The sequence below is a fragment of the Arvicanthis niloticus genome, chromosome 16 (genome assembly GCF_011762505.2).
Source record: "Arvicanthis niloticus isolate mArvNil1 chromosome 16, mArvNil1.pat.X, whole genome shotgun sequence".
Classification (NCBI taxonomy): domain Eukaryota; kingdom Metazoa; phylum Chordata; class Mammalia; order Rodentia; family Muridae; genus Arvicanthis; species Arvicanthis niloticus.
The window spans coordinates 21,571,674-21,715,852 of NC_047673.1; positions in this window are offsets into that span (position 1 = coordinate 21,571,674).

Sequence of the window (144,179 nt, forward strand, 5' to 3'; positions counted from 1 at the left end):
ACTCTCATATTTGACATTTGATTTTAAAAATAGACCTTTTAAAGAATATAGTTGAACATATTTTAGGAGATAAATGTAAATAGTTACAATTTTATTGCATTCTACTGGCTTCAAATAATGTATTCATTATTATTTATAATGGGACTAAATAGCCTTTTTTTACGCAAAATATACATGGTAAAAATATCTTTCATAAAAATTTCCACCTATATCCAATATTGCTATAGAGCAAACATAGGAGGGAAACTACTGGATCCAGACTTTTTTATTGATGAAGATTTCAGAGAGCTAAACTAAAACCTGATAGGATAAAGGCCATAGTATGGCACAGGACTTAAGTATGAATGAATTTAAGATGTAGTCCTGCACGTTCAATTACTGCTTAGCAGGACAGATGATTCTTAAAGATGATGCCCAACATTGGCAGTAAGGAAAAAAGAGAACTGTAGGAAAAACTCATGAATTGTAGACATGTTAGAGTATTCTGAGATTAAGAGCATAAAAGAAAGTCTAATGGCTTACACAATGAAGCATTTAATCTACAAAGGAAGGCATATTGCAGGATTGCATGACATTTCAACATTCATTTCAAATAGATCCAATGATGTGATATTGTATACTCTAACTTAATGTTCACAAAAGTACCCCATAGATCTCTTTACATGGAAATTACTATGACCAGAAAACATTTAATTGTATATTTTTTGTGGCTTAATTAAGATTCCAAACTGGAATAACGCTTGGTCTTGCTCAATTAACTGATAATCTGATTAGACTGAATCTGATAGCTAAGTAAAATGAAAAATGTATAACTTATTCATATGTTACCTTAGGTCTTCCATGGGAAAACATCATGCTCTCTATAAGTTCCTCTCTTAATGAGGGATGCAACCAAAACTAAATACAAGGTAGATATATATATCTATATATCTATATCTATCTCTCTCTATATAGAGAGAGATAGATATAGATATATATGTATATGTATATATATTCTTATGAGAAGCTGTTAAGAAATTGGACATGAAGAAGTTAGTATTTTATTTTGACTTAGATATTTTGATAGTAGTAAGTGGTGACATTGGTTCAGAATAAAGAAAAACTTGATTACCTTGAGGCTATCTTAAGTGGTCCTCTACTACATTTTGAGTGTTAGATTATAGACAGGAATTTTAGTGACCAGGATTCCACCTTGAGAATTCTCCACTACAGCTTCTGAGGCAGCCTGGGTGAATATGAAAAGAAATGCAGTTGCTAAGCAGTCTATAAATGCTAACTTTCACAGATCAAGGGGATGGAGGCAATACAGGCTGAAGGGCCACACACTTCTCCCAGCCCTTGGAAAGCAATTGGGAACAGCTGGTGTGCAGTAGTCAGTGTTTACATATTTTCTTGGAGAGACTGGGGTTCCAGCATCTCACAGGGAAATAGGAAAGCCAAGATGCTTTGTAGGCACACAGCTTAGGGAGTTTCATGGAAAGAGATGAAGAAAATTACCTAATGAGAGATTCAAGACACCTCGAAAATGGGAGAACTGCAGAGAGGGAGCAAAGCAATTCTTGTGGATTCCAGCTGAGGGTTAGGAATTGAATCCTCATTAATGTTCACTGAAAGCTACAAGTAAAGGCCAAAATTGCTTTTTAATTACTCTTGCTAGACTGTGGAATCTTTAAAGTGTTGCCATGTAAGAAACTGGCCATGTGGGATCCCTGTTTATTGTTGCACTACATTTAAAAGCAATAAAGTAATTTAACCATAAAAAACATAGACAATAAGAAAACATTATAGAAAAGGTTTCTCGTTCTTCCATGAGCACTGAGTGGAAAACCTAATAATTCAATCTACCTGTATTGTTAGTAATAAAAAGATACTGGCCCAAGATGAGCTGTACACAGTACTCAAGCCCTGATCCAACAAGAAATATCTATGTTCTTCATCCAACACACTTAGGAATAGAAGCTTAAATAATCTGTTTTTGGTGGCTGGATCATCATAATGTACCATGTTTCTCTAGCCTTTCCTGTTGTTTTCAGTCTAATTAGGAGCTGAATTCCTATTATGTAATAACAAATAAATTTCCTGACAAGTTTTGCTTAGTGTCAATATGCTTTGGATTGAATGGTGTGTGTCCTCCAGTTTCTTAGTTCATAATATAATGGAAATTTAACTTGACATTATAAGTTTTAAACTTTACATTTGGTTAATCTTCATAGACTATGGTACACACATGCCCGTGTGTACACACACACACGCACACTCAAATGCTTTATAAACAAGGGAAAAGATCAAGTATAAGAAAAGAAAGCGCAAAGTGATGTAATCATCACAGCACATTCTCATCAACAACCCTATCCTGTCATGGTGCATTTTTTCTCCCTGCAACTATCCACTCTGGCAGTTATACTGCTTTAAGTCTGTATCAATTGTTTCACCCATCATTTTCTGAAAAGCTGTCTTTAGTGCAGTGGTGAAGGTGCTTGCTCTCCCTGAGCAATTGCCTCAGCAGTGTAGTTTCTGTTCTCCTGACATTGTAGGAGATGCTTATGTGTAAGATGATGATCATTGTGGATAATGTGATTATCCTTTCTATCTTTAATACTCTGAGATCCTTTGAGAATAAATGAGATTTTGTTGATGACTAAATGTGCTAATCTGTGTAGTTTAAGGTACCAATCAATAACTTAATCTAAATATTAGTACAATCTTCCCTAAGTCTTTTGTGACTTTCATATTTCTATATAGTCAAACCACCAACATCATGCTAACCTTATTGTAAACTACTCCTGTGTCAATTCCTTCTTGCCAGGTAGTTGCTTCCTTGTTGCTACAGTGTGAGGGCCTAGGTAATTGTCCACCAGTCCTTATTCATGGGTCATCAGGAGGTCTGTTCTATTTGTCCAAAATTTTTTTACTCAAATTTTATTTTCTCAGGAAGATGTTCACTGCTGTTCTCCTTACTGATACTGATTTTAACTTATAAAACTCTTCCTCTTGTAGCATGCCGATCCTTTTTATTGTGTGGTATCAGCTACTCCTCTATGAACATCTGTTTTCCTACTGCAGTGTAAATTCTTGCCCTATATAGAGCAGAAGTTTTGTGTTGATCACCTAGCAAAACACTCTAACAGGCAGTGCATAGTAAGCTCATAGTAGATGTTTTTTCATCTTACTCCTATTGTGTATTGAGTCCATTCTACCTGGAATGTCTTCCTTACACCTTGACCTTTCTAAACTCTTTCTCTATAATAGTGACTTTTGTTATCATCTTTTAACAAAAAGCGCTTCTTAGGGGGAGAATGTAATTTAATGTCCTGATACTATTTCTCTTTATTATTTTATCTGTGTTTATTATCACTTTAAACAAATGTGAGAGGTATGTAAATCTACATTTCTACTGTGACAATGAAGGATTGTGTTTCGAGTACTGTGCTCTAGTATGTAAAGTATTCAAGCTGTGTGTTCTACTATGTAAATACATTTGGCCAACCAACATATCTCTTTATTAGCTAGTAACTCTGGTTTTAGTTATTTGATAAACACACACATACACACAAATAATCAAACAATAGTAGGTTAAATCACTAGTCACTATAACACAAAGCACATGCTTTAATTACTACAAATCATGGCTCTTAGAATATTTCTGTAGTATTGGTATAAATTGGATTGTGTCACCTTATAGTTGATGGGTGAATAAATAATTAAGAAAATAAATCAATTCGTGTTCAAAAATAATGTTCCTCTACTAACCTATTAAGATTGGTAGGGTGAAGTGTATTTCAAATTGGGAGAGTTGATTCTGATAAAAGAATTTCTAGAAGGTAAGAATTTGTCTTTAGAAATAATGTAATAACATATTTTTTCTTGTCATTGATGTGCTAGTCTGACATTTCTAAAATCCTTCTTCAGGTCAGAATTGGTTTCAGAGCCTTGGAAAAATAAAGGCTACAGTCAAACTGGAAGGGCCCAAATTACACCTTAACTGTAAAATTCCGTAACATTATTCAATCTCTGCGGCATTCTGTTTTCTCACTTATGGAAGGAAATAATTACATTAATTCTTTCTGATTTTGTGTTGATTTAGTGAGTTGTAGTGTATGAGGACTCAATCCACTGCCTGCCTTCTCACCTAAGCATTTTTAACTTGTTAGATACAATTCAATGTTGCACACTGTTGAGGGTCAAGTAGTCAAACTATTGAAAGTGGCAAGCTTCTAATTCCAACCATTTGCTACTGTCTCTAAAACATACCCGTAGCATAACTACTCTAGGTCAACCTGGGAAAGAAGGGGATCCTTCATACCCATTAAGTAGTAAGGACTGCAATGATGATAAAGTCACAGGGTTTCTTTTTAAAATTTTTGATTATTCAGTATAACTGAAGTAATGTGAATTTATAGTAATTTAATAGAAAAGTGTCTCCTTTGAAATTGCTTCAGTGTAGAGACCAGGTCATAGTGTTCTGAGGTGAATTCTTAAAATAACCATGGACTCACCTCAAAGAAGTGCTTGTGGAACACAGACAAAGTTTGGCTCCTGAGGTTGCCAGGCAACGAGTCCTGTACTTGCATGATAGTTAGTTTCCTGGAAACATTATCTGGAGCAACCTAGACACGTTTGGCTCTGCAGGTGGGCACAGATCACGCAGATTAGACTTCTAAGCTGTTTCCTCACATTAGAGAAAATTCTAGCATGAATCCTCTGAGCACATAGCCTATCAGTCACCATATGGATTTAATCTCATTTCATTCAAGAGTAAGCAGGGTTGAGTGAATTAAACATTTAAAAATAAGAAAATAAGCAATTACTGGTTAGAAATCAGCTGGCTTTTCCTGTGCAATTTGCAACCACTGTGTACCAGCTTTTTTTTTTTTCTTTTTTCATTTCCCAAAGTCCAATCAGTCAATTGATTGGTCAGCAAGTCTTGTAATTCTGCTATATAGGAACATTTTTATTAGGTATTTGGAAGCTGAAGGATTATTTGCAATATGGCTCCTATTCTCCATAGATTTAACTGTACTTTGAAAGTCAGTAAGAATGTTGGAAGCTTCTTTTATTTCTACAACAATGAAGAGAACTTTGCTTGCCAGGGGTTAGGTAGAAAGGAGGAATATCTAGTCACAGATATCACAGAGGATTCTTTTGGGGGAAGTTAAAACATTATTGTACATAGTGTCCTCTGGACACAATGGCAGATTAATATGAATATGGATTGGTTAAATACTCCACTGACAGCAAAACCTAATGTAAAGGGTAGACTTTGGATTACAATGGAGACCTAGAAGTTTATGTGCATTGATTTTAACAACAATGCAATTTTGGTAGGAGATGACAAGCGGTGTATAATTCATGTGTGTGTGTGTACATGGGAGAACAAAGGTGATGATAATTTTGTATTTTGTAAGAAGTTGAAGTCTGAAAGTGTTCCAAAATAAAATTTACTGAAAATATATACAGGCATAATATCAAATATTATGCAAGGCAGCTTAATGACAGCCTAGCACAACAATGATGTTTGAGGGAGGGTAGAAGGGAAATGTCCTGGGAAGGAACACTACATGAGGAGAAACTGGAAGGATGGGTGTGTATGAGTCAGGTAGATATGAGTGAGAAGAACATCCCATGCAGATGAAATGCATGCATAGCAAAGAAAACAGTGATGCAATTCCATTTAAAGTCATTAGCAGAATGGTGAGTTAACATTCACTCTATTCACATTAGAGAATCAGCAAAAACTCAAGAGAAGAAAATTCCTTCTGATCAAGCAAATGGAACCTCTGGTCTAGCATTCCAACTGGACAGTGTCAATCACATGGACAGGAGACCAACCATAAGAAAGTGGCCTAAACTTAAACCATGCTCAAGATACAATTTGAACAAACAAACAAACAAACAAACAAACACCTTTGTTTTTCCTTTACTGAGGTACTATACTTTTCTTCCCAGAATTCATACCTCTGGGCTCTGTGACTACAAGGTGCTACAAGGTTCAGAAGTGTCTGTCTGTCTTTGTGAGATCTGTGTCAAAAGCATACTATTCTCTTTTTATTGCTTTGTCTGATTATTTCAGATGAGCTAAGTATTATTTTTCTGATACTTGGGTCTTTTTTTCCTTTTCTCTATTGCTCCTCCTCTTCTGTGTGGCTTCTTGTTCACTATGTGTCTAAACTCTGTAACCATTTAAATGGCATGGCTTTGGTTCCTTCTATCCTCCATTCCCCTCAAGGAAGATGCTCATATTTATAGCTTTTCTGCCCTGGGGGTTTTCTTTTATACTTTAACAAAATTGTCATTGAGCTTCTAATCTTATATACTTTTATTAACAAGACTAAGGACTTCTAGAAGGGCCCTGGTTTCCTTTGCCATAGTAATGGCAAATAATAAAACAGGTAAAAAAAAAAAAAACCATAATCTCAAATCTCAGAATAGTTTTTAAAAGATCTGTTAATCTCATCACTCTGTAATTTGTTGGTGTATTCTTGCCATAGGTAGTGTTATACTCTATGCAGGCTGGTAAACAAATATACAATAAGTTAGATACTTATAAGATGCTTATACAGCATTTAGTTCTCAAGGGTCTGGAGGTTTGGAAATCTAAGATCAAGTTGCCGGTGCATTTGGTGTCTGGTGAATGTGAATCATTCTCTGGTTTCACAAGATAGAAAAAGTAGGACACCTCAAATTGTACTTCTGAGAAGTGCAGAAAAGCTTGATATATAATAAGTATATGTATTAATGAGTAGCAGTTTGATTATTTGTATAAAATAGAACCTGATTTGTCATTTCTGTTTGTTGACAGTCTAGAAATAATTCTCTTCTAATTTTCTTTCACCAGTGGAGCTTACAAGGCCAAGTACCTCACAGGTATAATAATCTGTTATTAGTAAAATTTTCCCATTCTAGAGGGAAACTAATAGGCTTTCTATCATTTGCATAGCTACATAAGTAGCAAAATCAGGATTTGAACTCAGGGCCCACTGGATGCAGGCTCCATATAAAATACTGCACAGCTATGCTATTGCTGATCCACTAGAATTGCTTTGGAAAACAATAATTTTCTTCTGCCATGGAACGTTGGAACTAAGTTCTGATCTAGGTGCTCTGATGCTCTTTATAGAGATTAGATAATTAGGCCCATTTTGAGAGAACTAACCTCATTGAAGACTCTGCCCTTATAACCTAATCACTTCATCAAAGCTCCCATCTATGAAGAACATTGTATTAGTGTCTTAGTGACTAAGTTTGAATCAAAGACTTTTAAGGCAATACAAGCACAAAAGGAGAGCACATATGAAGTTAGTTCTTTAAAGTATCCTTGGATATTGTGCTGGTTGGTTTTATGTCAACTTGACACAAGTTAATATCATCTGATAGTACGAAACATTAAGAAAATGCCTCCAAATAACCATCTATAGGCAAGCCTGTCGGATATTTTCTTAATTAGTGATTGATGGAAAATGGTTCAGTCTGTTATGGATGGTGCTATCCTCAGGCTGCTGATCTTTGTTTCTATAACAATGCTGCTTGAAGAAGCCATGAGAAACAAGCTTGTTAGTGTTGGGAGCCAACTTTTAGCAGAAAGCGGCTATCAGCTTTGCAACCATCTTGAACCATATACCCTGACATGAGACTTGTTTTTCAACAGCCTACAACAGCTGAAGCACACTTTGATATCCAACATATTTTGTTTTGCTGTTTACTGCCCCCAGCTGCAAGGCACACGGTGCACATGCTATCCATGCTATACATGCCTGTAAGGCTTACGTCATATCAACACCTGCAAGGCATGTGGCAAAAGGGTATAAATACCTCAGATTTCCCTTCAATAAGAGAGAGAATAGAGAGACAAGAGGAGACAATGAAAGAGACAATAAAGGAGAGATAGACACAATAAACGAGCCTTGATCATACTCTCTGACTTGTCTCCATTCTTCACGTTGCTTGCCTCTCTCTCTCTCTCTCTCTCTCTCTCTCTCTCTCTCTCTAGACCTGGGCCTGCGGAACAGTTTGGCCACCCAACGTGGAGCAGCTGGGGCACTACAGTTTGGTGCCTGAAGTGGAGCTCCAGTAAGCGGGATACAGTGAAGGACACTGCAGGAATTGGACGCAGCCATCCTCGCTCCTATGATAGCGAACCTGTCGACTGATGGAGCTGGCGGAATTCAGAGGTGAAACAAAGGTGATTGTAGGGAGACCAGTAGGTCATAGTAACGAAAATGGGTCAAGAAATAAGTAAGCAGAAACAGATGAAAACGATTTTAAAGATACAAGGAACAAATTAAGGTCATAGTAATGAAAATGGGGCAAGAAATAAGTGAGTAAAAACAGATGAAAAAGGCTTTAAAGACGAAAGGAGTAAATTGCAGGCTGCTCTGAGTCAAGAGAGCCAAACAGATAAATAGATAAATAGAAGGTTGCTCTAGGCAAAGAGCTGAGCAGAATGATAATGTTAATTGATGTAACTTTCGAAATGGGTGTGATTCTGAGTTATATAGTTATATTTTTCCTCTGCATAAAAGGTCAATATAAAGGTTTTTCTGGTTACTGGCTTAAGGAAAGGCTGATTTGGGAAAAATGTTTTTCTATAAGTTTTCTGATGAGGTCATTAAGGTAGTAGTTATGTCTTCCAGAATTATATGGATCAGACATGACAGAGGTAGGCCTCCAGAACACTAGATTCTAGAGAATCAAACAAAATAATTAACTTGATACTAAAATTTGTTTTTGAGATTTGTATATTACAGAATACACAGCTTTGGTGAATGAATCTTATCACCTGCATGTTCACTGATGCCCTGAACTTCCAGCTGGATGCAGTTAAGACAGACATCAGAGGCTCATCAATTTACCCTTCCCCGCATCCCTCTTCTAATATCTCAATGCCCATATTCAGCTTGAATAAGATAATGAAAAGTTGGCGCCCCAATTCCCTGGACTTGGGGACTGAGGTGGTTAATATTAGGCTGTCTTAATCTGTATAATTGTTACTAAGCTGATGCAAATTCAAGGATTTCATGGTTATAATTTCTTCTATTCAAAATTCGTGGGTACAAGGCTTAGACCTTTTACTTCTCCAACAGGGGAAGTTGTGTGTTGCCTTAAACAGTGTTGCTTTTATACCAACTATGTAGGCATTAAGTCTCTTGTCTCTCGGGTTCATGCTGTTCAACAAACTGATGGCTTTTACACAACAACAGATAGATGCTATTCAAATGAAACCCATACAGGTCCAATATTACCGGCTGGAAGCAGGGGACTCTGAAACCTCGGTCATCAAGACTGATGAGGATTAACCCCTAACTTACGCACTAAGCCGGATAGTCAATGACGGGTAAGATAGCATACCAAGACCCTTGCCCCTAAAAGAAGGGAGGCCTCACCATCCTAAGACAGGAGCTCAATCAATGACTGTTGAGTATCCAAGGACAGGAAAGGGAAGCTGGGGTCCTTTGTTCCAACCTAAGACAGGCACAGTCTCCATAAGTTTTCCTAGCCTTCCATTTTGAAAAAAAATTTTAAAAAGGGAACCTGTTGGGAGCCGACTTTTAGCAGAAAGCGGCTATCAGCTTTGCAGCCATCTTGAGCCATATACCCTGACATGAGACTTGTTTTTCAACAGCCTACAACAGCTAAAACACACTCTGATATCCAACATATTTTGTTTTGCTGTTTACCGCCCTCAGCTGCAAGGCACACGGTGCATGTGCTATCCATGCTATACATGCCTGTAAGGCTTATATCATATCAACACCTGCAAGGCATGTGGCAAAAGCATATAAATACCCCAGATTTCCCTTCAATACTCTTATTCCCAGAAAATAGAGAAACAAGAGGAGACAATGAGAGAGACAATAAAGAAGAGAGAGACACAATAAACAAGACTTGATCAGACCCTCTGTCTTGTCTCCATTCTTTGCGTCATTTGCCCTACTATCTCTCTCGCTAGACCTGGGCCTGCGGAACAGAGCGGGCCATTACATGTTAAGCAGCACTCTTTCATGCCCTGAACAAATGCCTGTCTCCAGGTTCCTGCCATTTGAGGTCTTGTCCTGAATTCCTTCAATGATGAGTTGAGAAGTGGAAGCAGAAGCCAAAAATTTACTTTGCTCCATACTTTACTTTTGGCTATGGTGTTTCATGGTAGCAATAGTAACCCTAACAAAGACAGATACTAAAGGCTCACTTCCTACATATGTGTCTATGCACCATTCTGTTCACCACTAGCTGCTTCGTCACTGCCTAAGCATGGAATGCTAAATGTTCATGGATTCATGACATATATACTGGAAAAAAATTTATTGTTTCCCACTCTTCATTTATGACCAAGATTTATGACCATAATAGCTTCTGCCACACCCTCATATTTTTGTCTCATCTGTTGCAATTCAATCTCTGCTGGTCTACAATACATTTCCTAGAAGACAAACATCCTACAACATTAAATATAACAGTAAAAGTCAAACATTTTTCAAATTATCAAAAATTAAAAATAAAACAAAACATGGAATATGTAAAATATGATGCTGTTGTAAAACAGTTATTTTTGTCATTTTATGTAAGATCTCACTGAGTTGCTTAGGAATTCTAACTATATTTAACAAGACATGTATGATTGATTATATCTTACATATTTTTCTTTTCTCAAGGAGTAATAAAATGGTTTGTAAGTACTGACAGAAATAGAAATGAATGTTAAATAGAAAATATTTAAACTATAGATTAACTTTTAGAACAACAATTAAACATGCTTATTTATTTCTGATGTTTGATAAAACTAAATTAAATCTATTGTTTTATTGAATTTTAAGAAATTAACTAGTTTACTTTAAATTCAATATAAAAACCTTCCATTAGTGATTCTTTCTATTGTAGACTATAGAAAATTTCATATCTTTTATATTGTAACAACTTTAATCAATTATGTTTTTAAACTAATACACAGACATATCAATAGCTTATAGCACAGGGAAGCATAACATATTTTATAGATGTGTACAATTTTTCCCTTTGGAAAAAATTCATACATTATATTCTAATTATGCTTTCCCTTCTTCCCAGATCCTGCTGGATCCTCTCTGACCTCTCCACTTCCTTAACTCCATGCTCATTTTTTTCTCTAAAATATGTAAACAACAAATATCCAACCAACCAACAACAACAACAAACACACAAGAAATTCAAACACACACACCACAAACAAACCTAGAAAAACACAAAATTGAAAACCATAAGATACATTCGAAATTTAAAAAGAGTGCCCTAACATGCAGCCAAACAGTCTACAAAAATACTACTGGGTTTTTCTGTATTTTCTCCAGCTACTGTTGGGCATAGACCTTCCCTGAAGAGTGTGATTCCATAAGAGTTTCTCTGCAAGTAGATATCAATTTCAGACAGCTTCTTTGGAATGGAAGCCCATTTCTCTTTTCCAATCCCAATTCTGGTACCACTATTTGCTTAAACGTTAAAAACCCTGGCATGCTGCCACAGTTTCTGTGAGTTTATGTGTGCATCACTCCAGTTGTGTCTGGAAGGTACTGTTGCCTTGTTTTAATCTATGACCTCCAGCCTTTACATCCTTTGGCTTCCTCTTCTGTGGGGAGCTGACAGAAGGCGGCTATCATCCTTGCAACCCTCTTGAGCCATATACCCTGTCAAGAGACTTGCTTACAACAGCCTACAACAGCTGAGCACACTCTGATAACATCTTGTTTTAGATACCCAGAATCTTCCCTTGGGTGTGTGAGACTTAAAGGTGTGATTTAGAGCCAAGAGTTAAAGGTGTGACTTAAAGGTATAATTTAGAGATAAGACTTAAAGGTGTGGCTTAGAAGTGAGACATATAAAAGGTGAGAAGTAGACAGAAGAGAGTAGTAGGCACTTGAGACTCAAGACAGGCAACTAGGAATTAGACACTTATTAGACACTTGTACTGGAGACAAGCACTTGGAAGAGAACTTGGAAAGAGACTAGCAACTGGAACTAGGATTAGGACCTGAGACTTGGTACTAGGAACTACGAACTGGGAACTAGGGACTTGGAGAGAAGAAGAGAGACTGAAGAATAAACAGGATTGAATCACACTCTCTCTGGTCTCCATTCTTAGAGTCAGTCCTCACTCTCTCTCTTGCTGAACCCTGACCCATGGATGGAAGCAACTTGGGGCAGTGCGGCTCTAATAATTTAGCCCCCAAGGCTTTTGGCAGTGCGGGTCCCAACACTGATAGAGTGGTCCCCGACATTTTGGCCCCCAAGCGTGGGACAGTGCAGTTCTCAACACTCTTCCACATATTCCCTGAACCCCAAGGGGAGGGATTTAATAAAGATTTCCTATGTAGAACTGCATGTTTCAAAACCTTGCACTTTCTGCACAGAGTCCAGGGTGGGCATCTATCTTAGTTCCTATCTACCACAAGAGTTAGCTTCTCTGGTGGTAGCTGAACTCTTTGAGTAGAGAAAAATGTCATGAGGAGTCAGTTTATTAGTATGCACCTTTAACAGAACAATCATAGTTAGGTTTCCTCTAGAACCATGGCCTATTTATCAGGTTTCTGGCCACCTGAACAGTGTTAAGCATGAGTCCTTGTTCATGGCATGAGCATTCAAGTCAATCAGAGAGTAGTTTGTTATTTCCACAATGTTTGTTCCACTGTTACACCATCTTAACTTGCAGGTAGCAGGGTTTGTAGGTGACTTTATGGTTACTTTTCTCCCTTGATATCATACAGAGTACCGTCAAGGATCACAGACGCTTATCAGGAGGGCTGAATGCACCAGCCTCTCTTCTGTGTTCAGTGAGATATGTAAGTAATTTTTCATCAATGGGGCCTTGCCATCAGTTTGAAGAGAATAACCAATAATCTTGGCAGTATTCTGATATGTTTGAGAGTATCCATTAGGTTCCTTTGGCCAACAACTGAATTAGAGATTTTGCTTGGAGACATAAGATATCTAACTGTGCCAACATATGGTGACTCTATTTTGATTGCTTCCATGTATGTATATATTTTAGGATGCTTCAAAGTAGATTTTAGACTATATAAAATCCATATATTCTACATTTTACCACTTTAAACACATTATATTATTTAAATTAACACAGAGGCATACAAATTGCTTACAGTAGCAGGGAATGTATGAGCCACTCGATACATATGCACAACATAAATATTTTCTTTATACTACTTCAAATTAGTTTTCTCAAATCACTGGTTCCCTCATTAATGAATTGAATAAAAATTTTCAAATTATGCTTATTTACATAAGAACTGTGTTGTTAGCATTTTTAGAATTACATTTGACACATGGTTGCTCTTGTGATATCAGATTCAAGGAGCAAAAGCCAGAATGAAAAATACCTCTGATACAGAACTCTGAGTGTAATCTGTATGTGAGACTCTGCCATAGTCATATCCCAAACTGATACTTGCAAAATAGTTTTTAGGCACTTAGGTTTTAGAAATCAATTTTGAGCAACTTAGTTTCTTGAAAATGTAATTACACTAGGATTCCAAAGATTTAGGAGAAATGTTGATACAGAATTATGGACAAGGAACTTTTTGTGTAACATCTCAACTGCTTTGTGTGTGAGCTGTGTCAGAAGGCAAGCAACATGGAGTCCCTTGAGAAATAACTCAATAAAAGGATGCAATGTTTTTCATTACCGGAATTCAAAGTGCTATGTCAAGCACTTGCATGCTGTTAGAAATTATTGCTTTAGAAGTAAGCAAGGTTGTGACTGAAGCCACTTACACAAAATACCTTTATAAAAAAGGTCATGAGAAAAGAACTTTCAAGTTTAAAAAGGTGTGTGATTATTTGAAAGCAGAGACCATTTTCACTACACAGGACAGCACAGCTCTCACATTGTAAGGTATAATATAAATTCTGAAATTATGTTTTGGTAAACTGGCATTCATGCAAAATATGGGTTTAGCAGTAGAAATTATAGTAAGAGTAACTTCAGAAGACACTGAGTTTTGAAAACAGTAAGCTGTTATGAAAAACTAAATCAAGAGTAGAATTTTGATAGTGTGAACACTAGCCCTGGGCTTCTGGGCTCAGTGCTGGCTGGGTCTACTCTTACTTGTTGGTGCATGAATAAAATACACACTGTCTGCTCCTAGCTATTATTAGCTGGAAAATGTGACTAATGATTATAGCCATTATATAAAATAGTTAAAGACAGATTTCAGTAATAAATAAAAATATAGAGAAGAACTACTGGAAGAAAATGTAGGCTAGTGTATTAAGTTTCTGTTTTATCATTTCATGTATATTGTTTATATAAAAAAATAGAAAACATGAGGAAAGATCATTTCAGAAACAGGTGAAGTTTGCTTCTGGGGGTGAGAAAATTAAATTCAGAAACACACATGCATATTAAATATGTATATATTTTAACAATCATGTATGGCTTAAATTAAGTTACACATGAAGCAACAATGCTTTACCCAATAACACTAGACTCCCTAAAGAAACTACAGTGTCAGATATAGGAAACTTCCTTTGAGTTGTTCAGGAGGTCAAAAGAGAATTAAAGCAATACCAGTTATTGCTGTTGTCCTTGGCTACCTACCTAAATTTGGAGGTAAGACCCTATTTTAAAGAAAAGACACATATTTTGGACAAAAGACTTGACCTAGAACAGACCTGGAGTCCTTCTTCTTGAGGACTGGAGACTACCATGAGGACTAGCTCTCATAGTATGACAAGATACTGATTAAATTGTCAGGAGCAAAAAAACAGTGAATAGTTGTGCCAAGGTATAAAGTTTATAAACCACAAAAATGACCACTTCAGCAAGATGTTGCCAATCCAGTAATATTAGTGTTCTTTTTTATGGTTGGGGGAGACCAACAGCTGTCTCATTGGACATAAGGTCTGTTAAATAAGTGAAAGCTTGTGCCTGATATTGTAAACTTGTCTAACTACTCATGCTTGTAGAAGTCATAAACCCCAAAGGAGACCATACTTCTTCCATTTTCCTAATCCCTCATAATGAAACATAATTGTATTCTAAATATTTATCTTCACACTCATAGGTAACTATAGCTCTTAAGTCTCAAAAAAAAAAAAAAAACCAGAAAAAAACTCAAAACTTCTTCTTGAAGAAATTAGAGACTATTACAGAGTTGCTGAACTATTCAAAATGAAAAAAAAAGTGATTGTGAGTGCCCAGCCAGCACTGATATACCTACACTGAAACTCTTACAGCTAAGACTGAGACCACCACGGGGAAGGGTAAAGAATTAGAGGGTTCTAACTCTTGCTGCCAGCTATCACCTTTGAGATATGACAGAAATGATGCAGTCCTGAAATCTCATCAATATGTGTTGTAGTTAAACAAGACATCCACACGAAAATTGTACAAGACTTACTGGCATAGATGGAGAAATGTAATAGGTTTCCAGCATGGGATACAAAGCTATAATCAATAGATGTTGAGAGTGGGAAGATTCAGTTTTTGCCAAAGATTAACCCACTGAGAGGTTATTCCCCAAGTGGTCAACTCTAAACTTTTACACATACAAGCAACACTGTATTAAACATGTTTCTAAGCACGTGCACACACACACACACACACACACACACACACACACACACTGCATATGTGTATGCATGTGTGTGTGTGAAGTGTGTGTGTGTATTGGCAAAGAAAAAGTAAGGAATGAAAGGTCATTGATTTGAAAGATAGAGGGTGTGGGGACATGAGGAAAATGAAATTTAAATGACTGTTACATAAAATGGATTTTATTAAATAATCAAAGCTTTTTCTTTTGATGATGGTGAGATTGGCCTAAAGAGATGTCTGGTGGGTTTGTCACTGGTGAAACTTTTGGACTCATATAACATAAAACATCCAATATATAGAAAATCAGAACAGAAAGGATTCTAGGGGAGACCTGGAAAGATGATTATGTTTGAAAAGCAAATAAAGAAAATAACCAATAAAAGGAAAAAATTCTATATATTGGTTTGATTATGAATCAAAAACAGAGTCTGTCATAATATAGGTACCTAGATAATCTATTTTCAAAACAACAAAAGGCATGAGGATGTCTTTTTCAAGTTGTTGTATTGTAGGTAAAATTTGAAGGGATAATAGTTCTTTATCTGACCCAGTTGTTTCATTTAGGACATTGAAAGTGGGACTTGAGAGGTATAATGTGCCTTAGAGAAATTAAGATTCCCAGTATCACCTTTGAGGCCAGATACCCTCACCTTCTTTGTTCTGATGGGTGTCCCTTTCTCCATTTCACCATGGAGGATGCCAAGCACAAAGGTAATATCGTCCTTTCTTTACACCCAGGTGTGTACAAAATTGAAGCATCTGTAAGGCTTCTTAAGGAATAGTCATTATACCTTCTCATGCCCCTGCAGCTTCCTAGACAGTGTCTAAGTGTTAGTTAGCCATAGCATTGTTACAGATCTTAGAATCACTGAGGTGGATACAAAGTGGGTATCAGTGTACCTCTTATATCTCACTTCTGTGTTTCTTTCAAGAGCATTTTACACATCTAATCTTCCTACCAGTGAGGAAAATGCAGGTGCTTGCAAAAGACGCTTCTGACATGATACAACCTTCATTTACTAAAAACAGTTCCTTTGTGAGACTTGGGGAACGGGAAACGATGAGGTATCAGAACATATGTTCCTCTTCTTTATTTATTTTTCTTGTTCATTCTCATCAGAAAAATAAGACAGATCCTAGAAAATTGATGCACTTAGAAGCTATTTCCTGCCATTATTTTAAGTGTTCCCTCCCCCCTACACACACACTTTATTATCACTGTATTTGAAATCCCCTCTGCAGGGAATTCCACCCTAGGCTCCAGAAGACATCTGGCAGCAGTGTGGAGCTGGATTTGCCTTATGGACAGTCACCAGGAAGATGTGATAATTCCATTTTCTGTTGAACAGCCGAGTGCATGTTGTTAAATGTCAAGCATTTCCACGAACAGCTGGAAAAATGAAGCCACAAAAAGTCTTGTTTATTACCCTACCATCTCTTATCCTTTACAGAAACAAGTTTGACCATGTGGTCAGAATATTAATAGCATCTCCATCCAAGAAAGATTTACTCGGTCTTTTTGCAGTAAAAATGTCGACTTTTTCATTCTCTCATTTTTCTTCACACTATTTTAACTCAGCAATCATCTTAGGAATGTTTTCCAAATCTGCTTTCAAAGTGACAGGAAGCCAGTCAACCTAAAGCTAATTTAGGGACAGGATGAATTGTATGTTCTACAGAAACTGATGAGCAATGTAACAAGACAGTGAAACTTGAATGGAGTCACCACCAAAGAGAGAATTTAACCAATGTTATGATAATGGGACACCTCCTAAAATTTGGGAGGCAGACAAAGTGGGCCAGTTCTAGAAATACCAATACATCAAGCTCTGTCTTAATGTTGTGATTTGCCTATTAGTCTGTAAGTTCTGAGTACTGGTAAAAAGGACATTTCCAAATTTTTTTTTTCTACATATGCTGTTCCATTTTGAAAAAATACTTCTGAACTGAGCAACCCTTGACTAGGGGGATCATAATCACTTTTGAAATATTTATACATTATAACACTGAGGCATCAAGAAGTTTATCCCAGTGATAGTATCATAGCCGAACCTAGCTGCAGTTCCACAGTTTGTCTCATGCCTTAAGTCAAGAGCAAGATTACTTGAGCAATGTGAACAGAAAGGAAAGGAAAAGACTCATAAGGTCAGTAAGTTGAGGAAAAAGGTGTTTAGAAAGGTGCTTCATCCTGTGTGGCTCGGTCATGGAAACATGATTAGGGCAACAAAAAATAAAGAAAGGAAAGACACCCAGGCAGATAAACAGACAGATACACAGACAGAAACCTGGAATTAAGAAGGAGACACCAGCAGCAACCCAGGTACTCAGCTGTGATTATTTTATACATCTACATCAAGAAGAAGATTTTATTGTATATAAGTGATAAAAGAGGAGAGTTTGTGTTATAGATCTGCAAAGGAAGGCAGGCTTCACTGGTCCTTAGGAGAGCAGTCTCAGCAGGCTGCCAGGCTGCGGTCATCTGGTCGGAGGCAAGAGCAGTTGATAGAAATGTGATGTCAGATTAAGAACGCTGAGAATTGCTGTCCTGTTTTAAATAGAATTCTCTAAATTGAGTTACAGGGGTTATTTTGTTATGAAGCATAAAAATTTGGGGCAGTTACTTATAAATTGAGGTAAAGAGCAGCAGGCAAGATTCTTCGAGAGTAAGTACAGGTGATTTTTGGACATTGATTCTGCCCCCTGTAAATGTTATGCCTACCTATATCTTGTTTGTTTGTTTTCCTTTTCTTCTTCCTGTTCAGTAATTGGTGGCCATGGCGCCTCAAAGCACCTGGCTTTATTCCCTCTTCTGCATGGTATTGTGTAAACCTAGATTCTTGAGGAACACTGCTTATACATGGGTGATGGGGAAAGTCTACACGTTTAAAGCAGCTCTTAGGATCTGAGAGACTCTCTTTACTTTAGATGTTTTTTGTTGTTGTTGTTTTGGGTTTTTTTCTCTTTTCAGAATCCTTTCATTTTAAAATCATCAACAATAAAAATGTTTAAAATGCCATAATGAAATCTAGCACTGGGTATGATAGTGTAAAATTAAAACAAATTACTAAAACATAGGTGCACAGCTGTTGTGTGGGCTGCTACTGGGGCCCCTCCCTTCCTGTCTGTCTGTTTCTTAAGGCAGTCATCACTCAGCCCAGGAAAATGTTAGCACTAACCTCACTCCTTCGAGATGCTCTGTGGGGTCTTGCCATGGCCACCAATTACCCAAAAGGAAGAAGAAAAGAAAAACAAACAAACAAACAAGATAACTAACTAAGAATAATAACAAAAAAGACCAACCAACTCCAGCTCAATACAGTTAGGTGCCAGATAGAACAATGAACATCAACTTGAAATAGATATAGCTCAATCAGATATTAAAATGCATGTTATTTTTATTTCAATACATTCCATTGAACCAAATGTTCATGCTAGATCCTTGAATGTGGTATTATTATAAATGTAAACAATATTTTGGATAGTATGGTTTCTAATTGCATTTATTCCCCCAAGGAAATATTCTGTTCTGGCTACACCCTGGACAGCTTTTTCTGACGTACCAAATCTTCATTGTTTGGCAGGACAAGCATTCAACATAGAATTTGGCACAGAGTGAAGACCCAGAATGTATTATCTAATACTAATTCTCTCTATCCTAGTTCCAGATAGAAAATTATTTTTATTTGGAGATTCCTAAGCCATTATCTAGAGTGACTGATGGTGACCACAAGTTAGTAGAAGTCAGTTGTCTGTGTTAAGAGTGCTTGGCATTGCTAGGTCTGTGTCCAGGGTGTCAGGGTGTGCATCATACTGAAAAGGCAACCGCAGCTGATCAGATTTGTTTCTCTTTTTTGCTGAGATGTGTCAGGGAAAAAAAAAATAACTGCCTTCTGCCCCTGTCAGAGTTGAATTTTCTGTGAGCTGGCCTTGGGCTCTTGCCAATGGAGTACTGATTGATATGGAAAGAAAAAGTTTTTATTATAATAAAGTATTCTGTACTTTATTATTAAGTACAGAAAGAGAAAATGATGTTAAATTCTCTCCCACCTCCTGCTCTCTCCCCATTGAGGAATATTTCTAGATACTTTCCTTTTTTGTCAAAAAGATAATGAACAGATAACAATGTTAAGGCTGTAATGAAATGAAAGAACATGTGATCTCTCTCTCTCTCTCTCTCTCTATATATATATATATATATATGTAAACACATGTATGTGTGTAACAGAATTTCATAAAATATATACATTTATTTAAATATATATAAATTATATATTATATATGATATGTATATATAATTAAACACACATATATATGAGAAGAGACAAAAAGAGTGTGTGTATGTTTGTGTGTGTGTGTGTGTGTGTGTGTGTGTGTGTATGTGTATGCACATACATACATTTGACTATAGGTAACAAAAGTATCCACAGTTACAGGCAATTGAATACTCAGCTCCTAATTACACCCTTTGAAAGTGCAGAATCAACTTTTTTAACCGCTGAGCTATCTTTCAAGTCCTCTTGAAAGAGATCCTTTAAGGCAACTATTCTTAACCTATGAGGCAACTATTCTTAACCTATGAGTCAGGACACCTTTGAGGGGCATGTGGCCCTTTCACTGGTGTCCCGTTTCAAATATCCTCTGTATCAGATATTTACATTACGATTCATAATGTAACAAAACTACACTTCTGAAGTTGTACTGAAAATAACTTTATGGTCGGGGGTCACTGCAATGTGAAGAACTGTCTTAAAGGTTTGAGCATTAGGAATGTGGAGAAGCATGACTTTAAGGTATTGTGATGCAAGAGTTTTCCTCAAAGGCACCTATTTCCCTTAGCTCCCAGGCGATCACCTGAATCAAGACTGCTACTTTCCTTATGCATAGCTCGAAAATTTCACCTCTCCTCCCATCATGTTCCTATACTTTGCCTAGTGCTGAAAATCAATGATTTTCTAAAATAACCTTTCAAACGAAAGTTTCCAGAATATCCCTTGTCCTTCTGCTCTTCTTGTTGCCTATAAATGCTGCCCCTATATCAACCAGGCACCTCTCAGCTCTCCCTGATCATACCCATGACATGGAATTTCTTTCATATTTACAGAACTAAGTACTGCAATGTCCTTCAACACATTTTGAACTCCCTCTTTTCACTTATGTTAAAACAATTTTAAACATTTTTTTTCTTTTGAGCTACACTTTTATGTGCATTTTCGCACTTCACTGTATTAAAATGTTTCAAAAGAAGCAAGAATCATTTCTTCAAGTTAATGCACCTGTCTTTTGTACCTTGGTAGTTCCTCTTCCTCTAATCATACTATTCTGAATTTTGGATTTATCCATATACTTAAGTATAGTTCATGATTGAGCTCTGTATGAGACTGGGTCTAATTAAAATTGTGGTGAGATGGGTGTGTGTGTGTGTGTGTGTGTGTGTGTGTGTGTGCATATGTGCACACATGCTCACGATTTTATTGATCTGCTTGCCTTTGAGCACACACACACAAGCATGCACACACAATCATGAGCATGTGTGCACATATGCACACAAACATGCTTGTGTGTGTGTGCTCAAAGGCAGGCAGATTAATAATACTGGTTTTTCTTTTCCAAAATTGTTTACATCTTACCTAATCTAGAAACTTTTCTCAGTTGTTAAATGTAGCATTTGATACTAACATCAACAACACAGTTGCTAACTAAATCTTTTCTGCTATTCAAGAGAAACTGAGGCCCAATGAAATATCATGATTCATAACCAATAGTTCATTTTCCAAATGTCTGTTCTGAAAGATTTAATGAATTTAAGCAAAGTTATACATTTGTGATTTCAACGAATGCCTGTGCAGGGAGACACAGCAAGACAGCCCAAAGGAAAGGAACTACACATGCAGTTCTCATCTTGCCTTGGATTACACTGGTATATTATAAATGTTATAATTAGTGCTGACATTGAAGTTGTGTGGTGAATGTTCCTGTCTTTATTTTAATGAAAACTTTAATCTTATTAAGATTAAGTAACTTGCCTGCAGTCACCTCTAGCAAATGACAGGTAAATTCCAAGTACAGGTTCATCAGGCTCCAAACACCATGGCTCATAAAAATCTTAGAGCATTGAAATAGTTGACCTATCACAGAAATGAGAAGAGATAATTAATTTTTTGAGCCAGTTTTAGAAAATTTCATTAATGGGTGAAGAAAAAACTTTAAACTAACCTCTGAAAATGATTTTTACCTATTTTATCTAACCACTCATTTAGCTTGTTTTATCATCTACTTATATATTTATTGACTCACAAAGCTTTACTAAGGGCCTATTTTGAGCCAGCCACTGTTCTAGACATTGCTGAGATGTATTAGAAATGAAGATAAGAAATACCCCTTCTCTCAAGGTACTTGTTGAAAAGGAAGTAAACACAAATCACAATTAATTGATGAATATTATAGCTACAACATGCCAAATGATAAGTTCATATAAGCCTATATGGTAAAAGAAGATAATCATGGAATAATGAGACATGGTATGGGTTGCAAATTAAAATGTCAGATTATGAGAATTCTCCTATTAGAAAAAACTGGAATCATGGCATGGCTACACAGTGGAGGACCACAAGGGAGGTAAACTCAAGGAGAAGTAATCTGGAAGAAGTCCAAGGAGATTCTAGAAAACTGCTGAACAGTGAAATCCATCACAGATCATCCCTGGGTATCTCCTTTGTCCTACACAATCATGCATTGCACCAACTTTTGCCCTGTCAAGTTTTGGGGGGAGGAAATAAATCATAACATATAATTATTTCTCATAGTGTCAAGAACAAAATAGAAGTTTTAAAAAATGGAGAATGTTCTGTTCCAAGTGTCAGACAGTATAATACTAGATTTCCTGAGCTCCAATTTTATCTCTGAGTCCCCTTTCCTGGATTCTACTGCATGTTTTCTTGGTATTAGGGTATTGTTAATCCCCAGTGGTACAATTTTTCCAAAAAGATTATGGATTTTCACCTAAACCCAATGAAAGATCTGAGCCCCCAGGGTTTTTACTGTTACAGATTTTATTCAAATACTTACAGAAAAGTCTTCAAATTTAAGTTTCTGAGATGTCTAAGCTCATCAAGCCTGAGATATTAAGTGCATTTAATGCTGATGTTCTGTCCTTGGATTTTTATTCTAATTAAACCCTTTTATTTTCAAAAGCATTCTTCTGTTGCATGTGAGGATTTGTTATTGTGTCCTTAATGTTTTCTGTTTAACAAGGAATATGATAATTTCTCCATCATAATCATGATCACTGAAAAGTCTGAAGTGAGCCCTATTGATTGACATTCCCAAGTAAACAACAGTTTAAATTTTGGCCAGAATTGCTCTATGATTATATGTGGAAGAAACCTGCATGCGTGCACGTGCACACACACACACACACACACACACACACACACACACACATTTATCTCTCCTCATATACATATATATACATGTTTATTATATATTAAATTTCATATAACATAATTTGTATATGTATTTAAATAAATGTATATATTTTACATGTAATTCTGTTATATATATGTGTGTATATATGTGTATATATATACATACATATATATATATATATACATATATATATAACATTTTTTATCTATCTATCTTTTCAACAAAGAAGAGGAATATGCTTGGAACTGTTCCTACTCATTATTTTGTTATCTCAACCATGTGCTCTGTGATTTTGAGCTGTTAGCATCCAGACTTTTCTTTCATCTTTCTTTCTGGAACAATACCCTTAACTGTTACATCTTAAAACTTCTTAATACTCTTAAGATGGTCTTCAGTAATGACCATCTTAATTTCAGCATGGTCATGAATGTGTCCACCCTCAAAATGCTTTACTTTAGGAACACCTGCAAGTTCCCTGAATGCAGTCCCAAAGCATCTTTTTTTTTAAAGAGCACATTATTTCAGAAATTATTCTTCTGCACCATTAATATTTAAAGCTATGTATGTCCTTTAACTCCATCTTTACTCTTGTTTTTTTTTTTTTAGATGATCATTCAGTGTCAGTTATAACATATTGTCAGCCTCTGAAAGAAGAAAATCCAGGATTGGTCAGGATGTTGTTCTACATGAATAAGTTCAAAGGCATATTGGAAGAATTAAAAGCACATTAAACCAGGAGGGAAGAGGGAGCACGTGTGTAAAGGCAATGGCACAGTTACAGTCATGGAGTCAGCATTGGCATGTTTCTTATCACCACATCACAGCAAAAATTTAGGGATCAAAGTAAAAGAGTTGGATTCTAGTCTGTAATAGAAGCTAAGTAAAAACCCTAAAGTGATGATCAGCTTAATAGTAATTAATAATATTTTTTTAGCCATAGGTCCTCTTTTCTTCAGTATATCTTGAACATGATAATCAGAATAGTATATCTAAAGCATCATTGTGATTGCAGTTAGTCTTTATTTAATATTATTAAGACCTATTTCTCATTTACTTCATAAAATCCGGATTTGTTTACATGTTTTTTCTGGATTTGATTCCTGCTTATTTTTTCTTCATTACCTAATCTCTTGCCACTCTATGCTCATACATCTTTTAAACCTCTAATTACATTTGATGCATGGTATATCTTCTCTCACTACACATAATTTTTTTTCATATACGTATGTATTTGACCTTTAGTGATATACTAAGCAGAACTACTAAATTTCTACAAGAGTGTCCTAAATGTATCTTATAGTAGTTAATTTACCAAATTACCTTATACTCCCTTCGGGACTATTGAGATTTTTCTCTTATTATAGTGCTTTAATTGTCTGGGCAAGCCTCTTCCTCTCATTGTATGTGACATTAGGTTATGTTAGGCTATCATGGTATATTGCATTGACATATATTATATATGTTGTCATTTGAATGAGAAATGCCTTCCACAACTCATGTATTTGAACACTGATTCCCCAGTTTGTGACACAGCTTGAAGTGGTTTGTGATTGCAATTAGTCTCTTATTTAATATTATTAAGACCAGTTTCCTAGGAAATTGAGAACCAGTAGGAAAGAGAGAGCCTTTCTGGAGGAAGTATGTAACATGGAGTGTGGTTTGAGGTTTCATATTCTGATCTACTCTGCTTTTGTTGTCTACTTCTACTGTGTAGATAAAATTTCATCAGCCAGCTTCCTGACTGTCAGGTTGGCATCAAGTTCTCTCTTCCATGCCTTTGCAGACATGATGGACAGACCACCTCTGGAACTGCAAGCCAAAGTAAACCCATTCTTACCTAAGTTGCTTTTGGCTAACAAACTCTATAAATGTAACAGCCAAGTAATTAATACAGTAAGATATTATATTTCATGAGTAGAAGAATTTCATTTTTCCTTCAGTATGGTTAGTGTTAGGGTTAGTGTTAGGGTTATGGTTATGTTTGGTAATGTACTATGGAATCAATACAGTTACAGTTCAAATAACTGTAGTTTCAAAATATTGAAGAAATCTACTTTTGTAGTGAACATATATGATCTTTTTATTGTGATGTTTTTTAAAATTTATTCTCCTCTCAAATATTACATCTGGACCACAATTTCCTCTCCCTCATCTCCTAGGTCTCCCCGACAACTCTCTACTCCCTCAGATCCACTCTACTCTGGATACCTTCAAAAAAGTGCTGACTTCCCAGGGAGATATTTCTTGTTGTGAGTTTTTTTTAAGAGGTACAATATAATAACCATCCATGTAGTATTTGCATTACATTATGAATAATAGCTAATGACTTAAATTACATGCAAAGATGTGTCAATACGTGGATTTTCACCTTTTAAGAACTCCTCCACCCAGTTCCTATGCATGCTGAGGGGCAATTATTCAAGAGTTGAAAAAATATATAGATAATTGAATAATGTTAAATATTTAGTTATGCAGAATATGCTTTAAAAACAGCTAAATATTCCTGACATTTGCCAATTGGATAACTAAAAAATATATACCTGTTCCAAAATATAAGGCAAGTTCTATTTATTTTCCAGAGAGCTGTTCACCTAAAGATATCTGGAAAAAATAACTCATCATATTGATGGAATTTGTTTTATTTTTATTACATCAAATGGTCAAATGATCCCTCCATGCTTTCAGTAATTCACACTTAATTTCTCTAATGAATTCACTGGCACACACTCCAGACTGGAAGTCTATATCCTCCTGACTATCTTAACTCTTGTAGATCTTGTAGTCTCTACTGATATCCTTTCTCCTAATTTCACTGAAAAAAAAGTCTTTCATATTAGAAAACCCATGTCCATATGTCTTCTCCACATTCTCTATTTTCTCCTTTTTTTCTCTGAATTGCTTACAGATTCCAATATTCCACAGAATAAATTATGTTTGTTGTGGCTGTTACTATCCTCACCTGCATGGTGCTAGAAGGCGAGCTCATTGAGGACAGGATTCTTCCTGTGTTATGCTCACTTCTGGGCCTTCTGCTTCTAGTCATGCCCATGGAAAACAATCCAAGTCCTTGATAACATAAAATTATGAATGTTCCCATAGACAGATATGAAATTGTTTTCAGTTTCTGAAACTATACCAAGGTTATGTCCATTCTATCATAACAGGTTATATATTTATTTTTAATTCCTAAGACCAACTTTTATTCCTATGATCCCAATATGAGGCCATTATGCATGATAATGCCCTTTATTCTTTGCACAACAGTGTGTGGATGAGAGGCCAAATGGTAATTGAAATGCATCTACCCAGAGGAAAGGACGTTTACTGAAAAATTGCAGCAGGCAATATTAACAGCTGTGATTAATTTTTATAATCTTTCATGTACTCAAGAACTTTTATGTGAAATTATTATAACAACTCCCATCATATAACAAATAACTACCCTTGATTCTACATTCTCTTCCAGCTATTACTCCACGTTTATGTGATCTCTCATAAGAGAGCTTCCAGAAGGTGACATCATATTCATGCAGATGAACTAGTTACACTGTTGTAAAAAATCAACCTTCCTGTATCAAATAGTGAAGAGTTTGGGTGTGAGCTACATTTTCGTAAACTTTGCAGTTTCAATTTCACTGATGAAAGTGAAAAACCTCAAGAATCAGATTGAGTGTGTTTACTAAGAAATGATGAATACTACTTTGGCTTATGCTGCATTCACCAAATCCTGTCACATGGTAATGTCGAGGCCCATAGAGACAAAGAATTTAAACTATCATTTTCGTCCAAGAAAGTTGAACTCAAGTGTTGTTGAACTATTCAGAGACATATTCACTGTATTACATTAGTTTATATTCTCTTACTTTGTTAGCTACTATAGCCAAACGTTTTAATTTTTAGACTGTATCTGCATCTTTTGTTGATGCTGCCTTTGCATAATTCTGCAGTGACTGAGTAATTTTTGAGTTAGGATCTAACTCAAAAAGTGTTTCCCTGACTTGCCCAGAATTTGCTATGTAGGCTAAGGCAGTCTCAAACTCAAGGAGGCCTTCTTTCCTCTACCTCAAAGAGCAGAACTAATGACGTATACCAATGATTCCCAACCTGTGACAATTTTGTAAAGTAGCTTTAGTAAAGTTTTCTTGATACAAACTACATAAAGTATAGTGTTTGGCATATTTAATGTTTAGTATAGTACAGTTGGCACAGTCTCAACACTTGTGCAGTTTGATTAATTCCAAGTGTGACTATTTTTCAGAAAATCAGTCTGTCTAGGTAATTTGTTCTCTCACTAAGACGTGATTCTCACACATTGCAGAGAGAAAGAAACACGTTGTTCATCATCACATTTCCTACTTGCGCACATTCCTGTAGTGTTGGTTATTTTTATGTCCATTTGACACATCTAGAGTTATCTGAAAGAAGGGAACCTAAGTTGAGCAAATGCCTTCATAAAATCTGGCTTTAGGGCAATATCTTAATTAGTGATTGAAGGGGGAGAGCCCAAACACTTGTGGGAGGAGGCACTCCTGGGTTGGTGTTCCAGAGATCTATAAGAAAGCAGGCTGAGAAAGCCAGTAAGCAACACTCCTCCACGACCTCCACATCATCTTCTGCCTACAGGTCCCTGCTCTGTTTGAGTTTTTGTCATGACTTTTTCTTTCAGTGATGAATATGAAAGTATGAGCCAAATAAACCCTTTCAGTGCCATGTTGATTTGGTCATGGTATTTCACCACAGCAAAAGAAACCATAATTGAAACAACTGTCCATAATTGAAAAATCTGTCCATATTTCTTCTTCTGACACAACTGGAAGTATGCAGGTCATCACTACGTATACAAATAGTATCTCCTGCTTACTGTTTCTACCAGTGATTAACTGCTCCACCAGTCTCCAATAACAAGCCTACTTCAAAATAACGTATATTTATACTTTCGCTGAAGAAATTGAGCTTTTAACTATGCTGTATATTATTGAACTTGAAAGAATGAAAACCAACACCACCATTGCTATTAATGCTTGGAAAAATCAAAACATGGATATAAGAGTTTAATAGTCTTAGGATTCATGAAAGATAAATCAGCAAATATATTTTCATGGATTATAACAAAATAATTTCTAGATCTTAATCCCAATATACTTCCTAATGTTTTATAAATATAAATTCTAATATCTGATATTTCTTGAATTCTGGTTGTCTCACTTGTACCACAAAGTGATCACTGATAGATTTGCCTATTCTAAGGATTTGCTGTAAGTGTTAATCCTAGCAGATGTAGTCTTTGTGGCTTTCATTTGATGCTATTATGCTGTTAAGACTCAATCATGTGGTAGCAAGTAATAGTTCCCCCCCTTTAAATGTCTGATAATATTTTATTGGATGCTTATACTATATTTTATTTATAAAATTCATCAGCTTATGAACATTTGGATTTTTTACTCCTTATTAGGTGTTATGAATAACAGTATTATAAATGTGCGTTATAAGTTCTTGTGTAGACACAACATTTTTATCTTTTTCAAAAATGATTTTTTAAATTTTGTATGAATATTTTGTCTGCATGTCTATTTATCCACCATGCATGTGACTGATACAATCAAAAGTCAGAAGAAGGCACTGAACTCCCTGGAACTGGCATTATGAATGGTTGTGAGCCATCCTGTAGGTACTGGAAAGAGTCTCTTTACTGTGCAACCACTGCACATAATCTTAAACTACTAATCCATCTCTCCTACCTCAATTTTTTTACTCTTGAGAATGTGGGGGGGGATGTGTGTGTTCTCTATGACAAAAATTGATATTTTCTTTTTAAAATTTTTTTCATAAATTATTTTTTATTCCTACTTTGTTCATATTAAAGTTTTTAGCCTTTCATTAATGAATGTTAATTATTCTTTACATACACAGGCACAAACTTTTCCACAATCTGAAATTGACTTGTGGACTTTCTTAATAGTATTATTTGAAAAACAAAATAATTTGATTTTATTTAATCTGATTTATTTTCACTTGTCATACACACACACACACACACACACACACACACATTATTTAGGCCTAACAATCTTCCCTAACTTATTTTTTGGGAGTACAGAGAGTACTTGGAGCTTTTAACTGAATTATTTATGAATCTTTCTTTCTTCATTTACAGATACTAGCATTCATGCTTGAAATCGGGTGAACATAAAGAGGACGACAATGTTCTGACTCTCAACTTGGCTTCATAGACATACAAATCTATCCATATGCTACCTGGATTATAATATTACTGAAATACAGAAGGGGAGGGCATTTAAATTTCTTCTTGTATGAGTGTGTGTGTGGGATGGGGAGTCCTTCTAACATTCCCATTCCTTTGAATACCCATGCATGATACAGGGATTTACCTGACTGAAGCATAGAAGGAAGAAAGAAATAACAAATTTATAGAGACACAGAACAATTTGTTTGGGTGTAGAATGGGTTTTTTAATTACAGAGAAGCTTCAGAACCCTGGGAGCCTTGCATGTTTATTAAATACAATTGAACATTTAGGTAGAATTACAGCATGCAACTCAATCAAATCAAGCCGGAGGGAAATTGGAGGGCAGAGTGGGGACAAAAATATAGGGAGAGTAACTAATTCTTAAGGCCTTTTGAAAATTCATATTAAAACATACTGTAGTAAATGCTTCCTAAAATATATACATATATAAAATAAATCTAAATGGAATTATCCTTTAAAGGGAGAAACGGTTCTCCAACTAGACTGTATATACTATAAAACAAAACCTCCAGAACCAGGAATGGGTATCATTTTTGTATCATTGTCCAAATTTGGCAGATAAATACTGCCCCCAAATATTGTAGACTATTGGTTACCTGTCTAGGTTTTTTTTTTTCTCTTTTGTTTTTTGTTTTCTAACTTCAGTCATATTTTAAAGGTAACACATTTTCATCTTTACAGCAATGATATTACTAAGATAAAAAATTCAACTCTTGAAAAAATTATTCATACAATGAATTCTATTTTCTGGAAAAAAACATTCTAGTATTTCTCATAATGAAAAGTGTTATCTTTTCTTTGACAAGACCACCCTCCTCTCTGGTGTGTGTGTGTGTGTGCGTGTGCGTGTGCGTGTGCATGTGCGTGTGCGTGTGCGTGTGCGTGTGTGTGTGTGTAAGAGTGATATTTAGAACTCAGTGCCCAGTCTGTCTGGCTTGTTCCTAGGCAGCTGCCATGTTCCTGATGCTCCTCAGCTCTGACCGTGGCTCCAGCTAGCTAGATGCGCAGGCCCTGGCACCCACAAGATGCCAGCATTGGGGGATGGCTCTGCCAATCCACCATGATGCATCCATAAAGCTCAGCTGAATCCCAGACAATATCTGCCATCCTCACAGTACCTGGTAAAAATGAGTCTCTCAAAGCTTAATGATTATCTAAAGGATTTATATATTTAGAAATGCTCAATCAACAAGATGCCCACATAATTAGAGTTGTTACCCAATATCTAACCTGTGATAGAAGTTGCTACCCAGGACAGCTTTTGATCCATCCGTGGTTCTCCATGGCTGATATCCTCTCTCTTCTCCTCCTCTTGCTCTATTTCTCCCCTCCCCTTTCTCTTTTTTTTTCCCAGCTCCACCTCCTCTTCTGCCTAATCTACTCCATCTCCTTTTCTACTGCGAAGTGAGATGCTACCATTTTAGCATGTCTTTACACGTAAGTTTTATATAAAAATAGCCTCTTTGTCACAAATTAAACAAGCAACCCCTATATGGTTTAGCATGTTAATATCTTATCTTTATCACATTAAAATCACTGTGAGGATTCCAGCATCTAAAATTTAAATGGTGCTGAAATTCACTTAAATGGCCATACTGAAACTTTTCTCATTTTGTTTAAAAAGTCTAGCTGATAAGCTGTGCTGTCATCGTTCATTGTTCATGGTTCACAGCAACTGTGTGGAGGACACTCCCCCTTTTCTGTTAGGATACTTTTGAACTTTACACAAGATAGGAAATTGATGGGGCTGTTAGAAGTCCAAATAATTAGTTTTTAAGGATAATTTCATTTTAAGATTAAAATTACCTGCAAGTTAACGTTCCCTAAATTCAGCATTTGCAAAGTACGTTGAGTATAATTTAGGAAACTTGGGTCTTTTGTTGTCACCTTTTTATCTAGAGTGACCATTGCTGCCAAGAAATCAGTTTTCAGAAATATTACAGGATGCAAAGGTGCTGCCAAGGAATTAGCAGGTGGGTTTGGATTGCTTCGATTTACTAGAATACAGGAGCACAGGTGTGATCTTAGGAAATTAAGAAAGCTTAATAAAATGAAGAAAAGCTAACAGGGCTTCAGCAAGGAGAAAAGAGTCAGTTATAGGACAGGACTTGAACTTGTAAAATGAGGTAAGGACTCAGGCCAAATGTTGGGTTGTGCACCTGGGAGTCATAGATAATGGTTAGAAGAGTTGTTTCTGTAAGCTCTTGTGTCCTGCTCTGCTCCAGGTGCATAGGTTGAAACCCCATTTTTCCTGTGACTGTATTTGGACATAAGGTCTTTGAGGAGGTAATTACTGTTAAATTAAGTTCAAAGGTGGAACCATAGAAAACAGAGTTGATGCCTTTTAAAAGAGAAAAAGACACCCGGGCTCTGTAATGTTCTATGTGTTCCTGTTTTGTCTTTCTGCTGCACACACAAAGACAAGGCCATGAAAGAAACAGCAACAATACTTGTCTACAGCCCGGAAAAAAAAAAAAAAAACTTCCACTAGAGGCTGAATATGCAGTTGCCTTAGACATCAACTTACTGCCTCCAGAATATTACTAATCTGTGGCAATCAGTTTTGGGAGTTCCTGCAGACCAATGTGAGCAATCAGGAAGGGAGTCATATTTAAATATTTGAGGAAATAGTAGTTGTTAAGCCAATAATTACTCAAAATTAGGAATTCTTATTTTGTCTATATAAAAGAGTGGACTGTGTGTGTAGAGCAAGTGATGGGGCATTACAAACTTAATATGAATTATATTTTTGTAAATTGGTGTTGCCTGGCAGGAAGTGCATGCTGAAAGGAGCCTGATATAGCTCTCTCTTTAGGGTCTGCCAGAGCCTGACATATACAGGGGCGGATGCTCACAGCTAACTGTTGAACTGATCATGGGGTTCTCAATAGAGGAGTTAGAGAGAAGACTGAAGGAGCTGACAGGGTTTGCGGCCTCGTGAGTAGAGCAACAGTAGCAACCAACCAGAGCTCCCAGGGTCTAAACCACCAGCCTGGAGCACCTAGGGAGGGACCCATGGGTGTATGTATATGTAGCTCTAGCTTGTATATGTAGGAGAGGATGGCCTGTCATTTTAAAAACATTCTACCTCCCTGCCTATTACCTCAGCCCACTCTGACCTTTCCAGGTTGCCCTTGTTCCAACTTGCTCACAACCATCCCCAACCTGGGAAATCTAGGATCTGCTGTCTGCACTCCACGAGCCCCTTCGTCTAGATTCACCAAGCCACCAGCTATCACCCTAGATTCCCTTTTTCTCCTGTCTAACTTAGCTCCACAGAAGAAAAACAGTCAATTTTATTATTTTAAAACTAGCCAGATCATACAATTGCTGGGCAATTATCAGATAACCTATTTCAGCCTTCTCTTCCTCCTGGGACCCAGATATGCCATCTTATTCCCTTCACTCAGCAATTGGCTCTCACCTTCTTTATAGACCAAATCAAGAACCAATTAGGGAACCAGGTATTAGTATCAGCTCCTCCCCCTACAAATTGGTGTTTGCTATATTGCAATTTTCTACCAATACTATATATGGGTAGAAAAAATATTAGCACAGCAGAATAAAGATATATAGTATTGATATTGGGAATCTTAGGTTGGGAATGATGGGATCAGGAAATTCTGAGGAGATCACATGGTACAGAATCATTAATTGGTTCTTTTTAATTTGAAGAAAATTCAGGGTCTGTGTTTATAAACTTGATGTTGTAAAAACTGACCCCAATATTTTTCTCAGTCATTTTTAAATGATAAGATTAGGAAAGAATAATTTATAACATGAAAGGATAGCCCAGTGAAGTCAAAATTCAGGAAATATGATATTCGTGAATAGGATGATAAAAATGAGGACCCTAGTATTGTTGAATAAGATATGAAGCAATGGAAACTAAACATGTTTACAGTCTTGTAACTATAGATTTCATAACAAAAGGGAATTGATAAATAATGAAATATTTTTGTGCAGTGGTATCTTTCTCAAGTTTAAGAAAAAGTTAGGAAGGAATGAGTTGCAGATGCACAAATAAAGAAAAATACATTAAAATCCAGGAAGACTGAGAAATACTCACAGTCGACTATTGGTCTGAGCCTAGGAATCCCAATGGAAGAGTTAGAAGAAGGATTAAAGGAGCTGAAGGGAATTGCAACCTCATATAAAGAACAACAATATCAACTAACCAGACTCCCCAACCCCATGTCTCTCAGGGACTAATCCATCAACCAAAGAGTATGCATGGATGGATCCATAGCTCAGGCTACATATGTAGCAGAAGATTGTTCTATCTGCCATCAATTGGAAGAAAGGCCTTGTTCCTGTAGAGTCTTGATGCCCCAGCATAAGGGGATGCTAGAAGGGTGAGGTAAGAGGGGTGAGGGGGTACCCTCATAGAGGCAAAGGGAAATGTGGGTGGGATGGTGGGTTTTTGCAGAAGGGACCAGGAAAGACACATTTAAAATAAGTAAAATAATCAATAATTAAAAAAGCAAAGCTAACAAGGGTAAGAATAAAAACACTAAAAAACCAAGAAAAGCTAATCAGGTGTTAAATGAATATATTGGATGGATCATAAGATGTTATATGAGACCAATGGTCAATACTAGTACCATGGCTGACTTAAATAGCATTTACTTAAAGTTCAATAGGTAAACATATATATTTCATCTTCTAATAATAATATTTGGGGTAACTGTGTTTTCTCAGATGACACTAGACAGATGTGAGCTTCTGTGCTAGATACAAATCTGTATAGAGAATGGGTGCAGACCTCAGACAGGGAAAATGTTGGACAACCCAGACAGCTTGCTGTGTGAATCCAGCCATTGGCTTTTATTACAAGAAAGAGTTAAAGCAAAGATTTATACAAGGTGAGACATCTGATGAAATGCTTTTTTACTTGGGATCCTAGCATGAAATGGGAAGAATTATCTTGTAAGTTTTGAGATTGCAGAGGACATGATCACAAACATCTCAACAAAGTGAGTGTGGACAATTTGAGATCACTTTAGATGCTAATTTGATTCCTCCCTTCCACCTGTTTGTCCAGTAAGCACACAAGAAGACAACCCTGTGAAGATGAAGATCTGGGCCCTCCCAACTCTCAGGATCTACTAGGTATTGACCTTGCACTGCCGAATGCTCTGACCACGAGGAGTAGATACTGTTTAAGCACAGAAAAATACAGCAATGTTCTTGTTCTAGAAGCCAAACTGACTAGAACAATATGTTTCAGAGTTCTGGCAGAAATTATGTCACATAAGATGTAAGGTAGACTATGAATGAAACCCATTGGCTAGAATGAAGATCAACAAGCTGCTTTGTAGGTCTGCCTATGCTCCTCACCCTATTACAGTTTTTATTCCTGTTCTCACTACATTTTTAGAACCCCTTGAACTAGTTCCTTAGCATGGTGAGGAACGTTCTAAGCTTGAAAGCATCTCAAATATATTTAAAGCAAAATGTTCTCCACAAAACTGAGCTAATTTATGGCATAGCAAGTGTACAGTCAGTTGGTGATAAGATTTTAGTTCTACAAACACAGTATGAAAAGAACATATGTTATAATTATCTTTATGACTTACACCCATCTCCCGTTATTAGCCGTCAGTCACAACATAGTACCCTTGTGCATGACTCAAATAATCTCTACCTTTGGCAGCAATACATGTTACCTTAACCTCCAGGAGGCCAGATTTTGTCTTAAAGAGGATCCTTCCTAGCAGGGCAATGAGTACAAAGCGTCTGTGGTGAGAGCATCACCATGAGGTTAGCTGAATCTTCTGTGATGCCAGTGTGCTTAGGGAAGGGAAATTGGAATTTTTATGAAGTAACTCCCTTTTGATCCTGTCATTTAAAGCCCGAAAGATAAAATGACCCCTGTACTCCCCAAATCTCACCTCCGATGCCTGCAGAGTTTTACTGCTTCATAAAACTACAATAAAGCCCTACTCCTTAAAAAAGATCCCTCGCTCCATCCCACGGTGTTTACAGTCTTTGATCATTTTAGAAAGGAGAGTTGGAAAGCTGCCAGGATCAGAAAACTAGCAGGCTTTTGTCCTCTCCCAGCTATTACAAAATTTTTATGCATAAAAAGATGAAAAGAATAGCACCCCAAACTAGGTACTTCAAACTCTGTAAACGTTGTGATTTAATTTGCTAATTTCCAAATTTGCCATGGAAAATGAAAAGCTGCCTGAAAGCTGTCAGCCTGGAGATAAGTCTTATTGTTAGTATGGAAGCCTGTGAGCCCATGTCTTGAGATTACATCTGTTCATTACATGTGGCATGGCTTCTGCATATTCCATGAGGAAAACACAGCATGATGCAATGTTGATGACCAACAGCCAAGGATGACTCAGGATTATTTCCTGGCCTCACTGAAAGGGGTTGTTTAGGGAAGGCTGTGATAGTACAGGCATGTGATCTCTGCTGCCAGAAATCTGGAGGTAGGAGAGTGATAAGTTCATGAATCTGCCTGGACTCCATAGAAAATCCTTTCTCAAAATCATCGGGATGGTTTTAAAGCTATTTGGAGTATTTGGTGGTAGCTTTTTAGTGATAAGGACTTTATAATAACTGCACATGTCATAAGGTCAAGAATACCATTTTTGAAATTGAACATGGTCAAAATAAGCATGGGTTCTCACTCTTCGAAGTAAGCAGATTATGTTTGGCGCTCAAGGGTCAGTGGCAGTAAATACTGTCTTTGAGGAGAGGAATAAAATGATTTTGCCTTTGTCTTTGTTTTTGCTTTTGTTTTGTTTATTTGCTTGTTTTGGTTTGTTTGTCCTTGAAGCTCTACTGTTACTATCTGGGCCTTTAGTAAGGCTGAATATCTGTAAGGGGAAAATTATAATCATTTCAACTAAGATACATTTGGAAGCAAAGTATGCAATAAATAATGTTTAAAGTGCATTTTAAATTATTTTATTGCTCCCATTAGGTTTGAACCTTCTTGAATAAGATGATGCAAAGGCTTATGGCTTCTGGGTGCATTCTTTCCACACTTTATTGCTGTAAAAACACACTTGACTTGTCTCCAAACCCACACATATTTTAATTTGCTCTGTTTAATCCATTTTTCCTTCAAGAGCTCCTTACCTTATTCAGCTTGATGATGTAATCCCATTTTCATCATCTTTCAACATTTCTTGACTGCTTTCTCCCACCATGGCACCTACCTTTTTTTCTTGTACAATGCCAGGCAGAGTCATCACCACATTAATCTAGTCTTCAGAGGAAGGGCTATGAATAAGGTAATTCTTGGTAGCTACTGAATTTGCAGGACAGGGGCAAGCTGAATTACTGCTAGGAAGCCAACACTATTCTTGTTCCATGACGTTGCCTGTTCATACCTGTAATTACACATGACGCCTTTAAGAAGACAGTCTTATTTCTGAAAGTATGAGATTCACAGTACACCTATCCACATGACCAAGATCCAGAACAAGGACATCATGAAGTGCTGCAGAAGACGAGCTGAGGATGAGTTCCTCCAATTGCATGTGGAATGAAATGTTGTCCATCACTTTGAAGGATAATAAGCAGTCTCATAAAAATATAAATGTACTCATACCCCAGCCTCGACATATGCATCCCTTAATTTTTTTCTAAATGAACTAAAATTTGTTTCCTCATAAAAATTCACACAAGGATGTATGTAGTGACACCTTAATGCAGTCAAACTTGTTAGTGACCATGATATCTTTTATCAGGTTAATGGATAGATGAAATGTGGCATCTTCACACAATGTAATATTACTTGTTACTAAAAAAGAAATGAGATGGATGTGGTGATGTACGTCTTCAATCCTATCTAACAGTGGCAAATGCAAGCAGATCTCTATGAGTTTGAGACAAGCTTGGTCTACATAGGAAGTACCAGAACAGATAAATCATGCCCTGTACATAAACAAAACCAAAACCAGATATATATATATAAATAAATATATAAAGATATATATATATATATCTTTAAATTATATATATATATCAGATAAAGATATATATATATATATAATTAAAATAAAAAGGCATAGAAGAAACAAGTTTATATTATAAAGTAATACAGCAATTAAAAAGAGGTACACATTATTAAATTTCAACTATTCAGCCCCTAATTAAATCTATTCTTTTATAAGGGTTGCCTTGCTAATGGTTTTTCTCACAGCAATAGAACAGTGACCGAAACAAATGTTTTTCAGAATTAAACTGTAAGTAGATTAATACATTACAGAAAAATTTAGATGTACATGAAAATATACACAAAAGTTAATAATGATCAGGCAAAAAATTGACTAAAAATATGGTAATGAGTAAGTAGTATGATGGTTTAGCTGGGTGGCTGTGGTGGTCCACAGCATTAACCCCAGCATTCAGGAGGCAGAGGCAGATGAACTTTTATCAGTTAGAGGCTTGTCATTATCATACAAGCTAAGCTGTCTGTCTATGGAGGGAAAAAACAGACCAGCTGAACTGACTGAAATAAGCAAAGATCAGCCAGGTTTTCTGAAAGAGGCTCAGGCAGTCTTAAGATTTGGCAACCAAGCCAACTTAGAGTCATTCCTGTTATCAGTAAGTCCTCATACATACTCCTCTTTGTAAACCAATAAAACTCATTGGTTCACCAAGTTGAGTTTAAGATATATCTTTACTTGCTCTGTCATTGTCTTTATGTCTCTACAGGAAGTGTGTCACATCAGACACTTATATACAACTAGTCAGGTATTTATGGGAGGAAGTGAGATACTGTCTCAGTCTTTTATATTGTTTGTCTTATTGCAATCAGACATGGGCACAGAGCCTTGTTTCAGTGGTGCTGAGTGTCATGTGAGATTCTATCTGGCCTCTCTTAAGTGAAAGTATGGTTCTGTGTTTACTGCTGCCCATGCTTGGGCCTTTCAGATACGCTGTGAGTTACCAAACGACTCCAATTTAGGCATAACCGAGAAGGCTTGTGAATGTGGCTCCTAGCTGAGTCTGCTCATGCAGACTGTAAGGCTAGCAGACTGTAAGGATAGTAACTCAGAGATCTGAGTTACTCACCAGGGTGGGTTAATAGGCCTGTTTTGTGTCAGAGCTATGAGTGCTAGTATGGAGACAGGAAGAGAAAATGAGGTCATATTTACTTACAAGGCTAGGTTGTCTTATGTGCTACCTAACATGAGTTGGACCAGTAAGTATGACAAAGAAATGGATGGATGGTGATATGGAGTGCTCACCCAACTGGACATCTGCAACAGCAGTGAGACTCAATGTACACCTGATGATGTATAGACATAGTGGTCCATCCAATGTCTGGGTATTAACACAGCTGGAACTGTCGTCAGCTGAGTGACCAAGCTTTTTGGCAGTGAGAGAATGGTTCTGGTAGGAGGGGATTGTGGGTACTCACTTGTTTGGATTAATACTCAGTCTACACAAGCAAGGTAAGGTTAGAAATTTGAGGGCAGAACAGGGTAAGGTGTTTGAGTCAGGAACCTGATGTGACAGCTGTGGAACACGCGGGGCTCTGAAGCAATCAGCTGGTTGTGTTTTTATTCAGGTTGCAGGAGCTGAACTAGGCTTGGGAATGGAGACAGTGCATGCAAGGCCTCTCTAGAACATCCACCAGGTTGATTTGGTATGGAGGCTATGAGACTTGATCTAGGCTTGGGATTGTGAGGATACCATGAATTAATCAAGGTTTTTGGGAAGTCACCAGACTGGGCTAGTGTGCCAACCACAAAACCCAAATATACATAAGAGTGTAAAATCCGTGTAGATATGGGGCTCTGCAGCAGCCATATAGCTGGGTTGGTGCACAGGCTGCAAGGACTGAGGTAGGCCTGTGAATGGGAGGTGGAAGTTACAGGCCTGAAAGCAGAATTCCAAGTTTATACACACATTGAAAGATTGAAATCTGGTATTTCTATATGTGCAAACATAAGCAAAGTGTGTCCGTTTTTCTGTTATTGGTTACCTCAGGAAAACTGATTATTTCTAGACACATATGTACATGTGAATATTTCATGATTTCATTTTCTTTGACAACTGAGTAATATTTTATTGTATAAAGGTACTATGTTTTCATTACCTATTTATCAGTTGATGGACACATAGTGGGTTTCCATTTCCTGGTTGTTGTAAATAGAGGAACGACACACACGTATGAGAAGTATTTCTATATATAGTAGAATGTAGTGTCCCAATTTTATTAAAGTAGCCCAAGAATAGTACAGGAGGACCATATGGTACATGCATTACAGCTTTTTGAGGAATGTACACACTATTTCCATAGTGAATTTAGCAGTCAAATTAACAGCCAGTGAGTATTCCCCTTTGTTTATATCCATGCCAAAATTTTGTTGTCATGTAAATCATTTATTTATTTTAGCCATTTTTATTCAGGAAGAAAAAAACTTCAGAATAGATTTAATTTGTATTTCCCTGGTAGCTAAGGGCATTGACTATTTTAAAAACACTTTTACGAATTTATGTAGTTTTCTTTTGATAACTCTTTGTCTAGTACCATGCCCCAATTAAAAACTAAAAATTAAAAATTGAGTTGTTTACTTTCTTGATATTCATTTTTTTTTATCTTTGGTATACTTCAAATACTAACTTGTTGTTAAAGGTAGGGCTATTGAGACATTTTCTACTTCTGTGGGCTGCTTATATGCAAATTGAGTGTCAGAAGTGGTCCTACTTCAGCTAAGACTAGGTGTGGCTTCTGATTGACCAGAGTCAAAAGACTCTTACTGCCAATCCTTAGAAGGTTCATTTGATCATAGTTGTAGTCTTATAGTAGCAGCATAGAGGGAATGTGTGGTACTTTTTGAGGAAGGTGTATAAGGACTAAGGTCCTCTTGTAGTAAAACAATGTGACAGTTGTAGTATTCAGTGGCTTCAGGTAGGTTTTCTCTACATGAATTCGGAGGAGCAGGACACCATGGGGGTCCTCTGGTAGATGGTGGATAGAAGTGTGTAGTTGTTTTGGGTAGGGTTCAGAAGGATTCATAATATTCTCTTTCTTAGGGATATATAATTTTTCAATACATGTTCTAGTTTATGACCTATATAGCTAAATATGTGACCTTTAATATTCAAATGATATTTAATTTTTAATGTTTTAAAATGTAGAATAGAAGTGTCTAGAATTGAAATATGGATACTTGTCCCCCATGGACAACTGGATCAATCATTTTCTGAAGCCAGAGATTTGAAAATTGTTACCTACTTGAATTATTTTAATGCAAAGTTGGACAGACAAGTCCAAGCATAAACAAATTCACACTGATTGATAGACTATGTGACAAGTGATTGTCTGAATCTCTTTTTGGGGAGATGAGTACAAATGTCTACTTCCCATCTGAGGATTGAATAACAGACTAAAGTAAGGATAGGAACAAAATTCAACTTGCTGAACTGATGAGATTTAATTAAGTGAATATGGAAAAGAGGTTTCATATAGCAGAAATGAATCAAAAAGGCCTGGTTTCTAAAGCCCAACCCAGCATGGGTGAAATCTCACAAAAGCTGGGAAACCTGGAGCCCGCTGCATAACCTGCAAGGAAGGAGTGTTTTTTCCAAGTACCTCAATTGATCTGAAGCTTCCAAACATCTTGTCTGCTCTATGTTTCTTCAGGCAGTTCAGCTTATGAATGAGTGGCTACCAGTAGTAGCCATTATTATATATACTTGAGGAGGGAAGCACCTAGTGAATCCGGTCAGTTTCAGGGTCTTCCTGAAACTATTTAGAGTTGATTTCCTTTGAGCTTAACAAGTTTCCATGGAGCACAGAATATTGCCATCACATTTAATGTCACATGCTTTAAGTTATTTCCCAAAATGATGGAAGGTTTTAATCTTAAAGAAAACTGTTACACAACACATTTCATGCACCAAAAGTTGGGAAGACTATCCTCCAATATTTGGTTTCTAATCTGGCTTCCCTTTGCAACTCTAGAGAACAAAGTCAATGGTTATGTTGTCCCAAATGCTGCTCTTTCTCTGGGGCAGGTACACAGCGAGTGTCTCACTGTTATGGACCTTGTAATATAACTATCACAAACCAGACATTGACAAATGTCAGTTCAAGCAAAGAAGGTTGAATATAGTAGGTATCATAGTGTGGTTGATAATGACTTTGAGACTCGAGGATTTTTTTAAAGTACTGGTTTCTAAAGTGCCCCAAATAATAAAATTCAGCACTTAGAGCAAGGAAAGATATTTTCTGAAATATAATAATAATAAGTCTATTTTCCATCCATTAAAAGTAATTAGCATTCTGTATATGGATATAAACACACATTAACACAACTAAAAATTGTGCTTGTGTGTCTGTGTATAATCTGGTTTTGTGCCTTTGAATGTGGGAAGAGAGAATTCATTATAAATTGCCTTAAATATATAATCATTAAATGGCAACTGGGATATGACACAGGGTTCAAACCTCTTGATGTTACAGAAAACATGTGATGATGAATTATTCTTCCTACTCCACTCCCTAGTCATGTTTACACAGGTTCTGTTTTTCATTTCACTTTGTCTGTTGCTAGGAGTAGAAAGAAGGCCCTTATGAATCCCAGCTATGATGAATTCTATTTCTGATTTACACTGGCAGAGGTTATAGCCTCGAACAAAATGGTATCATATTTTGAAGCCTCCAACATTCCCAGAATGCTCACTGTGCCACATGCACATGCACGAGGCCTTTGGATTGAATACTTCAGAATGTGTTAAGAGGCCTTTCCAAACATCATTTTTGATTTTCTTAGATTTCAATACATTTGGTTATTTATTAGCCGACACAAAGTTTTGTGCAGTCCTCTAGGTTCCAGAAACAGAGGTATTGTCATCAGATTTAATTGCAGAAGATAGCTACAACTAGAAATTAACTCATTACAGCACTCAGATCCACAAAGAGCAACGGTGGAAAAACAATTCTTGCAATGATGATTTCAACAAAATGGCCTGAGATTGTTTGGATCCTTTCTATTAAGCCATCCTAACTTAAACCCTCATTCAGCTTTCCTAAAAATGAAACATTCTGTAGAGTAAACCTGCTTATCAGGCACATTCTGCACACTTATTGTTGTATTTTAAAATGAGCTTCTTCTCCTTCACTTTCAAATGAATTGAAAACTACAAACATCAGATGAGGTCATCCCAGCAGGAAACCCAATTAACTCAAAATAAAGTCTCAGATGGTACATGAACCAGAACTCATGATCAGCCTCCCCCAGGGTACTGCGACCCATTCTTGCATTAAATGTGTTAATGTCATCTTCCTCTATCTACTTCAATTCTGTTGCCCCTTTAACCAATATTTTATGTCTTTCATAATCTGTTTAGATAAATGCATATGATTTAGGTAATAGCCTATGAATTGCCTATTCTCAATTTCAGTTCTTCAGATACTTAGCTACCTGTTTAGAAGTATATACTTTTGCTTAAGTGGGATTGATATTGACTCTTTTCTAATTCACCAATTTACATTTTTATTAGTATTTTTTGAAGAGTAGGTTAAGCAAGAAAGAATGAGAGAAAAGAAAAAAAGAAAAAGAAAGAAGATATATATATATGTGTATATATATGTATATATATATATCGAGAGAGAGAGAAAGAGAGAGAGAGAGAGAGAGAGAGAGAGAGAGAGAGAGAGAGAGAGAATGCCTAATTATACAGCAGATGCCAGAAGTGGTATTTATTCACCAAAACTGCATGGGTCATTCATTAAAATCTCAGTTTTAATTAGCAAACACCTGTTTTCTGTTTGATTTTACACTGATATCTACTGTCTGCAATTTGCTTTCCTCAGTAAGCAATTAGCTAGCCCTGACAGTAATGGTTAATCTAATTAGTCCAGAGGTGCCCTGGGAGGTAGCGATCGACTTGCAGAGATTACAGATACAAGGGATCACAGCTTCATTCACATGGATAGATAACATGTGCACACAATTATTGTTAGGCATCACCTTGGTCTTGGTCTTGGTCTTGGCCTTTCCTTTTAGACTGTGTTTGGAAGAAAAGAAGGAAGGAAACAGAAGGAAGGAAGGAAGGAAGGAAGGAAGGAAGGAAGGAAGGAAGGAAGGAAGGAAGGAAGGAGAGAGGAAAGGAGGGAGGAAAGGAAGAAAGGAAAAAGGATTAGCTAATGCAAGTTTTCATCATATTATATGCACTAGGTGTGATACTAAATCTAGAAAGCCTTGAGCTGAGAGATAAAACTGTATCTTTTAGCTTGAAAGAGGTTAGAAACTGGTACACTGCTTCATAGGGTATATAAAACAATTATTGTATACCCAAGAAGTTTAGACGATTAGAGGTTCCAAGGGCCATTCAAGTGCTTTCAGTCAAGAATTAAAATGTCCTCTAACAAATTTCACTTGTCACTAAAGAAACAGCTTGATGACACTGCATTTTTTTCAAACAAGGTGGCTGTCTTGTTTGCAAACTGGCAAAAGTGTATTTGCAAACATATAATCTATATGACTGCACCCACATGCTATCAGAGCTTAATGAAATTCTCTGATATCTTTTAACATAGATTAGGGCATAGAAGAAATTCTTTCTCCTAATTCTGAAATTAAGTCAAAATGAGTTACCACTGAATTCTAGGGCCTAGAAAATCTGCATCAAAGAAGTAGTCAGTCATTAGACTTAATTATGTATCACATTTCCATAATGGTGCTGCAGTTAGGTGATTGGAGTGAATCGTCTCCTAAGTAAAGGGAAGGTTAATAAATGTCACTACTAGAGATGCCTGGCAATGCTTCTCTTCCTTCTCTCTGTCCTCTCTCTCAAATATTTATCTGGAAAATAAGAAAGTCTAGGTTACTTGGCTCCACTCACATACTGCACACTGAAGGAGAAGACACATTCTTAATGTACATAAAGGTCGATACCAAGCCAGTAGTGCAAACACACAAGCAAAACCTCTGACTCCGTGACTTCACATGATATCAAGAATCATGAAAGACAACGTAGGAAGTAGTTTACAAAGAAAAAAGCACAGAAATCAAATTTTACTTTTCTTACCACTTTCCAAAGGCCTGTGCAACACACCTATCTGCAATACACACCTATGTGTAAGTGGTGAGTTACTGACTAGGAGTTAAGTTGCGCCTTCATGTAAAGCAGGCTTATTGGGCCTTTTTTTTTTTTGAAAGATAAGGTTTGATAGGCTGCATGATAAAAATATCAGAAAGGGTTTTTTTTTTTTTTTTTTTTTTTTGCTTGTAAATGTTGTCCTGGCATGACAGTGATAAGTGTTATTGATATTTCTGGGATATTGTATCTTAGACTGTTTTGCATATATAATGAAATCATTCTACTACATAGGAGTATAGGAAAAGGAGTCAGCAAATGACAAGGACCTATGAAACCAACATTGCCACCAGTTTCCAAATTGCCAGCTATTCCATGTATACCATGCCAGCTAGATATATAAAATTTAAAAATATAGAAATAGAATTATATTATTAAAGTAAAAATTTAAATGCCATATAATTTGGAAGTATTGATACCTTACCCTGTCCATGTCCTGATTCTTTACAGTATCTGATTAATTCCAAGGAAAACCAATACTGGTATTTATATCATATCCTATTCTTCAAAGTACATATTTTAATTAGATATGTTTTTCATAATGGGGACAGTGGCTGACATTGGATCCTGCTGTTTGAATATTACAAATAGGCACATTATATTGTTAGAGCAGGCAATATTTTAGAAGTGACCAAGTAGCAAGTCTAAAAAACTTAAGGAATATGATAAAGGCAACTAATCACACAAAAAAATAAAGTTGAAACAATATGCGTCCTTCCAATTACAACTCATTATGCCACAGAAAAGACAGTCCTGTAGCATTAGACTGTACAGTTCAATGCAGACAGTGCAAAGGGTCTTTCCAGAGATGTGAAATAGAGATTTTCCTTCAAAGCTTCAGAGTGGAACCATTTGTTATTTTGAAATTATCTGTACCTGAAAAAAAAAATATATGACTGCTGTGTTTCATTTCTTCAAAATGCAGTAACATGGGTTAGGATGTACATGATAACATTTGTGCATATTATTTATAGCTAGTTGTAATCAGTCATAAAAATACATGAGAAGAGAAAAGAAAAAGACTTGATTTGTAGCAGTGGTCAAATTCTATAGTGTAGTATTCTTGTAGCTTCTGACTATGATGTAAATACTCCTGAAATAGAATATGTTCACAACTGCTGTCTGGAGCTGCTGGGAACTGGAAGAGTTGGTATTGAAGTGTCCTTTGTTTCTGTGGAAGTCCTCATTCCCTTTCAGTGTTCATTCTACATACTGTGACAATTCACTTATTTGGCACACTCCCCACACTCATACACTCACTCATATCTTCTTCGTTCTTGGAACAACATTTTCATTAGGGAAATAAATTAATAATTAAGGTTAACAGTACTAAATAAGAAGGTAAGGGAAGGAGACCTTCATAATTCACCAATAATGAAAAATAATGGGAAAAAAGCAGAAAAGGGGTGAACATAAAGGCAGCATCAAATTGTAGTGGGCTGGTTAGATGCTGCCCAAGTTATTTCTGATTGGTAAATAAAGATGCTGACAGCCAATACCTGAGCAGGAGAGACATAGGTGGGGTTTAAGATTCCCAGGCTTGGGGTCAGAGGAGAACAATGAGGGAGGAAAGAAGGTGGATGAAGAATGAGAAGTTATCATGGGGTAAGAGTCAAGAAAAGAAGTCTCCCAGGGCTGGCCAATTAGAGTTAAGAGCAGCTACATAGTAAGTAATAACTCAAGAGTTATCATTGGGAAAGTAGGTTCTAACAGCAGAGTAAATATCTGCCCAGCTCTTGAGCTGTTTAAGGCTTATTATAAATATAAAGATTGTGTATGTCTTTTGTCCGGGAACCAAATGGTCAAAGGGAGGGTAGAATCCCTGTATTGGGATTAAAAAAATTTTAACACTCTATTTCTTGGAAATTATTGAGCCTTAGATGAAAAACTTACCCTTGGATCATCTACATTGTAGTAAGGCTATTTTAGCAGAATACATAAAGTGGCACAATAGAGTAAATTCTGTACAGAGAACCAGGGGAAGGAGCACATGAACTAAGCCTTTATGCTGTTATTCTCTTCACATGAGGCAGATATTACCAAGAGCCCAGAGGTATATTGAAGAATTAAGTTGGTTATTTCATAATGACGCCTTTTCTATTTGACTATTAATCCTTTATACCTCAGCAAGGTTTCTGTTTATTTTTTTTTCTCTTCAACACAAACCTCCTTGCTTTTGTAACTTAGTTATTAGAATAGTGAAGAATCCAAATTAGTCAGCATTTGTCATTCCTCTAGAAATGCCAAGGGGGTGGTGGCATAATAAGTTACTTAGTCTATGGACCTTTGATAGGTTTGGCCCTCCCCCATTCCACCACTGCACTCCTATATCTTGTTTGTCAAACAGAAAAAATAATCCTAGTTACTTTCACATTCATATTCAATAGCTTGATTTGAGTATTGTTTTAATGCTCATCAGGAAATTATCATTTTCTTCTTAAAATGTTTACTGAATTGTAAAATATCTTTCTGTCATAACTCAGGCTTTTCTTTTTTAAAAAAGATAGATTTTCAATTTGATAATAGAGGCCACTAAGACATTTGCATTCTGAAATGTACACTTCAGTGGGCTATTTATTGAACAATAACAGCAGACACACATAGCATTTGGGGAAGAAATTGTTCACAAGGTTGTACATATGTTTACTTGTATATTTCCCTTAGCATATTGGTACGTATTGTTAATTCTCCATTGTCACAAGAAAATACATGAAAGCATGGGAAATGTAGTGAAGCTAAGCATGATTTGAATCCAACCAGGTTGGGTGCAGAGTGAATCGTATTCTATAAATTTCACCTAAAAATAGAAATTATGGTCTATGGTTTGGACTATCATATGGGTACCAACAAAAACAGTGGATGTTCAGTGCTTAGAATGAGTTACTGAAGTCCTAGGGAAGAAAGAATAACAGAAATAACTGGTGTGTGAAGCCTATTTTGTCCCTTAAAAAAAAAAAAAAAAAAGATCATGACTAAGATGGAATCTAAGAAAGCACAGTAATATTTGGGGAAGATAAGCCACCTAAATTAGAAGCTTTGTGCACGGCTTCCAGTTTCTTGGCTTCTTTTACAACAGCAGGCCATATTTTGTTGATACAATGAGATTGGTCTCTCACTGTAACTCTGCCATAGTGGCCTGTCAAAGGACTACAATCCTAGTGCTTCATAGGTTTTATCATGTAAATGAAATGAATAGAAGCAAAACGTTATTGCTGTTAATGGAGGTTTACTAGAATTAGACAGAGGTTTACTCAGAAGTGGGGCTGATCACTACTCAAATACAAATTTTACAAGGAGGATGTAAGAGCATCATGTGACTTCCTTTAGCAGGAATACATATGATCAATACTACATTAATCATAACTGAAAATGTTGTGTGTATATGAAATGTGTAAGATGCTAGCAGAAAGGAAACAAAGACACCACTTCTTAAACAACAAAAACAACAACAGATAGGAATATTGGAATAAATGGGAGTCCAGTGTAGACTTAGTTTGGAAAGAAATCAGCAAAATTATTACTAACAAGTGTGAAGAAGTGAAAGAGGAGGAGGTAGAAGAAGAAGAAGAGCAGGAAGAGGAGGAGGAGAAAGAAGAAGAGAAGGAGCCAGAGGAAGAGGAAAGAGTTATGGAAGAAACTACCTGGCACCAGGAATGAATTGTAATTGCTAAATCAATAGGGTTGAGGTTCAATCAACAGGTTAGAGTTGAAAGTCTGATATAACAAAGAAGGTGAGTGAGAAAGGACAAGTTCACAGGGGAAGATTTCCTGAATGGATGCAGGCAGGAGGCACTTATGGTAATGCTGTCAAAGAAAACCTCAAGTGTGAGGATGGATTATATAATGTTGAGGAAGTGTCCAGATAAGCTCCAAAGAAGCCCTGGAATATTAGAAGCTATTGCTAATTCTACAGGAAAATCTCCATAACCTAATGGAAAGGCTCTCTAAAGATAATTCTTACTTGTCGTCAAACATGCAGAGTGAAACTTGTGCCATCCTAGAAGCTTTACCTCTAACTATTGACTAGCATTATTGCTACTGAAAGGCACTCTGCAAGCTACCAGAGGATACTTTTAAACATCAATATCACCCAGTTTCAAGTCTTGCAACCTACAACAATAACCTTACATATCTTCCAGTCTATGAGATATGCCTCTGCAGTAGTGGCACAAATGTTATGGGAGTAACCAACCACTTTCATTTTTCTTTTGGACAACCTCTTCTTTGTGTATTTGACCTTGGAGTGGGAAAGTGATTCAACCTAAACCTGGGGATTTATATTCCTGGGTATAGCATAATTATGGGTCATAATACTTACTTAAGATATTAATAAACTATTGTCAAAATGTATGAGTTTTGACTAGCTTCAGAGATTACTCACAGAGGAGATACACAGAGGGTAAAATGAGTGTACTTTTATTTCATATGTGACTAATAATTTACTTGCTCCTAGTTCACTCAAGTGTAGACAGTAAGAGATGTTTGGGACATAAACACCCTCTCGTAGCTACACTTTGTTAGCACAAATGCAAACTTGTCTCTTTTTTTTTTTTTTTTTTTTTTTTTTGAGCCATGTTCCAACTTGGTGTGCTCAGGTGGGAATGAGCATGGGATTTTCCTAGTTCTTAAATACTTACCTACAGACATTGGGAAAATCAAAAGTTTATAATTCTTAATTTTTATAAAATGTTTCTGCAAAATTTCTAAATATTTAATAAAATTAAAGTAATTTTTAATTTTATTAAATTTTGTGAAATTAATAATTTACATTTTTATATATATGTGAGGATATATGATTTATTTTATAGAAACAGTGCAAAAGGCTTAGCACATTTGCTGGTGTGTCTGTGTGTGTTTATTGGATGCCAAGTTGTGTGTGTGTGTTTATATGTGTATGTATCTATGCATGTGTGTACATGTGTGAATGTGTGTATCACTTGTAGGTATTTAATTCCTCACTATGTTAACTTCTTTTTCAGCTCATAATCTGCCATATCTTTTTCAGTGGCACAGAAATAATTGTAAGAGTGAGTAACATAATGTACTTTTTATTGTTTTACTGCCATGCGATGTTTCAGTTGATTGAATAGCTGGATCTGGAAGCAGGTTGTCCTACATCCTTCCCAGATAAGACCTGTGTATTTTCATATCAAATGCCCTGCAAAGTCCTCTATCCCATTCCTGGATAAAATCTGGATTACATACTCAATTTATGGAAGATTTTTTTAAATCATCAAGTTGATCATATTATCTTTTGTATACCCTCAGTTGTACCACTCCAGTTGTCTTGCTGGATGCTGTGAGCACATGATTTCATCATTTTTATTTCCAATCTACTGCTTCTCTATCTTTGTCACTTGCTATCTATTTTTTTTACATTTGCTTCCTATATACTCAATAAACTCACTCACTCAAAACTCAAAGATATCATAGACCATTCTCAGAACTTGTCCACAATGTATATTAATCCTGGTGGAAAAAAAAATGACTCTAGTTCAGCTTAACATCATCCCACACATTGGACAACTCCCAAGAAGCCCTCCTTTGCGTCTGAACACTAATTTCACTAATCTTCTCTCATTGAATTTGTATTTAATGCTTGAATCCTTCTTGCTTGAATAATAATAATGATAGTGATTTAACTGGGCTTACTAAGTGTTCAATTGGCAGAGAAAAATTCTGACTCCCACTGTCTGAATTATGGCTGCTGTGTTGACTCATGTTTACTACTGTGATATTGGCCCAGTTCCAGTGCTGAGTGCATTATACCACAGAGTACATGTGTTCACTCTCTAGTGATGAACACCACATATCCTGCTTTGGACCCTAAATATTATTTCAGCCAGACTTCATATGTCCAATCCAACTAATCAGCCAGGAAACAGCCCATCTCAGTTTCTTATAACTGGATACTATGTTATAGAGGAAGCCTTTTGTTGAACTGAAAGCACATATTCACATTATTAAGTCTGAAAAAAAAAAGAGTGAAATTTTAAGTTTGAAATTCTACTCATTGGCAATCAATGACTCTTGTGTCGTTCATAGAATGTTCTTTAGGAAAAAAAAAAACTGCTTTATCAATCAAGATCTTGAGTTCTTAGGGAACAAAAATTTGAAACCTCTTGTTAATTAGCTCAGTGGGAAGGTTCTGTGAGTTGCTCAAGAAATCTTGCAGCCTCCTTCCTCCAAAATCTTTCATTTGAACTTACGATGGCGGTGGATTTGTACTTTCTATATGAACTGGAGGCTAATTACTGACTGCTTGGCCTTATGGTTTTAGTTATAGTAGCATCTTTTTACATAGTTAGAAAAGAAATTTGGCCTTTGCTGTCACTATGACAAGGTTATGTAAGCTAAGTGTTCACAATAGTACAATCAAGTTCTAATACCAGCCCGTCATTCATATTCGTTTCCTGAGCATGCGCATCATATCCTGTCTATCACATTCCCCTTCTCGAATCTCCTCGTGCTTGGTTTTAGCTTTTCACTCAAATGAGTTGAAACATAACACTATATTTTCAAACCATGATCACAGATGAAAATGCATGGTTATGTAATCCCAAGTAATTGTGGATAAGCATTCAGTCACATATGACTCAGTCATTGACTTTCTTCTCTCTCAAATCCAGCACATCTGCCAGGCTTACTAAGGCTTAACCGAGTGACACTCTGAATAGCATCTATGTTTCATTCTTGAAGCTCCTTAATTTTTTCCACATTCGAATTCACTTTTCATGTGCTCCAACCAGAGATGTAGAGTAATCTTTATACATGTAGCTTGCATGGGTGCTTTTCTGAGTGTGATTTGTACACTGTCCAAGGGAGGTGAGGGATCAGGGGAAAGATTCTAGCTGCATCAGTCAAATGGAATGTCAAGGGCATATTTTCTCCCCAACAGAAAAAAAAAAGAACACCTGGAAATAAAAGTATCTTTTAACAAAGCTAAGTTGTGTAGTCTGGGAAAGTTGAGCAGTGTATTTAATCTTAGCCCTCTTGTAGGACCATTTCCCCCGCCCCCTTGCATGTTTTGGGTGGAATTTGGTGAAGAAAACAGAAACGATGCCAATTTCTGGGTCAAATATGTGAACTGGAACATGATTGAGTAAGGTAATTAGAACCAGAAAGGAGAACCTACTACACTTTCATTGTTTTTAGATTGAATAAATCTCAAATTAATTCATACCATGCCTCCCTCAGAGTCGAGGAAGATCAAAGTTTATGAGACATCTCAAGATTGTGCCCAAATGCTGCAGTTTTCTCTGCTGAATCAACACATCAATGGGGAATCTTTGAAATCAAGCCTAATAAGGAAACCCCTTAGAAGTACATTCCTTTCACTTTCAATTATCTAGAAACTGCATGTTATATGTCAGACATAGTTCTAGATGATGAGAATACATGGGAATAAAAGAAGGAAAAAGATCTCTTTATCCCATATGAATACCCAAAATGACAGAAATAGAATAAATGGATGAAACATGCATTAGATGGAAAGCCAACAAAGAATAGAAAAGAGTATAAACGTCCATGACAAGGAGTTTGATGTTATGGGAAGGGACACTACAGCTTTCATTGGGAGAAACATAAAAGTGATTTTTAAATTTAAAAAAATGAAGGAAGTACAAACTTAGTCTAAAATGTAGCTATGGTTAGATCATACCAGAAACAGTTCTGAGAGTATACATGTCCCTCCCTAGAAAAGAGTGAGAAAAGGTTTATATAGGTACAGTATGCTAAAGGTAGAACATTAAGATGAAACCTGTGTGGAGCAGAAAGGGCTTAAGCAGCATAGGAAGGAGCAAGAGCTTTACTCCCCATGAGTTCTAACCGAAGATAAGATGATATTATGGGTTATCTAGTTGTTCTGTTCAAAATAAGTTTTAGTAGAAACATACAGACAGAATAATGTTTGGACTCTGTGTCAGTCAATGGTAGCTTGGATCACAACAAAAGAGTTTCACTTATTGAAGACGTGTTCCCTGTTTGATGGTGGTGTTTGGAGAGGTTATAAAATTTTAAAGAGATGGACCCTTGACTGAGGAAGTAGGTTAGATGCTTTGAGGATTTAGATGCTGACCCCACTTCCAACTTATCTCTGCTTTTCTTGTAAAATTCAGTTGTGATCATACAACTTCATTTTGTGTCCTTACTCTCTCTCCTTGCTCTGATATCTCCCTAGCATGAGCAACTCATATTTTGGAAACATAAACCAAAATAATTTTTTTCCTATAGATTGCTTTAGGTCATGGTATTTTATCATATGACCAGAAAAGTAATTAATTAATACAAAAATTGATAGCCTGCTGCAAATAACTTGAGTTTTCTTTTCTATACTTTTTCTCTTTTATCCCTTTGAAAAGTTGAAGACTTTGGAACTTGTGGCTATAAAAGAGCATGTGCACCATAAGAACAGCTTAATGGGCCATCCAAGGGGGAACCTAAGTGACAGTGGTTCTTAAAGAGTTAGAGATGGTGGAGACCCCACTTATGAGATACCAGCGTGGACCAATATTGGAAACCGAACCTTGTAGAAGACACTCAGAGGCTCACCTGCCATGTGTAGCCTGACTGTAGCTGGAGCCACTACAATGTGCAAGGATGTGGTGGAGAGATGAGAGAGAGAGAGAGAGAGAGAGAGAGAGAGAGAGAGAGAGAGAGAGAGAGACCAAATGGTTTGAGCACTATGAAGAGAGTCAGAACTGGAGACATGATGGTGAAGAATAGAATGATATGACTTGATTCTCATGCCACCAGAGACCATGATGATGTCTCAACCCTCACTACCATTGAGGGCCATGTCCGGGTCCATGGCCATGCAGCAGTAGGGGCTCCATATCAATGTGCATGACTCATATTGCCACCAAAGGCCATATGTATGACTCTGGGCTGCTGCCTGACACCATGTTGATGTCCAAGGGCTATGCAAAGCTGATTCTGACCCTCACTGCCTCCTGTACTCAAGAGAGGTAGCCTCATTCCTTTCCAGATTCAGCACTCAGGGAAATATGCTTTGCTCCTTGCCCAGGCACCATAGTAGAGCTGACCCTTGTGGCAGGTGAGAAGGCTCCAGAGGGCATGCGAGTAAACAGGGGTCAGGTAGGTATCTTTCCCTTGCCAGCTGAGGCATTGGGTGAATTAACTGAGGCAGTTCTGGAAAGCTCAACCTAGTGGTGTGGGTGAGGGAGAGCAGGCTGGCTGAGCAGATGATATTTAACCCATCATCTACCCTAGCTAGGAACTGGTCCTGCAGATCCAAAGCTGCAGAATTTTTATGACACAGGGCAACATCAGGATATCCAAGAGGAATCCAGGTGAGGACTCAGTATTGATAGTGTAGCAGAAACCGGAGGCCTTGAATCAGACCAATGACTCACTGTAGTGAACATTTACAAGAAATGATGAGTGGATAAAATGGTACACTGTGTGACACAATGTGACACACTATAGTTTGCAAGACAAGATTTTGTTGTTCTTGTTGTTTCCCTTTGTTTGTATTAGTTTTAGTTTTTTATTTTCATTTGTGTGGGAGGTTGCAAGAGTAAAGGGCAGATAAGAAGGGATGGGGGATATATGGGGTTGAAGTGCATGACATAAAATTCACAAATAATCAATATAAAGTTTAAAAATGGCAACTGGGTTAAGTGCATTTATCTGATACTTTGGCACAGAATGTGACTCTTTTCTGCACATGTCTGAAACATTTACATGATGCTGAATTAAGGTAATGGGATGATTTCTTTAATGAAAGAGATTTCAAGACATAATATCATACTTGTGGGATAGTTGTCACTGAAAACTCTTATGCAAGTTTATAGTAATAAAGGGTGAATGGGGCAGGGAGTGATATAATAGGCATTTTTCAGAGAAAGGGAACTAGGGAGCTTAATTTTACAGCCAAGCCTTGTGCTGACAAGCTCTAATGATCATAAAGATGAGTGGCTTAAAAAAAAGAAGCCTTAGCTGGGTGGTGGTGGCGCATGCCTTTAATCCCAGCACTTGGGAGGCAGAGGCAGGCGGATTTCTGAGTTCGAGGTTAGGCTGGTCTACAGAGTGAGTTCTAAGACAGCCAGAGCTACACAGAGAAACCCTGTCTTGAAAAACAATACAAAACAAAACAAAAGAGAGAGAGAGAGAGAAAGAGAGAGAGAGAGAGAGAGAGAGAGAGAGAGAGAGAGAGAGAGAGAGAGAAGCCTTATAGCAGACACTGAAACACAATACACAATATACCTTCATAGCTAGAGTCCTCCCACCTGAACTTCTACTTGTAAAAGAAAAAAAGCCTAAGGAGATACTTGGTACTAGAAAGCAGTAATTAAAACACACAAACACCTGTGTTAAAGAGGTTCAGTGGACTAAGGGTCTATCTCAAGCTCCTACCTGAAATCAACAATGTTACATTTGCTGCTGGCTTTATGACTATGAGAGTCACTAAGGCCAGACAACCTGTGCCAGTGCTGGAATAGCTCCAAAAATGATCTGGGTGGTCGCTTATGTGCAACTGTGAATGTGAAATCTTCACTGCAGTGGAGACTCCATGATGTTGTTGATGTCAAAGACATGAAACATTGGCCAAGAAGAACTGCAAACAGAGGGAAACTGGCTAAAGATAGATGTATGTTGCAGACAGCAAAGCTGCAGAGGGAGAGTCATTTAAAGATTTTGAAAGAAATTGTTAACATCAGGTATGAAGCTAGAGGATTTTGTGCTTTCCCTGACCTTGCTTTGGTCCAGTAATTCCTCACTAGTCCCCCTATTCCTCCCCTTCAAATTTGAAAGTGTATTATGGGCCATGGTATATTGGAAGTATGTAATTACAATTTTATAGCTATCACAACTAAAACATGCATTGATTCTCAAAACAAAACAAAGAAAACAAAATAAAAAAGATAAAGACAAAGAAGAAAGTAAAAGAAAAAGAGCAAGCTTTGGAATTTTAAATAGTGTTGGGAGCATTAAACATTACGATGAATTTTGAAGTTGGTCTGAATGTATTTTGCACTGTTGTATGGTCATAATGAATGAGGGCCATGGTTGTGGTGTTGTTTTGGGAGATTACAAAATGTCAGGATATGAAACCCTGCTGGAAGAAATACAGCACTTGCCCCACTTGCAGTTCTCTCTATCTCGTCTCATTCTGTGGTTGAGATGTGATCTCTCAGTTTTTTTAATCCTGCCACCCATTCTGCTACTTGCTGCTCTGATTCCCCACTATTAGGAACCCTTATTTCTATTGAAACATGAGGCAAAATAAGCATACTTGTGTGTAAATTTCTTTAGTCATTGTATTTTATCTTGTCAACAGAAAAATAATTAATGCAGCAATGGGGTATTAACACATTGTGTATTTATAATTATTTTGAATGCAAAAAATATTCTATGGACATTATATTAAACTCAATATATCAGGAAAAACCAGGAGAAAAGGATGTGGTTTCAGATTGATCAGATGGAAAGAAAGACCTATTATTAACAGGGATATGAACAATAGGGAAGGAGAAAGGGGATTGAGTTTAGGATACAAGGAGGAGCTCCATTCTGGATGTTTGTATATCTCTATCCTTTATCCAAACATTCATGGCATATTGTCATCCTTCACGGAAGACCCGTGTTCTTTCATTTTTATTTGTATCCCCTTCAAAGGAAAAGGAAAATATGAGGTAGGGTGGGATATAATGCTTCTTCCAAATTTTTGTCATTTTGAAAAGCTTTTTGATTATAACAGAAAAGCAATTTGCAATGTAGTGAAAAGTGAAGACATCTATAGATCACAGAAATACTCAATTTTCTTGATAAACTGTAGGAGGCACAAGGTTATGGTGCTCACAGATAAGCACTGAATAAACCATAAATGCAAGACACAGAGATGTGTGTGTGTGTGTGTGTGTGTGTGTGTGTGTGTGTGAGAGAGAGAGAGAGAGAGAGAGAGAGAGAGACAGAGAGAGAGAGAGAGAGAGAGAGAGAGAGAGAGAGAGAGACAGAGAGACAGAGAAAGACAGAGAGAAACAGACAGAGACATAGACAGAGACAGAGACAGAGACAGAGACAGAGACAGAGACAGAGATAGAGGCACACAGAGAGACCTGTTTTCCACACAGAAGGCCAGGTGCAAAGATGTTTAATAGCCTGCTAATATCTGTGCTATCTGTATGACCAAGGCTACATAGGACCCTTATGATGTCACAAGTAGCCATCTATAAAACCCATCTATATGGAAGATATCACATATAGTTTAGAAAAATAATCATGTAATCATGACTTAAGCTTTATTTGTTAATTATCACAAGGAAACTTATTTTTTCAAACTGTGTTTGATTAAATACACTGGAACTAAACTACCCAGCACCAGACTCTCATTTTTTTAAATTGGTTACTTTATTTATTTACATGTCAAATGTTATCCCCTTTCCCTGTTTTGTCCCCGGAACCCCCCATCCCATCTCTCCTCCCCTACTTCTATGAGGGTGTTCCACTATCCACCTACCCACTCCTACCTCCTGGCCCTTGCATTCCCCTACACTGGGGAACTGAGCCTTCACAGGACCAGAGGCCTCCCCTCCCACTGATGCCCAACAAGGCCATCCTCTGCTACATATGCAGCTGGAGCCACGGGTCCCCCTACACGTGTACTCGTTGATAGGTGGTTTAATACCTGGGAGCTCTCAGGGGTGTGGTTGGATGATATTATTGTTCTTCCTATGTGGTTGCAAACCTCTTCAGCTCCTGCAGTCCTTTCTCTAACTCCTCCATTGGGGACCCCATTGAGGACCCCGTACTCAGTCCAATGGTTGGCTGCCAGCATCTGCCTCTGTATGTGTCAGGCTCTGGCAGAATCTCTTGGGGGATAGCTATATCAGGCTCCTGTCACATGCACTTCTTGGCATCCCTCCACAATAGTGTCTGGGTTTGGTGACTATATATGAGATAGACCTCCAGGTAGGGCAGTTTTTGGATGGCCTTTCCTTCACCAGCACCAGCTACTGAATCATGTTGAACTGGACTTCTTTTTGTCTCAAATTGATCAACATTTTCCTGGCTGTAGTGTTTCCAGAGACTTCCACAATATACTTTCTTGAAACAGTAAATGATTACAATGATAATACAAAGCCTTTATAGATTCTGAGTTTTATTATTTTCATATAATTGTATTAGTGTTATGTCCCAGGCCACACATTAGCTCAGTGATTTTTATCTTTAATTTATAATCAGCATTGACTATGACTTGCAAAGGTTAAGCACTCAACAACCCCATTTTTTTTATTTACGAATAATCTGAAGCCAAATAAATTTCTACATTTAAGTTTTCAATACTTGATGCTAACTCAGTGACAGAAATGCAGATGAGACAATGGGATATTGAACTTGGAACACAAGACATTTCTTCTCTATATGGAATGGGGTAAACTGAGAAACTACAACTCAAAGATAAAGATCTGTCCCTTGCATATGTGTTGTGCTGCTCCACCGGAACACTGGAATGCCTATGCTTTGGGTTTCCCTACTAAGTGTTGTTCTAAAGAATCAAAGCCCAACGTTTTCACTAACCACACTGTAACAATTTTGCAATCAGGCTCTAGAAAATGTTTCCATCATCTTTTCCATATTCCACCTTTAAAATTTCCCCATTTTTAGCAATTTCTAGGTTCTAATGAACAGTCAGGTTTTCATCATTCTTAACAAATGGCAATTATTTCCCCTTCAGCACATTTTTTCCCATTTATTTCCTACCTAAGTGACCTTCAGACTACATTAGCCATTTATATTTTTAAATTGCATTTTATTTAATTTTAAAACTGGAACAAGATGAATAAATGTTTGGTCATTTTTCCCTCTATTATACCAAAGCAGTGCATCTTTAGCTTGTTTTCATTATGGAAACAGAGGGAGCCTTTTAGACATTTCTCCCTTATTTTCCATTTCTTATATAATTTTAATTCCACAGATGTACTATGTCTCTATTTATTTGCTGTGCTCCTTAGCATAATGGTCAAAGCCTTCCTTCACTAAAGAAGTCTTTATTCCTTTGAGTACAGCATGTCCTTGCAACTTGACAATGACCTTACAAACATTGTTCAGCTTTACAACTAAAGATATAAAGAACAGGGAAAGGACAAGAAACAAGTGAATCCTGCTTCTCTTCCCCCATTTGGAAGGGATGAGATAAAACTCTTAAGCCAGTAGTCTGTGTGACAAGTGAGTCACTTACAGACCAAGCTGACATGACCTTAGTCCTCTGTTTCCCTGAGTCTGATAGCCAGTGTGGTATCCAAATGCATCCATGATTTTTAATTATGATAGATTATTAGAATGAAAAATTAGATAAGATCTGTGTAAAGTATAAGTATTCTAGGTATTCTTTAGTAGTACTTTCCAGGAATGTCAAATAACCAGTGTCAGCCCAAAGACTAATGAGTAACAAGCGGAGGAAAGGGAAGAGCCAGTGTTAGCAATGCAACATTGGGTTCTTACTTTCATTTGTCAGACTCATTAATAAAAGTATTAAAAGTGGACTCAGAAGAGAGCCCAAAGACAATGTCATTAAAGATTTAGTAAAATGAATGACAAAGTAAGTAATCAGTAAATCTTGGCAGCTGCTTAGATGAGGAAAAGAGAAGTTATTATTTTTTTCAAGCACACAGACGGCTCTAACAATGGAGGTCAGTGAGCAGATGCTGAGGAAAAGAATAGGAAATTGGCAGAGGAAGAGCAAGACAGCCCAGAGTACCAGTAAAAGCTTAGGCTTTGGGCCAGTATCAGAAAAATAAAACCAAAAAGCAAATTGGAAGAATAAAAAGAAAAATAAATTAAACTTCTCTGTGTTAGATAAAAGAAAAATGGAGAGCATCTAAGGTGTTACATGCATGGAGATCAACAAACAGCTGCAGCAAGGGAGGAACCTCTAGGAAAAAAAAGTGAACAACACTAACCTACAAGCAGGTAGTTAACCCTCTGCAGCATTCAAGGTTGTTAATCCAAGAAACAGTGTGAGTAACTATAAAGTTTTATTGAACCAACATAATGTACCCTTAGTACTGACTTCTTAGTTAGATACTGTACAGATGACCCTACATTTAATAGATAAATGAGTGACATTATCCTTTGCTACCTGCCAGTACCAAATGAGCATAACAGATATTTACAGAACATTTCATCCAAACACAAAAAAATTGCTTCCTTTTCCACAGCTCACGAAACATTCTCAAAAATTGTCCATATATTCAGACACAAAGCCAAGTCTCAAGAAATACAAGAAAATTGAAATAGCACCATGCATTCTATCTGACCACCACAGATTAAAGCTGGCTATCAACAATAGTAGAAACAGCATAAAACTTAATAACTCATGGAAACTGAATATCTCACTATTGAATAAAAAATCAGTCAAGATTAGAGTAAAGACTTCTAGAATTGAATAAAAATGAAAACACTACATACCCAAGCTTAGGAGACACAATGAGAGCAGTTATATGCAAGTTCAGAGAATTCAGTGCCTACATAAATATTAATCAGAGAGATTTTATACTAGTAATTGAACAGCACACCTAAAAATTTTAGAACAAAAAAAGACAGCACATCTAAAAGGAGTATATGGCAAGAAATAATCAAACTTAGCAGTGAAATCAATGAAATATAAGCAAACAAACAAGCAAAATCAATATAATGAATCAATAAAACAAATAATTTTGTCTTTAAGGAAATCAGTAACTTGACAAACCCTTACTGAATTTAACTGATATAGATATAACAACAATCTTTGACTGGTGGAGACACATGAATATCTGCCTCCCTGTCTCCCCCCTCTTTCTCTCTTTCTTCACCTAGCTTCTCCTCTCTTTCTTCTCCTCTTCTTACTCCTTTTCTTCCTCTCAGTATTCCTCCTACCTTAGCTCCTCCTACACATCACCCTTCCTGTTAAAATGAAACTTTTCTCTCAAAATACAATTAGAACATAATTATGCAAATTTGTACCAGTGAGGTACAGGATAGTCCTAATACCCAGTCCATCCTTTTGTTGACTAACCAACTCCTCTGTCATCTATTCTAACTAAAACATGTAGTTCTGAACCTGGCTTTAGGATGAATGTCAGCTGACGACCATCCACTCAAGTCTTTTCTCTTAAGGTCAATAGCTATATGTTTTCAACCCCATCAGAAATCCAGAATGACTGAGTTAACTATAATTGTGGGAAGCACAAATCATAGTTTCTAAAACTTAGCCAATTTATAGAGACCTCTGAACACCTGGACACTCGCTCTACTTCAAAACGTTGGAGCATCTGTTCTTCTGCCTTCTGGCCCAGGATCTTCTGACAAACCTTAGTGTTGCAGAATTATTAAGGGCTGATTACTCTGTCTAGGCAGATATAATCAGTCGACTATTCTGCAAGTGTGTCCTTTTCTGGACAGTAATTTGTCTGTAGAAGGAAAGTGGCAATTCTTGCCTAGTGGCTGTCTCACCACAACTGGAGTAACTCCAAGGATGCTCAATTTCTTCTTAGAATTCAATATAGGAAGCTGTCCGGAGCAGACAGGTCTCTAATGAAAATGAACATTAATACTGAAATGTTTGTCATGTCAATTCTAAGGATTTCTGATGTTTTGAAAACCAGCTATCCATGTAAGGTAATCTGGACTGTTGCCTGTTAACTCCACTCAGCTATTTCTAAATAAAACATAGAGAATACCCTTATAATAAACTCCAAGCCATGAATTTGCTATACTCCCTTAACTCACAGGCTGACCATCTCAAATCAGTTAAAAAAGTTAAAGAAGGACTGGGTCTAAGCTTTGTATTCCTAAATGTGTTATACTGGTACAATGCCTATGGGAGTAACAATATTCATCTCACTCTATATCACTAAGAAGCTCATGCCAATGAAAATCTTAAAATTTGTAAACAAAGCAAATTGGTGCCATTTAAGAATTTATATCTTCATCTTGATATTAATTATACAGATTTCTACTAATAGGTTATGGCTATGCAATAAACCCTAGCTAATCCTCTCTATTCCGACAAAACCACTACTTTTCCCTAGAGAGACAGCCCAACATTTACCACCTTAGTCCCCAAGCCCAGGGAATAGGGGCGCTGACTCATCATTATCTTCTTCAAGCTGATTATGGGCGTTGAGATATTAGAAGAGGAGTGGGGGGGGAGCAAGTTGACAATCCTCTGATGCTGTGTCTTCGCTGCCTCCAGATGGAATTCCCGGACCTCAGAGGTTTGAGCAGGTCTGCCCAGCTTGCTTGTTGAGTAGATACACCAAGGCTGATCATTCTGCAATATACAATTCTCAAAACAACTTTTAGTATCAAGATAGTTTTTTTTTTTTAAAGAGGGCTGACATTTTATTAAGAATGTTGCTTCTAACAGCTTTTCTATTTTTCCCCTCTTTTATTGGATATAATATTTACATTTCAAATTTTATCCCCTTACCATATTTCCCCCACCACCCAGGAACCCCTTATCCCATCCCCCCTCCTCCTGCCTCTATGAAGGTGTTTACCCACCTACTCCCAGCCCCCCTCCCCACCCTCAGATTCCCTTCCCCCCATGCTCAGCCTTCAGGGTACCAATGATCTTGTCTCCCATCTATGCCCGACAAGGCCATCCTCCCCTACATATACAGCTGGAGTCATGTGTCTCTCCATATGTGCTCCTAGGCTGGTGGTTTAGACCCTGGGGAGCTCTGGCTGGTTGGTATTTGTCGGGAGCCATAATGGGACAAGCTAATAATGAGCAGATGATCATCCTGAAATGCTTGCCTCGGATTATTATATAATCTGCGACGAGTGTGCCCCATTAGCAAGGTTGTGGTGGACGTGATTTTAGGAAAGATTCCTGCTATTAATATGCTTTTCCCATTATTACTATTATTAGACATATGCTACTATCACCAAGCAATAGCATACCCCTTTGTAGCAGATCTCTGCAGATCCACGAAGATGTACTGTCTTGTAGTGATACTATATAGACAAATAGATGACTTCTTAAGTCTTAATGATGATCCTATAAGAATTCCTAAAATTATATCAGTGATTATTAAGTTCTTTTATATCGGGACTGCTATTAAGTCCCTTAGGCATAGTCGAACTGCAATGAGAACTCTGCCAGTCTCCTGAGTGTTATCAGTTAATTGCCTCAAGAGAGATAGTAACTGGACCTTCTCCTGCCCAGAGCACATTCCAAGAGGTCATAAAACCATTAGCCTAGGTTACTAGAGGGAATCCACAATTTATTATAGGTACCAGGACAGAAGAGAAAATATTGCCTGGGTTTATCTATACAAAACTTCACTAATTTCTTAAGTTATAGTTTCAAACTTTCTGCGAACCTGTGGAGCTAGACAGGTGATGAATGTCTAGTTAGATAATTACTCCTAATGGATATTCATGTAAACATTCTGTGTTGTAAACTTCTATTTCAATTTATGACTTGAAATTTGGTGTGAACTTGTGATGAACCTTGTAACATGTGACCATGTACTCGGAAAGATGTATAAGTTCTGAGGACAAAGAGATGAGAGAGCAGTTAGAATGGTGAGTTAGACTAGTCAGTTAGTTAGACCCCATCGCCCTTTCCTTTCCCCCTGCCTAGAATTTTTCTCCCTTAGAATTTTACTTTGTTAGAATCTTTTCTTCTTCCCCACTCAGGACCTTTCCACGCTTCCTCTCAGATAGGTTTCATAGGATACTTTTTACACTTAATAAACTCTATAGTAACTTTTCTAAAGTGTCTTTTCTTCCTGCAAGTTAGAGCCCAGCAGTTCCTGCTGAGATAGAACAAAGGCCACGTTGCCTAATCCTCTGCTGTTAGGCTACAGGTGTTAATCACCCTAGCCTGCAGTCCCATTATCCTCAGAAGAAGTTTTTAGGATAGCACAAGGCTATTTACTTAACACCTTACTGGTCTTAGGGCCAGGATGCTGACTGCAGGTCAGCTACAGTAGCATAGGGCTGCCTTGGAGAAGAACCTGACGGTGGGAGGAGGAGAAGAAAGAAGAAGCAACTGCATCTCTCTCTCCCCTTCTCTCACCCCCAAGCCGGGGGTGAGGGGGTTGGCTCCCGGCAGGTATTGTTGCTCTCCTCACTGGGCCACCAGCCCTTAAGGTTCCTTCAATTTACTCTCTAACTCCTCCATTGGGAACCTTTGATCAGATTAATGGATAGCTGTGGGTATCTGTCTCTGGGTATGTCCGACTCTGGGGGACTTCTAAGGAGATAGCCTTATCTGGCTGCTGCCAGACAAAATTTATATACCAATGTACACCTGATTTTTTTTTTTAATAGGAAGCAAGAAATACACATTGGGTAAAAGACATCATCTTAAACAAATAGTGCTTTTCAAATTGGATGGCTCCATGTAGAAGAATCCAAATACTTATTTCTCTGAACAAAACTCAACTTCAAATGGATAAAAGACCTCAGCCTAAAATCAAATACATTATATCCAAAAGAAGAGTAAATAGGGCATAGTCTTGAACTCTTTGACACAAGAGATGACTCACTGTACAGTACACTGATACCACAGGCACTAAGATCAACAAGTAATACATGGTACCTCACAAAAGTAAAAGTTTCTGCAGGGTAAAAGACACTATCAGAAAAAACAGCAAGTAACAAAATGGAAAATGATTTAAATAAACTATGTATTCTATAGAGGGTTAGTATGAAAAATCTATGAGGAACTCAAAACACTATATGTCAAAAAAAAAACAAACCAGCCAAATTTTTAAATGTGGAGCAGATCTAAACAGAAAATTTTCACAAAAGGGAATTCAGTGTTCTGAGAAACACATAAAGAAATGTTTAACATCATTAACCATCAGGTAAATGCAAATAAGAAATACTTTGAGATTTCATCTTGCACAATCAAAATGGCTAAGATCAATAAAATCAGGTTGGTGAGGATGTAGAGTAATGAGAACACTCATTGGCTACTGGTGGAACTGCAGACCTGTGCAGCCACTATGAAAATAGGCATGGTGGTTTCTCAGGAAAATCTGCATAAATTTACCTTAAGATCCAACCATACCACAGCTTCATCCTACCACAGAGATACTTACTCCATGATGTTTCTTGCTACTCCATTCATGATAGCTAGACATTAGGGACAAACTAGATGTCTCTCAACAGAAGAGTGGATAAAGAAAATGTACATTTAGCCAATGGAGTATAATGAGGTGTGTTAAAAGTAGATCATAAAATTCACAGGCAAATGGATGAAAGTAGAAAAAAAATCAGCCCGGGTGTGGTATTCTACATCCTGAAAGATGAATATGGTATGCATTTGCTTATATGTAAATATTATTTGTTAAGTCAATGATAACTAAGTTACAATTCATAGATAAATGCAAATTAGGTATAGAGTGAGGGTATAGAGGAACAAATAGCTCTCCCTAGGAATGGGAAATAGGATTGGTAATTACAGATGGGATGAGGCTGGACCTGGATGATCAAGTGAAGAAAAGGAAAGAAGAAAAAAATAAGTGGGGATATATTATAATTAAAGTCCACTTGAGGGGCAGTATGGGAACCTATTACAGTAGATTCTTCATATATATATATATATGTGTGTGTGTGTGTGTGTATGTATATATATATATATTTCATATACATATATGAAAGCAATCAAATGAAATTACAAAATAATAGGGAAGGCAGAGCTGCAACTTATCATTTCTTGTCTGGTATGGGTTACATCTAATTGAATTGTTAGACAAAACATTCTCTTTGATACCCCCAAACAACACAAGATATTGACAAGAACTACAGGTTGTTCCCCAAAATTAGAGAGCAAGGCCCCATTAATGAGCACAATACCTATGTAATTTGTTAAACATGGAGAAGTTGAGCTGGTGCCTATACAGTGTTTTCAACCCTCTGTGCTAGTGTCTTTGGTACAGGAAGGTACTATGCAGGCTACCAAATGAAAAACATAAATACCAACTTAGCTACAAACACGTCAATTTACACTAATGTCTTGTCTACAAGATATGGTAGTGTAATGATGGCACAAAATTGGTGGGGGTTATCAACCGATATATGATTTAACTTGTAGTTTATTCCATAAGATAAAATACCTGATGCTATTTGGGTAACCAAGAATCTGAAAATAGATAGCCTGGAGACATAGGGTAAAACCAAATACTATTGTTCTACTAAAAGAACAACAATAAAATTACTCCAAATGACATTCTTCTATATGTTTATGTCAGCGCCTTGTTCGGCCATCATCTGAGAGGCTTCTGCCTGAAGCATATGGAAACAAATGTAAGTATTCACAGTTAAACATTATGCAGAGAATGAGAGACCTTGGAACAGTTAGCTCTAAATGTAATGTTTTTATCAAATTCTTCCCCTCTGAGATCAGGTCATCTTGTAAAAGAAGAAGCAGAAACAGTGTAAGAACCAGAGATGAAGGGAGACACCAAGAAAACAAGTCTTTCTAGAGGAATAGGATTTATGTACATGTGACCTCACAGAGACTGAGGCAGCATGCACAGGGTCTGCAAAGATCTGTACCAGATGGAATCCTAGAGCTGAAAGAAGAAGACACATGCCCCATACCTAAACCAAAAGTTATTTCCAATTAATAACCACTTGCAGATGAGAATTAGTTTTTTCCAAGAGAATCTTATGGGGAAAGCAAACTGCTCTTAAGTGTCGGAGGCTTGCCCAGCAGTAGCTAGCTAACTGAGAAGCTCAGTGGCATCTTTGCAGGTTCGTTGTGTCATAATGTCTTATCAGTTTGTTTTGTAAATTAACTTATTCGTCTATATTTTAGTTTTAATTTTTTACATTGCATGCATATATAGATATAACAACTAGATAGATAGATAGATAGATAGATAGATAGATAGATAGATATAGATAGAGGTAGATGATATATAGAAAAATGATAGATAGATAGATAAATAGATAGATAGATAGATAGATAGATAGATAGATAGATGATAGATATTTCTGTCTTTTTTAACCTATGGATTATATACATATACATGCGCGCACACGCGCGCGCGCACACACACACACACACACACACACACATATATATATATATATATATATATATATATATATATATATGCATAATAGCATTCTAGTTTTCTATTTTTATGGTACTGCTGAGTGTAAGCCAGTGGGTCTGCTTTTATATCTGACTATTTTGTGATTTTTCTTATTTTTTTTCTTTTTGTTTGTTTTGGCCTATTGTGATGTGTTAATTTTTTTTAAATCTCACTAAATTTTCTTTTATTATTATTCCTGAGAAGCCTGTTTTGTTCTAATGAGAAACAGAAGTTGGTGTGGATCCAGATGTGAAGGGAGGCAGGAAGAACCTAGAGGGAGGCAAAACAGTTTTATGTGAAAAAAATATCTATTTTCAATAAAAGGGAAAAAATAAAATAAGATAGTTGTTGGCTACAGGAAAAACCTTATACAGGCTCCATGTATACTATTCATTAGCTAGGTCTACTTAAATTCTTTATAATTATGTCTTAATACAAAACATGTGTGCAATATGAATAAAACTAAGTGAATATTTTATGTGTATTTTATTTAGAGAAGCTATAAAACAGCTCCTTATTAAATAAAAGTAGCAAATTTTATTTATTTATCATATTCATCCGACTTTAGATTTGGTAAATATATTCCTGATGTGAAATAAAAGCACCTTCAGGACATAATTTGTTCTTTCATCACTGATCTTCAGCTACAAACATTATCATACTCTTCTAAGACAACTTTATATTTATTTCATCTTAAGAAGTCTCCAGTCTAGCAATGGTAGCAGATTTCTTGGCATCAAAAGCCTTAACTAAACTTCATATTCATAACTTAAAATAAAAATGCATACATATTTTTAAAAAGTTACTTTTTATTTTCTCTGTGGCCTCTTCATTCATATTGATCTCAGACATTTCTGCTCTGTATCAAAGAGAAAGATTTTACTAACTGAAGCACAAATTATTTTCTTTTCTGCATAGATAAAAGGTGTTTCCTAAGGTGTGGGAACTCTACACTTTGAAGAGTCCTTTGTATAGCTATATCCCTATTACTTCATTATCTTTTTTAAAAAATTGGGTATTATATTAACATTTCAGATTTTATCCCCTTACCCCACTTCCTCCCACCACCCAGAAACTTCCTATCCCATCCCCCTTCCTCATGCTTCTATGAGGCTGTGCCCCCACCTAACCCCCCTCCCCCACTACTGCCTCCCCACCCTCATATCCCCCCCAACTCTTTGTTCATTTTTTCATGCAACCAAGAATCTCCTCTCCCACCTATGCCTGACAAGGCCATCCTCCCCTACATATACCACTGGAGTCATGGGTCCCTCCCTATGTGCTCCCAGGCTGGTGGTTTAGACCCTGGGGGGCTCTGGTTGTTTGGTATTGTTGCTTTCCTCATGGGGTCATAAACACCATGCTCCTTTAGTCTTCTCTCTATCTTCTCCATTGGGAAACCCCTGATCATATCAGTAGTTAGCTGTGAGCATCATCCTCTGAATGTGTCAGTCTCTGGCAGACCTCTAAGGAGACAGCTATATCATGTTCTTGACAGCATGCACTTCCAGCCACCCACATCAGTGTCTAGCTTAGGTGACTGTACATGGGATGGATACCCAGGTGGAATGGTCTCCAGATGGCCCCTCCTTCAGTTTCTGTCCCATGTTTTGTTTCCATATTTGCTCCCTTGAGTATTTTTGTTACTCATTCTAAGTAGAACTGAGGCATCCCCTCTTGGCCTTCCTTCTTCATGAGCTTCATGTGGTCTGTGAGTTGAGTCTTCGCTATTCCAAGCTTTTGGGCTAACATCCACTTATCAGTGTGGGATTGCAAGCTGGTACAACCACTCTGGAAATCAGTCTGTTGGTTCTTCAGAAAACTGGACATAGCATTACCTGAGGATCCAGCTATACCACTCCTGGGCATATACCCAGAAGATGCTCCAACATATAACAAAGATATATGCTCCACTATGTTCATAGCAGCCTTATTTATAATAGCCAGAAGCTGGAAAGAACCAAGATGTCCCTCAGCAGAGGAGTAAATACAAAAAAATGTGGTACATTTACACAATGGAGTATTACTCAGCTATTAAAAATAATGAATTCGAGAAATTTTTAGGTAAATGGATGGAACTAGAAATTATCATCCTGAGTGAGTTAACCCAATCACAAAGGAACACACTTGGTATCTACTATTTCATTATCTTATAACCTGACTTTTGATAAATATCTTCATATTTCTTTTATATTAATGAATATTCTTGTCACTGATGTAAAACTCCAATAAATTTATATTTTGATCATCTGGGGGCACTGACTTCATAGTATCTCTGAAGATAATACAGAACATTCATAGTTTTCATATTGAAATGCATATATGTATCATGCCTCAGTAATTTCAGATAGACTATATATCCTATTTTTTTCTTTCATATGCAGCAATGGTAATATAAATGTATATGCAATATTCCCACTGAACATATTCAAGCTATTTAGAGGTGTTGCCATGTCTATGGTACCAACTAAGATGATGTCAGAGAAGAGAGTAAAATTTGAATTTTGTCCCCTTCCACAAGACTATATTATTTTAAGAAATAATCAAAGGAAACAAAGAAATATTTTATGTAGAGAAATTTTTATTTCTGTGTCTTTCAAGTCTTTTGGTTCATCTCAGTGTTTATAGAGACCTCCCTGTTTTTTTAAAACAGTAGGCAAGAAGGCACAATACAGAGATGGCCCTCACTCCGAGGAGTTCACTGGAACATTTATAGAGGATGTTAAGGTAATGTATACATGTCAAGAAATGTTCTTTTTACAGGAGTGGTAAAAAAATCTATCTGTACATTTTGCCCTGCCTATCTAATGCAGACAGCTACACAAGCAAAAGAGTAATGATTTATTTGTTAGCCAAACAGGCAAGTAAGGGACACTATTTCATGCTCTATTGATTTCTCTTTTTAGTCTCTACCTAAGGGATCAGAATCTTCCCAAGATTTGAGCCAGAAATAATTTAAAACACACGAGACCACCTAAGTTCCAGAATGGTTTGCTTTATCTTTTATTTACAGATTTATCCTTACTGAAATTGGTGTATTTTGAAAACTTACTTGAAAATTTAAACATACTTTACACTGAAAATTTAAACATACTTTATACTGCTATTCTATCATGTTTAAGAGAAATACCATCAAATGATAAAAATGGAATTTATAACTTAAGTGTCACAGCTCTAGGAATGATGTCAGCCAGATGACAACACAGGGCTTTCTAGGGTCTATCCTTAGAGGAATATCATTTGAAAGAGAATCCACCGTGAACTTTCTATTCACACAAGCCACGAATCTGCTGTGAGATATATTGGAGAGGCAAGTGTATCCTTACTTTTATCCTGCGGACTTTCCCACAAGACTCAGTCAGCTATGAAACCCATTTGGAGATGGGAAGAAAAGTAAACAACTGATTTCCATCACAAGAATGCCTGGGATAACGCTCCCAACTGACTGACCCCCATGCTCATGGTGTCAAGATGAACCTGCAGTTCTCATAAAGGGTACAAGGCTTCCTTCCCAATGAACTCGTCTCCAATAGACACAATTATTGTACCATTTCAGACACTCTCATTTCCAAGATACCTGCCTCATTTTCTGTACCAAATAAGTCTCTGATACATTTGATACTTGGTAAGTATCCATATACCTATGCTCTATGACAGCCTTTCTTTCTCAGGTACAAGATCCAATACCAACCATTCTCCAAACATTCAGATTCAAGACCCATCCCATAGTTTTCTGCTACAGAGGAATCAGTATCCAGATCTACCTTAGTGGACCTATAGACCAGGCTTGATCATGTACAGCTGGATACCAGGCCCACCTACCTATGATTCAGATTCCAGGATAACCTATTTAAAAGTTCCCTAAAACGTACTGTGGACCTTTTTGTGGAACAGAAGGCCTACACAGAAACTGTGGATGAGCAGACTGATGGTTGTTGCTGCCAAAGTCCATCTTTGAAATTGTTTTAAACATTCATAGTCTAATGCTAGGCCACAAGATACATGAATAATCAGGGAAACGCCAAATTGCAAGAGGAGCAAACCAAAGCTTTAGAAAGCAAACACAAATACATGTTGCCTGGCAACACATTCTGAAAAAATAAAAACAGATTTATAATATAGTATTTGTCTGTTTTAATAACTGCACCATCCTTGACATGTGTGATGAATAACATGGAAGGAAGAAACCGGTAAGCTATAAGAAAAACGTAAACAAAAGTAGACATGGACTCTGACTAGATGAATATAACAACTGATCCAGAATAACAATAAAATCAATAGCATTTTAAAGCTATTTCAGATTTAAGAAATCAAAAAGACAATCAGTGCCCCTACAGAAAAGTCATTTAAATTTTCCCAGTCAACAAGGTTTAAAAGATATTACAAAGTAAAGAAAACCTACTTATAGACACATGGGCAACATCAAGAGACACAATGTAGCTACGAAAGAGCTAAAAGGAGATAAGATTATAAGTTAAAGAAACAATAGCAAGAAATTTCTGATATCTACAGGGTTAAACGTTCAAGAGTTGTAAAACTAAAATTTGTATAATATAATATCTTTACAGAAATGAGAAATAAAGTCTCAAGAGCAAAAATTATAATGCAGCAACAAGAATCACAGTAACCAGTTTCAGAAGATGTGATAATTTAATCAAACCATAATTTTCCAATGTAACAAAAATTATGAACATTCATCCTACCTAGACCTGAATTACCAGAAATTCTGTAAAAAGTTCTATGTTGAAATTAACACTGAATAAAAACATATGAAAGTTTTAAACACTAAACAGAAATACAATCAAATTCTGAATGCTTAAAATATTCAAATAATGTGCTAGTGGTATATAAATCTCCTTTTACTCTATTATAAATGAAAAAATGCAAAAATCAGTAATTTTACTATAGCTACAATAATTCTGTGATTGATAGAGATTATAAAAATATCTAGATGATAATATTAATACAGAATATTAGAAGTGTAAAGCAATTTAAATGCACTTACAAGATATATTTGAAGTTAAATCTTCATTGGCTTAATGCATATCTAATGATATTTAAGTGCTTAATATAAGCCTCATAGCAACCACAGTTCAACAACAACAACCACAGCATTTTACTATTATGAAAAATCATTATCTCACATAATAAAGGGAGCAAACAACACAGAAACAACCAAACAGTCAGAAGAAAACTACAAATAGTGTACCAGTAAGTTCTTCCTTAATAAAAATTACTTTTAAATATAAATGAAGAAAAAAACTTCAAATTCAAAGTGGAGATTATAAACTTTGAAGATATGCATAGGCTGAAGTTTAAAAAGATAGATGAGAAGTAAAATTATAGATACTACATACAAATTGAAACCAATGCAAAACAAGAACCACCATGCTGATAGCAGAGAAACCAGTGTTGTTCAAAGCTTTCATGAGAAAACAAGTTGTGGTAGTGTTCAACATTCTTCTCAGCATTCAGGAAATAGAAGATCATGAATTACAGTTCAAATCCAGCCTGGGATACTTAGAGAAAATCTGCCACAAAAAGCCAGAATCAACAAGTAAACAATAACAACAATAATAAAATTGTTACAAGAGATTTTAAAAAGATGAGTGAATTGTGATAATGAAGTCAATCAACAGTTTTAATAATCGATTATCTGTGTATGCACATGCAACACTGCCACACCAGAGTACAGAAACTATTACTTACAGAACTGGAGTCACAGTAAGCATTGCATTAAAACAATTTCAACAACAGACAGGGCATAGAGTTAGAAAATAAATCACAAATCAGCAAACATGATCAACTCTATGACACAGGCAGAACCTGTCATCCCTGGGCTACATGAAGCCCAGGAAGGGTATGACTGCATTCCAACTATTCCTGGACCATAATTTCAAATAGTGTCAAAAAAATCAAAGTGTTCAAAAGAGAAGGAAAAATGTTTCCTTGTGACAAACAAAAATAGAAATACAACATATCAAAAACTTATGTGTTGCCACAAAAGTAGAAAAAATTGTTTATAAAGAGGTGTTTCAATGAACTAAATAAAGATAAAATATATTCAAATTTAACAGAAAGTAAACATAAAGATCAGAAGAGAAATAATTTAAACAAAACAAGGAGATGCTTTAAAAATAAAAATAAGTTTCATTTAAAAAGAATCAAAATTCACATTTTGCTTGACTAAGAACAAAAAAGAGGACTCAAATATCTAAATTCACAAACTAAAGGTAAAAATGCATGATATTAAATAAATAGAAATAATCAAACAACTTTTTGGAAAAAGAATATCCCCAAAGTATCTAACAATGTATAAAAGAAAATACATAAATTTAGAGAAACATGAAAAACCAAGAACGACCTGTAAAAAACAAGACAAGCACATATGAGATGTAGATTCAGAAAAGAATTATGACTCCATCTAAACTAAAACAACTAAGTTTAAAGAATCCCTCAGCCCATAGGAGAATTTGAAGATCCAAAGAGTAACAGGAGATCACTCAAGGCAAGGAAGCCAGGTTCAGGAACTTGCACAATTCAAATATGAAGCTGGAGATCTGAGGCAGAGGCCAGAGCTAACCCAGGTATGCCACTTGGGTGCAGGAGAGTCCACAATTCTTAGCTGAATCTAGATCTTGGTGGGGTGGGGTATGATCTATAGAAAGCCGTTCAAGGGTAGGTATTTTCACAACTGAAGTCAGAAGTGGTAAACTCAGAAATAAGACAGAACCAACGCAGAAAAACGGACCAAGCTATAGAAAGCCATTATTTCTTAGTGGAAGACATGCACCTAGGGAAGTGCCCAGAGCTGGTACCTGAGAGTAGCTTTACAGAAACAAACAACACAGAAACAAGATATCATGTTTCCACTTACAGTTTCTTATCCCACAGTAATGAACCTTTTGAGAACATCTTGGAAGAATACCCAGAAAAAATTCAAATGAAGATTTATAACTACCTTGAAACAACTTGAAGAAGACATAACTGTATCTAAGATAACAAAAAGCCAAGTGACATAAGGAAATAAACACAGAATGCAAAATAAAATTAAATAAGGAGATATAATTCTGAAATTAAAACTATCTGAAATGATACTATAAACAACAAAAAAGAAAAACAATAAAACAAATATAAAGCTAAGTGGAAGGTCTCACTGATAGAATGGGGCATATGGAAAGCATATCAGAACTTGAAGTCAGCATAGAGGGAAAAAAATCTATCATTAGAGGTCAATGTAAGTTTTGAATACATGTGAATAGAATATGGGACATCTTTGAGATACTGTGGAAATACCAAACCTTTGATTATGGACATAGAAGAAGCAGAAGAACATCACACCTAAAGCCTAGAAAACATTTTAAGTAAAACCAGGGAAAAAAAGTTTCCAAACTTAAAGAAAGAAATGACCACTCTGTTTCAGAAGTCTCACATACAATCAAATAGAGGAGATAAAAAGTAAAACTGCTAATGATGTGCTATAGTTAGCAGATTAAAATGTCAAAATAAGAAAGGATACTGAAGTTGCAGGAGAGAAGGATGGGATGGTTTATAAAGCTAGGTCTATTAGAAAAACTTTGATTATTGGATGGAAACTTAAAGTCAGAAAGTCTCATGTATTCCAAGTTCTGAAAGACCGTAACTGCCAACTGAGATTAGTATACCAAGAAAAATAGCTACTATAGTTGGTTAAAACTTCCAATGATAGACAAAAGAGACTAAATAAATTATGACCACTAAGTCAAGTCTACAGATATGAAGGAATATTTCATACTGAACACAAGGATTAACACACTCAAGAGGATACAGAGATAAAGGTCCAATACTAGAACACTTCTCCAAAAGAAGACTAAGAAAACAACAGTGAATTAACAAAACAGTATGAGCTGAAACTCATCTTTCAATTATAATCTGTATTTAATGCTCTAACTTCTGCAACAAAAAATGCAGACTAGCAGTTTGGACTAAATAATAGAATTTAACATTTTCCTCCCTCCAATAAACACACCTTACAAGCAAAGAAACAGCAACTGAGGGTGAAATATATAGTAAAAAAGTATTCCAAGCAAATGTAAGTCAGAACCCAACAGGTAGAGCCATTCTAAGATCTGATGAAATAACACTGATAAGTAAACCTGGTGCTGTAAATTAAATGCATGCCAGAACAATTCCACTAAAATTCCAAATATATACACTATTCTAAGCTGCCCATGGAATTTGCTCCAAAGTGGACTATAAGCACACAAAATGAGTCACAATGAATACAAGAAAATGTGTTGAAAGTAATAGAAACTACAGAAAATACACAAACTCATAGTTACTAAACAACATATATTGATTCAGATGAACAAGTCACTGAAAAAAAATCAAGAAGAAAATAAATGATTTCTAGAATTGAGAGAAAAATGAAAACAAAACAACTTAAAATATAAGGGAATGGGACAAAAATGAAGATGTGTTTAATGAGGAATTAGAGTGTGCTTAAGTGCCCACATCAGAAACTGAGACAAGAGATGGAAAGAGGCAGTGATGGATGGGTATAATCAAAATAAATAGTGCAAATGCATGAAGATTTCAAAGAGCAAATAACTACAAATCTGTGATGTCTCAAATAAATAAAGTATGAGCCGTAAACCCACAAAAAGTAAGTAGGAATAAATAAATAAAATCAAAGTAGAGATTATTAAAACAGAAAAAATTAAAAACAGAAAGCACCAATGAAAATATAAAGAAGATTGATACACCTACATTCAAATGAATTCAAATACAGAGATAAATAAACCACATTAATAAAAAGACAATAGAATGTAAAATAGAGGTAGTACAACAGATACCAGTGAAATTTAGAAAAACATAAAAACATATATTTAAAACCTCTAGTAAACCGGAAAATCTAGAAGAAAGGTATGTATTTCTAGGTAATACATTATCTACATAAAGGAAACCTGGATAAAATAAATAATTTAAATAGATCTACAATCAGTAATAAATTGAAGAATAATAATGTTTTTCCTAGAAAAATGTTCAATACCTGTTGGGTTCACTGAAGAAATCTACAAGACTTTAACAGACATGAATAATACTCAAATTATTCCACAAAATAGATAAGGAATATTTCAAGATTCTTTATTTTTTCATATATTTTATTGGATATTTTATTTATTTACATTTCTAATGTTATCCCCTTTTCTAGTTTCCCCTCTGGAAAACCCCTATCCCATGCCCCCTCCCCCTGCTTCTATGAGGGTGCTCCCCCACCTACCCATGCCCACCTCCCTGCCCTAGCATTCCCCTACAATGGAGCATTGAACTTTCTCAGGACCAATGGCCTCTCCTCTGACTGATGTCCAGCTAGGTCATCATCCACATATGTAGCTGGAGCCATGGGTTCCTCCATGTGTACGCTTTGATTGGTGGTTTAGTCCCTGGGAGCTCAGAGGGTAGCGGTCTGATTGTCAAGAGTCTGTATAAAAAGCCCGTGGTGTTTCCATGATATTAAATCTAGATACACACACACACACACAAATTAAAGAATAAGTCTCACATGTGACAACCAATATGATTCATCATGTTAGTGAAATATAAAACAAAAATTATTTGATAAGGTCATTTGATATAGGGAATTCATATGACAAAATTGAACACCTTTTCGTGACAAAAGAGATACAGATTTAAAAAGTGATTTTTAGCATAATAAAGGCAACATATGACAAATCTATACTCAATATTATATTAAAGAATAAAAAGATCAATCAATTCTTGCCAAAATCACAAATAATATAAGGCTTTCCACTTCCTTTACTTTGGTTCAATATGATAACTGACGTCTTAGCTAGCACAAGAAGACAAGAGAAGGAAATTAAAGGGATACTAATAGGAAAATAATTCATATTGTCCCAGTTTATTCTCTCTGACTTGTGCTTACATTTGAAGAGTTTGAAGATATGATTCCTCTCAACTTCTTGCTCCTGTCACTATGTCTACTACCTGATGCCTTATGCCATTCCTGCCCACCACGATAGACTTGTCTCTCTGGAACCATAAGCCCAATTTAGCTCTTCCTTTCTGTAAATTGCTTTGACTATGGTATTTTATTAAAGCAACAGAAAAGCAGCTATTAGAAACATTTCTGCAAAGTGACAAATTATAAAAATAACACACACACACAAATCCGTATCTATCTTATATAAAGATAAAAGTTATAAACAAAAGAAAACAGAAACAAGCCTATTTTTCATAGTCACAAAAGCAAAACATCTCAGAATAAATCTAAAGAAATGAAAAACCTCTTCATTAAAAATGTAAAGATACATTTTTAAATTTTAAAAAGAAATTAAGGGAGCCCTGGAAGATGGAAAGACTGCTAATGCTCAAAGATCCAAAGAATTCGTATTGTGTAATGGTGTCCTGTCAACCACAATCTATAGATTCAATGCCAGCCCAAAAGAAATTCCAGAGCCATTCATTTGGAGGAGTGGTAGACATGGTATAAACATATTTTAAATGACATTCTCTAAGATAAATTGTAGAGCAATTTTAAAATTAAATACAAAAATCTCATATGCAGTCAAAGGAAATTATATTAAATATTTGAAAAAAAACTCAATCTCTTGCTTTGCAAAGAAAATTTGCTAGGGTTAAAAGAAATGGTTATCTGATATCTCAAATGATCACAGATGGAAAATCCTCAATAAAATACAACAAAAGTATTTGAACTGCATACTTAATCACCTACAATGACTGGTTGGGAAATAGTACCCATAAAATGGTATGGTTGAACATTATGTGATTGAAAAAATTATTGTAATATTAGTCTAATGAGAATGCAAATCATATGATCATATCAGCAGAGGAAGAATATGCATTTGTCAAAAATTAAAGCTATTCATAATTAATTTTTTTCAACTAGGTATAGATGGAATGGAATTCAATACATTAAGGCTACTATATGAAACCACTTAGATATCATCACACTTAGTAGTGAAATGCCAAAATGGACCATAACCAAATAACAGTGAGAAGAATTCATACAGTGAAGTCTTAGTACATTTCCACCAACTTTTAAATGATTTTAGTTTACACTCCTTTTGATACTACTTCTGAATTAGAAAAATGTATATTGATATGAAAATAAAGAAATATATTTCCCTATATCATTTCCCATGTCTCAGAGTGAGCATTTTGTTGTTCTTATCCAATGCAAGGAAAAAAACATCAAAACACACACACACAAAATAAATAATCTAACAGGGATCAAATTTCCCAGTTATCTGCAAAATAATTTCTCAAATGCCACAACTATAACCATCTTCTCTCAGGACCCAATACCAACCAACACCAAACAAATATTTCAACAAGACACAAAAGCACATGTAATTCAATGATACAAGACTATGGAGTTGGTTTCCAAGAATTTGGAGATTAAAGTAATTTCTGAAATCCTATGTTGAAAAGATGATATAAAAAGTTTAAACAGAAAAGCAAAAGCAGAAATCAGGACATGTAACCCAAAGTACAAAGCTACATTGCAAGTCAAATTCACAGAAGCATAGAATAGTCTCTTGTCCCCATTTGGATCAGTCTGAGAGTTAGTATTCATAAATTCTGAGAGGAATTGTAGGTTGACAAAGATTTGGGATGACAGCTTGACAGTATGGGTAGAAACTAGTGATTAATTTCATTTACTACCAATAGTTATATCCCAGGTATCTGTCCTGGGGGTGTGAAAAAAATCTCACCAAGTCAATTAGGCAGAGTTAATTGTTAGAAAATAATGATAAACAAACAAATAAATCAGTGGTGTACTTTGAGAACCACTTTGGAAATTCAGGGAAGGTAGGAAAAAATCGATAAAAGAAATCAATAAGATTTCATATAAATGACTGGATATATTTTCTATATTTGATTTTGCTTTGTAGGAAGACCTAATAGTATACTAGTAATAATAATAAAAATAATTTAAAAGTCATATAAAAGTTTTCATAAGCTAGTAATACAAAATAGAATTCAAGTTCTCTCTTTTGTGTGTATATGGGTATATATTGTGTACATATATTCTTATATGTGTGTTGTGTTTCATGTGTTGTATATACATGTATGTGTGTATACATGTGTTTGTGTATCTATGTGTGTGTTTATATGGGTACATGTAGATGTATATGTACATCTCTATTTGTATGTGTATATATTAGGGTAGGAGTGTCTGCATTTTTATGGACATGTGGTTAGATGTGTCTATATTGTTTATGTTCATGTGTTTATGTTTGGATGTTATGTTTATGTTTGTTTATATGTGTTCATTTGTGTATGCGTGTTTGTTTTATATATGTTTATGTATGTATGTGAATATGCAAGTGTGAGTTTGTGTGTCTATGTGTTTAAAGGTATGTGAATGTGTATATATCTTTGCTTTTTGCTTATATATTTTTCCTGTTTCATAAAAATATTTCACTTTTCATGATCCTCCCTCACCTTCATTGAGAACAAATGAGACAAACTGGAATGAAAATCATATCTCCAAAATGCAGTACCTGAGAATAGTTGAGTCCTGATTGCTGGTGTTGGATAACTACTGTGAAGAACTCTCTCTGACCCTCCCTCATGACTCTAGACACTGGAGGAGGCTCATCTCTGAACATTTCAGATTGATGATGCATGAAATAAGAATCTTATGGTAGTTTGAATGAGATGGCCATATTCTTGGCCATTTGAATACTTGGCCCACAGTTGGTGGCCCTGTTGGGATAAGTTTGGTCTTGCTAAAGAAAGTGTTCAACACAGAGCAAGGCTTGGAGAATTCAAAATACTCTCCATTCCCAGTTTGATACCTCAGCTTAAGGTATGAGGTCTGTTCTAGCTCCCACATTTCTCCACCAGGATAATGATGGACGCTTAGTGCTCTGGAAATGCAAGTCAGAATAAAGTTGCTTTGGTAATGGTGTTTTATCAAGCAATAGAAAAGTAACTAGGACAAAAGTATAAACCATGAAATGCTTATAGTCTCTTCCAGAATTTTGTGTCACAGACTTACATAGGCCAAATCCAGCCAAATGATCACCCTGCTCTTTCTAATACAAAACCAATCCTATAGAAAAATTTAAGAAGAAATTGACATTCTCCTAGCATTATAATTATCTACTGCAAGAAGTCTCAGCTAGAGTCACCCTCGGACATGAAAAACACCCCCTCCCCAGCTACCTATGTCCATTCACTCTCCAGGCCCTCTCTCCCCAGCTCTCCCTAAACCATCCCCTACTCTGTTCTCCTCCCTATCCTCTCCCCAAACGCTTTCCTCCCTCTAGCTACCTCCAATAACTATGTTATTTCCCCTTCTGAGTGAGATTCAAGCAAGCAAATTATTTTTCATGGTATGTGTGTCTATGTGTGTGTATGTATGTGTGTCTATGTGTGTTTATGTGTCTGTGTGTGTGTTGTTTAGTCTATAAAATTCTTTGTGTTATAGGCAACATGAGGTTAAAAGAAATCTCAGCAAATATTTAGCAAATGACATAAATGGGTAAATTGAAGAACAAGGAGCCACTCTACATAAGTATTGTGTTTTTAATATTTTAATTATGGGAAAATTTTGGGGGGAATACTAGGTAATTTGGTTAATTTAAAGACCACACAAATAGTTGTATAAATAGTTTCTCTCTAATATATTTACATATAATAGACTTGTTCAGCATTTTCATGTAAATTATATTTTTAGTGAACTGTTTAAAAAGATGGACAGGTAGAAGTTCTTTTGGAACTACTAAGGATAAGTAAAACTATTTTAGTTTTGACTACTAAAAAGCTAAAGATTACTTATTCGTAGTAATGCATCATCTATAAGGGAAACATTGTAACTAAAACATTACTAGTGTTTGTTAACAGAAATATTCACAGAAATATTCGGAAAACTGAACACTTCTGAAACTTAACTTTATGTGAACCATGTTCTGTGTAACACCTACCTTTCATTCTTCCTACATTCCCCAAATGTACCTGAAGAATGCTAAAATGTTTCTTAAGTGCCCAAAACCTGAAGAAACTATGGGTATCATTTTATGGCCAACTCTATCCTAAAATGATTCAATCTGTAATACATGGTCTTTCAAGATATTGATATTTTCATAAGTTTTTAAAAGCATCATTTTCTAAATCATCAATATTGACTTCAAAAATCAATATATAATATAATATTTATAATATAATTAATATACAGAGTAACTCAGTAATACTGAGTAATCCTGATGAGTGCTACAACAGACAAAAATGCATGAAGATTAGACACTGTTTCTTGATAAGGTATATTAATTGGAGACTTTATTAACAGGTAATTATATCTTTAATCTCATCAATCTTTGAAGGGGTTGAGATAATTGTGTGAATAAATCATCTTTACTGCTAATATTTGACTGTAGGGCAATTTAGGTATTTCTAAAACAAATTGCCACATTAATTTAATTCTTTTTCTGAAAACCTTTATTCCCCAACTCCATGAAACTATTCTAATAGAGACTCATTCTTCAACCTGAAATCTTTGCTTTAATAAGACGACTATGCTTTTAAGTATATGGACCATTTATCAGCAAGATTCTGTTGACAACAGAGTCAGACTTAAACAGATGTACTTTAGAGATTTTCTTCAACATTGATAATTTTTATTTAGCATGTACAATTTTAGGATCCTGATATATATTCTCTATAAAGCATCAAATATATGTTTTAGACCAGTAGTAAAATTAACTTATTTTTTTTTTTGGAATAACTACACTGCAGTTCCCAATTCATATGATAAATTGGCTTTTTAAAAAATCAAAAAAATAGTGTGGAGAAAAAGCAAACTGTGCAATACTGGTTGAAATGTAAATTAATACATTCAAAATAAAAGTGTCTCAAAAACATAAAAAGAAAATTAATATCTTACCTAGAAATTCTGCTTTTGGATACAGTAAAAATTTCATATAAGTATTGAAAAAGATGCCTACACGATAAATTTTATTTCACAGTATGGAAAAATAGCAAGGTAACAAAATTTAAAAACTGTTCATTATCAGGTGAGTAGGTAATAAAAGCGTAATGCATGCACAAAAAGAAATTTTTCTTCTTAGAAAATAGATAAAATTTATCATTGGCAGCACATAAATAGAATTGGAGAGCATTATGCTACACACGAGAATAAGCATGTTCTCTTTTTGTATGGTCTCTAAGACACAAAAACAAAAAGGAAAAAAAAACAGAGAGAGAAAATGAGAGTGAATTAGTGGTTACCCCACTGAACCTAGAAAAAAATGGAGAGATGATGTTCAAAAGGTGCAGAGCATCAGCTAGATAAAAGGAAAACTTTCTCTTTTTCATAAAAATGTTTCATACAACATAATGAGCAAGTAAATTGTAATGTACTGAACACTTCAAATTCTAAAAGAAATCCAAATATTCTTCTTACAAGAACATTACTCTTTAATATCATTGATGTCACTTAATTTGAATTCATTATTCAGTACACATACACACAGACAAAAGAACTTGGTACTCCATTGATAAATGCTATTCTAATTTACCAATTTCCAATTCAAAACAAAAAATAGGAATACTAAATGCAAAATATCACGAGAAGTATCACTAAAGAATTGACTGTGGCTCACTTTCTCATCTCAGTTTCCTGATACCAATATAGGTATCATTAAAAAAGAGGTATCCTTTACATGAATATGTGGTAGATTCTCAGGTTGTAGCAAAATATCCAAGGAAATCAACCTGAAGAAAGCAAGGATGCTTACTCTCTAGGTACCAGATCCCATGTCCATCCCCTCTCCCACTGAGTTCCTTCCCTTCATCCACCTCTAATGTCTGTTTCATTTCCCTTTCTGAATGAGACTCATGCAACATTCCTCAAACCCTTCTTGTTATTTAACTTCATTGGGTCTGTGAAGCATAGCCTGGGTGTCCTATACTTTACTGCTAATATCCACTTACAAGTGAGGACATACCATGCATGCCTTTTGGAGTCTGGTTATCTCACTCAGGATAATATTTTTAGTTACATCTATTTGCCTGCAAATTTCAGGATGTCTTTGTTTTTAAAAGCTGAGTAATATTCCACTGTGTAAATGAACCACATTTTTCTGTATCCATTCTTCAGTTGAGGAACATCTGGATTATTCCTAATTTCTGGCTGTTATGAATGAAGTTGCTATGAACATACTTGAGTGAGTAGTGTCCTTGTGGTATAGTGAAGCATTTTGGGGCATATGCCCAGAAGTGGTATAGCTGAGTCTTGAAGTAGAAATATTACCAATTTTCTGAGAAACTGCCAAAGAGATTTCCAGAGCGGTTGTACATGTTTGCACTCCTACCAGCAGTGGAGAGGTGTTCAAGTGCCCACATCCTCAACAGCATGTGATGTCATTTGAGTTTTTATCTTAGCCATTCTGACTGGTGTAAAGCTTAATCTCAGAGTCACTTTGAATTTTATTCTCCTGATGACTAAGGACATTGATCGTTTCCTTAAGTGTTGCTTGGCCATTAGAGATTCCTCTGTCCGGAATTCTGCATTTATGTATACACCTCCATATTTAATAGGGTTATTTGGTTTATTGGTGTCTAGTGAACAGAAATATGCATTGGGTTATAGGAAGAATACTTGGGATAGGGAAGGCTCCAGGAAGTCTATCAGAGTGACCTCAGCCGAAATTCCTAGCAGTGGGGAAGGCGTAATATTGAACCCAAAGTGACCACCTCCTGTAGCCAGGCAGGACTCCCAGAGGAAAGATAAGGACATCAAATCACCACAAAACCTTTGACCCCAAATTCAATCTTCTTACAAGAAGTGCGGGAATAAAGATGGCACAGAGACTGAGAAAATGGTTAAACAATGACTGGCCCAAATTGAGACCCATCCCATGGAAAAGAACCAATCCCTGACACTATTAATGATAAGCTGTTATGCTTGTAGACAAGCTTGTAGAACAACTGTTCTCTGAGAGGCCCCACCTAGCAGCTGATTGAAACAGATGCTGAGACCCACAGCAAAACATTAGCCAGAGCTCAGGAAGCTGGGGGCAAAGATGGAAGAACCCGGGGGTGATATGTTCTCCTCAAGAAAACCATCGAAGTCAAATAACCTGACCCTTGGGGACTTCTAGAGAGTGAACCCCTAACCAAAAAACATAAAAGGACTGAAACTAGACTCCCCACACATATACAGCAGATGCAGCTCACCCTGACTCTCTTGTGTACTTGTGGATCCTGTTTCCCTTAACTGGGCTGCCTTGTCTGTCCTCAGTGGGAGAGGATGTACCTAGTCCTGCAGTGATTTGAGGTACCATGGTGTATTGGTATCCAAGGAGTAGTGAGGATGGGGGAAGAACTCTGTGAAGGGGACTGGAAGGAGAAGTGGGTCTACAATCAGCATATAAAGTGAATAAGTAAGTAAGTAAATACAGAAAACCGAAAGAATGATTATGCTTTTCAACCTTCCAGCAGAACTTCACAAGGTTCCATATCCGCCAATGTGTAGCTTATATTCCAAGTATTTGTCATGGCTCATAATTATTTATTAGCCATTCAGTCCAACAAGAGACTCGATTACAATCTACGGTTTTCAGGAATCTGAAGCCATTGCTCTAAATGTCCATATGGCTATAATACCATAGGCTACAAAATATCAGAGCCTTAGACAAGACCTGCATGTGGTGAATTTATTAAGATATAAGATTCCAGGGGCAAGACCTAAGAAAAAGAGAAGTAAAGGAAAGTAGAGAACGGAGGTCAGTGAAGGTTGTTACCCAGCAGATACCAAGAAAAGTTTACCATGGGTTTCTTAGTACTATATTCTATTTTTTATTTTTATTTTTTTATTTTATTTATTTATTTATTTATTTATTTATTTATTTATTTATTGGTTTTTCAAGACAGGGTTTCTCTGTGTAGCCCTGGCTGTCCTAGAACTCACTCTGTAGACCAGGCTGGCCTTGAACTCAGAAATCCGCCTGCCTCTGCCTCCCAAGTGCTGGGATTAAAGGCGTGCGCCACCAACGCCCAGCAGTGTATTCTAAAAGTTAATAGTAATATGATTGTGAAAACCTGAAAGAAAGGAAAGCAAAAATCTCAAAAACATTTAAGGTGATCCCTAAACTGCTATGCTTTATACTAGACACAGATTAGTTTTCAATACCCTGACACCTTCTGTTACTCTGACTCAGTCATGCTATTGCTTTTCTTTTATTGTGTTTCAGTGAATACAGCGTTTTGTTCTTTGCTGTCTTCCAAGAACAGAAGTCACATTAAAGAAGAATTGAGAACATATTTATAAACCAGATCCCGCTACCCTTTGACCAAAGGTCTGCTCCATGCTATAGTAACCCTGACATGGTAAAAATTACTAGATAGCTACAGACACCTTAACTCATCTCATCTTGTAGCTCCAAGGGGATTCCTGGGATGGGTTTATAGGGTCATGACGGTACACAAAAAGATACTTTTGGTTTGGAGCCCAATAAAATTGTTTGGAGCCCACACTATTTTACAGAGGTGTTTTAATTTTAGTGATCTTTAATTTCATTAATCTATTATGTTCTGAGTTGTGTCTTCAGCCTTGGGTACAGACATAAAACTACAAATTTCTGAAAAGTTATAAGATTATTAAAAAAAAATACTATTGCTAACTCAGAGGTTTTCAACCTGTGGGGTTCATCCCTTTGACTATTGACTGTTGACTGAATGGCTGTTTCACAGAGGTCACATAGGACCATCAGAAATCACAGATATTTATATTACAATTTATAATTTATAATAATAGCAAAATTAAAGATATGAAATAGCAACAAAAGTAATTTTATGGTTGAGGGTTCACTACAACATGAGGAAGTGCATTCAAGGGTTGAAAACTGTTGATCTAACTGACCTGTCAATTACCTGGGCAGAAAACCAGCCCTCTGGAAAGCAAACACATATAAAAACTTATTAAAATGGTGATGGAGACCAGCTAAATGGCTCAGTAGGTAAATGTGTCTGTTACCAAGCCTAGGAATTTGATTTCAACCATCTGAACCCACACAGTGGAAACAATTGGCTGCCAGAAGTTGTCTTCTATATAAGAGTTGTGGCACACATGGACATATGTGTTTTACACACACATACACACACTAAACACACACACACATACACACACACACACACACACACTAAAAACAAGGTTTTAAAAGGATGAGAATGGTAACTACTCTCTTAATGATATGTGGACTTGTACGTTCCAGGAAATCTCTCACACAGAGCATGTGCTTTGTACAAGGCTTGGAGTTCTAACTAGGAAAGTGAAACTTGGGACTGGGGATGTAGCTCACTGCTAGAGGGCTTGCCTAGCATGCAGGGAGCCCTGAGCTTTCTCCACAGCACTGCATATAGTGAGTGTGGAGGTGCATGACCATAAGCCTGTATTCTTGAACCTTTTTAGGTAGGCACAGTAGGACATCATGGGCTACAAAGTAAGTTTCAGGGCCTCCTGTGACTCATGAGACCATGCTCAAAAATAAACATTAAATAAATAAATAAATAAATAAATAAATAAATAAGAAATAAAACACTTGATTTCCCCCTTTCCTCTCTCTTTTCCTGATACGGGAATATCTCAAAAATTATTCTAACCCATAAAGGTTATTCTGGGTATCTTTACTCTCTGATGAGCCTTCCCTTCATACCTCTGCCTGTAGACCTCATTGAGCCTGCCTACTTGTTTTACTTTAAACTCAGAAAACATACTATCGCTCTTGTTCTTATCCATCATCCCCTGTCCATTCAAAACATAATGTGCAGCTCACCTGCTCTGATTGTTTTTCTCTCAAACTAACAAAAATGGCCTCAAGCTTCTTTCTAAGTACTTTTTAAAATTCTTTTAGCTACAAAACCCAGAATTCATGAGGTGAGCCATGCTTTTCAGTAGCACACAGTGAATAGCTCTTCTATCCAGTGTATGAAAATAGGAGTGTGAGATTGTTTGGTTAGACCAGTCTTCAGGCACTTGTTAGTTTTCTCATACATAGAGGGATGATTTGATTTAATGATAATATGTCAACTAGTTGCTTAGAGCAGTACTTCTCAAATATAGGTATGTGGCACCACTGCCATCATCAAAAAGCACTCAAAAATTGTTTGGTTTAAGTGTTTTAAATATCTTTTCAACACACATATTTATATCATGAACCATGGAGACATTCCTTTCCTGATTGCTGGCATAAAGTTAGAAGTATAATAGTTATGGTCAAAAGTATCAAACTCTAATCTAATGTTACTCATCTATTGGGTTGATAAAACTATATATTTGTTTTTCATTAAAAAATCACTTCTACATTCATATCAATATATTTTATTCTCAGAGACAATAATGGAACAAAAACTGTATAAGTATTTGTAAAGGAGGATTTTGACATTTTTATTGCTAAAAGTGTTATTATTTTTTCATATTGTTATTGTAAGGTCATATTCTAAAACAAAGTCCAAGAACGGTGTGTGTGTGTGTTTGTGTGTGTGTGTGTGTGTGTGTGTGTGCACGTGCACACGCTCATGCACACATGGCTGCTCATGTGTGTGTGATAATCTCTCAAGGTCATTGTCAATTGTTCTTGAACTAAACTGTACAAATAAAAACATATTGGAAAGACTAATTAAAATTTAGAAATGGAATGATTTCTAGCAGATTAATGTGGACATAAACACAGACATTTACTGCTGTGTCTAATTATCAGAACTCATAAAATTTGAGAGAAGCCTTTCTGTTTGGTGGCGTTCTGGTTAGACATTTATCTAACCTAGGCACAAGCTAAAGTCCTATTAGCAGAGCAACCTTGATTGAGAAAACATCTCTATCATGTTATGTGCAGTCAACTCGAAGAGCCTTTTCTAGAGATGTTTGGGGCACCAGTCCCTTGTGAGAAGCCGGTAGCCTGGGGTGTATGCTTTAATACAAAAGCAGGGTGAACAAACCATTAGGAGAACAACTCTATGCAGCACTTGTCCATGGCCTCTGCTTCAGTTCCTACTTCCAGGGTCCTACTTTGAGCTCTTGACATGACTTTCCATCCTGATGGACTATAAGCTATAAAATAAAATAAACCCTTTGCTCCACAAGTTGCTTTTGTTCATAGTTGTTATTACAACAATGGAAACCTAACTAAGCCTGGGAACAAATCAAGATCATAGTCCCACTTCATTCAGAGGAGAGCAAATTAAGATAGTTATATTGCTGGCATAGCTGTGTCATGCTTACATGAGAATAGTAAACATAAGTTGAGCATTTCTTAGCATTTATGAAAATAGTGAAATAAGCAATTATTTTAGTTTTTCAAAATTCACAAAATTTCAAAATTCAAAATTTCAAAAAATACCTATTTTGTACTTGACAGCAATCTTGTTGATAGAAAATATCAGTTAAAAACAACACATGGTCAGCATCAAGTTTATTGTCAATCACTTGCATAAGCTTCCAGTAACCTTTTTTTTTTCTTTTTTTTTTTAATTAGATAATTTTTTTACACTTCAGATGGCATCCCCTATGCCCATTCCCCCCCACCCCCCTTAGGAAACCCCTATCCCATGCCCCCTTTTCCTTTTTGCATTTATACATTTTTTAAAAATAATGTTAATCATAGGCTTTATAAGTTTGGAATTGTTCAATCAGAGGTGAAACCCACTGACCGACCTAGATATAACAACTATCTTTGACTGGTGGAGATACATGAATATCTGCCTCCCTGTCTCCCCCCTCTTTCTCTCTTTCATCACCTAGCTTCTCCTCTCCTTCTTCTTCTCCTCTTCTTACTCCTTTTCTTCCTCTCAGTACTCCTCCTACCTTAGCTCCTTCTACACATCACTCTTCCTGTTAAAATGAAACTTTTCTCTCAAAATACAATTAGAGCATAATTATGCAAATTTGTACCAGTGAGGTACAGGATAGTCCTAATACCCAGTCCATCCTTTTGTTGACTAACCAGCTCCTCTGTCATCTATTCTAACTAAAACATTTAGTTCTGAACCTGGCTTTAGGATGAATGTCAGCTGACGACCATCCACTCAAATCTTTTCTCTTAAGGTCAATAGCTATATGTTTTCAACCCCATCAGAAATCCAGAATGACTGAGTTAACTATAATTGTGGGAAGCACAAATCGTAGTTTCTAAAACTTAGCCAATTTATAGAGACCTCTGAACACCTGGACACTCGCTCTACTTCAAAACGTTGGAGCATCTGTTCTTCTGCCTTCTGGCCCAGGATCTTCTGACAAACCTTAGTGCTGCAGAATTATTAAGGGCTGATTACTCTGTCTAGGCAGATATAATCAGTCGACTATTCTGCAAGTGTGTCCTTTTCTGGACAGTAATTTGTCTGTAGAAGGAAAGTGGCAATTCTTGCCTAGTGGCTGTCTCACCACAACTGGAGTAACTCCAAGGATGCTCAATTTCTTCTTAGAATTCAATATAGGAAGCTGTCTGGAGTAGACAGGTCTCTAATGAAAATGAACATTAATACTGAAATGTTTGTCATGTCAATTCTAAGGATTTCTGATGTTTTGAAAACCAGCTATCCATGTAAGGTAATCTGGACTGTTGCCTGTTAACTCCACTCAGCTATTTCTAAATAAAACATAGAGAACACCCTTATAATAAACTCCAAGTCATGAATTTGCTATACTCCCTTAAGTCACAGGCTGACCATCTCAAATCAGTTTAAAAAAGTTAAAGAAGGACTGGGTCTAAGCTTTGTATTCCTAAATGTGTTATACTGGTACAATGCCTATGAGAGTAACAATATTCGTCTCACTCTTATATCACTGAGAAGCTCATGCCAATGAAAACCTTAAAATTTATAAACAAAGTAAATTGGTGCCATTTAAGAATTTATATCTTCATATTGATATTAATTATACAGATTTCTACTAATAGGTTATGGCTATGCAATAAACCCTAGCTAATCCTCTCTATTCCGACAAAACCACTACTTTTCCCTAGAGAGACAGCCCAACATTTATCACCTTAGTCCCCAAGCCCAGGGAATAGGGGCGCTGACTCTTCATTAACTTCTTCAAGCTGATTATGGGCGTTGAGATATTAGAAGAGGAGTGGGGGGGGGAGAGCAAGTTGACAATCCTCTGATGCTGTGTCTTCGCTGCCTCCAGATGGAATTCCCGGACCTCAGAGGTTTGAGCAGGTCTGCCCAGCTTGCTTGTTGAGTAGATACACCAAGGCTGATCATTCTGCAATATACAATTCTCAAAACAAATTTTAGTATCAAGACAGTTTTTTTTTTTTTAAGAGGGCTGACCTTTTATTAAGAATGTTGGTTCTAACAGCTTTTCTATTTTCCCCCTCTTTTATTGGATATAATATTTACATTTCAAATTTTATCCCCTTACCATATTTCCCCCACCACCCAGGAACCCCTTATCCCATCCCCCCTCCTCCTGCCTCTATGAAGATGTTTACCCACCTACCCCCAGCCCCCCTCCCCACCCTCAGATCCCCCCTCCCCCAGTGCTCAGCCTTCAGGGTACCAATGACCTTGTCTCCCACCTATGCCCAACAAGGCCATCCTCCCCTACATATACAGCTAGAGTCATGTGTCTCTCCATATGCTCCTAGGCTGGTGGTTTAGACCCTGGGGAGCTCTGGCTGGTTGGTATTGTTGCTCTCCTCATGGGGCCACCAGCCCTTAAGGTTCCTTCAATTTACTCTCTGACTCCTCCATTGGGAACCTTTGATCAGATTAATGGATAGCTGTGGGTATCTGTCTCTGGGTATGTCCAACTCTGGGGGACCTCTAAGGAGACAGCCTTATCAGGCTGCTGTCAGCTTTCCCATCCTGACATCCCTATCAGCGTCTATTTTTGGTGACTGCCCATGGAATGAATACCCAGATGGAATGGTCTCCCTACAACGCCCCCCATCAGATTCTGTCCCACACTTTGTGTCCATATTTGCTCCCTTGGGTATTTAGTTACTCCTTCTAAGAAAGACCTAGGCATCTTCACTTGTTCTTTCTTCTTCATGAGCTTCATGTCGTCTGGTAGTTGAATCTTTGTTGTTTCAAATTTTTGGGCTAATCTCCGCTTATCAGTGAGTAAATACCATGTGTGTTCTTTTGTGATTGGGTTACCTCACTCAGGATGATATTTTCTAGTTCCATCCATTTACCTAAGAATTTCTCGAATTCATTATTTTTGATAGCTGAGCAATATTCCATTGTGTAAATGTACCACGTTTTTTGTATCCATTCCTCTGTTGAAGGGCATCTGGGTTCTTTCCAGCTTCTGGCTATTATAAATAAGGCTGCTATGAACATAGTGGAGCATATGTCTTTGTTATTTGTTGGGGCATTTTCTGGGTATATGCCCAGAAGTGGTATAGCTGGGTCCTCAGGTAGTGCTATGTCCAATTTTTTGAGGAACCGCCAGACTGACTTCCAAAGTGGTTGTACCAGCTTGCAACCCCACCAACAATGCAGGAGTGTTCCTCTTTCTTCACATCCCCGCCAGCATCTACTATCACCTGAGTTTTTGATCTTAGCCATTCTGACTGGTGTGAGGTTGTATCTCAGTGTTGTTTTCATTTGCATTTCCCTGATGACTAAGGATGTTGAGCATTTTTTAAGGTGCTTCACGGCCATTCGAGTTTCCTCAGTTGAGAATTCTTTGTTTAGCTCTGTACCCCATTTTTTAATGGGGTTATTTTGTTGTTTGGCGTCTAATTTCTTGAGTTCTTTGTAAATATTCGATATTAGCCCCCTATCGGATGTAGGATTGGTAATGATCTTTTCCCATTCTGTTGGTTGCCTTTTTGTCTTGTTGATAGTGTCCTTTGCCTTACAGAAGCTTTGCAATTTGATGAGGTCTCATTTGTCTATTCTTGATCTTAGAAAATAAGCCATTGGTGCTCTGTTCAGGAACTTTTCCCCTGTGCCTAGGTATTCGAGGGTCTTCCCCAACTTCTCTTCTAATAGTTTCAGTGTACCTGGCTTTATGTAAAGGTCCTTTATCCACTTGGAGTTGAGCTTTGTGCAAGGGGATAAGAATGGATTAATTTGCATTCTTCTACATGTTGACCTCCAGTTGAGCCAGCACCACTTGTTGAAAATGCTGTCCTTTTTCCACTGGATGGATTTAGCTCCCTTGTCAAAGATCAAGTGACCATAGGTGTGCGGGTTCACTTCTGGGTCTTCAATTCTATTCCATTGATCGTCCTGTCTGTCTCTGTACCAATACCATGCAGTTTTTATCACTACTGCTCTGTAGTACAGTTTGAGGTCCGGAATGGTGATACCCCCAGAGGTTCTTTTATTGTTGAGAATAGTTCTCGCTATCCTAGGTTTTTTGTTATTCCAAATGAATTTGTAAATTGCTCTTTCTATCTCTATGAAGAATTTATTTGGAATTTTGATGGGTATTGCATTGAATCTGTAGATTGCTTTTGGCAGGATAGCCATTTTTACTAAGTTAATCCTGCCAATCCAGGAGCATGGGAGATCTTTCCATCTTCTGAGATCTTCTTCAATTTCTTTCTTCAGAGACTTGAAGTTCTTGTCATACAGATCTTTCACTTGCTTTGTTACATTCACTCCAAGATATTTTATTTTATTTGTGGCTATTGTGAAGGGTGTCATTTCCCTAATTTCTTTCTCTGCCTGTTTATCCTTTGAATAGAGGAAGGCTACTGATTTGTTTGAGTTGATTTTATATCCAGCCACATTGCTAAAGTTGTTTATCAGGTTTAGGAGTTCTCTGGTGGAAGTTTTAGGTTCACTTAAGTATACTATCATATCATCTGCAAATAGTGAAATTTTGACTTCTTCCTTCCTATCTGTATCCCTTTGACTTCCTTTTGTTGTCTAATTGCTCTAGCTAAGACTTCCAGTACTATATTGAATAGGTAAGGTGAGAGTGGGCAGCCTTGCCTAGTCCCTGATCTTAGTGGGATTGCTTCAAGTTTCTCTCCATTTAGTTTGATGTTGGCTACTGGCTTGCTGTATATTGCTTTTACTATGTTTAGATATGGGCCTTGAATTCCTGATCTTTCCAAGACTTTTAACATGAAAGGATGTTGAATTTTGTCAAATGCTTTCTCAGCATCTAGTGAGATGACCATGTGGTTTTTCTCTTTGAGTTTATTTATGTAGTGGATAACATTGATGGATTTCTGAATATTGAACCATCCCTGCATTCCTGGGATAAAGCCTACTTGATCTTGATGGATAATTGTTTTGATGTGTTGTTGGATTCCGTTTGCGAGAATTTTATTGAGTATTTCTGCATCAATATTCATAAGAGAGATTGGTCTGTAGTTCTCTTTCTTTGTTGGATCTTTCTGTGGTTTAGGTATGAGTGTAATGGTAGCTTCATAGAATGAATTGGGTAGTGTTCCTTCTGTTTCTATTCAATGGAATAGCTTGAAGAGGATTGGTATTAGGTCTTCCTTGAAGGTCTGAAAGAATTCTGCGCTGAAACCATCTGGCCCCGGACATTTTTTGGTGGGAAGATTTTTAATGACTGTGTCTATTTCTTTAGGTGTTATGGGACTGTTTAGATGGTTTATCTGCTCCTCGTTTAACTTTGGGACCTGGTATCTATCTAGAAAATTGTCCATTTCCTCCAGATTTTCCAATTTCTTGAGTATAGGCCTTTGTAGTAGGATCTGATAATTTTTTAAATTTCCTCTGTTTCTGTTGTTATGTCTCCCTTTTCAGTTCTGATTTTATTAATTTGAATGCTGTCTTTGCGCCCTTTGGTTAGTCTGGCTAAGGGTTTGTCTATCTTGTTGATTTTCTCAAAGAACCAGCTCCTGGTTTTGTTGATATTTTGTATAGTTCTTTTTGTTTCGACTTGGTTGATTTCAGCCCTGAGTTTGATTATTTCCTGCCGTCTACTCCTCTTGGGTATACTAGCTTCTTTTTGTTCTAATGCTTTCAGGTTTGCTGTCAAGTTGTTAATGTATGCTCTTTCCACTTTCTTTTTGTGAGCACTTAGAGCTATGATTTTTCCCACATGTTTTGACATGATGTGTCCTCATTTTCATTTAAATCTAAAAAGTCTTTAATGTCTTTCTTAATTTCTTCCTTGACCAAGTTATCATTGAGTAGAGCATTGTTCAGTTGCCAAGTGTATGAGGGCTTTCTGTTATTTTTGTCTATGTCAAAGACAAGTCTTAATCCATGGGGGTCTGATAAGGTACTAGGGATTATTTCAATCTTTTTGTATCTGTTGAGGCCTGTTTTGTGACCAATTATATGGTCTATTTTGGAGAAGGTATCATGAGGTGCTGAGAAGAAGGTATATTCTTTTTTTTTTTTTTTTTTTTTTTTTTTTTTTTTTTTTTTTTTTTTGGATGAAATGTTCTATAGATGTCAGTTAAGTCCAATTGGTTCATAACTTCTGTTAGTTTCATTGTGTCTCGATTTAGTTTCTGTTTCCATGATCGGTCCATAGCTGAGAGTGGGGTGTTGAAATCTCCCACTATTATTGTGTAGGGTGCAATGTATGCTTTAAGTTTTAGTAAACTATCTTTTATGTATGTGGGTGCCCTTACATTTGGGGCATAGATGTTGAGAATTGCAAGTTCCTTTTGGTATATTTTTCCTTTGATGAATATGAAGTGTCCTTCTTTATCTTTTTTGATTACTTCTGGTTGAAAACTGATTTTATTTGATATTAGAATCACTACTCCAGCTTGTTTTTTGGGACCATTTGCTTGGAAGATTGTTTTCCAACCTTTTACTCTGAGGTAATGTCTGTCCTTTCCACAGAGGTGCATTTCCTGAATGCAGCAAAATGTTGGGTCCTGTTTACATATCCAGTCTGATAGTCTATGTCTTTTTACTGGAGAATTCAGTCCATTGATATTAAGAGATATTAAGGAAAAATGAGCGTTGTTTCCTGTTATTTTGTTATTGGCAGTGGAGATATGTTTATGTAGCTACCTTCTTTTACAGTTTTTGGAAGATTACTTTCCTGCTTTTTCTAGGTTGTAGTTTCCCTCCTTGTGATGGAGTTTTCCACCAATTATCCTTTGAAGTGCTGGGTTTGTGTTGAGATACTGTGTAAATTTGGATTTGTCATGGAATATTTCGGTTTCTGCATCAATAATGATTGACAGTTTTGCTGGGTATAGTAGTCTGGGCTGACATTTATGTTCTTTTAGGGTCTGTATGATATTGGTCCAGGATCTTCTGGCTTTTATGGTCTCTGGTGAGAAGTCTGGTGTAATTCTTATAGGTCTGCCTTTATATGTTACTTTGCCTTTTTCCCTTACTGCTTTTAGTATTTTTTCTTTGTTTTGTACATTTGATGTTTTGACTATTATGTGGCGGGAAGTATTTCTTTTCTGGTCTAAACTATTTGGAGTTCTGTAGGCTTCTTGTATATTTATGGACAGCTCTTCCTTTAGGTTAGGGAAGTTTTCCTCTATAATTTTGTTGAGGATATTTACTGGTCCTTTAAGTTGGGAGTCTTCCCCCTCATCTATTCCTATTATCCTTAGGTTTGGCCTTCTCATTGTATCTTGGATTTCTTGTATATTTTGGGTTAGTAGCTTTTTGTATTTTGCATTTTCTTTGACAGTTGTGTCAATGTTTTCCATGGTATCTTCTGCACATGAGATTCTCTCTTCCATCTCTTGTATTCTGTTGGTAATACTTGTGGCTATGACTCCTGATCGTTTTTTTAAGTTTTCTATCTCCAGGGTATTCTCCCTTTGTGATTTCTTTATTGTTTCTACTTCCATTTTTAGATCCTGCATGGTTTTGTTTAATTCCTTCTCCTGTTTGGTTGCATTTTCTTGCAATTCCTTAAGGGATTTTTGTGTTTCCTCTCTAAGGGTTTCTATCTGTTCTTTGAGAGTGTTATTTATGTCTTTCTTAAAGTCCTCTATCATCATCATGAGAAGTGATTTTAATTCTGAATCCTGCTTTTCTGATGTGATGGGGTGTTCAGGGCTTGCTATGATGGGGGAACTGGGTTCTGATGATGCCATGTAACTTTGGTTTCTGTTGCTTACGTTCTTGCGCCTGCCTTTTGTCATCTGGTTAAATCTAGTGCTACCTGTACTTCTGTCTCTGATTGAAGCTTGCCTTTCCAGTTGTCTCGCTTTTGTTTGGTCTTCTAGGGGTCCAGATGTCTCTGTGATTTTTTCCAGCTGCACTGATTACGGTGGTATCTCTAGGATTCCTCAGGATATGGTGCCTCCAAGGTAGCAGTCCAGCTAGATGTCTGCTGTTCTGGGTGCAGTGTCTCCTATTGGATATATCAGGATATGTTGTATGACACTCTGAGTTCAGTTGTTCCTCTGTGGCTCTGGGTTGAGTGGACCTTCCAGTATGTCTCAGGTGGAATCCGGGGTCCACACAACTGCAGACCTGGTAGAGGACTGGTTCGGGCCTCAGACCAGGGAGATGGGCAGAAGGGGGGTGCTAGCCGGCAGGGGCACGGGGGAGGGGGGTATCTGCTGGATTCTGAGCACTCAGGGCACCCAGCTATGAGCTCAGGGTAGTATGTGGGTTTTCCTACCTAAAGCTGGTTGTGGGATCTGTGGAGCCCCCAGAATGTGTCTGGTGGTATCCAGGGTGCACTCACCCGCAGGCCTCAGACCGGAAGAGGGGCAAGCGGCGGAAGGGGAGTGCTAGCACTGGCTATGGGTTCTATGGGTCCCCCAGAATGTGTCTGGCAGTATCCAGGGTGCACTCACCCGCTGGCCTCAGACCGGAAGTGGGGCGAGTGGCGGAAGGCTTCCAGTAACCTTTTAACTTGCTATATTATATTTTCATAGAGACATTTTTTCCACTTTGTGGTCTGTGTTGGGTATGTTGTGTGCATGGGAACATACTTCTGTATGTGAATTTCTTTGTGCGTGTGTTTGTGTGTGCGTGTACGTGTGTGTGTGCATGTGTGTGTGTGTGTGTGTATGCATATGAAGACTATAGTTAAACATTGGCTATCCTGCTCCATTGCTTTCCATAGTATGATTTTGAGACAGGATCTCTCCTGAAGCCTGCATCCCACAAGTTTAGCAAGACTATCTGGCTTAGTCAGGTTGAGATTCTTCTTGTCTCCATCTTCCCAGTTCTGGGATTACAGATATGCATAAGCATACCCCACCTTTCATATGGGTGCTAGAGAGCTGAGCTCAGGTCCTAAAGCATATATCAAATCACGTACTCATATCCCTGGCTTTAGAACTTCAGTGTAGGTGGTTTTGATTCAAACCAACATGCATTTATCTTCCTCATACTCCTCCATCCTTAGCAGTCAGCATCCTGCAATGTCACGACACAGTGTCCAATTCTTCTTTCTCTCTATCTTCTCCCAACTTCACCATAATTCTCTTTTCTTAGAATGAGCATTTGTCTATATACAAATGCCTTCTTTTGCAAACAATTCTAGAGAACATTTTCTAGCCTCAGGTAGTTACCACAAATCTTACTTTCAAAATTCAAGGGTCTCCTTTTGATGTCTTTATTCTTCTATGCTCAAAGGGACTTAAAGTTACATCTGAACTGGATCTTTTAAGAGAAGTATAGGGAGATTGAATTTTAAAGTCATCATTTCTACAGTAACCCTGACATTATGAATATAGGATGGAAGATTCATATTATTGCTTCAGGCTATTATTTGAAGCCATCCAAGATTTAATATATCTAGAATCCACTTCATCTCTCTAGCTTCATCATTTCAACACTCAAAACTTTAGTGTTTATTTAGAAAGCAGGTAACATTATTCTTTCTAAGAACCAGGTCTCAGTCTTGAGTTGTGCTGAGCAATTTGACTTAAATACAATATCATATTTTGGATGCTGCTAACATGCTTTCGAATCTGATGTGTGGATAAAAATCCTGTACTCTGATAGTCACACAGTTATCACTGTAGCTTTTTAAAAATGGGGATATGTTGAAAACTAAACTAAATGGTCTTTCTTTCCTGTTGTTGTTATAAAAATGTAGAGAAAAATAACCTTTGCCTTGTTTAGAACATTTTTCTGTATTTCTTCACTTCTTTTAAGCCTCTGGAAGATTTCCCATGAGCCCTAAAATGGGGCCCAAGTGTGGCTCAGTTGAGTAGTCCCCACTTGATTACAGCATGTTCTTTTCATGTTAAATGGCTGATAATGCCACTAAGCTTTTTGCCTTCTGTTAGGAGCACAGTTGGACCTGAATCTAAAATGCTGGATCCCCAGGAAGCTGGTAATTTCTTCCTAAAGTTAGGCAGCTAAACAATAACGAATAATGTGTCCATGGTCTGATCTGCTTTGAATGAAAGACCAAGGCTGTTGACTCTACAATGGAACACACAGCAAGATTCTCTTGTACTCCCTTCTTAACTACAGCCTTTCTTCTAGACTTCTGGACTGAAATAACTTATTTCTGGACTGAAATAACTTATTAAGCAAATAACTCATTTACTTCTAAGAGCATGAGGTCACAAGGAAATTATGCAGCTAAAATAGGAGCATCTGCCAAAAACAGATGCAACAGATGCTGTTATCAAATGTATGCATTTTTAATATTAGATGATCTCTGTGAGTATGTATTTACAGAGTCAGTCCCAGGCCAGTCATGGCTACATAGTGAAATCTACCTATATAGAAGTCTTATTGGGGTCTCAACTTTTGTGAGAGAGATAAGTCTTTGTTGTTATTACCCTGAGGACAACTTTAATAATGCAACTATACATTTAAAAGACCAAGAATTGAGTATACAAATGCAAATTATTTTACTTTATACATGAAGTATTTGTATTGCTCTTTACCACTTAGAACCACAAAATTCTAGGCAAAATATGTTAACACTATTATGTGTCTGCCACCTTTCTGCCACTCTCAGGGAATATCTGAGACAATCAGCTTTTAAATAGAAAAAAAAAATACTGTTCTGCTTTTGGGAGGTTTTAGCTCATTATCAATTGATCTCCAGCCTTTTGGAGCTAGAATTACACAGTTTATCACCACAGGAAGTATGATCAAGCAATAGAAGGATGTGGTAGTATCAGGGGTTGAAAAGAGAAGAAGCAAGGCAGTAGCATACTGTCCCCTCCAAGGATAGGATCTTAAGGACTTAGGAACAGCCCAATGAAACCTCACATTGCAATCTTTGTGACACAGGTAAAAATATTCTAGAAAGAGACATACTTCTGTCTCTTCCTTTGGCCATCAGAATTTTGACATGATAGACTCTAAGGAGTTGGAATATCCCTAAGGGTATAATGCTGGTTACAAAAAAAAGTTGCTAACTGACCTCCTATGTCAGAGGAGGGACTTGCCTCCCAAGGAGATAGTTCACATAGTTCTGATAACTTGGAAGACTACTTTACAAGAACATGACACCAATGAAGTTCACTAATGAATGGGACCACATTGACCAGGACTGTTTAGCCATGTATAACATTGGCCATTTTTTATTCTCCTTGTTACTTATTTATTACAGAATTTTTTCAGACCCACAGGAGGAAGATTAATTACACAGGGACTTATTAATTTAATTATATCTTAGGCCTTAGCTTAGGCTACCTTCCAGCTAGCTCATCTAACTTAATTAACCTGACTAAGCTAGTCCATGTCCATCCTCATGGCCCATCCCCCCCCCCAACTCCTTTCTCTTTCTTTCTTAGTACATTAGATTTCCTTCATATCTCTCTGGCCAGTCCTCTGGCCTGATTCTTCCAGAGAACTCTCAGACCAGAAAACCTTGTCTTCAATTTCTTGTCCAGCTATTGGCCATCAGATCTTTACTAAGCCAATAGGAAAGTGAGGAAGGTATATGTTTACAAAATACTGAGGCAGGTGATGAGCCATAAGATTAGCAGTACCAAAAGGCTAATTTTCAGCTCCCTACAGGTATAGAAATAACAATTGAATAATATAAAGGCAATCTTCACACGGTGCACCCCAACACTTATTTCTTTAGCTGGCCCATTGAGGATGAGTTTATGACACCTATGAAGGTCCCAAAACTTCAATTAAAAAAACAAAACAACACTGAAGGTTTCCAATACCTTTTGTATCTCCATCCTGAGAATCAACTCCCCAGGAAGAAAGTCTTTGATGCCTGGGCCTTTGGGTAACAAGCTGTGCTCAGTTTCCTTGTTTGTAAATGTAAGCAGATTACAGATGGGATGATTACTCCTTGGCATTTGCCATTTTCATTTCACCTAAAACCAAGTAAAGTGTCTGTTAGTGGAATCAAAGGTGTTGTGAATGAAACACTTATTACCTGTTACAAAAAAAACTTACAGCAATTTCTGGCACATAATAAACATGGCAGTTCCTTTTTTCCCCCTTGGTGGTGGTTGTGATTATGGTTATTTTAAACTTTCTTGTTTCATGTCACATATTTTAATTTGAAAATATAAGGTCATTTAGGGGTATATTTGTCTGTCTTCAACAGTTTTAAGATTTGAAGATAGAAGTAGATAAGACCAGCTATATTATCCAAACTTCAACTTTAAAGATGCCTTATGGTTATTCTTTTTATAACAGTCAAGATGTGAGCATTATACTTGATCTAGTAAACACTATTCCAGGTTTTGCCATGAGGAGAAATGTTATATAGCATGCAACATAGTGACAACAATTGTATTGTACAAAAGAGTTTGTACAGTGAAGACAGAGTAGGAGACAGGGGTCAGTTACCTTTGTACTGGTGACATTAATGTTTAGTACAATGCCATTAAGTGTTCTGAGAGATGTGTCTCGAACATGCTTCAAACAGCTGTTCGGGTTTTAACTTTCAAATCATGTGATTTTCATCATATGTCATTATCACTTTTAAAATACTAGTACTGAAACAGATCATTTATTTTGGCAATAGTTTGAGCATCTACACAATACACACTGGAGTGTTTGGAAACTAACAGTACACCAGAGCAACTGATCTAAGAGCTAGGGATAGAGCTTGGCGGCTCTACATATTTGTGCTACAGAGATAGCTGCACAGGCAAAAAAAAAAAAAAAAAAAAAAAAAAAAAAAAAATCTCCTTGAGAGACTGCTTAGTTGATAATGTGCGTGCTGCTTGGACACAAGGATCTGGCCTTAATCTCTAGAACCCATGCAGAAGAGGCAGTCAAGATGGCATGCACTTGCAATCCCAGTGTGTACACACACACACACACACACACACACACACACACATACATATGCCTGCAGCTCCTTGGCCAGCCAGCCCAGCTTAATTGGCAAGCTCCAGGCTAAGAGAGAGACCATGTCTACAAAATTAGTAAGTGACATCTGATCTGACTTGGAGCTCAGCTTCACACACACACACAGACACACAGGCACAAATCCATGTTCAAATAAATCCACAAAATCCTTTTCATATTGATAGGTCATTAGCAAATCAAATAAAATGACAGGATTTGTATGTAGACAGATTTTGGGGGGGGGGTTGAGAGGAGTCTGAAATGGCTTTGAGATACTCTGAAATGATGGCTTGAGAGGTCTGGGTGACATCATACTGGAGCAGGAACTCTCCATCATTCTCCCTGGAGTCCTGGATGTGTCATTAACATTTCTGTTTCACTCACAAAGAAACTCAATGGTCTTTATTACTTTATCCAAATAATGAACAAAATCCCCAGAATTTAAACAGATACAATTTTACCTCCAAAATACTTTTCCATAATATAAATGTCCTTGGCCAGTTGACAGAAAAAAAATCACTTAAGTTGACTGCTGTACCTAAGCCCAAACCTTGTGCTCTGGCCCACTCCTCACTCAGGGTAAATCATTTATGTATTTACTTTTTTTTTTCTTCAAAACTCTTGTTGGTAACAGGCTGTCTGTAGGTGCAAGTTATTAGAGGAGTCGAAACCAGAAAGTACCTAGGGACTAGTCAACAATTACTTTGATTCTGTAAGCCTTCCTCACATTTTGAGTATCTTGAGCAGGTCTGTGAGGAAAGTGAATTTTAAATTAATTTTCTGCTGCCAGGCTGTGTCTGGAAGATTGGAGAACTCCAAGAACCAGACACATAGCCAGATGCTTAATAGCTCAGCGACTACAGTGCTCCATTGGGGTCACTTTGAATTCTTCCTTTTTTATTCTTCTTCTCGTTTCCCCCCTTTCCCATCCAGAATAACATGGAGCTTCAACAATACTTGAAAGCAATTTTGATATGAAAAACTACGAGGCAGTTCTACTTTTAATAAGCCTTAATACCAAGGTATCACCAGTACCCTCAGTACTATAGCCAGAAATGACAGTTTTATTATCCTTTCCTTTGAAACTGATAAATTGGTTCAGGCCAAGGGCAGCCTTTTCAGCTGCCACAAGGGGGAAAAGGTAAAAAAAAAAAAAAAAAAAAAAAATGAAAAGAAAAGAAACAGTTTACTTCCGGAGTTTTTAAAAGTTCTATAGAAAATTCTCATAGGATGTTTCAGGCAGCTATTGTCACTAAGCATGTTTGTGTATGTGTTTTAGATAGATAAATAGACAGACAGACAGAGACAGAGAGACAGAGACAGACAGAGATAATATGAAAATAGTTGGGGGATTTAGTAGTTTTATTAGCTTTGACAAAATTTGTTAGGATATATTAAACTATATAATCAATCTGAATATTTGTGGTCATGGTGATAATGAAAGAGCATCACAAAACATAACTCTACAATACTATATTAATGATGTTACAGTACTTGAAGACTGTTACAATTAAAAATTAAGAAATGATATACTAAAGCTGTGTGAGGTAGTGTTGCGGTGTCCCTCTACACTGTGGAATGAGCATGCATCCAGCTATTTATCATGCCCTTTGTCTCATAGGGTTGCTTTTTCATTTTTCTAATGAGAACATTTAACTTCTTTTTATGAAGAATATAATATTGTTAATTATCAGCACCATGATATATATATATATATATGTATATATGTATATATATATATATATATATATATATATATATATATATATATATCAGTGTGGAAGAAGTAGAAATAGATTATGTGACACTAATAACTTGACCTTAAGTGCATATTATGGGCATATATTTACAGAGAGAGAGAGAGAGAGAGAGAGAGAGAGAGAGAGAGACAGAGAGAATATGAAAAACTCCAACCTTTCGTACTAATAAATGAATTCAGTGAATTTTTACAATACAAGATTCCAATCAATCAATAAATAAATAAATAAATACATAAATATAAATAATAACTGATGGGTGATTAGAGAGTTTGCTAAGTGGTTAAGAGTATTGACATCAATTGCAGTAGACTGGAGTTCAGTTTCCAGTACCAATACAGTGGCTCACAAACATCTATAACTCCACTCAGAGGGATCACATCATTTTTTGTCTTTTCGGTACCAGGTGTGCATGTACTGCACATGCATACATACATGTGACCAAAACATATACACATTAAATAAGTATAAAATACATCCTAAAAAGTAAGCAAATATATATTCGTGTTTATTAACCACAACATTGAGAAATGTATCAGTAATCAAAACTCTAAACCAATGATCTATAATCGAATCACAAATTTTCAAATTTTTTTATTGGCTATTTTGTTTATTTACATTTCAAATGTTATCTCCATTGCCAGTTTCCCCTCCATAACTCCCCTATCTCATCCCTCCTTCCACTGCCTCTATGAGGGAACTAAATCTATACTTTGATAGTTAATAAATATGTCATGAATATAATAGAAACAGGAATGTTTTTTTCATACATGGATAAAGTATGAATAAAAGGGAAATTCTGCTACACTGCTCAGGAGAATGAAACCTTAAATAACTATTATGAAAAAAATGTGTTTCACAAAGTTCAAAGTGGAATTATCCATCAATCTAACTCTTAGTGTGAAATCACTATTAGCAAAGCTCTGACATTTTTAGGTGACACTATATATTAAGTTGCTTAGTTCTCAAAGTGTTGAGGTGAACCACACACTATCGAAGTATTTAATAATCTCCACACATCCAAATTTAGTATGCTATTACTCACAGCTACCAAAATAAGGAGTTAATACAACTATTCATCAATGGAACAATACAGAGTGAAGGTATAGATGGCTACAAATGGTCTTATATTTAGACTACTAATGGCTAATGCCTTCAAACACACACACACACACACACACACACAGACACACACACACACACCCCAACCCTTTGTACTTCTGAAATAACATATTAATTTTTCATATTAATTTGATTAATGTCATATTTAAATGCTATGAAATGACACCTAACAATAATATTCTAAATAGTGTTCAGATTTAGAAATGAAAGAAATCCTCTCATTTGTGAAAATATATTGATAACCTGGAGCAGTCTGGCTCTGAGCATAGATATTAAATGTTGATTTATGAAGATAATTAGAAGTTTTTCTAACATAATCAACTGACATGTCGCAATTTGCAATTCCTTAGTTGCTCAGGACCTTTTAACTGCCAAGTTAAATAATCCATTTCAGAGATACCTTGATTTGAACATGAATACAGAGACTGAGAAGGAGAGCCTATACTGGGATGCACATTAACTGGGATATCTTCAAAGCTATGAAAGTATGATTTCCCAGCCACTAATTGTTGAGGTGTGGTCTGTTGCTATGTACTGTTTCGCTAAATTCTGTTCCCAAAGGTCTCATTGCCTCAAGATACGTACATTTTTATACATGCCAGCTTTTGTTGTGCAAATCTTGCTCCTCAATTTAAAACTACTGGTTAATAGAGATGCCTATAACCTGTAGGAGCAGGAGAGGTGGGCAGGGCTTCATTCCAGGGCTTGAGAACTGAGGAGGAAGCATGAGCAGATGGAGTGAGAAGGAAGAAAGCACCGTGGGGTGGGGTGAGTAGATCATGAAAGCATGGCCCCGAGTGCTGGCCTGTTTGAGTAAGAGTGGCCCAGGTGAAACATAAGTCATATCTCAGGATTATTGACAAAGAAGTCGACAAAATAGCATAGACAGTTGTTGATATCCGCCCAGCTCTAGTGCTCTTAAAGCTTATTATAAATATAAGAACTGTGTGTCTGTTATTTTGGAACTAAACAATCTAAGGTAGGGTAAAAAATCCCCAATAATATTTACTGCAACAACTGATCTTTTGAGCAATGGTGCATCATGACCAGTAAGACTATCACTGTGTGCTTCCCCTTCACCTCTCACACCCTGATGTCAAACTGAGAACCCTGTATAGAAGAACATCATCCTACCTGTACGTGGGGGTGGGCGGTTATAGATGCTTCACTTCCTAGGCACGGTCCCTTCTTCAGATTACTAATTTGGAGGACAGAGAAAGAATTTTCTGTTCAGTTTTTTCCTTAAAATGCTTCTCCTGTTTATTGTCATTAAAGTTGTCTAATAATTTCCTCTAGATACCATCATTTTGCTTTCTGAATAGTAAATTCTGGAACTGAAAACGTTTTTAAATCATGCAGCTTCTTCAGATCCAAATACAGAACTGGGACCTCGTGAAGAAAAATTCCAAAGCTATCAGGAAATTGGTTTAAACCTAGTTAAATTTGAGTTTCCTTAAAACTATGTGGCTCTTGCATGTTGCTGATATTTCCTCATTAATATAACCCATGCTTTAATTCCTACCTTAGATGGGGGTCTTTAATTTTAAAGCATGGAGAACGGTTTCACTGTGGTGAAGAAGCAAGAGTGTTCACAGGAGATACAGGTATCCTCTTCAGTGTACCAGCAGGAGAATGCATCATCTGCCAGTCGTCTTAATGTAATGTTAGCTTGCCTCCTGCTGACATTCCTTTAGGGTACCACACTTAGCTGCTTTCTACTCAGAGAACAGAGGATAGTGGTGTACTAACAACATATAAGGAGGAGTTTGGTTCAGGACTGGAATTCAGATAATCTCATTAACACAACAATCTTTGCCCTCAGTTTCGTAGTCGACTGGATGGATCACTCACTCTTCACAATACCATCACCAAGGGGAAATTCCATTCTTACTGTCTGCTAAGGTCAGGTAAGATGCGGTAACACTGGTCTTGCCAACTGTTGCCAAATAAATACTTCAAGAGACACAGGAGATAATGGTTCAGAGCAGAAATCTGTGAGTGTGCTCAGCCTAACTCTGCATCCAGACTCCTACTGTTTCATAAAACTTTGAATTTATTTCTGCATTGCTTAAGAATGTAACATAATAATCCTACATTATATGATGTAAATGTGATCACTAAATGCACAAATGGCACATATATTTCAGTCAAAAGAGGATTTAGATGCTGTCATGACATTCTAAGTGTCAGGCAGTTCTTAAATGAATCAACAAACAAGTGTTTACTGAGTATAACCACAAAAAGGATGTATGACTTTTTGATGTAATTGGGAGAATTTTTTTCCTGTCTACTGTTTCCTTGCTATCCTTCCATTTGTCAGAGATAAGGAGGTTATGCCAAGCAGAAAGAGAAAAAAAAAGGCCTATGTGAACTACAAAACTCCAATCTTTTTTTTGATATTTTCTTTATTTACATTTCAAATGTTATCCCCTTTCCCGTTCCACTCCCCCCACCAAAAAACCTATTCTATTCCCTGTCCCCTGCTTCTATGAGGGTGTTTCCCAGCCCCCCCACCCACTCCCACTTCCCCGCCCTCAAATTCCCCTATATTGGGGCATGGAGCCTTCACTGGACCAAGGACTTCTCCTCCCATTGATGCCCAACAAGGCCATCCTCGGCTACATATGTGGCTGGAGCTATAGGTCCCTCCAAGTGTACTCCTTGGTTGGTGGTTGGTGGTTGGTGGTTGGTGGTTGGTGGTTGGTGGTTGGTGGTTGGTGGTTGGTGGTTGGTGGTTGGTGGTTGGTGGTTGGTTGGTGGTTGGTGGTTGGTTGGTGGTTGGTGGGTGGTTGGTGGTTGGTGGTTGGTGGTTGGTGGTTGGTGGTTGGTGGTTGGTGGTTGGTGGTTGGTGGTTGGTGGTTGGTGGTTTAGTCCCTGGGAGCTCTGGGGGGGTCTGGTTGGTTGATGTTATTGTTCTTCCTATGGTGTTGCAATTCCCTTCAGCTTTTTCAATCCTTTCTCTAACTCCTCCATTGGAGACCCCATTGGAGAAACCATGCTCATTCCAATGGTTGGCTGCCAGCATCTGCCTCTATATTTGTCAAGCTCTGGCATAGCCTCTCAGGAGACAGCTCTAGCAGGCTCCTGTCAGCATACACTTCTTGGCATCCACGATAGTTTAAGAGTACTGAATGTGCTCCCAGTTGTCATCTTAATAGATGTTTCTTATCTCACAAAATTTCTAAAGACATTTTAATAAAATTCTATTATGTTCAGACACTTCTTTTGTATGGAATGTGATAAAACTATGGTTCATAAAACCTTATACATTTGTACTGGGCCTGCTTCACAACTCAATAAAATCTAACCATTAATTTACTTCTTAGTAAAGTATACTTCATCAACTAGGCTCAGATAGATAAAATCTCAATACAAGTACTCACTTAGCTCAAGAGTTCTTAGATGATAAGCCGGTCACCATCCATTAATTAATTCATTCATTTGTTCATTCATCTACTCATTTCTTCATCCCATTCTCTACTGTGGATCTTGAGAACAACTCTACCATTGAAGTTCTTCCTCTCTATCAGACATTTACTTTTCTATCTGTTGGAGAGTCCCTACTTTATCATCCAGGAAAGGCTTGTAAGGTATGGTACACACTGTATTAACAAAACAAAGAGCGAAGGAAACAGTCAGCAAAAGCCATCATAGTCAGCATCATTATTGCACTGCTGACTAGTGGCCTTCCAGAACTGCTTGGTTGCTTCCATAGAAGCCCTGATCTGGCTAGACTCAGATGATCAAGTGACCTCCTGATGCAGCTCTGAGTGTTCTGCCATGCTAAGACTTCTTTCAAAGAAACCAAGTGCAAATTAAAACTGTTAAAACAGTAGACTCTTGCAGTGGTGCCAGGCAAAAGAGGTGATGCATTTGCTACACTTCAGGGTATCACATTGTCTGAGTGGAGCAAAGTCTGTCATACATGGATAGTTAGAAGTGGAATGAAGTACAAGAAGAGATCTCAAACCAAGAACACAAATATTTGTCTCATAAATGTCTTCTTTACATGGGATCTTTTAACGTTTATAGTATAAATATTATTTGACAATACAAATGAATTGGAAAACCAGCATAGTTTTGTTTGCTGCAATTTCAATGATGATTGTCAATAATATTCATGGATTTGAGGCAATCTATGAACATAACTCTATTTACTTCCATAAATTTTGGGTTTCTGTCTGGGTGGATATGTTGTGTAAACTCTAGCATCTGCTGCATCGGGGATGAAGGACCATGTTATGCCAAATACTACATTCTCCAGTCTGTAAATATTTGACGCTTTGGTTGTGAAGGCTGACATAGCATTGCAATCAATTAAACAAACAAGGTACAAGGGTACTATTGACTGGGAGCACAATGCTTTGACGAATGTGGGCACTGGAGTGCATATGTAAATAAAGAATTATATCTTGCTCAGAGTCAACCATTTATGTATTCAAAATAAGAGCTTCGTCTTCCCTATCTACTGTTCTGCCATGTTCTATCTGCCAAAAAAGAACCTTTATTTTTAAAAAAACTATTTCTAACATTGAATTATGGCAAATATTTAGTCATACACTATGTAATAAATTTTTAATTTATTTAATTAATCTGTATTCTCTTAAAATTTGAATACCTGTTTTTTGTCTCTTGCATTCTCTTTGCTATATTTATAAATCAATTTTCCCTATAGCCAAAGGAATTGCTTTTGATAAGCTTTTTTAGTTGTGGGTCCTGAAGGAAATGAGTTTTCTTCATTCTGATAATGCTGTAGATAGTGTAAGGTGTAGGCCTCTCTGTGTGTTAGTAATTTGATGATATATAACAAAAAAATTGATAAATTATTTTTGTTAATTTTTTAAAAATTTATACATGCATACAATGTATCTTGGTCACAATGATTTGCTATTTCTATGCCTAATTCCTTTCAAATCCAGTACACTCTGACCCCATCCTAACTTCAAGTCCTCTTTGTTTCATAATCAACTAATCTTAATTTGTGTTTTCTATATACTCACAGATGTGGTGCTATGCCCAGAGTGTATCACAGAATTTTTAAATTGTTATAGAATTTATTTCTAATTCATTGCCATGTGCCATATAACATAACATTTCAAGTGTGAAATCCACTTGAGGTTGGAGAACTGCTAATGATGTGTTTTTATCGTTAGTCTTATCTCTTTGGCCAATAGGGACATTCATTCTTAAGAAGATGATATGGGAATGCAGCATGCTATAGGGGAGTCATGTTGAAAGGGTATTAGCAAGATTCTAGTCCACAGTGTCAACACAGTCTGTAGCCAAATTCCAGCATAAACTGGAAGTTGTCAGAATCAAATGTCATTCATTCAAACGAGTCATCTTAGATGTCCAGTGCCATCAAATTTTCAGAAGAGTGTGCCAACTGAGTTACAGTGACCAAAGTACATGACAAAATTTGAGGGAAGAAGAACTTATTATACCTCATTGTCCATGTCACTTGGCCCCATGAGCTTGGAAAGAGATGGTGGCAGAAGGAGTGTATGACAAAGGAGATCTATTCATTTCATGGTGGACAAAGATCAGAAATCGAGGAAAGGAATAGAAACTAGGTTTAATAGGTTTAATGTTCAAATTTGTGTCCCTATGGCCTACTTCCTATATCCTAAAGGGTTTTTTTTTTTTTTTTTTTGTATCATTATCCAGGAACCAAAGGGTCAAAATATGAGACTGTGGATTGTCACTTCATTTTCTTGTTATAGTAGTATTTGACAACAATTACTAGAGGTCACTATAAAGAACCTCCATATGAGTCCAACCAATAAAATCTACTGTAGATGATAATAAATAATTAAAACCTCTACTTTAATTAATAAAATTTGATCATACTGTGTGGCAGAAGTTAAATATATGTGCCCTTCCCCAGCCTTGAGCAAGCTGGAAAGATCATGTGACCTAGGTGGAGTCATCCACCCTGGCTGCATATGCAAATACCTACATGAACTTAGAAGAATAGACTGCCCCCCGACCTTGACTTGCAACATAATCTGTGACATAATCCCATAATCCAGCTAAAACAAAGATTGGGTTAGGTGGGGCTCTCCCTACATATACAAACTGAATATTAAACTTAGAGCCTTGATGAGAGAACTTTGTCTTGGCTAGATGTTTCTTTCACCTCTCCATCTCCTTCTCATTTCCAGCCCTTCTTTCAGGTGAACCCAGTTCCTCCTTGGCCACTGGACAGCTACCAATTTAATCTGAATATTTCTAAAGATAAAGAAAACCTACATATATGATTATGAATTTTGTATCTTTATTTTTACTCTACAGTTAGTCATATGACATATGCCACCACTGACCTGGATTTTCTGCAGGTCATTTGTGTCCTCCTAATTGCCAATCACATTCTTCCAGAGAAATCTTCAGATTCTCTTCTTCTCCTAACCTCTGTGGCTTCTTTATAGCTTTTGGCATGCTTTCAGCCTTGAAACTCTATTCTTTGATTTCCCAGTGAACCATTTTTTTCATAGTTGTCTTTTCAAACTTAGAGAATGATGGAGAATGACATCTTTTATAGCCAGTGAAGAAATGGCTCTGAGCCTGAAAAATGATAATAAGATCAAATGAAGAATTCCGGACAGGAAAGAAATGTAGAAAAGACAGGTTAAAGGGCAATGAAAGGTTTAACCTTTTTCATTGATTTACAGGACCTATGATCCAGTCGTGCCCTTGACAGTATAAAACCCTTTTTGTTTTGAAGCTGAAGGCAGTAAACTGGGGATAAGAAACAAAGAGAAAAAAAAGTTTTTTATATTCTAACAGGTAATGACAACATTTTAAAAGATACTATAAGAAGAGTTGTTTTGTCTTATAAGTTATTCTTTAAACTTTTAACAGATTCATAATAAATATTTGAATAATACATGTCCATAATTTAAAAGTTCAAATTTTAATATATATCCTATGCAATGATTGTTTTCTTATTTATGTGTGTATGTGTGTTTGTATATATTTATATAAGGATCACCTGTGTGCCTGATGCTAACAGAAGTCAAAAGAAAACATCAGATTTTTTTGAACTGAAGTTACAGATGATTGTGAGCCATGCATTCTGAGACCAAAACCAGAATCCTCTGCAAGAGCAAGTGCTCTTAACTGCTGAGCCATCTCTCCAACCTAAACACTTTCTATGTTTAATTCAATACATGTTATCAAATCTCCTATGAAAAAATTCTGTCATTTTTCACTCATGACTTCAGATTGAAAGGATATAATGAACTTGGTTCAGAAAGTGAAGATGAATTATTAAATTCTTCTCAGTGAGGTCACCTTTGTTAGGACCTTTATTGTAAAAAGAATATCTTGCATATTCTATGGATGCATCACCTGTCAATTAAAAAGCCTGTAGCCTATAGCTTAGGAAGGGAATAGAAGGTGGGACATCCAGGAGGCAAAAAGAATTCTTCAGTAGATCCAGGAAGGAAAGATCTGCCCAGGAATATGTGAGGAGACAAAGGCATGGTACCTGAGCAAAGATAACCAGTCAAAAGATAACCAGTCATGTAGCAGAATGAAGATTAAAATATATAGCTATATGGACAATATATAGCTATATATATAAAATATATATATATATAAAATATATATAGCTATATATATTGAGTCTTATTCCTGGGAGCATGGTGATAAGAAGAAGAACCAGGCATAACTTCTACACTTTACCTTTCTCTCCTCTTCCTTTTTCCTTTTCATCCCTCTGTCTACATCACTTCCCTTCTTAATTTTAATATTTAAAATTGTCATTAGTTCAGAAAAATATGAGATGGATTTGTTTTGACATTGATGATTTCCATGAGCAGAATACATGTAGAAATGGCAAAGATCCAATAGGAAACTGGATCCATCTTCAGCATGACATAGAATGAGATGTTCCCATGCTGCTCTACAACCAGGGTTTCTCTGACAAATGGGCATCACCAGGAGTTATGTTATTACTGAATAGCTGCTATCTCTGAGAACTTAGTTCGTGAATCACTTCAAATTCAGTTATATTCATATACTCTACACAGGGGCTTGGAGTACATTTACAAGACTCTATAACCTCAGAGTTGAGAAACACCATTTTCAGCAGAAGACTGAGTAGATGTGGGAACTGAAGGGTGTCAGAGGAGAAAAGTGCACAGTATGCCTTCTTGATAAGGCATTTTATCCAGAACACAAGCTCAGCTTTCAAATGACAACAAAGAGAATTTTATACCGGTATACAATAAAATAAATCACATCTATACCCATTGCCTCCCCCAAATCTCCATGTATACTCCTTAATATGTCCCCCTCCCAATTCATGTCATTTTTCCTTTGTTGATAAATATCCAAGCTCAGTTGGTGCTACTCGTTTGTGTACAAGTGTGGGACAATGCACTTGAAAATGGGCAACCTACCATTGGCCATACCTGCCACTCCCCATAGTAAAGGATATTTTCTGGGGATTATCTCTGCCACCTATAATGGAATTATGACTAGTATGATATTGGACATGCCATGAGAAGGTACTGACATCTATTATGCATTCATAAGTGCAATAGCCATGTTATGTCCAGAAGAACTTCACAGAAGCACCGACCCCCATCCTTTGCTTCTTACAATTATTTTCTACATTTTTATCCTTGATGTACATTCAGACTAGGTGCCGCAGGGTTGATTGATAAGGTGACTCATTTAGGCCTGACCACTCTGAATTTTTCTCAGCACCTTGACCTGTTATGCATCTCTCAACTGACTGCTCGCCAGTAAAAAAGAAACATCTTTGACCAAAGTTTATGGGTACAAACATAAACTTTTAGAAGATGTGTTTTGAGTGAGATGTTGTCCATAATCTCAGACATTATAATACTTGGTAGCCAGCTGATGGCACAGTTTGGGGTACTGTAGGAGTTGTAGCTTTGTTGGAGGAGATGTGTCACTGGAGGCAGGCTTTGAGAATTTAAAGACTCATGCCATTCTGAGATTGCTTTCTCAGCTTCCTGCTTGCATTTTATGATGTGTGCTCTCAGCTGTTTCTGCTGCCATGCCTGCCAATAAAATAACTTCCACATCTTGCCATAATAAACACTTACACCTCTGTTATTTAATCCAAATAAAATCTTCTTCTGAACATTACCTTAGTCATGGCATTTTATCACAGGAATATAAAATCACCAGTTCAGCAGGCAATTGGATAATATGATCAATTAGCAAAGTAACAATATCAAGTTCTACCCAGGGCCTGTGACTTCTCCATTAATTTTTTAAAGAAGAGAGAGAAAGAGAGATGGAGAGAGAGAGAGAGAGACCCTTCTCTTTTATGCAGCATGCTTCAATTTCGATCACGAAGAAGTTAGTACCCCAGGATTATGTGATTGTTCAGTATGGATATATTCAGGCTCCAGCACTGGATAATATCACAAATGTTTCATCCTCAGTAGCTTACATAGCGTCTTCTGGCACCAGTAAAGCTACCTAATGAGGCAGAGAAGTTTCCCAGTCTGTTTGAGATCCATTTCTCTGGGTGCTATAAGTGAAGTATGGTGGACACAGCAATAGTGTCTTATCCATAACATTCTTTCTCTAATTTAATAAATTACTATTCAACAAAGCAGTATTAGTTATTGTGATGTTCCGGTAAGGACCCATGGTGACTTTCATATTTGGTAACTTGGTGAAGTAGAAGCACAAGAAATGTAAGCGAAGTCTATGTGAAGAGAATCAGTGTTTCTGCTCTGCTCTCTTCTACTCAGTATGTCTTAAGGCTGATATTTATCATATACACTCTTTTTGATACAGCACAGTGTTAATGAATGTGGGGGATTTCATATACATACATACACACACACACACACACATATATATATATACACATTCATATACACACACATGCTCATACTTATGCATATATACATTATATGCACCTACACGCATACACATACATATTCCTACAGCATATACATACACATATACATATGAAGCAGGAAATAAAAAACAGCTTACCATGTTTGCAGTGCCTGGCACCAGGAACAAATAAATAGCCAAACATATTCCCAAAGTTGAAATTGTTTTTCTTTGTAATTTTTTAATTAACACACAATTTATATGTGTGTTATATAAAACAACACATGTGATACATATGGTGCTCTGAGACACCACAACTGTTCTTATTTCCTAACCTTTAAGGGGGCAAGCAAATGGTTTCTCTTTGGTTTGCTTACATGTAATTTATGATTAGCTAATGTGATGGTATTTATGAATTGGGAGACCAGAGTAATGTAGCCCCATTTTGCTGTTTCTGAGCTTCTGCTACTAATATTAGGTTTGCCTGCACTTACATTAGTATAAATGCTGCTATCAACTAGTCAAAACTTAATAGTTTTCTAGAAGAAAGACATAATGTATAATATAACATTTGTAGGTACGACTTGGAAGAAGGAAAACCTGGTTCATGTATTTTCTAGTAAACATTTCAGTATAGATTCCCTCCTGATCAATGTGATTAAGAGATAATTTTAGCTTTTTCATAGTGGTAATAATATAAGGAACTTTTGACCAGGCTTTGCAGTGTCTCTTTTGGTATTTGTCTTGAATGCTGTATCAGAAATCAGAATCCAGTCCTTCCTACATTCATAAATTTTGAAAACAAAAAAAAAAAAAGAAAAACAAAAAAAACCCAAAACCAAACCAAAACATAAAACTACCACCACCACCACCACCACCAACAACAACAACAAAGAAAAAAAAACCAAAACAAAACAAGAACATACATTGCTCAAACTGGTTAGAGGTTTTTTGTTGTTGTTTTTGTTTTTTTATTTTTTTCTCAAACCGAAGCTTGATTGACATTATAATTAAAACCAGCAGGGTTTACATGTAGGAGAGCCGCAGGAAATAACAAATTGATTTTGGTGATTCAAACCATTAGGTGCAGATATAAAAAGAAAATAGTTAACATGGTGATCCATGAGATCCACAGTAGATGTTATATCTATTTCACAAAGAGTAACTAAAACAAAGAACATGTGGAAAAATAAACACTTCCTTCAGAGTCTCACTGTTGAACAAAGTCATAACATAACGACTCAGAATAAGGTAGACAGCTCAAAGGAAAGAATGGTTAGCCTGTGGCTTTCAGCTAAAACAAAGCCAAATAATTTCTCATCTCCTTTCAATCTAGAACAGGCTTACATTTAAATTGGAACCTGAGATAAACTCTAAGTGTTACTCAGTCAAAACAAATTCAAACATATGAGACAACCTGTTCTATTCTGAGAAAAAGTTGAAGATCCTTGGGAAATAAATAGACTACAAGAAAACTTCTTAGAACTTTCAAATCAGTTCAAATCATTATGAATATCCCAGACTCTGTATTGTGTGGAAATGGTACTGTCAGTAGAAGCAGCCCCTTTTTCCTTAAAGGAAGTGAGTCTACCTGGCTTGGACCTAAAATGAATTTCCCACTATAACTATGGGTTATAGTCCCATAACCCATGCATTAAGCTCATAAGTCTATTCCTTGGAGGATTAGAAGAATGTTAGCAAAGACAAAACCAGCATTATTAAAAAGCATACAAGAGGCTATAGTTGATCTCCTCTAGGGAACATAAGTGAAGTTAATAGATGTTGATTGCATTTTGTTCCTCTGCTTGGGTGCAGATGACCAGATCTGAGTGGGAGGAGATGCATCAAACTCATAATAGAGAAACCCAGACCCTAGAATGGAGTTATTGTAACAAATATGAACTTTGTGCTTGCAGGAGAGCCCGAGAATTTTCCAGCATCAGTCAGCCATGGCATAAAAACTAGGAACTACATCTTACTTTGTGGTCTTCTCCAAGGGGCCTATAAGCATGTGAAAACTATGCACAGACAACTTCTTACCATTTTCATCCCTTAGAAAGTGGTACTCTACAGATTAGGACTGGTGCTTTGGTCCATTTGTTATAGCAAAAGTGAAGGGGTTTAGCTGAATAGGAACTTAATGTTTAAAGATCAGTTAACTGTAGGTCTATAGAGTCTACAAAAACAAGCTCTTATTATTTCTTTTCTTAATACACAGTTTGAATAACCTACAGGCCGATGTCCCATACCGGCTTCTTAACCACAGTAGAAGAAGAAATATATAGTAGAGTAGAGCACAGAGAGGCTTCTAGACAAAATAAATAAAGATCATTGAATAAAGATCACTACCATGCTTTTAGTGGGAGAGAATGGGGAATTAAGGATTGTTTTTCATTTTGTTGTTTTGGACCTCCAGGATACATATGACTTAAAACATCATGTTGTGTGATATTTACAGCTTTATCAATTTAAAAATGAAGTACATTTTAAAGCAAAGAAAGTTTCCATATACAATCTTTCCTTCCCCAGGCCATGAAAGAAATCTATTTTCAAGTGTTTCTCTATGCTTTATAGTGATACATGTGTTATTTTTGATAAACCAATATTGACACATATAGGGAAGACTATAGATCACATTAGGGTTATTCTTTCAGCTCTATTCTTTCAAATATTGGATGAGAGTAGCGATCTATGGGTTTTAGCTAACATCCAACTTGGACCCATTATGTCAGTATCATACAGGAGAGTTTGAGTGCCCTAAGAAACACGACATGCTGCATGTATTTTTCTTTCTTTCCAAACCAACTTTAATGGTGACATAGCCTTTCGCTTCCTCTATAATTTTACATTTTAGTTTTAGAGAGTGACTAGAATAATACAATGTGGAGTTTTTGCAGCTCAATTTTTCCCCTTGTGGCATTTTTTATTTAAGGTTCTCTTATGTCTTTATGGCTGATAGCTTTTTTTATTATAAAAAATAATATTCTAGTATAAGCATTTAAAAGTGTATTTTTCATTATATATTAAAGAATATTTTAGCAGCCTCCAGGCTTTAGTAATCATGAATAAAACTGCTATAAACTTCCATGTATACATTCTTGTGTGATTATAATTTCTTAAACAATTATTTATGTATGTATATATATTGTATGTCTCTATCACCATAGGGTCTGACTTTGTAATCTAGGCTGGTTTAGAAGTCAGTATATAAACCATGCTGGTTTCAAACTTGTAGCAATACTCCTGATACAGAATACCAGTCCTAGAATTATAAGTCAACACCATAATATCTAGCACAAATGATTTTGATAAATATAAAAATATCACTTCTTCCTGCCCACCAGTCTTATTTCTCCATATTTACCCTTAATGTCTCTGCAGCCTGCCTTCAGGAGCCTCCCCTACCAGCCCCAACTGCATTTCCTCAGGGCCTTCAGAGTCCAGACCCAGGGACCTCAGGGACCTCCTAGTTTTTCTGGAAACTCATGTAGGATATATATATATATATATATATGTGTGTGTGTGTGTGTGTGTGTGTGTGTGTGTGTGTGTGTGTGTGTGTGTGTGTGTGTTTGTGTGTGCGCATGTGCACGCATGTGCATGTGTATGTATATGTATATAATATTAAATCTTTGACAGCATTCAAAAAATCTGCATAGACTCAAAACAAACAAAATTATAGAACTGAGAGGAAATATACGCAAAGTTTCACCTGTTCTAAAGAGTTATTTGCAATTCATACCTGCTAGAAAAAAAAATGATTTCTCCTGTGAAGTGTCACTGCATACACCAATCACAGTCCAGGGCAGCCCTTGTGACCAGGAGCTCTTGCCCAATGCAAACAAGACTCCATGATTTTTGTGTTTTATTTGGTTTTAATTTTGTTTAGGTAATATCTATCTATCTATCTATCTATCTATCTATCTATCTATCATTCAACATCTATCATTTTTCTTATTCATTTTTTTCATTCTTTATTTTATTCTTTTTTAATTTTCATTATTTTGTCTTTGCTTTTCTTGTTTCATTTTAGGGATATAGAGGGAATGTGCTGCCAAGTGGGTACAGAGATGGGGAAGACCTGGGAGAAATTTGGGGAGGAAAATATGAATATATATATATATATATATATATATATAATCATTTTAAAATTTTAAAATTTTAAATCAGCATTTTTGACTCATCTGCTTACCTGATGTGATTATATTTCTTTTTGAAAGAAGCTGGCAGGAGTGGAGCTCCCATGAATATTGACTATTTCTGTCTCGTCTGAGCCTTACAAGTAATAGTAGAATTTTATCTGTTCTAATGTGTGTGCCATGACATATCATTATTTTTCTGTAAAGAGATGCTGATGTCCGTCTTTTTAATTAGCTGTAAAATAGAGAGTATTTGTCTTAGTTACATTTTTTTTTTTGCTGTGGTAAGACACCAAGGTAACATATAGATGAGGTTTTCTTGGATGCTTATCATTCCAGAGGATTAATTTATTACCCTCATGTCAGGTGACATGGCAGTAGGCAGGCAAGCATGGTTCTATAGGAGTAGTCTTCATCCACAAGCATAATACAGAAAGAGATAACTGAGACCTAAGTAGACTTTTGAAACCTCAAAAGACACCCCCACTGACACAATTATTTCAACAAGACCATAACTCCTAAACATTCCCAAACAATTCCACTAATTGGGGACTAAGAATTCAAATATATGAATTTATGGGGACCATTAAAATTCCAACCACCATCATATTTGAAAAGGATAGTGGATATCAGACATTTTCTTAGGTATTGAATAAGTTGCATAGTGGTTCCATTTGTTGACTCTTTATTGCATTTAATACATATCCACTGAAGGCCAGTGTTGAGCTGATGCACCTCTGCTCATCTATTTCCCTGTTTGCAGAGACAGCAGAATGCTACTGCTATCATATCTTAGCAGTTATCAGTTATCTCATGTTGTTCACAATGTAATATGCAGAAACTTTGATTATTTAAGCATCTTGAAGGACATCCAGCTGGTCTGGTCTATTGATGGCATTACGTCAGTGGTCAAAATAAGTACTCGTATGACTCTCCAAATGTAAAAGTTAAGCTTTATTTGGCATGGCATCATACCATTGTCATCACTGCTGTGGGAGAACAGCATCATATAATAACACTTTGTAAAATGTTGTGTACTGGAGTGATAAAATCTGCTATATTTTATTACATTTACTACTATAGAGTACACAGAAATCCCCATGAAGTTTCACTGTGAGCTTGTTTTTATATTTTGTCATTGTTTTGGGACACTGAAAGCAAAAGTTACATATTTATCTATTTAAAAAGGTAAATTATAGTATTATCATTGATACACACACACATATATATATATACATATATATATATGTATATATATATATGAGCATAACTCATAAATATAACTTGCCGAGTCTGTTTATGCACAAGTTTTCAAAACTAACACTTTTTATTAGATAGCTAAGTAGGGGGCTCATCCATTAAGGAGACTTTTGTCAATAACAGAGAGGCCACTGTTATGAGAGGGATGGGGAGCAGGGGACATGAGACATACTGAAGGGGGAGTCCTTAGAGTAGGATGGAGAAAAGAAAGTGAAGAGGGAACTAATGTAATTGTATTTAAAATAAAATTTAAGAACATTATATTTTGTTGGCAGGAGCCCTGCTTCCACTTTGAGTAGGTGTGTGTGTACTGAGCTAAAGGGCAAACCTCAGTACCCCTTGACACTTTGCATGGAAAATAACTTGTATTATAACATCTTGGGATGTCCAATGCAGACTCTTATTAGAGAACAGCAGCCTGTTAGCAGAGCTTCACACTCTGACAAACAATGCTTCGAGCTTAGAGAATAATCTTTTGTTGTTGTTGTCGTTGTTTTTGTTGTTAGATGGAAAAACAAATACAGGAATGCCCAACATTTCAAGTAAAAAGATTACCATGAGTGAAAATAAAAGCATGAAAGAAAAAAATATTATGGTGTTTGGAAGGAAGCTGCAAATGATATCACTATGGGCAGTGATGTTTCTGTGTTTGAGTAGTTTTATTAACCAGGGGCAAATTCCTCCAGGCATAATGTATACTGCAGACTGTGTCCAAATGAATTCAAACAACTCTGACTCACTCCCGGTTTTAAAATTCTACAGCAAAGATGTTTTCAGTCTGTGCAGGACAAACTGTTCTATCGCAAGCCAGACTTGATACTAAGAGATTCAGTTCACAGCTTGACACAGCTGGAACCAACTCTGGGCTGAAATCAACTCAGCTTCCAGTGGTGGCTCAGAAAACAATCTACACCACAGAGCATTTAATGTCACCCCAAGCGATAGTGTTCCTATGAAGGTATATGACAAAAAAAACCCAACTGTCTCTTGCATTTACAGACATGTGTACAAGCAGACAGACAAAAAAATGCATATACTGTGCACACACACACAGTGAATTTGAATGCTATTAAAAACTTTAAACAAAGTAGCAAATACACTATCACCTACCAATGAGTATATGACCATAATGACTGTTTTTAGGTATGCTATGTCATTTGAGATTTGAGTTCTTGGCAGGTGATATATAAAATATTTATTTTCTTATTCGGTGTTTTTCTGACTCCAGAAATCCAATACCAGATTTTCTTTTTCTTCTCACCCACCAAAATCAGTTCTCTGCAGAATATTGCAATGGGTAAACATGGGGTACTCTGGTGAATAGTAACTGTGTGGCGCTGGTAACCATCTGTGCTTGTCCCCTTTGTACTGAATGTTCAGGAACATAAGTCATTTGAACCTGTATTATAATGTATCTATGTTTACCTATGTACCCATAAGTAGAATGTTTAATAAAAATAATAAAATCTAGAATGTTTCAGATTTTGGATTTTTCTGATTTTAGAACACTGGTTACATATAATGAGTCATCTTGGTGATGGGACCTGAGTCAAAGGATATGATTTGTTTTTGTTTCATATATATATATATATATATATATATATATATATATATATATATATATATATCTCCTGAAGTTATTTTATATAACTCTCTTAAATAATTGAGTGTGTTGATGTAGCCTGCCACTTGAGGTCAGATGTAGAATTTTCTACATTTGACCTCAGGTGGCTGCTGAAAAATTTAATATTTGGAAGCTTTTATGGGTTTAAATTATGCAGTGTGAGGATTAGAGATACTATGTATCTATCATCATTCATCCATCTGTCAGTCTGTCTATCTATCTGTTTGGCTATCTATCTATCATCTATCTACATAGCAAACCATCTTTTTTATATCTATTATGTATCTGTCATGTTATACACACATCTATACACCTATTATACATAATATATTTATAAACCTAATGCATCTATACATATATATTATATACACAGATTCATATAAAGATTGGACACATATATGTATAGGTGTATATATTTTTATATATTTAATATGCATTGATATCAGCTTGTGTCACAAAATCTTCAAACATCCTTTACAAGAGTTAATTTTTTGTCCCAGTTCTAAATTCATAAATTCTCCTCTACCTGTTTTAAAGGTTATACCTTATTAATTAAAATTCCCAAACAAAAAATGTTCCTATTATTTCAAGAAAGTGTAGTCTTCCTCAGCATTTGACCAGTGGCCAATGTGGTGTTTCTGTAGCGAGCAATTGGATCTTCACAAAGCAATGGTGACTCTCCCCATCTTTGCACAATTTGATGCAATTTTGTAACAACTTGAGAGGAATAAGCATGTCTCTGTAAATCTCTGGATCAGCCACGTGGAAAAGCAACCCATACTATGCAGATACTTGGACTACTGATTTATTATTTTCACTATTTTTTAAAAATTTCTTTTCAAGGGTAAAAGAAGCAAATTGTTCATGGTTTTCTTCTGGCTTGATTTAAAAGACCCTAGAAGTAAAATATAATTAACAAAATATGTTTTTCTTCTGATGCCAATTTTCCTTCCTGGTATGTGGGTGGGGAGTAGTGTTTTTTTCCCAGGAGCTTGGTTTCCTCCCCCAAACACAGAGACTGGCACAGTTTTGGAATTTTCAAGTCTTATGAAGGTTAAACTTAGATTCCCAGAAGTCCTCTCAGAAACAGGCTAATTGTGCAAAACGTGTCAACAGAAGCTGTTTATCTGGTTCTGCCTTTATGAGGTAGCACTTCTATGATGCCACTGAACACAGACCAACAACTCCAAAGACAAATCAGGAGATCAGAGTGACTCTTGGAGACTGAAGAGGCTTTTGAGAAACATCTTAAGGAATTAGTGTTCATTGCAGCTTCTGGCTATTATAAATAAGGCTGCTATGAACATAGTGGAGCATATGTCCTTGTTATATGTTGGAGCATCTTCTGGGTACATGCCCAGGAGTGGTGTAGCTGGGTCCTCAGGTAATGCTATGTCCATTTTTCTGAGGAACCGCCAGACTGATTTCCAGAGTGGTTGTACTTGCAATCCCACCAACAATGGAGTACTATTCCTTTTTCTCCACATCCTCAGCTATTAAAAACAATGAATTTGAGAAAGTCTTAGGTAAATGGATGGAACTAGAAGATACCCTTAGTGAGGTAACCTAATCACAGAAAAACACACATGATATTCACTCACTGATAACTGGATATTAGCCCAGAAGCTTGCAGTCCCAAGATGCAACTCACAGACCACATGAAGTTCATGAAGAAGCATCAAAGTGTGGGTGCTTCGGTCCTTCTTAGAATGAGTAACAAAATACTCAAGGGAGCAAATATGGAGACAAAGTGTGGGACAGAAACTTAAGGAGGGGTGGTCTGGAGACTTTTCCACCTGGATATCCATCCCTTGTGCAGTCACCAAAGGTAAATGCTGATGTGGATGTCAGAAAGTACATGTTGACAGGAGCCTGATATAGCTATCTCCTTAGAGGTCTACCAGAGTCTGACATATTCAGAGGTGGATGCTCACAGCTAACCATTGAACTGATCATGGGGTTCCCAATGAAGGAGTTAGAGAGCAGATTGAAGGAGCGAAAACTGTTGCATCATAGATACACAGAGTATGTTATGTTCTAAGATTGGTTTCCCCATGCCACATAAAACTCTGATTGTATGTTGTGATCCCGTTTTATAAATAGCCCAACTCATTTCACACCCTCTTTGCCTTCTTACTCTCTGCAGTGTGGGAGAGATCTAATCTCACTGCATCCTCACCAGTATTTGCTATACTGTGATTTGTTTTTTCTGTTCTCATGGACATAGTCTAGTCTTGAATTCTACTTTGGAATTGAACTTCCCTAATGATGATGAACATAGTTTCATATTATTTATTTGTTATCCACATTTCCTCTTTTGAAGGAGCTGTATGTGGGACCCCATCCTGAGCCGGTTCTTACATCTGTATGCATATTTTGAATATTGTCTCATTTGGTGTTTTGTTTCTCTCTTTTTTAATTTTATTTTTTGTGTTTGTTTTGGCCCTTTTTGCAATTAGTTTGTGAATCCTTTATTATGTATATTTACAAATGGATTCATCAAACTTATAACTTCCTTTTGTTTACATTTGTTGTAAGATATATGTCAAGTCTCCATGAAATCAATGATTTCCTGCATTATTCATTCTGTCCTTTAATAATTTTGAAACACCTTTTAATTAGTGTGGTGCATAAAATTACTTGTTTCTTGCAAAGAATATATTTTTAACAGATATTATCATTAAAATTTCACTTTTATTGTGCATTTCCTTTTGTTTTCTTGAGAAAGGGTTGTTGTATTATATTTATATTTATAAATTCAAAATATTTTTATCCATAAATATTTTATATTTAAAAGGATCCCCCAATAATTACTATCCTTTACAAGACTTGATATTGTCATTCTGTTTCTTCACAGCAATAGGACACTGACTTTATAAAACAAAAGAAAGAAGAATGCCAACTGAGAAAATATTACCAATCAGATTACATATAGGTAAGTCTGTGGGTAATAACTCAGTTGTTAATTGTTAGAGGAGGGCTCAGAACACTAGACATGGTGCTGTCCCTCGACAGATGATCCTAGTTTGAAAAAGAAATACAGCTGAGCAAGCCATAATCAGTGGTCCACTATGGCTTCTGTTTAAGTTCCTGCCTCTGGGTTTCTTTCTTGATGTTTTGTCTTTCTTTCTCTCAATGGGCTATGTCCCTAGAGTATAAACGAAATAAAGCTTTTCCTCTCCAGCTTGTTTGTGGTTATGCTGTTGAATCTCGGCAACATAAATGTAACTAAGGCATGTGAGGAATTATTTGTAATACTCTCAATGTGGAAGGTCACCCAAGGAAAGAAAAAAATGGACTGATGTGGTGTTTGTGAGAGCCACAATTTGAATTAAAAATTGGGAAAGTATATCTAAGAAGCAGACCCAGAATCTTTTGGAAAACGAAGAAGCTTAAATTTGCTTTGTGGACTTGACAGTGTGAGGAAGAAAAAAGAATTCTTATTATTATGTATGCATCATCAGGGGCAGAAAAATCAATGCAGCATCCCCAAATGCTAGTCATAAGAACCTATGTAATGACTGTCAAAACCATCACTTTGGAGCACCATTGCTGTTAATTAACTGAATAACAAAGCTAAATATTTTAATGTTTTTAATGGACAAAAATATGAAGCATAAAGGCTAACAACTAGACAATTAGACATTGACTCTAATCCAACGATGGCCACCGAATGATGATATTTCTTTTAGATGAGGAATATATAGTTGTAAATGCTATAAAGTACACTGTAGAAAGAAATTATTAAGACCACAATACAAACAAAATATGTGCATAGAAATTAAAAAAATGAGAACATGGGGAAAAGATGACACACCGTACAAAAAGGAGTCATGAGAAAATTTCTAGTAGAATTGACTTCAGTGGATACTTTTAGGTAATCAAAGACACAGGTGGCTTCCCAATTATTTGAGATAAATTAACTCCTGAACATGTCAAATAAATTCATGTTATTTTAAAAAGGATGAAAACTCTCCTCAGATAGCCTAAAGGGAAAAAGTTGCTAATTAAAAAAACTTGTTCTTCAAAATTGGAAATGAAATAACATATTGGTTCAAAAACCTACTGAAGAGTCAGTTAGTTGATCCTCATGATGGGTAATAAGAATTATCTGAAACTTCACATTTTTGCTGTATGTTTGAGAGAGGGTCTCAGTAGTTTGCCCACACTTTCCCCTATACTTGCCATATAGCCAAGGGAGGCCTAGGACTCCCATCAATTCTCTTGCCTGAACATCTCTAATGCTGAAATTACAGGCACGAATGCCTGGCTTAAAGTCTACTTTTAACGTTAAAAATAAATAAATATTAAGTATGAATGCAATGGCTAAAGTAAAATTTTTATTGCCACTAAGATTTATTACATTATTTAAATGTCCAAATAAAACAATAGAGTCTAGGAAAAAACAGATTATAGTATATACCATAGCATAAAATAAAAATGAAGTAAATATCAAGATAACAATTATATTCCCAAATTGAATTGCATTTAATTACCTATTAGTAGAAAAAAGCACTGTGGAACATTAGAGAAAATTCAGTTAACAACAATGTGATTCAGAAATGTGAAAAATTAAAGGTAGGCAAAATAAACTAGAGAACTCAAGCAACAAAGATACTTTAACCTTGATAACTCAATGTCAGAAGCATGAAGCATGCAATCATAACACAGTACTTGGGGGGCTCAGACATGTGAGTATGGGGCAAGCCTTGTACATACCAAATTTTCACTCAGCTAGGGTTACATTTGTCAAAAAAAAAAACATTAAAAGTTATGGAATCAGAGACAGAAATGTTAAAGAGTATGCTTTCTGATAACAGTGTTGCAGGTGTGAATACCTGCACAGCAAGTATCAAAGCAAAAGCTGTCAGGCAACACAAGAAGTAGGACATGCAGACAGAAACTGATGTCACATTAATATTAGGAGTTTTTCATGTTGAAAGCCTGTTTGCAATGTTTTAAGTGAGCAAAATTGACTGAATATATGCCAATAACTTCCTCCTCAATAGGACAAACAACTTCCATGCAAAATGAAGCTTGATTAAATATATTATAAATTGCAATAGAGAAAATGTTAATATCTTTTACAGAACAATACAATATAGTATACATTTCTAATGAAAAAATTTAAAAGTCCATTCCACTTTCAAATTATAAACTCATTTAATTTAATTTTGGGTCACAAAGATATTCCATAAGGATTTGCCGTGCAGTGGTGGTGCATGCCTTTAATCCCAGCACTTGGGAGGCAGAGGCAGGTGGATTTCTGAGTTCGAGGCCAGCCTGGTCTACAGAGTGAGTCCAGGACTACACAGAGAAACCCTGTCTTGAAAAAACAAAAACAACAAAAAAATAGAACTTCAGAGTATCTTTAAAGAGTCATACTAAAAATTATACAAAAATATTTCATACCCATTTGGTGAGATACAGTTAAATCAAGGGAAAAAAGGCAACAGTAAGCTGTGAATATTTAGGTTAATGTAATTAAGTAATGGAAATAAATAATGACTAATGTCTTATAAAACTAAAAAAATTTAACTATATTAAAAACATGAGATGAGAAAATAAATATTTAAAATCAAGTGAAAAAATGATAACTATTTCATAAACACTAGGTAATCTAATTCTGAAAAGCAGTAGATAGAATGCACAGTAGGAAAATGTAAGAAAAACAAATACATAAAATCATGATGAAACAATTGTCATAACTTTATGCAAAGTAATATAAAATCGTACATAGAACAAAGAATTATCCTGGGAAACATAATTTTCTAGAACTGCCCCTAGCAGATATAGAGTGTTTGAAATGCCAAAAAATCAAAGAATGAACACAGGAATATTTTCTGATAATTGTTGGCAAGAATATTGCAGTCTTGATTTCTCTTATCAAAAAATCTATCAAAACTTCAAAGACAAGATACACCCAATAGTTTCTGGGCAAAATAAATAGTTTACTTTCAGAAACAACCAATAAAGATTATATCAAAATAACTTTCTACCCACGTCACCCATGATTATTGCTTTAAATGGCACTGAATATTGTTTGCAAGTATATTTACGAAGAACATATTGTGACAATAAAATCAGAGTTCCTTGATAAATATAATGATAGTTCAATTTAAGAAAATCTACTTACAATGTTATTTATATTGATAAACATAAAAGAATAAGGAAAATATTTAAGTACCTAACAAATGCAAAATAGATGATTGATAATAGTTATCTTCTTAAAATGATAGGATGTACAAATCTTATTCAAGCAAAGGTGTTCTACCCAGTGTGCACCAGAGACCTATCAGTTAAGATCAAGAACAGGGTTAGAATGTTCCTGCCCCTACTTTTTATTAATATTGTCTTGGAAATATCAGGCACAGTGGTTGAACAGAATAATTTTTAATGTACCTCATGAGAGTGATACAAATTTATATGTGAAAAGCCCAAAGGGTTTTAAGTTGATATGTAAGTTCAATTGGTAAGAAAAATATTATTAGAAAGATATAAAATTAACATGAATTATCTGAACATGAATAATACTTTGATATACCAAACAATAACTAGTTAACAAATATGTAAAAGATGGCTCTATTTACAATTGCATGAATAAAAAATTAGAAATGAGATTAATAAGACTGTTTTTAAAAACTTACATCAAGTAAGTTTCCAAAAACTTCTGGCAGACTGGAAAGATTTCTCAGTCCCTAAGGATACTTGGTGCTCTTGTAGAGGATTGGGGACTATATACATCACTAATATATGTACACAACCAACTGTAATTCTAGTTCAAGAGACTTTTACATCATCATCTGGCCTTGGAGGACTCAGAGAATAGATATAGTGTGTGTAGATACATAGGCAAAAATTTTTAATACAAAATAATATTTTTTTAAAATAATGAAAGGAAGATAGTGAAAAACTACACAGACCTTCATTTTGGGTTAAGAAAACTATTCACAATCAGAATTTTCACATTAGAATGCAAATGTGTCATACTAATAAAATACTCAGAAAAAATTATTATGAAGTTACCGAGTTCAAAACAAAATTCACACAGAAGTAAGAAAGAGCAGCAATTGTTAGGACTGCCAAGAATGAAATGCAGCCGGGGAGACAAGGAGATACAGATGCACAAGAGGAAGCTCTACTCAGAGCTTTGAAACCATTTACATTAGTGGCAAATACAGCAAATAAAAAATGATTGTAGAGAAAACTATGTAGATGCACACAGCAAGTGGTTGAAGTGTTTCTCAAATGGCTTTGGAAATAAAAATTAAAAAACAGGAATTATTTGGGGAAAAGTTTGCTTCATTATTTTCCCAGGTTCTTTCTTCATTCACTGCATACAGATCTTTCCATTGTTACAGGATGAAGAGAAACAGAGGCTAAAAACAAAATGTTAAATATCAGCTCTCATAGGAAAAACAGATGTTAGCATTGCAGCGGCAGTCATCCCAGAAGATACAACACACACACACACAGGCACACACATTTTGCTCTTCAAAATATCACTTCTCCATTGTTACACAGTTCCCTGCTTCTATATAGTAAAGGCTAGACTTTTAATTGAACATGCATAGCCTAATTCAGATTTCTTTTTCCTCTTGGCCCAAGTGTTTGTGACATTTTATAATAACAATAGAATAGGCTGAGACTTCTATCTAAGGAAAAAGTAGAACTGTGACTACATATAAAACTAATGTTAACTACAACTCACGTTTCCTTTCAAGAATATGACTAGAACCCCTTGCATGCAGAAACAAACATCATAAAAAGAAATAAAAGAATAATTCCACTGTACCAACAATGTCTTAACGTCCAGCAAAAAAAGGAAGAAAGTAAAAGAAACTCCAGATGAATGAAAAAGCAAACCAAAGCACTTGAAAAGTCAAAGCTGTTTACAGGGGCAAAAACTCTTATGGAAGTACACCATATACTACTGATTCTTTAACATAATATTTGAATTTTGCATGGTCAAACTCTGTAATTAATTTCTGAAAATACTTTAATAATAAGTCTTTGAAGATATGAAAACTAAAAATAGAAAAATACTGTTGTTCATGAGCAAATTTTAAACTATTAAAAATTGCTAATTTTTAACCGCAGTGGGATGGATTTAAGTATGCCAACAGAATAGACTAGAGAATGGACAATTGAAATACAAGCTTATGTAAACATTGTACATGCAGAATGAACTAGGAGATAATAAATGTAGCATTAAATTTTTATTAAAAACTTTAAGCATGCAGAGATGTTAATAGACTTCTGCAATCAGTATGTGCTTCCTCAGTTGCAAGTCTCTGCCATACTTTCAAGTATGCATACAATAGACCACATGGTTAGAGATTGTAGATAGCAGACAGGCATAATCTCAGTATAATTATACGTTTTCCTCTGCACAATAACTTATTAGCACATCTAGGAGATTAAAATGATTCAGAGAATTATTTGCAGATTTTCTATTTCCTCATAGAAATTCAGTCATAAGAGCCTTCCCATGTTTTCTTCTATCCTAGCTATGGCATCAGTCTTGGTTTGGCTCCTAAAGAAGACCCAGATAATGAAAGCAGGGACTAACATTTTATTTAAGTAGATGAGAAAGCTGAAGCATGAAGGCAGGTAGAGTCCAGGGCCCTCATATCTGTACTTACAAGTCTTGATATACCATTTTCTTCTATACCTACTATGTGTTGTCTTCATAGGCTACATGGAGGCTTTCTTAGAAGTTATCCTCACCTAATATTGGGTCAGTTCCTGAAAAATTAGTTAGGTATTGGTGTGTAAAGGTGCTCATAAAATGGAGAATTGTAGTAGGTAAAGGGATGGCTTCCATGTTTATTCCTTATAGAGGGATATCGATTTCACTATTATTTTCCCCATTAACATTTGAAGTTGCAATCATATAAATCATTTTAATGCCTCTTTCACATGACAATTCCTTAAGTATTTTATATTACCTATAATTAAATCATTTGCACAAATCAAAGTTTTGAATCTCCAATGACTTTTTTTCATGCCCAACATTAATCCCTTTTTCTTCTTTCTTTACTGACCCCTGGGAATGTGTTTTGTCTAATGATTTCTCTTCCAAAGAATGCTGTCAAAATTAGACAAAAATAGATAAGGAAAGATATTTTTTTCCTTGATCAGGGCATCTGTTGATCTACAACAATTTAGAATGTATTGGAGAAACAATATTGAGGCTGAACTTAAAGTGACATTAATATGAGCCAGATTTCCAAAGATCCTGACATCCCTTTTATATTTTTGTGACTTGTGCATGGATCCTCAATATGGTAAAATTGAAGAATAAATTTTGAGGCTCTTCAGTAAAATTTCCTAAATTTAGAAATCATGAGTGTTAGAAGTCTATATATTGCAGGACTTGCCAATATTTTATAGTTGGCTGTGATGGAGTCAAACATTCACACCTGCTTTTTTTATTTTTGTTTGTATCTTCAATTTTGTTTCTTTAAAAAATGGTTATCTCGGTATTAGTGTGTTGAAAATGTACTTGAACAATTTAGTCACCAATTTCTTTCTTGTGTGGTTCATGTCTTGCTATGAAAGTTGTGACAAGAAGCTTCTGTAATAGGAATTAGAGAAAACATCTGTGTCATACAATTTCATCTGATATGAGTCCTGTTGCAGCTAAGCCCTCTGGACATTCAATATTATTTGCTAAGGTTTCTATTGTGTTTTCTTTAGCCACACTGTATAATTTAAGAGTATCTCTTAAAAAATCATTAAAGCAGACTGAGCCCTCAAGTTATAATATAAGAATAGATTTCATCCAGATTTGTTCTATAGTAAACAAAATTTTCTATACCACAAATTGACCATATATAGCAATACTGGTTTTCAAATTACTGTGTAATGATTATGGCTGGCCTGCTATTTATTCCATGCTAGTAGAAGAACAAGAACAGATTATAGATTTTTACAGGTGACTATAAAAAACTGTATGAAACATATTGGAGAATGGGATAGACAAGAGACAAAGATTCTTTATGGAATTTTCTGTATCATATCAGGCATATGACAGACATAAGTGCTGGTCTGTAAGTGGTTGAACTGAATTTCAGTGGAACACAGATAATTTATCTTAGTAATGTATGAGTGTTCTACTCTTTTGAGAAAAAGGGAAGTTTATAGATTTCAAAGCAAAATATGAGAAATGGAAAAAATCTATTGAATTTGCAAATATGTACCTTCTTACGTTGACTTATACTTGAGAAAATCAGGGACCTGCAAATAACTAATATGCATAAAAGCTTGGATTTACAAAGAACACCTTCCCACATACATATCTAATACCTCACACTGTAACTTGTTTAATAGCCACTGGATAATGGTATATTCCTCCTTCATTTCCAATTTCAACTATGCTACCATGGTTACATTACCTTGATTCACTAACCTGAATCACGGATCAGTAACTTGATGTCTGAAGAGTATGCTAACCTTGTAAATAGATAGGCATTTTACTTTGCTCTAGATTTTATGAATCATATAATGATTCATAATCTAATTTTTTCACACAAACTAATCCACCAAATACCACTTTGTTTCTATTATGTTTATAGAAATTATGTTTTAAAATTACATCTTTAATTTATTGTTGAACACTTAGCTCCTAGTACTGTTTAGGAGCTAAACAGTATTTAGCAACCAGAAATTAGGTCTAAAGAAATTTAAGAATTCCAAAGAAGAAACTACATCTCGATACTTCACTGTCTCTCTCTTCTAATGCAACTCTGATTTCTCTTCCTTTCTAAGTGATCTCACAAAGAGGTCCTTGTAAAATACAGTTGACATGTAAAATCCTCTGTTCCCAGAGATTGTGGAATGGAACCTGATAGGGTATTCCACCCTCTGACATAATCAAATTTTTTAATTGTTATTTTTCTTTAAACATCTCCTTGTCTTTATTGTGCTCAAATGAGCCATAAAAAAATCAATATCTCACTGAGCATAGTACAAGCTAGCCACAGGAAGACTTTCAATGGTGATTCACTTTAGTTTTTAATCAAGGTGTGTTCCATTACCTATCTGAAACCTTATGGTCACTGTTTTTTTTTGGGGGGGGGCAGATTACATTTGATGGCAAACAATGACTCTCAAGAAGAATATTAAGTGACCCTAATGACAGGAAACTTTACTTTCTGTTCAGACCATCATTGTGACTTCCACCTTGGTTTCTGGGTCTATCTTTTAGAATACCACACAAGATTTCTCACTGTTTCATAGGATGATTCTAAAAGAACAGAGTTGATTAGTTTTTTGATACCTGGTGACTAGCAACATTCCATTATGACAAAGGACTAAGAAAAATTGTGCCTCACACTGCAGAGGGACAATGCTGATTGATGTTTATAGTTTTCCAAATTTTATTCATAAGTGGCACAAAGTTTTTTACTTGGTTTTTTTCATCAAAAAAAATGTAAATCTTTAGGAGAAAATACATTCATCCAGTGTGCAGTTCACATTTTAGAATTCTTTTGGTGATCTTTGATTGAGGTGGCTCACAAAACCAACTGTTTACATATATATTTACATAATATATTTTACAAAAAATAAATTCTACTTTGAAATACTCTTTAGCATATCAAGGCTTCAAGAGTTTCTTCCCCAAACTTTTGCCTTCTCCCATATATTTTCATTTTCTTTGCATCTTAACCCAGAAAGTGACCTACTTTATTATTTCATACCTAAGAATTTACATACTGTGTCCTTAGTAAGAAAGTATAAAATAATCTTTTTGTTGCTATACTTTGATGGCTTGATATTGGCTTTGAATAAAATATATTCACTGTTCATTTCCTGTCTTCAGAGAGCTGTGCGTAAATAAGTTGATTTACTGGATAAGATGAAAATTGATACCTTTTATGGTTAAAATAACCAGTTCTCTAAAGTTGCACATTCTGCATGCAGTATGGGCTTTTTTTTAGCATAAGTGTTCCAATGGAATTAGTCTAAGACAATGGTTCTTAACCTATTTGTAGTAAACCCACTGTCAAACCTCTATCTCCAAAAATATTTAGATAATGATTGAAAACAGTAGCAAAATTATAGTTATAAGGGGCAACAAAAGAATTTTAGGGTTGCTGGTCACCACAACATGAGAAACTTCATCAGAGGGTAAAGTATTAGGAAGGTTATAACTTCTTAGTGTTATCAGGAGAACGCTGGTGTACATGTACTATTAGGGAGTTCATATGAAGATAAACTAAGAAAATACACATTGGGACTTTAAACCTGTAGGTTTCCTACATAAACCAAAGGCTTTCATTATGACATAATTTAACTGGTCTAACAAGATTAGAGTTTACAGCTATAAAAAGTTTAGGTCATGAAGCATACCATCTCAAAACTCATAACCTCCTTAAGCCTCTGCCATTCAGGATTCTCTGAACTGACAATCAATATATGTTTCTTCCCCCACTAAGCCCTTAAAAAGAAAGCTATGGTCTTTATCTTTCTGAGTTATTGTGAACACTTTCTACATCACATTTTATATAAGGAAGACATCCAGCAGTTAAACTGCCAGTTAATGTTCAAACAAACAAAGTAAAAAAAATATGAGACATACAACCATAAAATCTTACCCAAAGACACTGAAGAGAAGACATGTGGGTAGAAAACAATCTGATTTAAAGGTGTATCTTCTTTACACTTACAAGAGACAAGGAGACGTAGAGTGACTATTGCCTGTACTTTGCTACATTGCTCTTAATCATTTTATATAGTTAATTTGCTTCATATCTATAAAAGTTTTGTGATGTAAAGACAGAGAATAGCAATTTGAATTGACTTTTTCTGTTCCCAGAGAAAATCGAGCAAAATCAAGATATGATCATTTGGCTAATACAATGCTCACACTCAATGCCCAACAGCAGTAAACTGTCATGGAGCTGACATGTATGTGCCATGTACTGAACATGGATGTAAAAACTCACTAGGGAAGATCTGGCATTGTTGAAATAAGACCAGCTTTACAACAAACAAATCATGGATGTTAATATGATAAACACAAAAGAAAGGTGAACTGGTTACCAGAAGAGGCAGCATGAGGACATAGCAGGAAAGAGGCAAGCACCATGATACAACTTTCAACAACATTATAATTTCACCTACCCAACTAGAAAAAGGACAGAAAATGTCTTTCTACATATTTAAAATGTATTTTAGTATATCTTGAGTGCTCAGTAGAAGAAAAAGATAGTGTAATCTTTTCCTTCAACAGAGTTGTCAAGCTTAGGATGATATACAGGTCATAAACTGAAGACCTTCAGAGAAAGCTTTAACATCCAGTATCAAGGTCTTGTGATACTCTTTGCAGTGAGTTCAAAGGAGTGTGCTGTTTGGAGAAAGAAGTCATGTCGTTCAAGGTGCATTTTAAGAGTTATATCAGATCAGAAGAAACTTCTGTCCTATCATTTGTTTTGATGCTCAAAGAATATTCACTTTTTCAAGGCGCATTTGAAACCTCAGTGAACAGAAAAGAGTTTGGCATTGTTGCTACTGAATTGATAGCTAAAACTAATAGTAGAATGAAATTAAGAAATTTTATAAAAACCTAGCTGAAAGAGTGAAGTTAACACCTATGAAGTGTGTCAGAGAACAGCTGCATTTCTTAAAACAACTGCAACTCAGATTCTTTTCTGGAGTCATTTGGAAGTTGCAAGCAGAGCCATCCATAACCAATTCAATTATAATTTAAGTAGTAAAAGTAGAAAGAACTAAAAAAAAAAATCTCAACAACCATAACAACAACAGAAGCAAAAACTAATTAGCATTGCATTGTACATTAATTGAAAACAGTTGTAATCTGTGCCACTAAGGGGAGGTTGGGTGAAAAAGAATGGATTGTGACATGCTAGAGTTGGCAGGAGGGGTGGGTGCATTGAAGAATGACCTTAGAGTCTAAGGCTCAAGGTTTAACTCAGAAAAAAAAAATAATAGCCATGTAAGCCATTTGTCTTAGTCAACTGAGGTTGCTACAACAAAGCACTATGTGCTGGATGAATTATAAGCAATACACACTTAGTTATCAATTAGTGGTACCCTTGTTTGGTTCCTCAAACATATGTCCTTCTCACAAATCAAATACATTAACTACAGCCTTTGAATATAATAACTTCAAGGTCAAAAGCTTAAGTGTTATCAAACATCATAAAAATCATGCATAAGAAAGATGCACAGAACTTCATCCTTAAGCAAAATTCTTTTCCAACTGAAAGTCTGTAAAAATAAACATGTTATATCTTTCCAAAACACAGTTGTGGAATAGGCATTGGCTAGTTATTTCTAATAAAAACACAAAGACAGAAAACAAGAAAGGCAGGATTGAAGCCCACAAAAACCAAACCTCAGCAAGGAATACCTCATGAGATTTAAAATCTGACAGTATCCCACTTTAGTTCAATTTTCTGCTATCTAGATTACCTTAGTTGTATTCTATCCACCAGATCCAACAAGATAGCAGTCCTGAGTCTTCTCTTATGCCCAGAACCCAATCCCTAAAACTAAAGGCATCATCTAGCCTATCAAAAAAAATGTGGCACCTGTACCTCTAAATTAAAATAGCAGCCCTGAAAATTTATAAATTGATATTTGAGTCCTTCTTCCATTATCTTAAAAAAATGAAGCAGACTAACAGTTAAATATACCTAAAGTTACAAAATATTCAATAAATAACCCCACTTCTTATACCTTATTCTGTCTGTCTCTTTCAGTTTGAAGCTGTAGGACATCATTGGAGTATCTGAGTATGGAATTCATGACTGACATCTTAGTACCAAAGCATCCCATGGCTATACAGTTGATGTTGTTCTATTCTAACCCTACTTTTTATTTTCTTATTTTTTCAACATAAGGGAGGTGAAGATTTTATAAATCCTTACATCTTAGTTACTCTCTGCTTAATAATTCTATATTTTATATGAGAATATATTTGTTATATTTTATTTTTTCAGAATTATAACAAATCACAGGAAATGTTAAACATTTTCTGAACCAATCACTGTTCAATTCTTTTACTTTTTATAACCTGTTTTCAATCAGAAGGTTCCAAGTCATTCTTCCATCATCTTACTTAGATCACCTAGTTGGAAATATTCAATTTAAATCCTTTTAAAATTATACTACTATAACATATTAGACATGAACACAACATAGTAATGTCTTTGTTACCTTATAACCAAAATCGCTGTTTATACATTTCTACCAGAGAATTCGTTAGAATGGCTTTTAGTATTTATCCATCTATCAATGTTCTGGCTATAATGATCAATGATCTATGTCTCCTCTAAGAGAAGAAAAGTGACCCTGTCCCTTTCCTCCTGAATTTCTGAGATGTCTCTAGAATATCCTTTAAAAATCATTTCCTAGCAATCTTGACTCCTTCATCATGCATCATAAAATTCCTGCATCCTGTGCCTGTGAATTGATTTTAAAGCTGTTTCTATGTTTTCACGTATTTGATATTGCAATGCCTCAGTTTCTGTTGGAACCAATTTCTACCTTACCTTTTTCAGGAGGCTATCAATAACCACCATATCCTTGGTGACATAAAAACATCCTCTTCAAGGATCAGAGAACACTGTAGCAGAGATGGGTGAGAGCCAGAAGATTTAGAGAGGAGCTGGGAATCCTATTTACTGTATAACAGTCCACCATTATTATAGCAAACCATAAACAACTGTGGATAACTGTACTGGGTATATCTAAAAGTAGGTCCATTTACAGTCATATGTGAAGAGAAGAAGGACCTGCAGGATGCATGACCCTCACTGTAAGAGTTAGTGAAAGGGCTGGCACTTTGCTCAGATATGTTTTCACTGTTGAGTTTGTCAATCCACAATGGATAGTCACAATTCAATCATAACAAACATGGCTCTGTTTAAACTAAATGGTTCCAAAACAAACCCAAAAGTCACGGATCTTAGAAAGTGACGGGTAGAGTGTTTTTAGGTAATGAGATGGGAGGGAGATGATGGAATGGAGGACAAGAGTAACCAGAACATATAATGTACATGATAAGGTTGTCAAAGAACTAATTAAACAACAAAACAGTAAGAAAGTAATAAAAGATAGAGTGGGAAACTAACAACAACAAGCAAGCAAACAAAAATAACACCCCTGCCATAAAACCTAACCAGAGTTAAAAGGTATTCTTTAGACTAACATTTGGGGTGAGGAAATCAGCATGGTTGTCTTCTTACAAGAGACCACTTCTGAGGGATGATCCAAACTTCACTGTGTCATCACATGTCAGAAAACAAAGATTTAAAAAGTACAAAATTCCTTGCTATCATTTTGCTCTATAACATACTAATTTGAATCATGAGGATCTACCCATGTGTTGTGATTATCTTACAAGGCCCTACCTCCTTTCATCATCAGATGGGGCAAAATGATTTCAATACAAGTATTCACCAGGAGGAAAGTTATAGATATTCAATCAATTACTCAAGTAAATAATGTGAATAAGCATAAAATTCTTAGTTTTAATTTGGGTAAAAATATATTCACAGATTTAAAGCAGAGCTTCAGATATTCTAAATGATAAGTAATTCTTAGGATCAAACAAAATCTACCTGTTTCAAAGCAAACATTGCCTAGTATGAATAATTGGGAATAGAATGGATTTGAACTTACTCTAGTATTAAATAGGTTCTCTAGTATTAAATAGATTGAGAAATCTAAAAGGAAAACAGTTGATTTCTGGTCATATTTAGTGACTGGCTGGGCTAAAAATAATATTAAACTTAAAGGTCAATAGAGAAGTTCATGGATGCTTGAGTTTTGACTAAAAAACATTCAAAGCTTGAGTGTTTAAAGTAGGGGCCTTTGATACTCAAGCAGAACATTCATTTAAGATCTATTACAAACTACTCACAGGGATACTGAGGATAAGCTAATTCACAAAAGTCAGAAAAAAACCATTTTATAGATTAGCAGCAAACTGTTCCAGAAATGTAAAAGAGAAGAACTGAAAGAAATTAGAAATATATTACATAGGTAATATATTTCCTTAATCTAATTAAAACATAAATATCCTGAGACCTGGAGGGTATGTGATTGATAGAAACACAAGCCATGATTTCAACTAGTAACACCTCAGATTAAATGAAGAAAACATCAAATCCTGCTTGAATTATTTTTTTCAGTACAAAAACCTCCTTGATTACAATCCATGTCTCAGCCTAGACTGGTGTATTCCAGCATTCATCCTTTCACGTGCCAGTGTTTATTTGGTGAAATGTAACAAAATTGTAGTCATTCATTGTTATTTCAACACATACTTTTTGAATATTCATCATATTTATATTAATTGATTATAGTGACACTAATAAGACAAGAAACAATCAAAGACTAATTTGGAAGGGATGCAGTAAAAGAGATTTATTTGTTACTTACTGCCTTGGGACATTTTTTTTTTTCAGGTAAGAGTGAAAACCACTTAAGAATTTGGCAGAAGTGTAGGTCAGTTTTCCTTGCTACTAAATGATTATCCTTAATTATATACAAAGAATAATAAACTTATATTGGAATATTCCAAAATAAATCAACAAATTAACAACCAGAAAGTTCAGTTTGCTTTAAGCTAGGGCTATGCTGGCAGAGGTGGTAAGTACAGAATAGACTTGAATGCACTTGAACAGCAATTGTAACAGAATATCTCATCACTTGAATATGGAGTATAAGGGAACGAATGGTAAGGATCACTCCAGCACTTGTCCCTAGCAATGAGAGGATGGTACTTGTATTTATTGTGATAAAACTCATTGGAGTAATGTTGATGGCAAGTCTGTGTAACACATATGTCAAGCTACAGGAGAAACATGAAGCAGAAACCAATTTGACAGCTTATAAGACTGTGGAAGAGAACTGGTACAATAGTAGGTAAAACACTACAATGAAACACCGCTAATGGCAGTGTAAAAATAAATGTCTCATGAAGACAGTGGAATTCTAGTTGCATCTGTGTCTATTAAGTACAAGGAACTAGTCTCTCTCATCACAAATGAAAAATAAGATAGCATATTTATGATGATGCAAGCACAAGAGATTGGCCATACATGGTCATTATCTCTGGGTGGAGTAATGGAAATGGCAAGATTTTTGATGACCCCAGGGAACTGGTTGAGTCAGTGACCAGGCTGTAGAGCTAAGAGGATATCATACAGAACACCCTGGTCCCCTTGACATGAGGAGATGGATCTGTGCCCAGATAGGTCAAGGCAGTTGGGATTTTCAGAGATGAGTGCCAGAGAGGAGGAAGGGGACTGAGTAGGCATCTCATCACTCCCTATGAGATTTATGTCCACTACCATCTTTTCCAGAACTGAACTAAGGGTTATGTTATCACAGGCCTGAAAGGAAACAGGGGCCACATTATAACAGAGTGGAAGGAAAGCTCATAGGCCTTCCCCATCAAGAAGTCACTTCTCGCCGGGCAGTGGTGGCGCATGCCTTTAATCCCAGTGATTGGGAGGTAGAGGCAGGTGGATTTCTGAGTTTGAGGCCAGCCTGGTCTACAGAGTGAGTTCCAGTACACAGAGAAACCCTGTCTCAAAAACAAAAACAAAAAGAAACAAAAGAAGTCATTTCTCTTCCCTAGAAAGTACAGGGCATAATTTTAACGAATAATAATCTGAAGGACAACCAGTGATGAATGAATTTGAGAGAAATTAGACCATCCCAGGAAACCTTCACTTTAATCCTAGCAATCTTAAAATAAACGACAGTTCTTGAACTGTCTTTATCTCCAGGTGAAAATAGCATTCAAAACCACAAAGTCCAAAACTGAGAAAGCTCACCATGTGAGCAACAACAAAGACAGAAATATTTACAAAATCGACTTGGAAATAAAGAATGAACTGAGACTAGTAAAATGGACCTACGCTCAGAATAGTCAAGACAAATATGTAGACACAAGGACAGAGATGTGGGAAATAAGAAAAAGAGACATATGTGAAAAATACACTAACTTCACTGATATAGATTCTCAATGGGATTAATATTACATACATATAATACAAAACCAACCAACCAACCAACCAAACGTCAGGTACGCTTATAACAACAAAAAATTGAGCCAACAGAAGAACCTCAGAGAAAAAGAATGAGCATCAGAATTTCTGAGGAAAAAACTAAGTGGTGTTATGTGCATATAATGAAAGGCATATGAGTGGGGAGAGCTGATGTTAAAAACCATCTGAGGAATCAGAACTCAGTTTTCTCAAATCTATGAAAGTATAAGCATTAATAGTCAAGACACTCAACAAACCCTAGGAAGAATTAAAGTGAAGCTACCAAAGCAAATCATAATCAAATTGCTAAAATTTCAGGTGACAGGTCACAGAAGCAAAAAAAAAATATATACTTTATATTAGAGAAAAAAGTTTAAAATTACTGAAGAAAACTTATAAAAATCTATGTCAAGAACAATAGAATAGAGTGATAAGTTTACAATGCTAAGTGGAAAAATTCCCATGTATTCTGTCAGCACAGACTGACAATCCAATGAGCATACCTCTCAAACGTGGTAATGGAACACTTCCAGAGAAATAAAAGGTATGGTAGTTTATCACTGTTAGAGTTACACTAGCAAAAATATTAAAGAGTGCTCTGAATGAATATGAGAAATGACATTAGCTAGAAATGGATCTCAACCAGATATGAGAAAAGCAAGGACAATTATACATGTATACAAAATACAACAGTATCTTTAATATTAACCACTTTAAAATACTCTTTGCAAGCTGTGGCTTACTTGGTAGAGGATCTTCTGATAACGCATAAGGCCCTGGATTTAATCTAAAGCCCAGAATGGTGACACATAATCCATGTACTTTAGAAGTAGAAGAAGGAAGATAAAAAGTCATGACCATCCTCTGCTACAAAATGAGTGTGAGCTTAGACAACACTAGACTTTGTCTCAGAAATAAGTTAATTTATTAATAATATAAATAGTAACTAAAAGGCTAAATATAAAGAAATGAGAATAACTTCATAGTACAAAGAGATACAAAAGGTCTGCAAAAAATGTCAGAAACAGGAAGGAATTAACTATATGGTACTCAAAGGCTGTTACAGAACAACTGAAAGTCATTTTATTGCTCAGGATAAAATGAAATAAAACCTATTTATGGTACTCCAAATATTTAAAACAAAAAGGATATAAAGTTGGCAGTGATGGAGAAATAAATTCATAGTAACTCAATAAAAACCAAGTCATCAATAATGATGCCAAATGGAATGATGAAATACATTCCGAATATATGTTGTCAATTCAAATAAAAATAAAGATCCAACCAACTGTAGTAGAGTCTCCAGGAAATCTACTTTAAATACAAAAGAAGACAGATTAAGAAGAAAGGATGGAAATGATATTTAGCATCAAGTGAGGCACTGATGTTCAATATTACCATCTCAGAAAGCATTGTTGGATGTGAGGGATGATGTTACAGCTGTGGACAAGAAGCAGGGACCTAGACAGACTGGCTACAATATGAGAATGGGTAGTGCAGCACGCAGTATCAGGGTGAGAAGATTTTCAACAAATGTGTATCGCATGCACTTATAAGCCAGTTGTTCTTGACTGACTCCTGGAGGGTACTGGAAAGTCTGCTCTGGCATGACACTAGGTTATAAAAACTGTAAAAGATGGGATCTTATTAAAGATTCTAAGAGAGATTGTGTTAAAACACAGAGAAACAATATACGTGCTTGAAATCTTAGATACAGCAGGAGTGGGATGGTTTGAATGAGCACATTTCCCATAGGTTCATATCTTTGAACACTTGATACTCAGTTGTTGGTACTCTTTGGAAGGCTTGAGAATCGTGGCCTTGTGGGAGGAAGTACATTACTAGAATAAGACTTTGAGAGTTTCAAGTCCCTGTGCCCTTTCCAGGTTCATCTCCCTGCTTCATGGTGGAGATTCAAGATATGTTCTCTTAGCTTTGGCTCTGGCCTCTATGTGACTTACAGCTGTGCACTGCCTGCCCGACTTCCCAGCCATGATGGATTCTTATGCACTTACAAATGTAAACTCAAATAAACTCTTTGCTCTGTAAGTTTCTTTGGTCATGGTGCTTTATCAATGGAGCAGTAAAATGACTTAAAAAAAAAAGGCAAAATAATTTCCTGTGCCAATAATGTGCCAAGAAATTTGTGCTTGAAATGGGGACAAAGATTGGCTTTAGGTATTCCTTATGCAAGATGACATTTTTTTTTTTTTTTTGATGATTCACAGGCTCGGGGAAGAACTTTCAAGTTCACTAGACTTGTTATGTTCCAGTGGCTCAGGTTCAGAAAGGAAAAGGGTCAAATTCTAGCCAGAAAAAAATAGTGTATTTATGGGCTCTTCTGAAAAATAATCATAATGAAATAAGTATTAATCAGGACCTTTACAGAGCAACAAATTGACAGAAAAATTCGAAGACCTGGGAAAATGTCAAAAGTAGCATTATATAGGACACTCCAAGATTGTAAATACACTGTAACTGAGCCATGTCTGAACAGCTCCCAGATCAGTGCTAGCATTCCAGCTTAGCTACACCAACAAGCATTCTGAATGGACTTTCCAGTGGTGGTGCCTTTAAGGTTACAGAGAGAGAGAGAGAGAGAGAGAGAGAAAGAGAGAGAGAGAGAGAGAGAGAGAGAGAGAGAGAGAGAGAGAGAGAGAGAGAGAGAGAGAGACTACTGCCTGTATTTCCATGCTAATGGATTTCAGGTATCACAGTAGAGACTTTCACTTAGATAACAAAATTCATTTGAGGGTGGGTATGCTATTTTACATGTGTCTGTGTCATGCAGGGTATGCCCATGTGAGTATGTCCATATGAGATACCTGAAATATCTAGAAACTGTTGGATTTCCTAGATCTGGAAATATAGGCAGTTGTGAGCCAACCTTGGTCCCAGAAACCATATTCTTGTGTTGTCTCATTTGTGAACATTAGCTTTGAATCTGCAGAAATGTGTAGGCTGTTTTTGTTTTGTTTTGTTTTGTTTTGTTTTAGTAACTTTTGTTTTGTTTTGTTTTAGTAACTTTTGTTTTGTTTTGTTTTAGTATCTAAGGAAGTCAGATATTTACTAAGGGAATTCAAGCAATGTGTCTTTTGTTTATTGGATATTTTATTTATTTACATTTCAAATGTTATCCCCATTCCAGGTTTCTCTTTCGCAAATCCCCTATCCCTCCCCCCCTTCCCCTACTTCTATGAGGGTGCTCCCCCACCCACTTACCCACTCCCACCTCACCACCCTAGCATTCCCTTACACTGGGATACCAAGCCTCCACAGGACCAAGGGCCTTCACTCTCATTGATGCCAGACAAGGCCATCCTCTGCTACATATGCAGCTGGAGCCATGGGTCCCCCCATGTGGACTTTTTAGTTGGTAGTTTAGTTCCTGGGGGCTCTCAGGGGTCTGGTTGGTTGATTTTGTTGTTCTTCCTAAGGAGAGATGATGTGGTGTACTGTTTGAAAAGATTAGAAGGGAGTAACAAAACAGGAAATATTAAGTTGGCAGGGGGAAAGGAGAGCAAGGGAAGGATACCAGGGAGCAGTAAATAACACAAAAAGAATTTGAAAAAGGTAATAAAAACCTACTAGCTTAAATGTTTTCTAAAATATACATAAACAGGGTAACAATGTCCCTCTTAGGTAACATAGGTATCAAATAAATAGCCAAATGCAAAGAATAGTATGCCCCTTCTGTAGTCATGGGCAAGTGAGGTCTCATAGATCTCTGGACATTACAGATTCTTTGCATTGTTACTTGGACTAATTACCCTCCAGAGCTTGATGGTAAGTTGATGTTGCTGAAGACACTACATACTCGACCTGTAGAGCATAGAGAAATCTACCTGGCACTCATATGGAAGCTTTTTACCTACTGGCTAACTTTCATGGTGTTGAAAGATGCTATGCACATTACTAGAGGAGAAAAGTAATCATGAACCTTACCCATCTCTGAATCCTATGGTCTACAATAATGACTGGCAATAATGTCTTGGCCAGGCAAGACATACCTATAGTGGGACAATTGTGGCATATACATCATGGGAATAATCAACCATATTCTGATTGACTTTAATTCATATCCAATAAGGGAAAAGTCATACTTGACACAATTGTTAATACTAGAACATGTGTCTAGGCATACCATAGGCTCTAACAGGGAACCTACTACTATCATTCTGATAAACGGATATGTTACATTGATTCTTCATGGGTTATTGCTCTACCCATAAATTAATGCATCTCTCAACCCTCATATAAGCCTCTTTTAGCAGTAGGGAGCAATTAACACAGAAGCTGGCCAAGGTTCATAGAATGGGAGCCTGAAGAATGCCCCGCCCTAAATGCAGCATATATAATGCAGGCCTTTCTACCCAGCCTTAGTGACCATTGTATACAGTAAAAGTGTAAGAGGCAGAAGTGGTAGATGACCACAAGTAAATAGTGTCTTGGGCATATATCAGGACAACTGTGTATATGAACTCAGAGTGGTTTTAATAGTGTATGCAAAGCCTGTGAAAACCAAATAAACATGGGAATTGAAGTTGTTCATGAGGACCTACCCATAGCTGAGTAGCTAATGACAAGTGCTAGCTGCTGGAAGATGGCAAGTTAATTTTTCTCTGAATGTAAGCAGTGGCAACTGGACCAGGTTCCATTGGAAGGCAACACAATTAAGAATATTAGATGATCATTTGCCCGTCACAAATTGGTCTTGATGGTTTTTGTTTGTTTCTTTCTTTGTTTGTTTTTTGAGACAAAAAAATGAGCTGGGAAGGAAAGCTATTTTTGTTATGAGACACAGAAATAGATCAGGGAAGACTTAGGGCACATGGATATAAC